Source organism: Somniosus microcephalus, chromosome 22 (assembly GCF_052327205.1).
Source record: "Somniosus microcephalus isolate GS21.2 chromosome 22, FLI_Smic_1.0, whole genome shotgun sequence".
NCBI lineage: Eukaryota > Metazoa > Chordata > Chondrichthyes > Squaliformes > Somniosidae > Somniosus > Somniosus microcephalus.
In genome coordinates, this window is record NC_141008.1 from 52116537 (window position 1) to 52242833 (window position 126297).

At 50.2% G+C, this 126297-nt stretch overlaps 1 protein-coding gene across 1 annotated transcript; it reads right to left on the bottom strand.

Moving 5' to 3' along the window:
• Nucleotides 1-47059: 47059 nt before the first annotated feature.
• Nucleotides 47060-99336, bottom strand: ypel2a (yippee-like 2a). The gene is made up of 4 exons (XM_085964722.1): nucleotides 99130-99336; nucleotides 60742-60785; nucleotides 58219-58327; nucleotides 47060-56252 (listed from the first exon to the last, which is right to left on the bottom strand). The coding sequence occupies exons 1-4, from the start codon at nucleotides 99244-99246 to the stop codon at nucleotides 56163-56165; spliced, it is 360 nt and encodes a 119-aa protein (XP_085820848.1). The 5' UTR covers nucleotides 99247-99336; the 3' UTR covers nucleotides 47060-56162.
• Between the last annotated feature and the right edge of the window lie 26961 nt (nucleotides 99337-126297).

Genomic DNA, 126297 nt, shown 5'->3' on the forward strand with positions numbered 1-126297 from the left:
ACCGGGGAGAACTCCCTGCTCTTCTTCAAAATAGTGCCGTGGGATCTTTTCCGTCCACCTTGAGAGGGCAGACATAGCCTCGGTTTAATGTCTCATCCGAACGACGGCACCTCCGACACTGCGGCACTCCCTCAGCACTGCACTGTAGTGTCAGCCTAGATTTTTGAGCTCAAGTCTTTGGAGTGGGATTTGAACCCACAGCCTTCTGACTCTGAGGCAAGGGTGTTGCCCACTGAGCCACAGTTGACACTGTAATTGGAAATCTACCTATAACTGTAAGACAGACAAAACGTGGGCAGGTATCTTGGTGTCTCTCTGCCAGCTGCCAGTGTGCAATGTTGAGTTTGGGGCAGTCTTTTCTATTTCCAATGTTCTCCACTCTCCCTCAGCAGGTTCCAGTTCCAGAGCCGTCGGGCCCTCTCCATTGCCTCACCCCAAATGAGTATTATTCATGTGTGAGCCTCACCAGTGAGTGCCAGCGGGCTATTCTACCATGCAGGTCATCACAACCAAAGCCGTCCATGTCCTCACCTGGCATCCCCAGCCACACAACAACAACACAACAACAACAGTATGCCTTTATACAGCACCTTTAACGTAGTAAAACCTCCCAAGGCACTTCACAGGAATGTTACCAGACAAAATTTGACACTGAGCTACATAAGGAGAAATTAGGGCAGGTGACCAAAAGCTTGGTCAAAGAGGTAGGTTTTAAGGAGCGTCTTAAAGGAGGAAAGAGAGGTAGCGAGGCGGAGAGGTTTAGCCAGGGAATTCCAGAGCTTAGGGCCCAGGCAGCTGAAGGCACGGCCACCAATGGAGGGCAAAGTAAGTGAGGGATGCGCGAGAGGCCAGAATTGGAGGAACGCAGAGATCTTGGAGGGTTGTGGGGCTGGAGGAGGTTACAAAGATAAGGAGGAGCGAGGCCCTGGAGGGATTTGAAAACAAGGATGAGAATTTTAAAATCGAGGCATAGACACACACACACACACATCCACACACACACACACACACACACACACACACACACACAGTCACACCTTTTCGGTCAGGGTCACTGTACAATGATCCGGGGCAGGAATCTTTGCCAATTTTCCCTGCCCTAACCCAAGAGCAGTGCTGATAATTCCAACAGCCCTTCGGCTACCAGACTGAGTTGAGCTAACTCAGCACAGAGCGGGCATCAAACCTGGAACCTTCCTGGACTGCGTGGCTCAGGGCCGGGGACAGCAGCAATTGGAGCATTTGTAAGCCATTCCCTCGACCAACAGCTCACGATTCAGCTCAGTGCTGCCGCTATAAAGAGGCAGCCTGACTCGGAGAGATGGCAGGGCTTGGTGAGCCCAGTGGTCCAGTGAGAGATGCTTTTCTGAGATTGGGGTTGGGTCAGAGTAGAGTTTCACAGGGTATCTGAGCTGTGCAAAACCTGAGCATGGAACACCTGAACATTACTGTAAAGCACATCAGAGAGAGAGAGAGAGAGAGATTCTGTTACAGGATTGTCTAGACTACAAAGTTGCAAACCCCGCTTGCTATTAGATCCCACTCACGGTTGTTGCCAAAGGCCTACAGAGAGAGTCGAGTCATTGCACCCATCAGTGCGATTAGTCAGCAGTCTGTACATTCAAGGTCAGCAGGGCAGTATGTCCCTCTCTCCTTACAGGGGAGGTGCCCGCACGGTTAAAAGCTTTACATAAGAACGTAAAAAATTGGAGCAGACGTAGGTCATACGGCCCCTCGAGCCTGCCCCACCATTCAGTAAGAGGGACTTCAGTTATTTGGAGAGACTAGAGAACTTGGGGTTGTTCTCCTCAGAGCAGAGAAGGTTAAGGGGAGATTTAATCGAGGTGTTCAAAATTATGAAGGAGAAACTGTTTCCACTGGCAGGAGGGTCGGTAACCAGAGGACACAGATTTAAGATAATTGGCAAATGAACCAGAGGGGAGGTGAGTGGGTTTTTTTTTTACACAGCCAGTTGTTGTGACCTGGAACGCGCTGCCTGAGAGGGTGGTGGAAGCAGATTCAATAAGTAGATATCAAAGGGGAACTGGATAAATACTGGAAAAGGGAAAATTTGCAGGGCTATGAGGAGAGAGCGGGGGGAGTGGGTCTAATTAAACAGCTCTACTAAAGAGCCGGCACAGGCACGATGGGTCGAACGGCCTCCTTCTGTACTTTAAGATTCTATGATTCTCGTGTTTGTGACCTAACTGTGATACGAGTTGCAGTTCAGTGAGTCTCCATGTTGGAGCTGTGCAGCAATCACAGAGAATTACCGCAGGATCTCTCAGAGATAATGTAACTCTTGAGGTGTCCAGTAGAGGTCGCCAATTGCCTATGTTATGGTGGAAAAGGCACCCAACAATTGACTTCACAAAGAGATCGATTCAGGCGGAATAATATTGATTATTACTTCACTTTTAACAAACTTTAGTGAATTATTGTTCCCTTCAAGGTGAGGGATGTAATTGCTAAGAAACAAGACAGCAAAGTGATGGAAGGTGTCGTCAACAGTGCTATCAAGCAGCACTTAATCACCAATAACCTGCTCACTGATGCCCAGTTTGGGTTCCGCCAGGACCACTCGGCTCCAGACCTCATTACAGCCTTGGTCCAAACATGAAGAAAGGAGCTGAATTCCAGAGGTGAGGTGAGAGTGACTGCCCTTGACATCAAGGCAGCATTTGACCGAGTCTGGCATCAAGGAGCCCTAGTAAAACTGAAGTCAATCGGGGGAAAACTCTCCACTGGCTGGAGTCATACCTAGCACAAAGGAAGATGGTTGTGGTGGTTGGAGGTCAATCATCACAGCCCCAGGACATCACTGCAGGAGTTCCTCAGGGCAGTGTCCTAGGCCCAACCATCTTCAGCTGCTTCATCAATGACCTTCCCTCCAACATAAGGTCAGAAATGGGGATGTTCACTGATAACTGCACAGTGCTCAGTGCCATTCACAACTCCTCAGATAATGAAGCAGTCCATGCCCGCATACAACAAGACCTGGATGACATTCAGGCTTGGGCAGGTAACATTCGCGTCACACAAGTGTCAAGCAATGACTATCTCCAACAAGCGAGAGTCTAACCACCGCCCCTTGACATTCAACGGCATTACCATCGCCGAATCCCCCACCATCAACATCCTGGGGGTCACCATTGACCAGAAACTTAACTGGACCAGCCACATAAATACTGTGGCAACAAGAGCAGGTCAGAGGCTGGGTATTCTGTGGTGACTGTCTCACCTCCTGACTCCCCAAAGCCTTTCCACCATCTACAAGGCACAAGTAAGGAGTGTGATGGAATACTCTCCACTTGCCTGGATGAGTGCAGCTCCAACAACACTCAAGAAGTTCGACACCATACAGGACAAAGCAGCCCGCTTGATTGGCACCCCATCCAACACCTTAAACATTCACTCCCTCCACCACTGGCGTACCATGACTGCAGTGTGTACCATCTACAAGATGCACTGCAGCAACTCGCCAAGGCTTCTTCGGCAGCACCTCCCAAACCCGCGATCTCTTCCACCTAGAAGGACAAGGGCAGCAGGCGCATGGGAACACCATCACCTCCAAGTTCCCCCCAAATCACACACCATCCTGACTTGGAAATATATCGCCGTTCCTTCATCGTCGCTGGGTCAAAATCCTGGAACTCCCTCCCGAACAGCACTGTGGGAATACCTTCACCACACAGACTGCAGCGGTTCAAGAAGGCGGCTCACCGCCACCTTCTCAAGGGTAATTAGGGATGGGCAATAAATGCTGGCCACATCCCAGGAACGAATACATTTTTTTATCCCACATGGGGAAATCCAGAACAAGGCGGGGGGACATAAATATAAAATTAGAGCTAGGCCGTTCAGGAGTGAAATCCGGAAGCACTTTTTCACACAAAGGGCAGTGGAAATCTGGAACTCGCTCCCCCGAAAGGCTGTGGATGCTGGGGGTCAGTTGGAGCTTTTGAGACTGAAATTGATGGATTTTTGTTGGGTAAGGATATCGAGGGATATGGAGCAAAGGCGGGCAAATGAGTTGAGTTACAGATCAACTGTGATCTAATTGAATGGCGTAACAGGCTCGAGGGGCTGAGTGGCCTCCTCCTGTTCCTAGTGATGTGCCTCAATAAATCCGAGACTCAATGTTAGCGGAACAAAACAAGGCTTTTATTAACTTAGAAGGTAACACACAGTGGAGAGGTATCTTCCATCCAGAGGTCTGCTGTACTGGATGCGAGGCAGGCTGAGCCAGCTTACATAGGGGCCAGGTATGGGCGGAGCCCTACACACAATACATTACAATACAATACAATGGTGAGGAAACGGAACTGAGGTAAGGGAAATGAAACTGAAACTAAACCACCGTCACAGGCAGAGAATACTGTGAGTGATGAATGGCATATTTCATCACACCTAGTGCGACATATGTATCTCCCAGCCTCTGAATCGAGGGTGTAGCCCCAAAAAATCAGGACCCTGGCCAAATCCGGGGATTTAATATTATGGGGGTACATCCTGAGTAAGATTCCCCTTTTAATTTTATTCCATCCTTCGGATGAGAGGTAGAAGTGAGGTTGCAAAGTATTTACAGCACAGAAACAGGCTATTCGGCCCAACTGGTCTGTGCCGGTGTTTATGCTCCACACGAGCCTCCTCCCACTCTACTTCATCTCATCCTATCAACATTTCCTTCATTACAACAGTGACTGCACTTCAAAAGTACTTCAGTGGCTGTAAAGCGCTTTGGGACATCTTGAGGTTGTGAAAGGCGCTATAGAAATGCAAGTCTTTCTTTTCCTTCTACTGTATTTCTTTCTCCCACCCTACTTCATCTGACCCTATCAACATATCCTTCCTCCCTCATGTGTTTATCCAGCTTCCCCTTTGAATGCATCCATGCGATTCACCTCAACCACTCCCTGTGGTAGCGAGTTCCACATTCTCACCACTCTCCGGGTAAAGATGTTTCTCCTGAATTCCCGATTGGATTTATTAGTGACTCTCTTACATTTATAGCCCCTAGTTCTGGTCTCGCCCACAAGTGGAAACATCTTCTCTATGTCTACCCTATCAAACCCTTTCATAATTTTAAAGACCTTTATCAGGTCGGCCCCTCAGTCTTCTCCTTTATAGAGAAAAGAGCCCCCGCCTGTTCAATCTTGACTTGAATATTGAATTTGGTTTCATGCACCCCAACTTAATCTAACTAATGTCAAACGGTGAACTGTTTTTATTTAATTATCGGTTGTTCCGTCTGACTGTTCCGGTGGATGAGAAAGATCCCACGGTCCTATCCGAAGATAAGCAGGGAGCTCTCCTGACGTCCCAGCCAACAATCCCCCCTCAGCCAGCGCCACCGATTAACCGATTGTTGCATTGCATTGTGGGATCTTGCTATGCACAAACATGGCTGCCACATTAGTCCATATAACAACAGTGACTCCACTTCAAAGTAAATAGATTGTGTAGATTGGGCCTTTATTCTCTGGAGTTTAGAAAAATGAGAGGTGATCTCATTGAAACACGTAAGATTCTGAGGGGGATTGACAGGGTAGATGCTGAGAGGTTGTTTCCCCTGGCTGGAGAGTCTAGAACTAGGGGTCACAGTCTCAGGATAAGGGGTCGGCCATTTAGGACTGAGATGAGGAGGAATTTCTTCACTCAGAGGGTGGTGAATCTTTGGAATTCTCTACCCCAGAGAGCTGTGGATGCTCAGTCTTTGAGTATATTCAAGGCTGAGATCGATAGATTTTTGGACTCTACGGGAATCAAGGGATATGGGGATCGGGCGGGAAATTGGATTTGAGGTCGAAGATCAGCCATGATCTTATTGAATGGCGGAGCAGGCTCAAGGGGCCGAATGGCCGACTCCTGCTCCTAATTCTTATGTTCTTAAGTAATTGTATGTGAAGTGTGAGGGACATATTGTGAGAGGCGATGAGACGATATACAAATGCAAGGTCGCTCAAGAGAGCTTTGGATCACCTTTTCAATTTTGTCTCCGTAGAAACTGGTCGCCAACTGTTTTGCCACCCAACCGGCCATTGTGAGGCTAGGCAGTGTGTGGCTATTCAACCATGAGGGGTATCACAGTCTGATTCCATCCTCACTCGACGTCCATGTTCAGAGGCTTGCCAGCGGGGGACGGGGTGGGGTGGGGTGGAGTGGTGGTGGGTGGGGGTCATTACTGGATGGGAGTCAGGAGCCGAGACAGTAAGTGCGACCTTGGGTGTCATCACACAGCCGAGCCCAGTTCCCGTTCTCACCTGATGAGCCCCCTACACACACGCACACACGCACACACGCAGGCCGCAAGTTCCGCCCGTCTGTCTCTGACTATTTCCCAACCTGACTATTGTGAATGAAAAAGAAATCCTTTCAAAACTAATGATAGTGGGTCACATTGGATTTTATTTCATCCCCTCCCTCTTCCTCCCAGAGTTGCCAACTCTTGTGGACGTATTCCTGGAGGTTCCAACCGCCCCACCATTTCCCCCCATCTCCAATATGTTTAGAACTAATAAACAAAAGTGTTCCAAGAAAGTTTTTAAACAATCTTTTCAATGCCCCTATGATCTTTCTCCAGCAGTTGTCTGGGAGATTGATCTCCAATTCCTGGAGACTCCAGGGCCAATCCCGGAGGGGTTGGCAACCCTAAAGAGAGAATGGCTTGCATTTCTCTAGCGCCTTTCACGACCACCGGATGTCCCAAAGTGCTTTGCCGTCAATTAAGTACTTTTGAAGTGTAGTCACTTGTAGGAAATAAGGCATCCAATTTGCACACAGCAAGCTCCCACAAACAGCAATGTGATAATGACCAGATCATCTGTTTTAGTGATGTTGGTTAAGGGGTAAATATTGGCCAGGACACCGAGGAGAACTCCCCTGCTCTTCTTTGAAATAATGCCATGGGATCTTTTACATCCACCTCGAGAGAAAGCAGACGGGGCCTGGGGTTTAAGGTCTCATCTGAAAGACGGCACCTACGACAGGGCAGCATTCCCTCAGCACTGCACTGGAGTGTCAGCCTAGATTTATGTGCTCAAGTCTCTGGAGAGGGACTGTGAACCCACAACCTTCTGACTCAGAGTCGAGGGTGCTGCCCACTGAGCCACTGGCTAACCCCACGCTGCTTCTGCTGGTCTTGGGGTAGCTGGTGGGTGAGGTTGTGGGGGAGGAGAGACAATGGATGGGAGCAAACACGGTCCAGTCCACTCAGCCTGCAGGTGGCTGTAACTAGGGGACTGCACAGCTAATTGAATCTGCTCCCCCCTGACCACCGCCCCCCCCGACCCCAGACACAACACAGCCCTGCTTAACCCCCCTCCCCGGAGATTGACAATGTGACCTCCTTCCAGGAGGCAGAGTCCTGTCTGTGAATGGCGAGGTCTCATTATGCCAGACCTAGCCATTCATTTAGAATGAGAGGTTTCTGGATGTGCAGATGGCTCCTGTCAGCCTGTCTGTCTCTGCCTGCTGTATTGCTCCCGTCGCCTGTCACAGCCGGGGCTCCCGGTGCAGCCTCCCAGCAATTGGCAACTTCACTGGCTGTTTCCTGCAGCTGCTCAACTCCCTCGCACCAGGAACCAGCGGCTCCATCATGGCACGACAGCAATATAACAGCAGCTTAACTCTTTGTGTCCATCTCCCACCCTTTCCCCCTCTCTGTCAGTGCCTTTTACATTCTCTCTCTCTCTGTCTCTCTCTGTCTCTTTCTCTTTCTGTCTGTCTCTCTTGTTCTCTCTGTCTCTCTTGTTCTCTCTGTCTCTCTTGTTCTCTCTATCTCTCTCTCTTTCTGTCTCCTTTTCTTTCTCTTTCTCTGTCTCTGTCTCTCCCTCTCTGTTTCTCTCTGTCTCTTTCTCTCTCTCTTTCTCTCTATCTCTTTCTCTTTCTGTCTCTCCTTTTCTTTCTGTTTCTCTCTCGGTCTCTCCCTCTCTGTTTCTCTCTCTATCTCTCCCTCTCAGTTTCTCTCTGCCTCTCTCTGTCTCTCTCTTTCCCTCTGTCTCTCTCTTTCTCTTTCTGTCTCTCCTTTTCCTTCTGTTTCTCTCTCACTCTCTCACTCTCTGGTTCTCTCTCTGTCTCTCCCTCTCTGTTTCTCTCTGTCTCTCTCTGCCTGGCTGCACTATCCAACAGGTCGCAGGTGGTAGAATCCCCCCCGCCCCCCTAGGTTCCTTGTACTGTGCTCTGAGTGGACACTGCAAGCCGTACAATTCACTGGGGGGGGCGATTTGGGGCAAGTGGCCAAATTGAACTTTGCAAGAGGAGCTGTTCGGCTTGTAAAGGACATGTAGCTCATTCACTACAGCTCAGCAGGCTTTCTGTCTGTCCAGCTCTCTCACTCTGTCTGCCCCTCCATCCCCTCCCCACCAGGCGGAATGCAGGTGGAACCTGGGGCATTCCTGATCTGATGAGTTGACAGAAACTTGCATTTAACTTTAACATAGTATAGTAGAAAACAAGTCCTTTCTGTGAAGTGCATCCCTTCCCACGACACATGGGATTATCTTTGACATGCGCATGACACTATCTTTACAGCCACTAGCATCCATACAGCGCCTTTAATGTAGTAAAACGTTCCCCAGGTGCTTCACAGGAACGATTATCAAATAAAATTTGACATTGAGCTACATAAGGAGATATATGGGCAGATGACCAAAACCTTGGTCAAAGAGGTATGTTTTAAAGGAGGAGAGGTGGAGAGGTTTAAGGAGGGAATTCCAGAGCTTAGGGCCCAGGCAACAGAAGGCATGGCCGCCAGCGGTGGAGTGAATAAAATTGGGAATGCGCAACAGGCCAAGATTGGAGGAGCGCAGAGCTCTCAGAGGGTTGTAGGACGTAGTCAGACAAAAAACTGACACCGAGCCAAAGAATTAGGACAGGTGATCAAACGCTTGGCCAAAGAGGTCGTTTTTAAGGAGCGTCTTAAAGGAGGAGAGAAAAGTGCAGAGGTTTAGGGAGGGAATTCCAGAGCTTAGGGCCCAGGCAGCTGAAGGCACGGCTGCCAATGGTGGAGTGGCTCAGTACCAGACTGGGTGGTGCATTCGCTTGATTGAAACATACAAGATGCTGAGGGGTCTGGACAGGGTGGATGTGGAGAGGATGCTTCCTCTTGTGGGAGAATCTAGAACTAGGGGTCTGATGCGCCTCAATAACTTCAAGACTCAAAGTTAACTGAATAAAACAAGGCTTTTATTAGCAAAGAAAGATGCCTGTGTCTTCACCTAGCTTCACCTAGCATTCTGCTGTTCTGCTGCAAGACAAGCCTGGGCTTGTCTTAAGTAGGGCCAGGTATGGGCGGAGCCGACACATCCAATGGGGAGAAAGGGGGCGGTGCACTATATACAATACAAGGTAAAACGCCAGAGCAGGCAATACAATATATGTAGTTAAGTACAGAGTCTGATGAATGACATATTTCATCACATTCACCCCTTCTACAGATTTAGTCTGTCCGGGGGTGTGATAGTCCTCTGTGACTGACGTAACGGTTGCAGTGCCGCGGGTGCCGGCTGGGTGTCCCGGGTGACCTCCTGGGTCTCTGCCGGGGGCGCCACCGGGTTTGTTGAAGGAGTAGGTGGTGGGGGTACCGTTGGCTGGTGTTCTTCCGGGGGTGATGAAAGAATAGTGGGTGGAGTGGGTGGGTAATAGTTGTTGTGGTTGTTGTGGTTGTTGTCGTTGTTGCTGTTGTTGTTGTAGTCGTTGTCGTTGTTGCTGTTGTTACCGGCTGGGGCGAGGTCTTTTATGGACACAGTGTCCTCCCGTCCGTCGGCGTGCCGGACATACACATATTGTGGGTTGGCGTGGAGCAGGTGCACTGGCTCCACGAGAGGGTCCGTCTTGTGGCCCCTCACATGCTTCCGCAAAAGTACCGGACCTGGGGTGGAGAGCCATGACAGTATGGATACGCCTGAGGTGGATTTCCGGGGAAACACAAACATTAGCTCATGAGGCGTGGCATTAGTGGTGCTACACAATAGTGACCGTATTGAGTGGAGCACATCTGGGAGGACTTCCTGCCAGCGGGAGATAGGGAGGCCCTTGGTCCTTAGAGTTAGGGTGACTGCCCTCCATACTGTCCCGTTCTCTCGCTCCACCTGACCGTTACCCCGGGGGTTGTAGCTGGTGGTACGGCTCGTGGCAATCCCCTTGGACAGCATGTACTGGCGTAGCTCTTCACTCATGAAGGATGCCTCCCTATCTGTGTGGATATAGCTTGGCATACCGAACAGGCAGAACAGGCTGTTGAGGCATTTAATGACCGTGGCGCTGGTCATGTCTGGACAGGGGAAGGCGAATGGGAAACGGGAGTATTCGTCCACAATGTTCAGGAAGTAAACATTGCGGTCGACGGACGGGAGGGGGCCCTTGAAATCTAAGCTAAGCCGCTCAAAGGTCTGTGTAGCTTTGATTAGGTGGGCTCTATCAGGGCGGTAGAACCGAGGCTTGCACTCAGCGCAAGTGCGGCAGTTCCTGGTCAGGGACCGAACTTCCTCAATCGAGTAGGGTAAGTTGCGGGACTTTATGAAGTGGAACAACCGTGTGACCCCTGGGTGGCAGAGGTCGTTGTGGAGGGTCTGTAGCCGATCCCCGGTGGCGTTGGCACACATCCCTCGTGAGAGGGCGTCGGGGGATTCGTTAAGGGCCCCCGGCCGGTATATGATGTCGTACTCGAAGGTGGAGAGCTCGATCCGCCACCTAAGAATCTTATCATTTTTAATCTTCCCCCTCTGTTTATTATTGAACATAAATGCTACCGACCGCTGGTCGGTAAGTAGGGTGAAACGTTTGCCGGCTAGGTAGTGCCGCCAGTGGCGCACTGCCTCCACGATGGCTTGGGCCTCCTTTTCCACGGAGGAGTGTCTGATCTCGGGCCCCTGGAGGGTCCTCGAGAAGAAAGCTACGGGCCGCCCCGCCTGGTTGAGGGTGGCCGCCAAGGCAAAGTCAGACGCATCACTTTCCACTTGAAAGGGAGTGTTCTCGTCCACTGCCTGTAGCGTGGCCCGCTCAATATCCTGCTTAATGCTTTTGAAGGCAGCATGGGCCTCAGCAGAGAGCGGGAAAGAGGATGCTTTCAAGAGGGGGCGGGCTTTATCGGAGTAGTTGGGGACCCATTGGGCACAATACGAGAATAACCCCAGGCACCTTTTCAGGGCTTTGGGAGTGTTGGGCAGGGGCAGCTCCCGTAGGGGGCGCAATCGGTCGGGGTCTGGTCCGATTTCCCCATTCTCCACCATGCTGCCTAGTATGCAGAGGCGCGTGGTGTTGAAAACGCACTTGTTCTCGTTGTAGGTGAGGTTGAGTTTTTGTGCGGTTTTCAGAAACCTCGCGAGGTTTGAGTCGTGGTCCTGTTGGTTGTGGCCGCAGATGGTGATGTTGTCGAGATAGGGGAAGGTTGCCTGCAAGTGGTGGTCATCGACCATGCGGTCCATCTCCCTCTGAAAGACCGAGACCCCATTCGTCACCCCAAAGGGGACTCTGAGGAACTGGTAGAGGCGTCCGTTTGCCTCGAAGGCAGTGTACGAACGGTCCTCTGGTCTGATAGGGAGCTGGTGGTACGCTGACTTGAGGTCGATGGTGGAGAACACCCGGTATTGGGCGATTTGGTTCACCATCTCGGATATGCGGGGTAGCGGATAGGCGTCTAGTTGGGTATAGATGTTGACTGTTTGACTATAGTCAATCACCATCCGCTTCTTCTCGCTACCCCTCACCACCACCACTTGGGCGCGCCACGTGCTGTTGCTGCGTTCAATAATGCGCTCCTTCAGGAGCCTGTCTACCTCGGTCGCGATAAACCACCTGTCCTCCCAGCTGTACCTCCTGCTTTTGGTCGCTATTGGCCGGCAGTTAGGGGTAAGGTTCGCGAATAGCGAAGGCGGCTTTACCTTCAGGGTAGCCAGACCGCATACTGTGAGGGGCGGCTGGGTCCCACCGAAATTGAGCGTGATGCTTTGTTGGTGGCACTGAAAATCCAGGCCCAAGATCACGCTCACACATAAATCCTTCATAATTAACAGTTTAAAATTATTATATACAGTGCCTTTAACGGACAATCGTACCGCGCAGTAACCCGCAATAGTCGATATCTGGGTTTTGTCGGCCATAGAGATCGTGCCCTGAGTAGGGACTATAGTTAGAGAGAGTCGTTGTACCAGATCAGGGTGAATGAAGCTCTCCGTGCTCCCGCTGTCAATTAAACATTTAACCTTGCACCCGTTTACCTCGATGTCCACCATCGATTTGGATAGTGGGTGCGGTCTGGACTGGTCCACTGTGATCGACGCCACTGTAGGGCCCTGATCGGGACAAGATGGTGGGCCACACGGGGCCGGGTAAGATGGCGTCCACGATGTCTGCTCGCGAGATGGCGGACCCCACGAGGTCGGACAAGATGGCGTCCAAGATGGCCGCTCCCACGGCGCGCACGCGGCGGTGGCGGTTTTGCCTGCGGGGTTCCCTCTGCACACCTTCCCAAAGTGCCCCTTCTTACCGCACTTACAGCAGGTGGTGCCTTTCGCCGGGCACAGGTTCCTGGTGTGCTTCGGCTGCCCGCAGAAGTAGCATTTGGGGCCCCGATGCGTCGCAGCGGTCGTAGGGCTTCTGGGGGGAGAGCAGGGCCCCGACGGTGTTGGGCTACCGGGCGGGGAAGCAGAGGCGGCGTGGGCCGCGCGGCCTGACGAGTAGGAGTCAGAGTTCTTCTGAGCCACATCCAGCGATCACGCTGTGTCCACAGCCTGTGTCAGATCTAGGCCCGTTTTCTCTAGCAGTCTCTGCCGGATGTACTTAGAGCTAAGGCCTGCGATAAAGGCATCCCGAATAAGCTCGTCTGTGTATACCGTGGCTTTCACGTCTTTGCAGTTGCAGTCTTTGCCAAGCACTTTTAGGGTGACTAGAAAGTCCTCTAGCGACTCTCTGGGTCGCTGTGTGCAGGTAGCAAGCAGGTCCCTGGCGTACACCTCGTTGGTAGGCCGCTGATAGTGGGCCTTTAGAATGTTGCAGGCATCCAGGTAGGTGGCGGCGTCTTGGATGAGTGGAAAAACCCGGTGGCTTACCCGATTCTGCAGGATCCCGAGTTTCACATCTCCGGTGGCTTTAGAGGCTGTGACGGCTTCGGAGTTGGCCATAAAAAATTCCAAGCACTGGAACCAGTGTCCAAACCGTGCCGATGCATCCGAAGCATGCGGGTCCAAATCCAAGCGTTCCGGTTTCAAAAGTTGATCCATCGTTAAAAGTTTGCTAATAAAATTGATGCGCCTCAATAACTTCAAGACTCAAAATTAACTGAATAAAACAAGGCTTTTATTAGCAAAGAAAGATGCCTGTGTCTTCACCTAGCTTCACCTAGCATTCTGCTGTTCTGCTGCAAGACAAGCCTGGGCTTGTCTTAAGTAGGGCCAGGTATGGGCGGAGCCGACACATCCAATGGGGAGAAAGGGGGCGGTGCACTATATACAATACAAGGTAAAACACCGGAGCAGGAAATACAATATATGTAGTTAAGTACAGAGTCTGATGAATGACATATTTCATCACAGGGTCACTGTTCAAAAATAAGGGGTCGCCCATTTAAGACAGAGATGAGGAGAAAATTTTTCTCACACAGGGTCGTGAGTCTTCGGAACTCTCTTCCTCAGAGGGCGGTGGAAACAGAGACTTTGAATATTTTTAAGGCAGAAGGTAGATAGATTCCTGATAAACAAGGGGGTGAAAGGTTATCGGGGGGTAGGCAGGAATGTGGAGTAATCAGATCAGCCATGATCTTATTGAATGGCGGAGCAGGCTCGAGGGGCCGAGTGGCCTACTCCTGCTCCTAGTTCGTGTGTTCGTATGTATTCAACTCCCGAGCCACTGTGAGCAGATCCAACGAGCAGCCGCCCGCCTCCGTCCCGATGCATGCTCAGAAAGTCACTACCTGTGACTAATCCACTACAATGACCCTGCCCCAGTGACTCACCTTCCCACACAAGGATTGTTTTTATTGTCTCTCCTCCCTCGGCCATTGCAAAGTAAACGCATCGCTTTTACTGACAGCGTCACCCCCTCCTGGAGTCGAGTTCCCCTTTTCGCACTGTTCTTAATGCGTTGGCTCAACACTTTTGTGTTTGAAATTCCTGTCGCTGATTATTTTAGCCCCTTGTCCCGTCTCCCAGAGAGCTCACCGAGCACTTTGCGTGCACCGTGAGCTATTTCCAAGCGCAGTGACGGTTGCTATGTAGGCAAACGGCTGTTTTAAATTGGGCACAAAAAGGGTCAGAGAGGGGGGCGGGGGGGGAATTTAAACCTCTGGTGTCCACCTTTGAGTCAGAAGGTCGTGGGTTCAAGCCCCGCTCCAGAGACTTGAGCAACATAAACTAGGCCGAGAAACAGCAACAAGATGCATCACCAGATAATCTGTTTAAATGATGGTGATTGAGACAGAAACATATAGGCCAGGACAGCAGGGAGAACTCCCCTGCACTTCTTTCAATAGTGCCACCTGAGAGGGCAGATGGGGACGTTGATTTAACGTCTCATTTAAAAGACAGCACCTCAGACAGTGCAGCACTCCCTCGGTACAGCACTGAAGTGTCGGCCAAGATTGTGCGCGAGTTGAGGAGAAATTTTTTCACCCAGAGGGTGGCGGGGGTCTGGAACTCACTGCCTGAAAGGGTGGTCGAGGCAGAAACCCTCATCGCATTTAAAAAGTACTTGGATATGCACTTGAAGTGCCGTAAACTGCAGGGCTACGGACCAAGAGCTGGAAAGTGGGATTAGGCTGGATAGCTCTTTTTCGGGCAGCACAGACACGATGGGCTGAATGGCCTCCTTCTGTGCCGTAAATGTCTATGATTTGATGAAATCCTGATGTGGGACTCAAACCCACAACTAGCTGACTGAGAGGCGAGAGTGCTAACAACTGAGCCAAGCTGGTACGTGTATGCAGCAGTGAGGATCAGTTCCAGGATCAAACAGCACAGAGATATTTCAGGAATTAATAAATGAGCATTGAGGTAAACATTAGTACATTGACGGTCTGGAAAGGCAGCTGGCAGGATGTAAATAAATGATACACGCTTCGCCCACTAGCTATTTATTGAGGATTGGAAGCTCATCGGCTGGCTGGGGTTTTTCTGCTTTGATGAAAACGTGCAATTTAATCAAGTAATGGACAAGGCACAGTGCCAGGATCGCAGTGAGTCAGCACCATAACCCGGCCTGGATCCTCATCATAATCCGGACTGGATCCTCATCATAACCCAGCCTGGATCCTCATCATAATCCAGACTGGATCCTCATCATAACCTGGACTGGATCCTCATCATAACCCAGACTGGATCCTCATCATAATCCGGACTGGATCCTCATCATAACCCAGACTGGATCCTCATCATAACCCGGCCTGGATCCTCATCATAATCCGGACTGGATCCTCAACATATTCCGGACTGGATCCTCATCATAATCCGGACTGGATCCTCATCATAACCCGGCCTGGATCCTCATCATAATCCGGACTGGATCCTCATCATAACCCGGACTGGATCCTCATCACATTCCGGACTGGATCCTCATCATAATCTGGACTGGATCCTCATCATAACCTGGCCTGGATCCTCATCAATATCCAGACTGGATCCTCATCATAACCTGGACTGGATCCTCATCACATTCCGGACTGGATCCTCATCATAATCCGGACTGGATCCTCATCATAACCCGGCCTGGATCCTCATCATAATCCAGACTGGATCCTCATCATAACCTGGACTGGATCCTCATCATAACCCAGACTGGATCCTCATCATAATCCGGACTGGATCCTCATCATAACCCGGACTGGATCCTCATCATAACCCGGCCTGGATCCTCATCATAACCCGGCCTGGATCCTCATCATAATCCGGCCTGGATCCTCATCATAATCCGGACTGGATCCTCAACATATTCCGGACTGGATCCTCATCATAATCCGGACTGGATCCTCATCATAACCCGGCCTGGATCCTCATCATAACCCAGACTGGATCCTCATCATAACCTGAACTGGGTCCTCATCATAACCCGGCCTGGATCCTCATCATAATCCGGACTGGATCCTCATCATAACCCGGACTGGATCCTCATCATATTCCGGACTGGATCCTCATCATAATCCGGACTGGATCCTCATCATAACCCGGCCTGGATCCTCATCACATTCCGGACTGGATCCTCATCATAATCCGGACTGGATCCTCATCATAACCTGGCCTGGATCCTCATCATAATCCGGACTGGATCCTCATCATAATCCGGACTGGATCCGCATCATAATCCGGACTGGATCCTCATCATAACCCGGACTGGATCCTCATCATAATCCGGACTGGATCCGCATCATAATCCGGACTGGATCCTCATCATAATCCGGACTGGATCCTCATCATAATCCGGACTGGATTCTCATCATATTCCGGACTGGATCCTCATCATAATCCAGACTGGATCCTCCTCATAACCTGGACTAGATCCTCATCATAATCCGGACTGGATCCTCATCATAATCCGGACTGGATCCTCATCATAACCCGGACTGGATCCTCATCATAACCCGGACTGGATCCACATCATTACCTGGCCTGGATTCTCATCATAATCTGGACTGGAACCTCCTCATAACCTGGACTGGATCCACAAAAATCGATTGGGATAATGCTAGGGTAAAAGGAAAGGAAGGGGAGGAATTTCTGAAATGTGTTCAGTAGAATTTCCTTGACCAATATGTTCATGGCCCAACTAGGAAGGAGGCATTGTTGGATCTGGTGCTGGGGAATGAGGTGGGCCAGGTTGACCAAGTGTCTGTGGGAGAACACTTGGGTATGAATGATCATCGTATCATAAGATTTAGATTAGCAATGGAGAGGAGCAAGGAACAATCTAGAGTGAAACTTCTAAACTGGAATAGGGCTCACTTCAATGGGATGCAAAAGGATCTAGCCAGGGTAAAATGGAACCAAAGACTGACAGGAAAAACTGTAACAGAACAATGGGTGATCTTTAAGGAGGAGATGTTCCAAGTACAGTCTAGGTACATTCCAACAAGAGGGAAGGGTAAGGGAACCAAAGCAAGGGCTCCTTGGATGATGAGGGAGATAGAGAAGATGAAGAAACAAAAAAAGAGGGTGTATGATGCATGTCAGATGAATTCTTCAAAGGAGAACCAATTGGTCTGGCAAAGAGAGAATATGAGAGTAGAATGGCGGTTAACATAAAAGGGAACCCAAAAATCTTCTACCGGCATGTAAACAATAAGTGGGTAGGAAGAGACGGGGTGGGGCCAATTAGGGACAAAGAAGGTGATATATACTTAGAGGCGCAGGGCAAGGCTAGAATACTCAATGAGTACTTTGTATCGGTGTTTACTAAGGTGATGGATGCTGACAAAATATCAGTAGAAGTGGAAAAGGGAGAAGCAATGGAAGGGGTGAAAATTGATAGACAGGATGTACTAGAAAGGCTAGGTATGCTTAGAGTGGACAAGTCGCCTGGTCCAGATGGCGTGCATCCCAGGTTGCTAAGGGAATTGGGGGAGGAGATAGTGGAAGGGCTTGCCATAATTTTCCAATCTTCCCTAGATGCGGGGGAGGTGCCTGAGGATTGGAAAGTGGCAAATGTGACACCATTGTTCAAGAAAGGGTGTAAGGACAATCCTAGTAACTACAGGCCGGTCAGTTTAACATCAGTGGTGGGTAAAGTAAAAAATTAACAGGCACTTGGAGAGGTTTAAGCTAATTAAGGAGAGCCAACACAGATTTGAAAAAGGCAGATCGTGTTTGACTAATCTAATTGAATTTTTTGATGAAGTAACAGAGAGGATTGATGAAGGGAATGCAATGGATGCTGTCTACATGGATTTTCGGAAGGCGTTTGACAAAGTACCACATAAAAGGTTGGTTAACAAAATTGAGGCTCATGAAATAGGTGGGTCAGTGGTAGCTTGGATAAGGAATTGGCTTAAGGACAGAAAACAGCGAGTTGTGGTAAATGGCTGCTTTTCAGACTGGAGGATGGTAGACAGTGGTGTTCCCCAAGGGTCAGTGCTGGGGCCACTGCTTTTTTTGATATATATAAATGACCTGGATATTGGAATACAGTGTAGAATTTCTAAATTTGCCAATGACACCAAACTTGGGGGTGTGGCAAACAGTGAGGATGATACCAATCGACTGCAACAGGACATAGAAAGGCTAGCAGAAAGGCAAGTGGCAAGTGGCAAGTGGCAGATGGAATTTAATACAGAGAAGTGTGAGTTGATGCATTTTGACAGAAGGAACAGGGAGAGGTAATATACATTTAATGGCACTGTTTTAAAGAGTGTGCAGGGACAGAGGGGCCTGGGAGTTAATGTGCATAGGTCCCTGAAGGTGACAGGACATATTGAGAGAGTGGTTAACAAAACATATGGGCCTAGAAATTCAGTTGGCGCCGCACCAGGGCTTTAGCGCCGGAAATTTAGCGCCGGCGCTAAGTCCCCCTGCGCGCGCCAAAAATTCAGTAGCGCCGCGCCCAAACAGCTGCCGGCGCTACAGGAGGGTGTCAGCGCCTCGAAATGGGCGCTGACTGCCGCATTGCGGCGCAATTCCGGCGCTGCGGCACCCGATGCGGTGCGGCAGGCTGGGGAAGTGCAGGCCTCCTCCTTCAGTTAAGGAGGAGCTGCCTGCACCCGCCCGCTGGCCGTTGAAATCTTGAAAAAAATGAGCCCGGCACCTCGGAGAAGTGCCGGGCTCGCAGGCCAGACGCATCTGTTCCGCGGGGGGGGGGTGGAGGAGTCCGGGGAGGGAGGTGCGGGCAGGCGGCCGGCGGGAAAGCGGCCGGCCGCCGCGCGACCTTAATGCGCCGGCGCTAACTCGCGTAGGACTCTGCTGAAACATCGTTAGTTGCGGCTGCCACGGGCGAGGCGGCCGCAACTCAATTTCGGCGTTGGGGCCCGCCACCACGGCAACCGGGACGCTGCGCACACCGATGACGTCATCGGTGCCGGCGCAGCGCAACCGGTCTAACGCCGATGGCAGGGCCCCACTGAATTTACAAACCGGCCATAACTCTGGCGCTAGGCCCTCTAACGCCTCAAATGGGGCGCTAACCCTACTGAATTTTCAGCCCATGGGATCTTGGGCTTCATAAATAGAGGTATTGAGTACAAAAGTGGAGAAGTTATGCTGAACCTTTATAAAGTACTGGTTAGGCCACAACTGGAGTATTGCGTCCAGTTCTGGTCACCACACTTTAGGAAGGATGTGAAGGCCCTTGAGTGGGTGCAGAGGAGAATTACCAGAATGGTTCCGGGGATGGGGGATCTTAGCTAAAGGACAGGTTGGAGAAGCAGGATTTGTTTTCATTAGAGCAAAGGAGGTTGAGGGATGATTTGATAGAGGTGTAGAAGATTATGACGGGTTTGGATAGGCTAGACGGGGAAAGGCTGTTCCCACTAGTTGATGGTACAAGGACTAGGGGACACAGATTTAAGGTTTTGGGCAAGAGATACAGGGAGAACGTGAGGAAAAACTTTTTTACGCAGCGAGTGGTGATGACCTGGAATTCGTTGCCGACGGAATTGACGGAAGCAGAGACACTCAATGTTTTCAAGGGGAGACTGGATAGGCACTTGAGGGAAATAAACTTGCAGGGCTACGGGGGTAGAGCGGGGGAATGGGACTGACTGGATCGCTCTACAGAGAGCCGGCATGGACTGGATGGGCCGAAAGGCCTCCTTCTGTGCCATTATGACTCTAAGACCCTATGACATCATAACCCAAACTGAATCCATATTAATACTCAAACTGGATCCACACTATAATCCAGCCTGGCTCCACACCACAGCCAGCCTGCAGCAAGGTCCCACAAACAGCGGTGAGATAATGTGCTAAGTCCCACTCCAGAGACTTGAGCACAAAAATCTAGGCTGACACTCCCAGTGCAGTGCTGAGGGAGTGCTTCACTGTCGGAGGTGCCATCTTTCGGATGAGACGTTAAACCGAGGCCCCATCTGCCCTCTCAGGTGGACGTAAAAAATCCCATGGCCACTATTTCGAAGAAGAACAGGGGAGTTCTCCCCGGTGTCCTGGGGCCAATATTTATCCCTCAACCAACATCACTAAAACAGATTATCTGGTCATTATCACATTGCTGTTTGTGGGATCTTGCTGTGTGCAAATTGGCTGCCGCGTTTCCTACATTACAACAGTGACTACACTTCAAAAAGTACTTCATTGGCTGTAAAGCACTTTGGATGGGTGGGGGAGGGAGTTAGAATTTTTGGGGAGCAAAATAAAATAATAAAACCAGCTCCTAAAATACTCAGGAAGAGAAACACTCAGCGATGTCCTGTACAGAAGTCCCAGTTATGGGAAGCTAGGCCCAAGGCTGGGGGCAGGACAGGCACTTCATTGTGAAACGAATTCTCCCCCCGGACAGGTCGCTCCCCTGCCTGTATTTTGCTCCGCTGTTTGTTTCAATGGTCTGTAAAGAGGTTTTAGAAAATGAAAGAAGGGCCCCCGCTAAATGAAAGCCACCAGTCAAAGAACCTTTATTCGGGTCGGGAGCTCACGTGGGTACACGAAAATAGAAAATACCAGGGGAGGGGGCGGTCTGGTTTAGCTCACAGAAAAAACACTCGCCTTCTTTAGAAAGTGAACTCACACAGCTGGCCGGGGGTGTGTGGGGTGGGGGGTGGGGAGGGGAGGGGAGGGGAGAAAGTGCCGTCACGCTGGGGTAGTCGCTGGCCCTGGGGTCCTGGGTACTTTCAGGCACATAAAATAAAATAAAAGTGCACTGGACACGGCAAAGCTTATGGACCTTGACAGCATCTCAGCGGTCCCTGAGCCAAGCTGTTCCAATGCCGCAATGACATCTACCCGACAATTTGGAAGATTGTCCAGATAAGTCCTAACCACTAAAAAACAGGACAAATCTAACCCGCCCAATTCCCGCCCTATCAGCCAATCAATTCAATTCAATTTTATTTGCCATATGTAACCAGTACAAGTACAAATTACAATGGAATGCTCACTCCCCGTTGGGACACGTCAGCTATTCTTACAGCGCCGTGTTCAGAAAGTCAATGCAATGGCATCCAGTGGCAGTGGGAGCACGATGTCCCTCAGCCGCTCCGTCCTCCTCGTCACCGCGGCCTCCTCCTCACTGTTACCGGCTCGGCTCCATGTGTGGTGGCCTGCTTCTCCCGCTTACGATCCGACCTCTGGCCACCTCCCAGTCCTTAGTAAAGCAATGGGCGGAGTCATCAATAGGTACATCAAAGGATACCAACTGGCCAATAGCTTTCTCGCTGGTACTCAGTTCCTGCTGCCTGGATCATCCGAGCCACTGGAACAAAGTGACCTTCATCGTCGCTGGGTCAAAATCCTGGGACTCCCTGGCACTGAGGGCCAAAACTCCTTAGGGCAGCGTTAAAACCAAAAATTTTGCCGACAAGAAAAGGCAGGAAGCGCCCGCCTTTAAATAGCGCTCCCCCCAGCCCCATCCCGACTTGAAAACGTTCCCCTTTACCTGTCGTTGCTAGCGGCAGACGCTAAGGCAGGGAGCACGACTCAATATCCGGTCCGGGGCACTACCGGGGCGTTGCACGCTCGACTGACGTCATGATCTGCGGGCGCAGGAGATCGTGGCGGTAGTGTTTAGCGCCGCCGCAAAATGTCTGGTCAATTTTGCTAAAATCACCGTGCTCGGGCGCTAACTTCCTAGCGCCCCGTAGGCGCCCCCGGAGGCGCTAATGGGAGGCGTTAAGCAACCAAATTTTCCCCCCTACCTATCCTGGGAGCACCTTCACCACACCGACTGCAGCGGTTCAAGAAGGCGGCTCACCACCACCTTCTCAAGGGGCAACTAGGGATGGGCAATAAATGCTGGGCCTTGTCAGCGACGCCCACACCCCGAGAATGAATTGAACAAAACACTGGGTGGTGCATTTAACACCGGGGCCATCGAGGTGGCTGGAATCTGTTGGTCTCACCATCCCAGTCGTGTCCGGGGGACCCCAGTGGTGGACAGTGTTGAATTTCTCAATGGAATCATTTTTTCTGGGAGGATATCACAAAATTCCATTCAGCCAGTGGGATCACTGCGTGCTTTAGTTACACTTCAGGCCGGTGATCATTCCTGTTCTAACATCTAATTAGATTTTCACCTGAAATAATTAATGAGCTGAAATGAATGATATTCCCTCTGTGAGACGACACATACCAGAGGCACGGCCGCCCCGGATTCTCCCAGTCTGGCTATCCTCTGTCCGACAACGAGCAGTGGAAAAACCAGCGGGGATCCCGTCCCTCCAGAACTCCGCTCCCTTGTCACCACGGCATGGGTTTCCTTGGAGACGGTGACCAGCGCCCTTGGCAGCACTAAGAGAATCAATGATAATGATAATGATCAGACAATCTGTTTTGGTGATGTTGGTTGAGGGATAAATATTGGCCCAGGACACCGGGGAGAACTCCCCCTGCTCTTACTTCGAAATAGTGCCGTGGGATCTTTTACGTCCAACTGAGAGAGCAGACAGGGCCTCGATTTGAACGTCTCATCCAAAAGATGGCACCTCCAACTGTGCGGCGCTCCCTCAGTACAGCCCCTCCGACAGTGCAGCGCTCCCTCAGTACTACACCTCCAACGGTGTGGTACTCCGTCAGTACTGACCCTCTGATGGTGCAGCACTCCCTCAGTACTGCCCCTCCGACGGTGCAGCACTCCCTCAGTACTGCCCCTCCGACAGTGCCGCGCTCCCTCAGTACAGCCCCTCCAACAGTGCAGTGCTCCCTCAGTACTGCCCCTCCGACAGTGCGGCACTCCCTCAGTACTGCCCCTCCAACAGTGCAGCGCTCCCTCAGTACTGCCCCTCCAACAAGTGCAGCGCTCCCTCAGTACTGCCCCTCCGACAGTGCAGCGCTCCCTCAGTACTGCCCCTCTGACAGTACAGTGCTCTCTCAGTACTGCCCCTCTGACAGTGCAGCGCTCCCTCAGTACTGCCCCTCCAACAGTACGGCGCTCCCTCATTACTGACACTCCAACAGGCGGTACTCCCTCAGTACTGCCCCTCTGACAGTGCGGTGCTCCCTCAGTACTGCCCCTCCGACAGTGCAGTGCTCCCTCAGTACTGCCCCTCCGACAGTGCGGTGCTCCCTCAGTACTGCCCCTCCGACAGTGCGGCGCTCCCTCAGTACTGCCCCTCCGACAGTGCCGCGCTCCCTCAGTACAGCCCCTCCGACAGTGCGGTGCTCCCTCAGTACTGCCCCTCCGATAGTGCGGCGCTCCCTCAGTACTGCCCCTCCAACAGTGCCGCGCTCCCTCAGTACTGCCCCTCCGACAGTGCGGTGCTCCCTCAGTACTGCCCCTCTGACAGTGCGGTGCTCCCTTGGTACTGCCCCTCCGACAGTGCGGTGCTCCCTCAGTACTGCCCCTCCGACAGTGCGGTACTCCCTCAGTACTGCCCCTCCGACAGTGCGGTGCTCCCTCAGTACTGTCCCTCCGACAGTGCGGTCCTCCCTCAGTACTGCCCCTCCGACAGTGCGGTACTCCCTCAGTACTGCCCCTCCGACAGTGCGGCGCTCCCTCAGTACTGCACTGGGAGTGTCAGCCTACATCGTGTGCCCAAGTCCCTGGAGAGGGGCTTGAACCCACAACCTTCTGACTCAGAGGTGAGAGTGCGACCCACTGAGGCACGGCTGACACGGGGAGGGACTCTAGTGTCAAATTGGCTGCTCTCGGTCGGGGTCTGGCCTCAGGAGGAGGCCATTCAGCCCATTGCAACCGTGCTCTCTGAAAGAACTAGCCACTTAGTCACATCCCCCCGCTCTTTGCACATACCCTTTAAAATTTTTCTTTTCAAAATTTGCAGGGCTATGGAGAAAGAGCAAGGGAAGGGGGGACTAATTGGGCAGTTCTTGCAAAGAGCTGGCACAGGCACGATGGGCCAAATGGCCTCCTTCTGTGCTGTACGAGTCAATGAGTCTAAATATTTCTCCACTTTCTTTTTAAAAGCTGTCATGGACTCTGCTTGCACCCCTGTTGCAGGTAGGATGTTCTGTGTCCTAACTACCCTCTGCATAAAAACAAAATTCCACCGACCTCTCCCTTTCTTCAATTCCGGCTGGAGCGTGAGTGCAGATGAATGTTGGGCAGGGCGAGGATCAGAGGTACTGAGGCCAACTCCTCTGTCACCCTGACTAAGGTCAGCTAACCTAGCAATGGTCAGGAATCAGAGTCAGGGGCCACTTCTGATCATGGCAATACTCAGCAGGTCAGGCAGCATCTGTGGAGAGAGAAACAGAGTTAACGTTTCAGGTCAATGACCCTTCGATGATGTCGACGACGATGACGAAAGGTCATCGACCTGAAACATTAACTCTGTTTCCCTCTCCACAGATGCTGCCTGACCTGCTGAGTATTTCCAGCATTTTCTGTTTTTATTTCAGATTTCCAGCATCCGCAGTATTTTGCTTCTGTGCCACTTCTGATCATCATGGCTTAGTACCACTCAGGCCAGGGTACGTACCCCATTGAGCCACAGGGGCAGAGGTCAGTGTTTGCTCTTTGGGATCGTGTAACGATTAAAGGATTTGATAGGGGTCGCTAGAGAGAAACTATTTCCTCTGGTGGAGGGAGTCCAGAACAAGGGGGGCATAACCTTAAAATTAGAGCCAGGCTGTTCAGGGGTGATGTCAGGAAGCACTTCTTCACACAAAGGGTAGTGGAAATCTGGAACTCTCTCCCCCAAAAAATGCTGTTGAGGCCAATTGAAAATTTCAAAACTGAGATCGATAGATTTTTGTTAGGCAAGGGTATTAAGGGTTACGGAAACAAGGCGGGTAGATGGAGTTAAGATACAGATCAGCCGTGATCTAATTGAATGGCGGAACAGACTTGAGAAAGAAAGAAAGACTTGCATTTCTATAGCACCTTTCATGACCTCAGGATGTTCCAAAGTGCTTTACAGCCAATGAAGTACTTTTTGAAGTGTAGTTGCTGTTGTAATGTAGGAAACGCAGCAGCCAATTTGCACACAGCAAGCTCCCACGAACAGCAATGTGATAATGACCAGAGAACCTGTTTTTGTTACGTTGCTTGAGGGGTAAATATTGGGCCCAGGACACCGGGGAGAACTCCCCCTGCTCTTCTTCAAAATAGTGGCCACGGGATCTTTTACATCCACCTGAGAGAGCAGACGGGGCCTCGGTTGAACGTCTCCTCCGAAAGGGGCTGAATGGCCTCCTCCTGTCCCTATGTGTGCGCTAACCGGGGGAACATCCAGCACTCGGAGGGTTAAATTCCACCCCTGTGCGTCGCTACCGATCAGTGAGGTAGAGTTAATAAAAACAGAAAATGCTGGAGAAACTCAGCAGGTCAGGCAGCATCTGTTAACGGGCAGGATTTTCATTGGGCCGTGGAGGCGGGATTGGAGGTGTGTGGGGGGTTAAAATCCCAAAATCGGGGGGGCACGAACCCATCCCATCCCCAACCCGCCTCCATGCCAGTTTCAAAGGACCCGCACTGGGACCCGCCTCCCCGAGGCAGGAAGGGAATTAGTTAACAGGTAGTTAACAGGCAGTTTTTAGCCTAATCCCTATTTTCATTCTTGAAGTGTGGGATTCCCGACGGCTCCAAACCACGCCAAGTTAGCGAGGCGGAACGTCGGGCTGAAGGGCTTGGAGGGGTCGAGATGTCCGGTGTTCAGGTAAGTGATGGGTGCATGAGTGCAGAGGTAAGTGTGTTTGGTGTGTTTAAAGTGTTTAAAGAAGTTTTTACAGCCTTCCTTCCTTCAGGTCTCGGGAGTCCCTCATCTCACCGGCACAGAAAGTAGAATGGCCGCAATCTGTCAAAAATTGCAGCATTCAGCTTTCTGTTCCGGAGAGATCTCTAAATCATCCTGACAGGAAGGAATTAACTTGGAGTACAGATTGTCAGTGTTTGACAGCTTCAAAGAGCTGTCAAACGCTGATATTTCATCTGTCAAAAGCTCTTGACAGATGAAATATCCATCTGTGACGTCACCTGTTGCCGGGTGGCCCTTAATTGGCCTGCTGAGCCCGCTGGGCGGGCTCAACAAGGTCAATCAAGTCAAAATCGAGTGGGTTGGTCGCATCTCGATGGAGGCGGGACTACAACCCTGAAAGTTGTAGACTCGCCTCCTCAATGAAAATCCAGCCCAATGTTTCTGAAACGTTAACTCTGTTTCTCTCTTCACAGATGCTGCCTGACCTGCTGAGTTTCTCCAGCATTGTCTGTTTTTATTTCAGATTTCCAGCATCCGCAGTATTTTCTTTTTGTATCAGCTAGGCAGAAGTTACCTGATTAACAGGTGGTTTGCGACAGATGTGGACTCCAACCCTCTCAAGGAGACAACATTTAGCAGCTGTTAGGTGAAGCTTTCAGCTGTCGATCGGAAGCAGGTCGCTTAATGTCGACCCAGAGAGTGTTTGCAAAAAATAATGTGTGTGTGTATATATATATATATCGCGCAAAAAGGCAAGCTACGGTCATCTATTCACATTTTTCTTTTCCCAAGCGTAGAAATCATCTTCGCAAACAGTCTGTTCCCGAGGACATCACTTATGTCGCCTTGGTTACCCGCACAGATGGGGCGATGCATGCTGCATGCTATGCCGTCTCCACGGCAACGTCGCTGCCGGTGGTAATCTATTGTGATCATTGTGCTGAAGCCTTGAACAGACACACGCCGGGGCCTTTGAATACAATTGTTGCAGCGTTTTCCCCTGACAGGCTACACGCGAGGAGGCTCCAGGGTCGGTAGGACGTGGAATTGCCTGACCAGAAACAGTGCGAGTAGCAGAATTAAAGAATTTGGGGGAAAAATTCAGTATCGCCCCGTTTGGGGCGCCATTATCGGCCATGCGCAAAGTTTAGCGCCTGGCGCTAATTATTGCCGCCGACAGCAAACTTGGATTTTATCGCCCCTGGAGGTGATTGGAGCGCTAAATCGGGCGCTACACACCTGTCTTAAGGCACAAAGGCCGAGGAGTGAGGCGCTACCTCAGAGCGCTGGCGAAGCAAGGAAGGGCAAATCAAAATGAACCTGCAAAGTGCTGCTCAGTACTCAAAACTCCTTCACACAGCGTTGAATCTCTCCAGAAGTCTCTCTCTCTCTCTCTCTCTCAGAATGTGTGGTGCAAAAATGTCACCGACAAAAAAAGGCAGGAAGCGGTCACCTTTAAATAGCACTCCCCCAGTCCCTTTCTGACAGCATAACGCTCCCCTCAACCTGTCATTGCTAGCGGCCGGCGGTAAGGCAGGGGGCACCACTCAATATCTGGTCCGGGGCGCTACCGGGGCGTTGCGCGCTCGACTGACGTCACAATCTGCCGGCGCAGGAGATCGTGGCGGTACTGTTTAGCGCTGCCGCAAAATGTCTAGTTAATTTCGCGAGCGGTGCAAACATCGCCGTGCCCGGGCGCTAGTTGCTTTGCGCCCCATTAGCGCCCTTTCAAGGCGCTAACGGGAGGCGCAAACAACTGAATTTTCCCCCCTTTGCATCTCCACTGCGCCTTTCACCGCCTCAGGATGTCCCCAAAGCGTTTTACAGCCAATGAAGTCATTTTTGAAATAACAGCAGAAAACGCTGGAAAAACTCAGCAGGCCAGGGCAGCATCCGTGGAGAGAGAAACGGAGTCAACGTTTCAGGTCGATGACCTTTCGTCAGAACTGGAAAAAAGCAGGAAAGGGAACAGATTTTAAAGCAAGTTGGGGGCTGGGAAAAGGGGGAGGGGATGAAAGAAGAAAAGGGAAGGTCAGCGACAGGATAGAAAGCAGGAGAGAGTAATTTTTGAAGCGCAGTCACTGTTGTAATGTAGGAAACACGGCAGCCAATTTGCGCACAGCAAGCTCCCACAAACAGCAATGAGACCAGAGTACCTGTTCTAGTGATGTTGGATGAGCGATAAATATTGGCCCAGGACACCCGGGATAACTCCCCCCCGCTCTTCTTCAAAATAGTCTCCTGGGATCTTTTACATCCACCTGAGAGGGCCTCAATTTAACGTCTTATCCAAAAGACAGCACCTCCGACACTGCAGCACTCCCTCAGTACTGGCACTGGGATCAGCAATCTAGATTTTGGGCTCAAGTCTCTGGAGTGGGGACTGAACCGATGACCGTCTGACTCAGAGGCGAGAGTGCGCCATGGCTGCTACCGCTACTGAAGAAAATCTTAAAAGGGTTTAGCGAATGGGAGTTTGGGCAGGGGAGCGGGGGCTTTCAGAGAGCTGGCTTAGGCACGATGGGCCGAACGGCCTCCGCTGTGCTGTAAAATTCGATGATTCTACAGGTGCTTTTTAGCCACTGGTTTCCCGCTTTCCCCCCCTGAAGGCACCAACTCGTACGGTTCCTTCGGTATTTCATGTGTGTGAGCCCAGAAGTGATGGGCTATTCTACTGTGGGGCCATCACACACGCACACACACACAGACAGACACACACGCACACACACACAGACAGACACTCACACAGACAGACACTCACACACACACTCACACACACACACACAGATAGACAGGCACACACGCACACACACAGACAGACACACAGACAGACACTCACACACACACACACAGATAGACAGACACACACGCACACACAGACAGACAGACACTCACACACACACTCACACACACACACACACAGATAGACACGCACACACGCACACACACACAGACAGACACTCACACACACACACACAGATAGACAGACACACACGCACACACACACAGACAGACACACACACAGACAGACACTCACACAGACAGACACTCACACACTCACACACACACACACACACAGACACACACACAGACAGACACTCACACAGACAGACACTCACACACACACACACACACACAGACAGACACACACACTCACACACACTCACACTCTCTCACACACAGATAGACAGACACACACACACACACACACAGACACACACACACGCAGACAGACATGCACACACTACCACCAGTTCACTCAGTTACACTCAGGTGTGGGACCCCAGGCTGAGTTTCCCTTCTCTCTGCCGCCCGTGTCAGTTTAAGCTGGGGCTCTAATCCTGGGCTGTGAGCAGAAGGGAAATCGGGCAACCCTGAGCCTGATGGACCTGAACAGACGTCACCTCATTCCCACACCCAGGCATCAGTCCTTTTCTGTGTGTGTGTGTGTGTGTGTGAGTGAGTGAGTGTGGGTGTGTGTGTGTGTGAGTGTGTGTGTGAGTGTGTGTGGGTGTGTCTGTGTGTGAGAGAGTGTGTGAGTGTGAGTGTGTCTGTGTGTGAGAGAGTGTGTGTGTGTGTGTGTCTGTGTGTGAGAGAGTGTGAGTGTGTCTGTGTGTGAGAGTGTGTGAGTGTGTCTGTGTGTGTGAGAGTGTGTGTGTCTGTGTGTGAGAGAGTGTGTGAGTGTGTCTGTGTGTGTGAGAGTGTGTGAGTGTGTCTGTGTGTGAAAGAGTGTGAGTGTGAGTGTGTGTGAGAGTGTGTGAGTGTGTCTGTGTGTGTGAGAGTGTGAGTGTGTCTGTGTGTGAGAGTGTGTGAGTGTGAGTGTGTCTGTGTGTGAGAGTGTGTGTGTGTCTGTGTGTGTGAGAGTGTGAGTGTGTCTGTGTGTGAGAGTGTGAGTGTGTGTGAGTGTGTCTGTGTGTGTGAGAGTGTGAGTGTGTCTGTGTGTGAGAGAGTGTGAGTGTGAGTGTGTCTGTGTGTGAGAGTGTGTGAGTGTGAGTGTGTCTGTGTGTGAGAGTGTGTGTGTGTCTGTGTGTGTGAGAGTGTGAGTGTGTCTGTGTGTGAGAGTGTGAGAGTGTGAGTGTGTCTGTGTGTGAGAGTGTGAGTGTGTCTGTGTGTGAGAGTGTGTGAGTGTGAGTGTGTCTGTGTGTGAGAGTGTGTGTGTGTCTGTGTGTGAGAGTGTGTGAGTGTGAGTGTGTCTGTGTGTGAGAGTGTGTGTGTGTCTGTGTGTGTGAGAGTGTGAGTGTGTCTGTGTGTGAGAGTGTGAGAGTGTGAGTGTGTCTGTGTGTGAGAGTGTGAGAGTGTGAGTGTGTCTGTGTGTGAGAGTGTGTGAGTGTGAGTGTGTCTGTGTGTGAGAGAGTGTGAGTGTGTCTGTGTGTGAGAGAGTGTGAGTGTGAGTGTGTCTGTGTGTGAGTGTGTGAGTGTGAGTGTGTCTGTGTGTGAGAGAGTGTGAGTGTGAGTGTGTCTGTGTGTGAGAGAGTGTGTGAGTGTGAGTGTGTCTGTGTGTGAGAGAGTGTGTGAGTGTGAGTGTGTCTGTGTGTGAGAGAGTGTGTGAGTGTGAGTGGGTGCGTGAGTGAGTGTGTGAGTGTGAGTGTGTCTGTGTGTGAGAGAGTGTGTGAGTGTGAGTGTGTCTGTGTGTGAGAGAGTGTGTGAGTGTGTCTGTGAGAGAGTGTGTGAGTGTGAGTGTGTCTGTGTGTGAGAGAGTGTGTGAGTGTGAGTGTGTCTGTGTGTGAGAGAGTGTGTGAGTGTGAGTGTGAGTGGGTGTGTGAGTGAGTGTGTGAGTGTGAGTGTGTCTGTGTGTGAGAGAGTGTGTGAGTGTGAGTGTGTCTGTGTGTGTGAGAGTGTGTGTGTGTCTGTTTGTGAGAGAGTGTGTGAGTGTGAGTGTGTCTGTGTGTGTGAGAGTGTGTGAGTGTGTCTGTTTGTGAGAGTGTGTGAGTGTGAGTGTGTCTGTGTGTGTGAGAGTGTGTGAGTGTGTCTGTTTGTGAGAGAGTGTGTGAGTGTGAGTGTGTCTGTGTGTGAGAGAGTGTGTGAGTGTGTCTGTTTGTGAGAGAGTGTGTGTGTGTCTGTGTGTGAGAGAGTGTGTGAGAGTGTGTGTGTGAGAGAGTGTGTGAGTGTGTGTGTGTGTGAGAGTGTGTGAGTGTGTCTGTTTGTGAGAGAGTGTGTGTGTGTCTGTGTGTGAGAGAGTGTGTGAGTGTGTCTGTGTGTGAGAGAGTGTGTGAGTGTGTCTGTGTGTGAGAGAGTGTGTGAGAGTGTGTGTGTGAGAGAGTGTGTGAGTGTGTGTGAGAGAGTGTGTGAGTGTGTCTGTTTGTGAGAGAGTGTGTGAGTGTGAGTGTGTCTGTGTGTGAGAGAGTGTGTGAGTGTGAGTGTGAGTGTGAGAGTGTGTGAGTGTGAGTGTGTCTGTGTGTGAGAGAGTGTGTGAGTGTGAGTGTGAGTGTGAGAGAGTGTGTGAGTGTGAGTGTGTCTGTGTGTGAGAGTGTGTGAGTGTGTCTGTTTGTGAGAGAGTGTGTGAGTGTGAGTGTGTCTGTGTGTGAGAGAGTGTGTCAGTGTGAGTGTGAGTGTGAGAGAGTGTGTGAGTGTGTCTGTGTGTGAGTGTGTCTGTGTGTGAGAGAGTGTGTGAGTGTGAGTGTGAGAGAGTGTGTGAGTGTGAGTGTGTCTGTGTGTGAGAGTGTGTGAGTGTGTCTGTTTGTGAGAGAGTGTGTGAGTGTGAGTGTGTCTGTGTGAGAGAGTGTGTCAGTGTGAGTGTGAGAGAGTGTGTGAGTGTGAGTGTGTCTGTGTGTGAGTGTGTGAGTGTGTCTGTTTGAGAGAGTGTGTGAGTGTGAGTGTGTCTGTGTGTGAGAGTGTGAGTGTGTCTGTGTGTGAGAGAGTGTGTGAGTGTGAGTGTGTCTGTGTGTGAGAGAGTGTGTGAGTGTGAGTGTGTCTGTGTGTGAGAGAGTGTGTCAGTGTGAGTGTGAGTGTGTGAGAGAGTGTGTGAGTGTGAGTGTGTCTGTGTGTGAGAGTGTGTGAGTGTGTTTGTTTGTGAGAGAGTGTGTGAGTGTGAGTGTGTCTGTGTGTGAGAGAGTGTGTGAGTGTGTCTGTTTGTGAGAGAGTGTGTGAGTGTGAGTGTGTCTGTGTGTGTGTGTGAGTGTGAGTGTGTCTGTGTGTGAGAGAGTGTGAGTGTGTCTGTGTGTGAGAGAGTGTGTGAGTGTGTGTGAGAGAGTGTGTGAGAGAGTGTGTGTGTGAGTGTGTGTGCGATCCTTCCTTTGCTGTCAGTTTCCCATGAATAATGGAGCTTTTTCATTTCCTTTGAAATCCAAACAGATGGCGTCCTTTCCAATACAGATACAATTAATCTCCCCTCCTGTTCCCCCAGCCCTGCAATCTCACCCAGAAGGGTTTAATCCTGAGACATGGCTCACAGGACGAGTATTTTCTTGCCTCCCTCTCCTGAAGCCACTGCCTGGCAGTTTTGTGGGGATCAGGAGCCCTGAGGTACCTCGCACAAGAGACGATTCTTTATAGAGTCTGTGTCATCACAGTGGGGGGAGGAGGCATCAGAGTGAGCCCCATCCTCTCCCTCCGCCCCCACCCAACACAATGAGGTGAATTCTACCTCTTCCTACAATAACTTGTATTTATATAGCGCCTTTAACGTAGTAAAACATCCCAAGGCGCTTCACAGGAGCGTTCTCAGACAAGAAATTGACACCGAGCCACATAAGGAGATATTAGGACAGGTGGTCAAAAGCTTTGTCAAAGAGGTGGGTTTTAAGGAGGGTCTTAAAGGATTCCAGAGCTTAGAGCCTAAACAGCTGAAGGCACGGCCGCCAATGGTGGAGCGATTATAATCAGGGATGCGCAAGAGGCCAGAATAGGAGGATTGCAGAGATCTCGGGGGGTGGTAGAGCTGGAGGAGGTTACAGAGATAGGGAGGGGCGAGGCCATGGAGAGATTCGAACACGAGGATGAGATTTTAAAATGGAGACGTTGCAGGACCGGGAGCCAATGTAGGTCAGCGAGCACAGGGGTGATGAGTGAACGGGGCTTGGTGCGAGTTAGGACACGGGAAGCAGTGTTTTGGATGAGCTTTAGTTTATGGAGGGTGGAAGATTGGGAGGCCGGCCTGGCATAGTGTAGTCTGGAGGCAATATTTGAAGAAGAGCAGGGAATTCTCCCCGGTGACCTAGCCAATATTTATCCTTCAACCAGCATCTTAAAAAAACAGATTATCTGCTCATTATCTCATTACACTTTGTGGGAGCTTGCTGTGCGCAAATTGGCTGCCATTTTTCCTACATTACAACACTGACTACACTTCAACAAGTACTTCATTGGCTGTAAAGCGCTTTAGGACGTCCTGAGGTGGTGAAGGGACTTGACTGTTCCAGGGCTCTTCTGGCTGGCCTCCCATTTTCCACCCGCCATAAACTAGAGCTCCTGCAAAACCCTGCTGTCTGTATCCCAACTCCCGGCCTGGCAACGGCGCAATTTTAAAATTCTCATCCTTGTTTTCAAATTCCTCCATGGCCTCGCCCCCTCCGGCCCTACAACCCTTCGGGATCTCTGCGCTCCTCTGATTCTGGCCTCTTGAGCATCCCCGATTCTAATCGCTTCCCCCATTGGCGGCCGTGCCTTCAGCTGCCTGGGCCCTAAGCTCTGGAATTCCCTCCCTAAACCTCTCCGCCTCTCTCTCCTCCTTTAAGATGCTCCTTAAAATCTACCTCTTTGACCAAGCTTTGACCAATCTGTCCTAATATCTCCTTATGTGGCTCGGTGTCAAACTTTGTTTGAGAACGCTCCTGTGAAGCGCCTTGAGACGTTTTACTATGTTAAAGGCGCTATATAAATACAAGTTCTTGTTTCAGTTTCCGCCAGCACCGCCTTGTAACTGGCCACTAGGTGATGCCAGAGAGCAGCCTGAGGGGCGGCTCGCTCCCTCCCGGGAAGCTGCCAATCTCCGCTGGGCTCCAGACTGACAGCTGGGCTCCAGGGCATCTCATTGAGGGGGGAGAATGGACTCTTCCAGCTGGTGGGAGGTGAAGGCCCTCATGTGATTCCCAGAAATACAGGAACTCCTCCACTCCACAGGGAGAATATTCCTGTACAGGGACTGGGAGGAAAGGTAGGGAAGCTACTGGTCTGCAGGGAACTGAGTGAGATAGAGAGAGAGAGAGAGAGAGAAAGAGGGAGGGAGTGTGAGAGGGAGAGAGCGAGAAAGAGAAGAGAGAGACAGAGAAAGAGACACAGAAGGGGAGAGAGAGGGAGAGAAAGGATTGAGATTGAAAGACACAGAGAGACAGAGTGAGAGAGACAGAGTGAGAGAGACAGACAGACAGATAAAGAGACAGAGACACAGAGACAGAGACAATGAAAAGAGAGAGAGAGTAAGCTTGGGAAGAGAGAGGTGAAATAGGAGAAGTTAGCCGAGGTAAGGTTTCCTATGACACAGAGAGAATCGTGCCTCATAGAGAAAAAAGAAAGAGAGAAAACAGGAGAGAAAGAGGGAGCGCAAGTGAGGGGGGAACATGCGATAATAAGGCAGCCTCTTCTCTGAGAATGATTTACACACAATGAGTTGCTGTGAGATGCTGTCACTGCTGCTGTAATAGAGGTAAAGGAAAGAGTGAGGGAGAAAGAGAGAGGGAGAAAGAGAGAGGGAGAAAGAGAGAGGGAGAAAGAGTGAAGGAGGAAGAAAGAGGGAGAAAGAGAGGGAGAAATAGGGAGGAAGAAAGAGAGAGAGCGAAAGAGAGAGGAAGAAAGAATGAGGGAGAAAGAGAGAGGGAGAAAGAGTGAGGGAGAAAGAGAGAGGGAGAAAGAGTGAGGGAGAAAGAGTGAGGGAGAAAGAGTGAGGGAGAAAGAGAGGGAGAAAGAGAGAGGGAGAAAGAGAGAGGGAGAAAGAGTGAGGGAGAAAGAGAGAGGGAGAAAGAGAGGGAGAAAGAGAGAGGGAGAAAGAGTGAGGGAGAAAGAGAGGGAGAAAGAGAGAGGAAGAAAGGGAGAGGGAGAAAGAGAGAGGGAGAAAGAGAGGGAGAAAGAGAGAGGGAGAAAGAGTGAGGGAGAAAGAGTGAGGGAGAAAGAGAGGGAGAAAGAGAGAGGGAGAAAGAGAGGGAGAAAGTGAGAGGGAGAAAGAGTGAGGGAGAAAGAGTGAGGGAGAAAGAGAGGGAGAAAGAGAGAGGGAGAAAGTGAGGGAGAAAGAGTGAGGGAGAAAGAGTGAGGGAGAAAGAGAGGGAGAAAGAGAGAGGGAGAAAGAGTGAGGGAGAAAGAGTGAGGGAGAAAGAGAGGGAGAAAGAGAGAGGAAGAAAGGGAGAGGGAGAAAGAGAGAGGGAGAAAGAGAGGGAGAAAGAGAGGGAGAAAGAGAGAGGAAGAAAGGGAGAGGGAGAAAGAGAGGGAGAAAGAGAGGGAGAAAGAGAGAGGGAGAAAGAGAGAGGGAGAAAGAGAGAGGAAGAAAAGGAGAAACCTCAGTGACTGACAGGTGATTTAGCCTGCGATCATCGCCCAGCTACCTCCAGTGCACACTCACCTGTAGGTTAGTATGGGCCGTCATTCACCAGCACAGGCATGATGGGCTGAATGGCCTCCTTCTGAGCTGAGCTGTTTTCAACTAGACAGGACCAGTGTCAATGTTTCCCATCAGATCACTTGCAATTGCTTCTAAACTCTTTGTGGGACACTTTTGCGCTCGTGGGCTCACAGAAAATGTGGGAACGGACTGTGTAATCCACAGGAAAAATCCGATCACCATCTGGGAATACTGTCTGGGAATCGGTGAGGAATAATCCAAAAAAGACAAACCGGCCCATTGGTCAGGCTTACTCAATAGCACACTGCATTATAGGAGTTCAGCAGGGTCAAGGGGTCAGCTGTTCAAATGGCCTGGGTTAAGAACATATAAGAATTAGGAGCAGGAGTCGGCCATATGGCCCCTCGAGCCTGCTCTGCCATTCAGTAAGATCATGGCTGATCTTCGACCTCAACTCCATTTTCCTGCCTGATCTTCACATCGCTTGAATCCCTTAGAGTCCAAAAATCTATCGATCTCAGTCTTGAATATACTCGGTGTGGAGATGCCGGAGTTGGACTGGGGTGGACAAATGTAGGAAGTCACACAACACCAGGTTATAGTCCAACAGCTTTATTTGAAATCACAAGCTTTCGGAGCGCTGCTCCTTCTTCAGGTGAAGTGGAGAAATGCATAAAGACACAGCTTATATAGTCAGAGAATCATGTCAGATGTTTACAGGTAACCTTTCCAACTGCCATTTATCACACCTCGGCAGAGAGATAATCACAGCAGTCAAAGGTGTGAATGGTGTCAAAACAGGTCAGTCAGGGAAACATTACATCAAAGAACAATGAGGTGGGGTCACAGGGGGTCAAATATTACAGATGCTGGGGTCTGTATGAAAAACAAAAAAACAGACAAGAAACATTTTTTTTGGCTGGAAATCACAGCAGGTCCGGCCGCATCTGTGTAGAGAGAACAAGCCAATGTCGACTCGAGTCTGGATGACCCTGCATCAGGTGGGGTTACATGTAGCGTGACATGAACCCAAGATCTCGGTTGAGGCCATCCTCATGGGTGCGGAACTTGGCTATCAGTTTCTGCTCGACGATTTTGCGTTGTCGTGTGTCTCGAAGGCCACCTTGGAGAATGCTTACCCGAAGATCGGAGGCTGAATGTCCTTGACTGCTGAAGTGTTCCCCGACTGGGAGGGAACAGTCCTGCCTGGTGATTGTTGCGCGGTGTCCGTTCATCCGTTGTCGCAGTGTCTGCATGGTCTCGCCGATGTACCATGATCCGGGGCATCCTTTCCTGCAACGTATGAGGTAGACAACGTTGGCCGAGTCACATGAGTATGTACCATGTACCTGGTGGGTGGTGTCATCACGTGTGATGATGGTATCTGTGTTGATGATCTGGCATGTCTTGCAGAGGTTGCTGTGGCAGGGTTGTGTGGTGTCGTGGTTGCTGTTCTCCTGAAAGCTGGGTAATTTGCTGCGAACGATGGTCTGTTTGAGGTTAGGCGGCTGTTTGAAAGCGAGTAGCGGAGGCGTGGGGATGGCCTTAGCGAGGTGTTCGTCGTCATCGATGACATGTTGAAGGCTGCGAAGAACATGGCGTAGTTTCTCCGCTCCGGGGAAGTACTGGACGACGAAGGGTACTCTGTTGGTTGTGTCCCGTGTTTGTCTTCTGAGGAGGTCTATGCAATTTTTCGCTGTGGCCCGTCGGAACTGTCGATCGACGAGTCGAGCATCATATCCCGTTCTTACAAGGGCGTCTTTCAGTGTCTGTAGGTGTCCATCGCGTTCCTCCTCGTCTGAGCAGATCCTGTGTATTCGCAGGGCTTGTCCATAGGGGATGGCTTCTTTAACGTGGTTAGGGTGGAAGCTGGAGAAGTGAAGCATCGTGAGGTTGTCCGTGGGCTTGCGGTAGAGTGAAGTGCTGAGGTGTCCGTCTTTGATGGAGATTCGTGTGTCCAGGAATGAGACTGGTTCTGAGGAGTAGTCCATGGTGAGTTTGATGGTGGGATGGAACTTGTTGATGTTATCGTGTAGTCTTTTCAGTGATTCTTCGCCGTGGGTCCATAGGAAGAAAATGTCGTCGATGTATCTGGTGTATAGCATTGGTTGGAGATCCTGTGCAGCGAAGAAGTCTTGCTCGAACTTGTGCATGAAGATGTTTGCGTATTGGGGTGCGAATTTGGTCCCCATGGCTGTTCCGTGTGTTTGGGAAAAGAACTGGTTGTCGAAGGTGAAGACATTGTGGTCAAGGATGAAGCGGATGAGTTGTAGGATGGCGTCTGGAGATTGGCTGTTGTTGGTGTTGAGTACTGAGGCTGTCGCAGCGATGCCGTCATCGTGGGGGATACTGGTGTAGAGTGCCGAGACGTCCATCGTGGCGAGGAGTGTTCCTGGTTCAACTGGTCCGTGGGTGCTGAGCTTCTGTAAGAAGTCTGTAGTGTCGCGACAGAAGCTGGGGGTTCCCTGTACGATGGGTTTCAGGATGCCCTCGACATATCCAGAGAGGTTCTCCCACCTCACCTCATTGTTCTTTGATGTAATGTTTCCCTGACTGACCTGTTTTGACACCATTCACACCTTTGACTGCTGTGATTATCTCTCTGCCGAGGTGTGATAAATGGCAGTTGGAAAGGTTACCTGTAAACATCTGACATGATTCTCTGACTATATAAGCTGTGTCTTTGTGCATTTCTCCACTTCACCTGATGAAGGAGCAGCGCTCCGAAAGCTTGTGATTTCAAATAAAGCTGTTGGACTATAACCTGGTGTTGTGTAACTTCCTACATTTGAATATACTCGACGACTGAGCATCCACAGGCCTCTGGGGCAGAGAATTCCAAAGATTCACCACCCTCTGAGTGAAGAAATTCCTCCTCATTTCAGTCCTAAATGGCCGACCCCTTATCCTGAGACTATGCCCCCTAGTTCTAGACTATCCAGCCAGGGGAAACAACCTCTCAGCATCTACCCTGTCAATCCCCCTCAGAATCTTGTATGTTTCAATCTTATATGAGTTAATTTGCTTTGAAAGGAAACAGAGCAAGGGAGGTGGGAGCAGGCAGAGTCCAGCACTGACACTGGGAGGGCTACAGCAACAGGGCATCAGTACACGGACAGCAGGAACCGAGGGGCAGAGAGAACAAGCAGCACTCAGCGTTAGAGAGAGGGAGGAGGGAGATGGGGAGCAAAGCCTGGAGGAGTAGGGGTCTGAGAGGAGAGCACGCACGCGCACTCACTCTCTGACACACACACCTGGAATCATAGAAACTAACAGCACAGAAGGAGGCCATTCGGCCCGTCGTGCCTATGCTGGCTCTTTGAAAGAGCCGTCGTGCTCAGTTCCACATCCCCGCTTTTTGTCCGTAACCCTGTGAGTTCCTCATTCTCGAGAACCCGTCCAACTCCCTTTTCAAATTATTGATGGAATCAGCTTCCACCACCTTTCAGGTCGAGCGTTCCAGATCCTGAAAACTCTCTGAGAGAAAAATATTCTCCTCATCCCCCCTCTAGATATTTACACCGTGTCAGCCGTGGCTCAGTGGGCAGCACTCTCTCTCGTCTCAGAGTCAGAATGATTGTGGGTTCTAGTCCCACTCCAGGGACTTGAGCACAAAAAGCTAGGCTGACACTCCCAGTGCAGGGCTGAGGGAGCGCTGCACTGTCCGAGGTGCCGTCTTTCAGATGAGACGTTAAACCGAGACCCCGTCTGCTCTCTCAGGTGGATGTAAAACATCCCACGGCACTATTTCGAAGAAGAGCAGGGGATTCTCCCTGGTGTTCTGGCCAATATTTATCCCTCAACCAACATAACAAAAAAACAGATTATCTGGTCATTATCACATTACTGTTTGTGGGATCTTGCTGTGTGCAAATTGGCTGCTGTGTTTCCTACATTACAACAGTGACTACATTTCAAAAGTACTTTGTTGGCTGTAAAGCACTTTGGGACGTCCGGTGGTCGTGAAAGGTGCTATAGAAATGCAAGTCTTTCTTATTTTCCGAATGATTTTAAACCTATGACCTCTGATTACTGACCCATTTGCCAGAGGGAACAGCTGAACTGGATAAAGATCAGGGTCTGGATTTCCCAAGTGGCAATTTTTTTGTGACATTCCTTTAGGACACAAGAATTACACGGAATGTCCAGCACAGAATCAGGCCACGCGGCCCAGCTGGTCCGTGCTGGTGTTTATGCTCCACACGAGCCTCCTCCCACACTGTCAGAGAGTTAACCTGAGGCCGAGCTCAGTGTTTAAACCGTGGCTGCTTCCATCTCCCCCTGAGCTCAAAGGCCAATTGTAACCCTTTCATTGCTGCTCCATCTTGGATCAGCTAACTCAACACAGGCTGGCTGAGGCCTTCCTGTTTCCAATGGTTTCGGTGCCGCCCATCCTTGTGGCCACGTGATTTTTTTTAGAGGGTCCGAACCAAAAAGCTAAGTAAAACAAACTTTTTCAAAAAGGGGCGGTCTCCTCTACATTGGGGAGACCAAACGCAGATTGGACGACCGCTTTGCGGAACACCTCCGTTCAGTCCGCAAAGGTGACCCGGAGCTTCCAGTCGCCTGTCACTTTAATTCTCCACTCCACTCCCACTCTGATCTCTCCGTCCTCGGCCTCGTACACTGTTCCAATGAAGCTCAACGTAAGCTCGAGGAACAGCACCTCATCTTTCAATTAGGCACTAACATGAATCAGTCATTCATGAAAGAAAGACTTATGAAATAATACTGAGCGGCCTGCGGGTGGCGCTGTTCAGGGAGAGTAGAAATACTCGGGCACGGGCCCAGCTTGCGCAGGGCATTCTTAACAGGAACTAGTGAAGGACACAACTAGATCTCCATGTAGTAAAACAGTTGATTAAAGCTTTGTTTAACGCTTAGACCAAGTGCCTCGTAGTTTTCTTACGTCTGGCACTTTACAGCCTTCAGGATTCAACATTGAGTTCAACAATTTCAGATCATAACCTCTGCCCCTATTTTTTCGGACGGCAGGTGCTGATTCTGCCATCCCCATTTACACCTCTTCTAGACTCATCTTTTGTTTCTTTACTTGTCCCATTACCATCTCCTTTTGCCTCGCACCATCATCCCTTTTGTCATTTAATCTCTCCTGCCTTCCACCCTATCACAGACCTTCCCTTTTGTTCTTTCCTCCCCTCCTCCCTCCCTTGCTTAAAACCTGTTACATTTCTAACTTTTTCCAGTTCTGACAAAGGGTCATCGACCTGAAACGTTAACTCTGTTTCTCTCTCTCTCTCTCTCTCGCCACAGATGCTGCCTGACCCGCTGAGCGTTTCCAGCATTTTCTGTTTTTATTTCAGATTTCCAGTATTTGGCTTTTTGTATTTTTTTTTTAAAAGGCTCAGGTTTGAGTTAAGTGCAGGCGGGCCTTGGCCTTGGTGCTTAAAAAGAAAAAAAAATCCCAACTCCCCGCGGCCTCTGGAGCTTGCTGCTGTTACAGTGCAAGCTGAGCCGCTCCTGCAGACTGCCCAATTCCCCCCCCCCCCCCCGCCAAGCCCCTTTTGTCGCTGGATTAGAAGGAACGGGATCCTGTCAGATCGGATCGACGGAACAGAAAAGGATCAGATGCAGGCTGTCACCGTGGAGACAGCTCCACCAACCTGCGCTGTCGTCAGGGAAATGCACTGAGCGACAGACGGGTGATTGCAATCCAAAGTGGTGTCAACAAGCAGTCGACACTTGTAACCGAGTCGGAGAGAGATCCCGTGGCCCCCCTCCCCCCCAAAAAAAGAACAAAGATGGATTTCACAGAAGGAATTCCCTCCTAATTTTACACGGACACACTATTTGTAAATAGCTGATTCCCTGTTTCTCTGCAAAACAGAACAGTGAAAGATTCTTTTTTTAAAGGGTGGGGAAATCAAGACTTGAGGTGAATGAAAACTATTACACGGCGCAGGTGAACTGTTGCAATGTAGGAAAACATGGCAGCCAATTTGGGCACAGCAAGATCCCACAAACAGCAATTGATTTTTTTGGGACGCTAAGGGAATCAAGGGATTTGGGGATAAGGCAGGAAAGTGGAGCAAAGGTAGAAGATCAGCCATGATCTTATTGAATGGCAGAGCAGGCTCGAGGGGCCGTGTGGCCCACTCCTGCTCCTAATTCTTATGTTTAATAAATTACCAGATCATCTGTTTTTTTGGTTAAGGGATAAATATTGGCCAGGACACCAGGGAGCACTTCCCCGCTCTTCTTTGAATAGTGCTTTGAGATCTTTTGCATCCACCTGAGAGGGCAGACAGGGCCTCAGTTTAACGTCTCATCCGAAAGACGGCACCTCTGACATTGCAGCACCGGGGAGTGTCAGCCTGGAGTAGGTGCATAAGTCTCTGGAGTGGGACTTGAACCCACGACCTTCTGACTCAGAGGCGAGAGTGCTGCCCACTGAGCCACGGATCCAGCAGGGAGCGGGTGCAGGGTTGAATTCTCTTGGAATGAAAAGATGTTCAGAGCAGGAACCGTGAGCAAACGATGAGAAATGACAAAGAGAAGATAAGTTTCTATTCCTGTCACAGCACGGAGTATTAAACATATTGATGTCGGTGATGATTCAGGCTGCTAGTATCCAGTTCCCGATTAATTAACAGTCAAATCCTTCTCTTATTCTGTTTCATGAAACTATACCTCAGCCTAATGTGACACTGAACGCTGTCATTCATTTCCGTAAAGTGATACCTCGGTATGATTATTGGTTTCAAGTTTGTATCGTCCCGCTTCAGAAGATTAAGGCACTCCTGAGCCCACCTTCCTCTCCAGTGCGAGGCCAGCTCTTCACTGACTGACCGAGACTCTGGTGCTCCACTGCTGTCTGGAGAGAGAGGTGGATGAGTCACAAACAATGATGCCTGGGAATGAAGGGGCTGAGCTATAACGAAAGATTTGATGAACTTGGGTCCCTGGAGAGGAGATGGTCAAGGGGTCATCTGCAAAATAAAGAATTCGCATTTCTACAGCGCCTTTCACGACCACCGGACACCCCAAAGCGCTTAACAGCCAATGAAGTACTTCTTGAAGTGTAGTCACTGTTGTAATGTAGGAGACGCGGCAGCCAATTTGCACACAGCAAGCTCCCACAAACAGCAACGTGATAATGACCAGACCATCTGTCTTTTAGTGATGTAGGTTGAAGGATAAATGTTGGCCCAGGACACCGGGGAGAACTCCCCTGCTCTTCTTCGAAATAGTGACCGTGAAATCTTTTATGTCCCAACCTGAGAGAACATCTCATCTGAAAGACGGATGCAGATATTTGGCTGTTGGACACGGCTGATCCTGCGGAAAATCCTGCTATCATCTGATGCCTTGGAGCTATTTCTGGTCTTTCCCATTGATTTTTCCATAGACATTGAGAGAGTTCATTATCAAGACCTAAGTACAATATCCAGCATGTATAAAATGATACCACTTACTCAACTGGCCACAGCCTGTCAGTTGACTTCTTCCCCACCCCCTGCAGGTTCTGTTTTCTAAACACACATCCCCCATTGCAACGACATTAGAAGTTATTTTTACTTTCTCCTTTCTGTCTGGGGTACAAAACCCTGGGTCCTCGGGCATTTAGTTACGTTGATAGAATGCCGTATATAGCGTCAAAACACATCACTTACTTATAAGCACACTGGGAGTACTGTGCACAGTTCTGGTCTCCATATTACAGAAAGGATATAGAGGGACTGGAGAAAGTGGCAAAAAAAAGATTTACTAGAATGATACCAGAACTGGGAGGTTATACCAAACAGGAAAGATTGAACAGGCTGGGGCTCTTTTCTCTAGAAAGGAGAAGGCGGAGGGGGGGAACCTGATAGAGGTCTTTAAAATTATGAAAGGGTTTGATAGGTTAGACGTAGAGAAGATGTTTCCACTTGTGGGTGAGACCAGAACTAGGGGCCGTAAATATAAGAGTCACTAATAAATCCAATAGGGAATTCAGGAGAAACTTCTTTACCCAGAGAGTGGGATGAATGTGGAACTTGCCACCATAGGGAGTGGTTGAGGCGAATAGTATAGATGGATTTAAGGGGAAGCTAGATAAACACACGAGGGAGAAAGGAATAGAAGGGTATGTTGATAGTGTGAGATGAGGTAAGGTGGAAGGAGGCTCGTGTGGAGCATAAAGTTAGCATGCAGGTACAGCAAGCAATTATTATTGCAAGGGGGTTGGAGTGCAAGAGTAAGGAAGTCTTACTACAATTGTACAGGGCTTTGGTGAGACCACTGCTGGAGTACTGTGCGCAGTTTTGGTCTCCTTATCTGAGGAAGGATATACTTGCCTTAGAGGGGGTGCAACGCAGGTTCACTAGATTTTTAAAAATTCATTCCTGGGATGTGGGCGTCGCTGGCAAGGCCAGCATTTATTGCCCATTCCTAATTGCCCTTGAGAAGGAGGGGGTGAACCATCATTTCAGAGGCATACACATTGCTGTGGGTCTGGAGTCACGTATAGGCCAGACCGGGTAAGGACGGCAGATTTCCTTCCCTAAAGGATATTAGTGAGCCAGATGGGTTTTTACCACAATCCGATAGATTCATGGTCACCATTACTGACACTAGCTAGATTGATCTCTGGGGTGAGAGGGCTGTCCTATGAGAAGAGATTGAGTTTGATTGGGCCTATACTCTCTGGAGTTTAGAAGAATGAGAAATGATCTAATTGAAACATTCTGAGGGGGATTGACAGGGTAGATGCTGAGAGGTTGTTTCCCCTGGCTGGAGAGTCTAGAACTAGGGGGCATAGTCTCAGCATAAGGGGTCGGCCATTTAAGACTGAGATGAGGAGAAATCGCTTCACTCCGAGGGTGGTGAATCTTTGGAATTCTCTGCCCCAGAGGGCTGTGGATGCTGAGTCGTTGAGTATATTCAAGGCTGAGCAATAGATTTTTGGGCTCTAGGGGAGTCAAGGGATATGGGGATCGGGCGGGAAAGTGGAGTTGAGGTTGAAGATCAGCCATGATCTTACTGAATGGCGGAGCAGGCTCGAGGGGCCGAATGGCTGACTCCTGCTCCTATTTCTTGTGTTCTAAATGTTGGCATAGACCAGTTGGCCCGAATGGCCTGTTTCTGTGTTGCAAAATTCTGTGTAGCTCTCTGGATGCCTCGATGGGCAAACACACTGTCCAGTTTCTAACTCTATATGATATGCAGAATTACGTGGGCGGTGCTGTGTATTACGGACGTCTCAGGTCAGGGGTGATGTAAGCACGCTCACGGTTTGCGATACAAGGATATATTCTTGGCTCTTAAGGTATTGTGGTCTTCCTCGCAAAGATGCAGTGAGTTGAGCAGCTTCTCTGTGCAGTGGCTCAGAATGGTCAGCTGGATTTTAACTGCGCTTATTTCCTTTGCGTTTCATCGCTTCAGTTTATAGCTGGACAGGAAGGGGTTGACCCGAGCTCGTCGTGCCAGCAAGGCAATCTCGTGACACGAGAGGCTCCCTGAGAAAATGCGTCCATTGGATTCCCATAGTTGGCTGGCCGAGGTTTTTAGCTGAGCTATCAATGTTTCCTTTTGATGAAATAACAACAGAAGACGCTGGAAAAACTGAGCAGGCCAGGGCAACATCCGTGGAGAGAGAAACAGAGTTAACGATTCAGGTCGAAACCCTTCTTCAGAACTGAAAAAAAAGCAGGAAATGAAACAGATTAAAAGGCCAGTTTGGGGGCTCGGAAATGGGGGAGGGGATGAAAGAACAAAAGGGAAGGTCTGAGAGGTGAAGAGACATTAAGAGATATTCAAGACGAGACGAGATGGTAATAGGACAGGTAAAGAGACAAAAGACGGCTCTAGATGAAGTGTGAAACGCGCTGGCAGAATGAGAGACAGCTGCCATGTGGGAGAGAAAAAAAGGAAAAGGCACAAACCAAAGGTGTGGATAAAAAATATATAAAAATGTAATAGGGGCCGAGGTTATGATCTGAAATTGTTGAACTCGATATAAAGTGCCTAATCGGAAGATGAGGTGCTGTTCCTCGAGTCCTTTTGATGAATTGGGTGTCTTGACACACGCAGAAATCCCTCATCATGTCACGGGGAGCGTTGACCTGCTCTTGATTTGCCTTCGCCAGGCATTTCTGTTTTGGAGCCAACACAACACCCAAAGAGATCCCTTCCCAAGGAGCGTAGTCACTGGTCATTCACTGTGTCAGCTGTGGCTCAGTGGGTAGCACCGCTTCCCTGTTGAAACAGGAGGTTGTGGGTTCATAGTCCCACTCCAGAGACTTGAGCACAAAATCTAGGCAGGCTGAGGGGGTGCTGCACTGTCAGGGGTGCCATCTTTTGGATGAGGTGTTAAACCGAGGCCCACGTCTGCTCTCTCAGGTGGGTGTAAAAGATCCCACGGCACTATTTTGAAGAAGAGCTGGGGAGTTATCCTTAGTGTACTGGCCAATATTTATCCCTCAATCAACATCACTAAAATCAGATTATCTGGTCATTATCATGTTGCTGTTTGTGGGACCTTGCTGTGCACAAATTGGCTGCAGCGTTTCCTACATTACAACAGTGAATACACATCAAAAGTACTTAATTGGCTGTAAAGTGCTTTGCAATGTCCGGTGGTCGTGAATGGCGCTATATAAATGCAAGTCTTTTTTTATTAGATGGGCCTGGACCTTCACCAGGTGGACAGGGTATATCAGGACCACCTGACCAGTGGCATGTGAGTGGCAAGACTCACTGCAAGGTGCGAGTGGATTGTTAGCATCCTGCCTGCGGCAATAGGCGCACACATCATCGAAAGGTGGATCCACCACTTGTGGTGCGGAGCTTCAGCAGCTGATGCTGAGCTCGGTACAAAATTCAGGCACCAAACCCCCGAGGGTATGTGAGCACGTTTTCTCATTACTGGTTGCCTGGGGACAGCCTATAGACCCTCGCCTGTAATTCCTACTTCAACTCTACTCTGTACGTCACTCCGGCATTGATCCCTGGGACACCCCACTCAGTACATCTCCCAGCACCGATCCCTGGGACACTCCACTCAGTACATCTCCCAGCACCAATCCCTGGGACACCCCTCAGTACATCACCCAGCACCGATCTCTGGGACACTCCACTCAGTACATCACCCAGCACCGATCCCTGGGACACTCCACTCAGTACATCGCCCAGCACCGATCCCTGGGACACTCCACTCAGTACATCGCCCAGCACCGATCCCTGGGACACTCCACTCAGTACATCGCCCAGCACCGATCCCTGGGACACCCCACTCAGTACATCACCCAGCACCGATCCCTGGGACACTCCACTCAGTACATCACCCAGCACCGATCCCTGGGACGCCCCACTCAGTACATCTCCCAGCACCGATCCCTGGGACACTCCACTCAGTACATCGCCCAGCACCAATCCCTGGGACACCCCTCAGTACATCACCCAGCACCGATCCCTGGGACACTCCACTCAGTACATCGCCCAGCACCGATCCCTGGGACACCCCACTCAGTACATCACCCAGCACCGATCCCTGGGACACCCCACTCAGTACATCACCCAGCACCGATCCCTGGGACACCCCACTCAGTACATCACCCAGCACCGATCCCTGGGACACTCCACTCAGTACATCGCCCAGCACCAATCCCTGGGACACCCCACTCAGTACATCTCCCAGCCTGCTATCACCCCCCTAACCAGGATCCAGTGCTTGTTTGAGCCAAATCTTTACCTATATCCTGGTTTTAGCTTGTGTAGCAGCCTTTCATGTGGAACATTATCAAAGGCTTTCTGGAATTCTAGGTTCTGGGCCATGGATGGAGAGACTCAAATATTAATTCATCCCGTTTAACAGCAAGACCAGGGGACTTCAAAATATTCCAAAAAGAAACTTTATTTGTGACAAATAAGCACCAACAACACACTTTACAAATGGTCCTCGGAATACTGACTTATGTACAAACACGTACGGTGAAGGTGCGGGAGGCTGCAGGGCGATTCTGGCGCGGCCCTACCCAACGGGGGAAGCCTGCAATCGCACGGGAGGGGAGTTCCGCTGTCGTTAAAAGACAAGGCGCGGGTAGCGGTCGTCCGCTGCTGCTCGCTTGCTGACCTTCGGCACGCTGGGACCGGTGAACCACTCCGAGGCGCAAGACCACTCACCGTGCTGGAAAAACCAGGGCCACCGGCCAGAACCGAGCCGTCTCGGCATGTCACGTTCCCCGGGGATCTGGAGAGGGAGAGCGGACACGAGAGAAATGGCTACTTTCTCCCTGCAGTGGCCCAATTGTCTTGGTAGAGAGGTTTTTATTAATAATCTGAATTAATAATCGATTCCATAACACACAACAAAAAATAGACAAATCTTACATAGGAATAGGAGGCCATTCAACCCTTCGAGCCTGTTCCACCATTCAATTAGATCTCAACTCCAACTACCCGCCTCGGTTCCGTAACCCTTAATAACCTTTAAGTTAAATAATAAATGTCCCGACTTATGAGGGAAAAAAAAATCAACCCGTGTTTCTGATCTTGATCACTGACCAGCAAATTCTGCTAGAAAGTGCATGTGTGCGCGGGGATTTTGAGTGAGGGTGGGTTCCAGCTGCGATGCTTCCCCTGGTCAAACAGCCTCGCTCTCCAGGCTCTCACACGAAGAAAGACCAGTCGGGGCAAAGTACTGGAGGGTGGCTGGAACTGGTGGAACGGCACCCAGCCACGGTCAGAGCCTGCGGGAGAGGAGGGGAACAGAGGAGCACACAAATTTAAGATAATTGGCAAAAGAACCGGGGGGGGGGGGGGGGAGGGGGAGAAATATTTTTATGCGGCGAGTTGTTGTGATCTGGATGGAATGCACTGCCTGAAAGGGCGGTGGAAGCAGATTCAATAGTAACTTTCAAAAGGGAAGTGGATAAATACTTGCAAAGGAAAAATTTGCAGGGCTGTGGAGAAAGAGCAGGGGGGAGTGGGACTAATTGGATAGCTCTTTCAAAGAGCCGGCACAGGCACGATGGGTCGAACTGCCTCCTTCTGTGCTGTAAGATTCTATGATCGCTGGATACAAGGCTGGCGGACAACCTGCTTCCAGAACCTCTGCAAGCCCCTCTGCACTGGGAGGTTCATGAAGGTGGCCTGGGGTGACTGGCCTGTTGATATCCCTGCCTCCAACCTCACGGGCGGAGCAGTTCTCCAGCGGCAATGCCGAGATAGGGAACTCTCCAGCGGCAATGCTGAGATAGGGAACTCTCCAGCGGCATCGCCGGGATAGGGAACTCTCCAGCAGCAATGCCGAGATAGGGAACTCTCTAGTGGCAACGCCGGGATAGGGAACTCTCCAGCGGCAATGCCAGGATAGGGAACTCTCCAGCGGCAATGCCGGGATAGGGAACTCTCCAGCGGCAATGCCGGGATAGGGAACTCTCCAGCGGCAATGCCGGGATAGGGAACTCTCCAGCGACAACACCAGGATAGGGAACTCTCCAGCGACAACGCCAGGATAGGGAACTCTCCAGCGGCAACACTGAGATAGGGAACTCTCCAGCGGCAATGCCGGGATAGGGAACTCTCCCGCAGCAACGCCGGGATAGGGAACTCTCTAGTGGCAATGCCAGGATAGGGAACTCTCCAGCGGCAACGCCAAGATAGGGAACTCTCCAGCGGCAACGCCAGGATAGGGAACTCTCCAGCGGCAACGCCAGGATAGGGAACTCTCCAGCGGCAACACCAGGATAGGGAACTCTCCAGTGGCAATGCCAGGATAGGGAACTCTCCAGTGGCAACGCAGAGATAGGGAACTCTCCAGCAGCAACGCCGGGACAGGGAACTCTCTAGCGGCAATGCCAGGATAGGGAACTCTCCAGCGGCAACGCCGAGATAGGGAACTCTCCAGCAGCAATGCTGAGATAGGAACCCGCCGCTTGGACAAGTCGCGGGTCACAAACCAGGGAACCGTTACTGCTGCTCCTGGCCTCAAATATAAAACAACTTGCGTTCCTATACTGCTCGTTTTGTACTTTCAGTAGATAGTGAGTAGCCCCCTAGCCGTGGGAGGTCAGAAGAGGTAGAAAAAATGCGATTAGGAGGGTCTTAAGAAGGTTTCTGAAGGCAGGAAGGGAGCTGGTGAGGTAGAGATGGCGGGTGAAAGTAGTTCTGGGGACAGTGGGGAAGGTGGTGAAAGGAGACATCTTTTTAATGTCCATTTCACTTGAACTGACTTCCTGTTCCTGTACGGGATCCTCCTGTGCTGTTCGGGTAGGTTGGAGCCAGCGCTCAGCAACAAACCAGAGCCCTGCAGAGGCCGCACCTTTAACACAAACGCACCACCTGCGTGAATCTCACTCACTGAAACAGTTGGCAGAACCAGAGCACAATATACAAAGGAAGAAACGAGGAGGAGGAAAAGGAGTCACATTCCCGTGCTACAGAAACCATGCGGACAGCAAGACCCGTGCTGTTGGTCCACCGTTACAAAATAATTCTGACACAGAAAAAGGAGGAACAGGAACACAGGTCGGCGGGGGTGGGTGGGGGAAGGGATGCAACAATGATTTGTTTTGGGGTGATGTTTAAAATAATTCCCCTCACCTTCCATCCCCCGCACCCCCCACCCCCGCAAAACAGACAATAGTTTAAACTTGACGCAGTTGGTAAAGGCACCAAACGCATTTTACGTGGATCCCTTACAGCCAGCTGAAAGAGGGGAGACCCTAAACCCCACAGTCTGGACTGAGTTTGAATCCATTTCCCAGACGCGGAAGGGGAGTTGTTTAACCCACTGCTCTATCCTGTGCCCAACGGCACAATTTCATTACCTGTTCATCAAAAATATGAAAACCGTTTGGAAGAAAAGCGCAGAAGAAATTTACTAGAATGGTACCAGGGAGGAGGGACTTCAGTTATGTGGAGGGACTGGAGAAGCTGGGGTTGGTCTCCTTCGAGCGGAGTAGGTTAAGGGGAAATTTGATAGAGGTGTTCAAAATCATGAAGGGTTCTGATAGAGTAAATAAGGAGAAACTGTTTCCATGGGCAGGAGGGTTGGTAACCAGAGGACACAGATTTAAGGTGATTGGCAAAAGAACCAGTGAGAGAATTTTTTTTACGCAGCAAGTTGTTATGATCTGGAATGCGCTGCCTGAAAGGGCGGTGGGAGCAGATTGAATAACTTTCAAAAGGGAATTGGATAAATACTTGAAAAGAAAAAAATTAAAGGGCTATGGGGAAAGAGCAGGGGAGAGTGGGGCTAATTGGGGAGCTCTTTCACCGAGCCGTCACAGGCAGGATGGGCCGAACGGCCTCCTTCTGTGCTGTATGGTTCCACATGTGTGGTGCATTGCGAGTGGGTCACAGCATCCAATCCTCTGTGATGGGGATTTGCAGATTCGAGGAACTGGACCTGACTCACAACCAGAGGTCCCCACCTGTTCAATCTGTGCACAGGTCAAGCAGGTTTGAGCTGTTCAGAATAGCGCTGTTGAATAAAGGGTCACGGCAAGCTGGCTGCCAGCTGGCACATTAAATAACCCTGAATAGACTTTGTTTACATCAGGCGTTAGTAGCTTAAAGATAATGCGCCTTTGAAAGCAGATTTCAGTCAGGATACAACCGAACCGTAAACACCAGGCAGGTCCCAGGTTTGCGCTCCTTGCTCTGTTCTGACTCGAGCCTGGGGAGACACAATTGGCCTCACTGTAGGACGAGGAAGGATGTAAAATAAAAGGCAGTTGGTGGAGGTGAGGTGGAGGTCTCCCTCCTGATCACTATCCAGCGACCCCTGCTCAATGGAGCCAGTGGACAGTGCGCGAGGACAGGATCCACCCAGTCATTGAGCGGCTCGTGTGAAGACTGGCCATTGAGACCAGGTCGCGGAGGGCAGCCGCAGCCCGTGAGGCGGCCCCATGGCAACAGGGTCTTTCGGAGAAGAGAGGGATTTCAACTTGCCAGACCCTGCCCTTCGTATTGGCTGTGAGCTCCAGGCAAGAGCGATGAGGGGCATCTTTGGAATTCTCTGCCCCAGAGGGCTGTGGATGATGAGTCTTTGAGTATATTCAAGACAGAGAGCGATAGATTTTTGGACTCTAGGGGTATCAAGGGATATGGGGATCGGGCGGGAAAGTGGAGTTGAGGTCGATGATCAGCCATGATCCTATTCAATGGCGGAGCAGGCTCGAGGGGCCGAATGGCCGACTCCTGCTCCTATTTCTTATGTTATGTGAAACTAAACTGCAAGGGGGAAAAATTCAGTTGTTTGCGCCTCCCATTAGCGCCTTAAGAGGGCGCCAATTGGGGCGCAAAGCAACTAGCGCCCGGGCGCGGCGATGTTTGCGCTGCTTGCGAAATTAACTAGACATTTTGCAGCGGCGCTAAACACTACCGCCACGATCTCCTGCGCCGGCAGATTGTGACGTCAGTCGAGTGCGCAACACCCCGTTAGCGCCCCGGACCGGATATTGAGTGGCGCCCCCTGCCTTACTGCCTGCCGCTAGCAACGACAGGTTGAGGGGAGCGTTTTGCAGTCAGAAAGGGACTGGGGGAGCGCTATTTAAAGGTGACTGCTTCCTGTCTTTTTTTGTCGGTGACATTTTTGCACCATGTATTCTGAGAGAGAGACTTCTGGAGAGATTGAACGCTGTGTGAAGGAGTTTTGAGTACTGAGCAGCACTTTGCAGGTTCATTTTGATTTGCCCTTCCTTGCTTCGCCAACGCTCTGAGTTAGCGCCTCGTTCCTCGGCCTTTGCGTCTTAAGACAGGTGTGAAGCGCCTGATTTAGCGCTCCAATCACCGCCAGGGGCGATAAAAGCCAAGTTTGCCGTCGGAGGCGATAATTAGTGCCAGGCGCTAAACTTTGCGCATGGCCGATAATGGCACCCCAAACGGGGCGATACTGAATCCCCCCCCCCAAGACTCCTCTGCCCAGCTCCTGGTGGAGTTGGACTGGCTCGTGTGGCAAAACGCAACGGGGAGAATGGGTAACCGGGACGATCTGACCCGGGTTAAAGGCCAGAATCAGTGACCAATACTAACCCTCGGGGGAAGGGTGTTACCCCAGGGGTTTTGCCTACTCTGGTCATTTTGGCACCACTGCTGCTAAACGCACCGGAAGCCAAAGGCTAACCGAAGAATTGTTGCATCCCTCCTGAGTGACAAAGTAAGACGGAACGAAATCACATTAAATGGAGAGAAAATACTGCAGCTTGAAATTAATATACAGGGTGAAAAAAAAGTGCTGAGTCGAAGATATGGGTCAGACATTGCTGAATATATATTATTAAAAAATCTTTTAAATATGAATATTTACAAGAGTACACAATATAAGACAAGTTCTGTATATATTAGCAATTTCTTGTTTAAATAGGGGGGGCAGCACATTATCACACAAGATGATCTAGCAGAGTGTACATCCTCTAGCCAATCGCATCAGGCAATGTGATGACGCTAGGGAATTGGTTCCACGTTTTTGCAGCCAATGGGAGCCATGGTTAGAAAGCTTCAGATCACAGCGGTATCCAATCATAAGCTAGCTTTGGCCGCCAGGAAACAAAGGCTTTGTTGGATGTACAACAGACCACCCAACCTAGAGGTTCTGTGGCTTTGCTTTGGACATGTTATTTTACACGCGTGGCGGAAAACACAGCCATGAGAACAAGTCAGCCACCGTATTTACGATATATCCACGAACACGCGATGCGAAGTTCTGTTTCCCCCTCTCCTCTACAAATGTCTACGCCAACCGGGTTGTTTGGCCGCACTCTGGCGTGTTTGGTCTTTGGGCTCCGCAGGCCCCCCCCTCCAACGGGGAAACAAAAGGCTCTTTTTGGCCAATGCGCTAGCCGACTATGTTAACGGTGATGTGCGAGACCCAGCAGCGTTGTCACCAGGGTATTAAGTCGCGCCCGAGGATGAGTGTGCGAATTTTTACACTCTGACCGCCTGAATGGTGAAGAGCTCCCGCAGCGTGATCAGATGGCGGGATCTGCCCCTCCAAACTCGGGGGCTGTGATTGGATGGAGCTTTTTTTTTTAAAGTCAAGCCTTAAAAGAGTAAAAAGGTGGCCGTGGTGGGCGATGACTTTAGATTATCACACGACTGACGCTTAAAGGGAGGTCTTCCTATAGTGTACTGGCACCCAACTGCAACGCAGTCCAGTGACAACACTGCGGCAAGTACGGTCGGACTTGCTGCCCGGCTCATTTAACAGTGCGCAAACCGAGAGGTGCTTTGGTCAATGTATGGACAGGCTCGTTTGACCAGCTGTGCTGTCGACCCATGGAGGCCCAGAGGTCTGTGGTTTTCAGCAGTGTTACCAGCCCTCGGGTTGGCCACACGCTGGCCGTGCGTTGCACAGTTGGCGTGGCCTCTGCCTTTTGGCTACAAATGGGGAAGTGAAGAAAGCTGAAGTGTCGCGCGACTGCGGCCTGGCGGAATCTCGCCTGCAGGATCTTTGTAATGGCCGACAGGAACCTTCCGGTTCATTACAATTACCCGCGGGTCACTTAATGGTCGGGGAGACACTCCCGAGCTGACGGAAGATTGTTCCCCGATATTTACCCGATCCATTGAGTCAAAATGCAAGGTTCTAACATGAGGTTCAGGACCCCCTCCCAGCCCACCCTGGGATGCATAGAGAACATGGGATCTGATGGAAAATGGTGTTTCTAGCTACTATCAGTCCAGTATATGTGGCCATTCAGCCCCTCGAGCCTGTTCCGCCATTCAATTAGATCATGGCTGATCTGTATCTCAACTCCATCCACCCGCCTTGGTTCCGTAACCCTTATTACCCTTACCCAACAAAAATCTATCAATCTCGGTTTTGAAATTTTCAATTGACCCCTCCCCCAGCCTCAATAGCTTTTTGGGGGTGAGTTTTCCAGATTTCCACTACCCTTTGTGTGAAGAAGTGCTTCCTGACATCACCCCGAACGGCCTGGCTCTAATTTTAAGGTTACGCCCCCTTGTTCTGGACTCCCCCCACCAGAGGAAATAGTTTCTCTCTATCCACCCGATCAACTCCTTTAATCATCTTAAAAACCTCGATTAGATCACCCCTTAATCTTCTATACTCGCGGGAATACAAGACTGTGCAACCTATATACTCATAATTTAACCCTTTTAGCCCCCCGGTATCATTCTGGTGAATCTGCGCTGCTCCCCCTCTGAGGCCAATATATCCTCCTGAGGTGCGGGGTCCAGAACTGAACACAGTTACTCTAACTGGGGTCTGACCAGAGCTTTACATAACTTTATTTTATGTAGACAAGCACTGGTGAGGTCAAACAGTGCGTGTGAATTTTCACGGTCTTTCACTCACACTGATGTAACCCCCCCCCCAATCTCCCCCCAGTATCCCCATGGGTTGTAACTGTTACTGAAAATGTTAACAGTAACGGGCAGGCCCAGCGCCACGAACTGACAATCTAGCAGGAGGGACCAGCATAGTCTGTCGTTCTCCACCCGTTCACACCCAGTTCAGTGATTGCTTTCCCTTCGATGCCTGACAGCTTTTGAAATGAAGGTTAAGCATTTTTTTTGGCCGGGAGCCGTGCTCTCGTGTTTGGGTTCTCCCCTCTCCCTACCGTCCCTTGGCGGGAGGCTTCATTCCCACTTTGTTGTGCAGACTTTCAGCGAGACCTTTTTCTTCCCGCCTTTCCTGCAGCAGGAGCGCAGTCGCTCCCCACAGGGCTGAGGTGTTCCGCCCTCACGGGCACGGCATCAGCGGGCACCGGTTCTGCCTTCACCCGCCCGCTCTCTCGCGTGCGCGCACACACCGTTGCGCCGGGCGAGGGTGCCTCACCAGGGTTAACATTAAGCTGCGATCGGCTGATCCCGTCCCAGCCTTTAAAAAGCTGACCCGCCCGCCCGCCCCAGTCGCCTGTCCTTCAACCTTCCATCGTTTGAAATGAACTGATGAGATGACGGGAAGAGGAGGGTTAAGATTAGGGAGGTAGAGTCCCCACTTCCAGGGGCTGCCTTGTGTGACCGGTGGGCACCGCAGGGTATAGAGTGTCTTGTAGACATCGATAATAATACAATCCTGATTTGGTTGGGACGTTATCCTTTTGTTCTGGTGGCAACTGATGCTTATTTTGGCATCTTCTTAGTTTGATCGAACCATCAGTGGCGCCCATATAGGGGGCGCTTGTGGTGATTTTTGTTCGGTGACCCTGGGGCCACCCTTAGTTGGTCCATCAAAGAAGGCCCACTACCTGGGGGGGGGGGGGTTTGTGGGGAGAGGGGGTGGGGGGGGGAAGGAACCTCTCGCACCTCCTACCTGCTCCGGTTCAAGTCAGCGCATGGATCAAATGCACCGCCGCCAATGCCAGGCCGCGGCGAGAGAAGCATTTAACGCCAGGACGATAACTTCCTTCTTCCAATGAGGGCCAAGCATCGCCCGCAGCGCTTCGCGTGCTTGCGAAGCGGAGCGACTTTTCACTCCCGACAGCCTATATTGGCAAATGGGCAACGGGAGGGCGGGTCAGCCCAGCCGCTCACCAGCCGAGCGGACGGGACAGGCGGACACGGTTGAAGAAGCTCCAGCTAACGTCAACGAGCAAGGCCTCGGCCTTGTATTCTCCGCCTGCTTTTACTTAACTCGGATTTCCCCCCCCCCGCTCCGCGCGCTCCCGAACAACGCTACTCTGAAGCGAGCGACACTAAAAACAGCTTTTTTTTTAAAGTTAACTTAATAAAACAGGAAAGCTGAGCACGCTCGGAGCAGTCGCTCGGCCGACACCGCGACGGAGAGGAAGAGCCAGGAGATGTTTCGACCGCGGGAGGAGAGATTGGAAAAGCAAAAAAATTAAATAAAAAGGAGACAGTAGAGGGTAATAATAATAAAAGAAGAGAAATGCAGAGGCGGGTGGCTGAGGGACGGAGCCGAGCGGCTCGGCTCCCCCCAACACGTACAACCAAAGCCTTCAGTTACTTCTCCTGCTCCAGGATCAACGGCCCAGCAATCAGTTCCAGCAGGAAGCCTCCAGTTCACTCCCAGCCATTGTCCTTAATCATATGAGCAAGTTCTATAATGTACTTTCCTTCTTTGTACTTCTGGCTGCTCTCGAAGGCGTGCTCCTGTGGACAAATGGCAGCACTGAGTTCAACTGCAACAACACCAACCACTTGCATTTATGTCGCGCCTTTAACGTCGTAACACCTTCCCCCGGGGCGATTCACAGGAGTGTAAATCAAGACAAAATTTGACACCGAGCCACATAAGGAGATACTGTGACAGGTGACCGAAGGCTCGGTCAAAGGAGGAGGTTTTAAGCAGCGTCTTAAAGGAGGAGAGAGAGGCGGTGAGGTTCAGGGAGGGAGTTAGGGCCCAGGCAGCTGAAGGCACGGCCGCCAATGGTAGAGCGATTAAAATCAGGGAGGCTTAAGAGGCCAGAATTGGAGGAGCGCAGAGATCTCGGGGGGTTGTAGGGCTGGAGGAGGTTACAGAGTTAGGGAGGGTTTGAGGCTACGGAGGGATTTGATAACAAGGATGAGAATTTTAAAATCGAGGCATTGCCGGACCAGGAGCTAATGTATGTCAGCGAGCACAGGGGTGATGGGCAAACGGGACTTGGTGCGAGTTAGGATACCGGCAGCCGATGGGGTCATGTTTACGGAGGGTGGGAGGACAGCCAGGAGAGCATTGGAATAGTCGAGTCTGGAGTGACAAAAGGCCGGGAAGGAGGTTTCAGCAGCAGATGGACTGAGGCAGGGGCGGAGACAGGCGATGTTACGGAGCTGGAAGTAGGCGGTCTCGGTGATGGTGCGGATATGGGACAACGAGAAGCACAGGCAAATCAGCTACAGCTAGGTGGCGGCCGCATTTACGCGGGATTCATTCTAATTGGCCCGGGAACAAGCCCAGAGACCAACCTCGATGGTTCAGAGGCAAAGTCTCCTCCTCAGACCAGCACAACCCAGTCTCGATCCCTGGTTTGTGCTGAGTTAGCTGATCTGAGGCGGGACAGTGACAGGGGTCTGTCACATGTCGGGAACTTTGCTTGACCATTTCCCCCACAGAAAGCAGCTGGGAAGAAAGCTACCTTTATATGTTGGACTTATAAAGGAAAAATGTATTCACACAAGTTTTATTTTTTAAAAAGCACCGAGGCAAAAGGTGGTCCAAATGTTAATCAGTGAGGCATTGATGAAGTTTCCCAAAGGACTGTAAACATTAAACAATTTTTTTTAGCATGTCCCACTTATCGATAAACACCTCACACCCACTGTGTTGGAAAGTTCCTAGTCCTGGGTGATCACCAGGCATTGACTGGCATAAATCCTCCCCTCTGGTTGTGAAGGGGAAATAAACTAGGGACAGAAACACTAAGTGACAATCAGGTTTTTAAACAGCCGCTAGGACAGGCTCTTGCCCAGTCTCAAGGTTAGAGTGTAGGAGACTGGATTAAAGTTACTTTCAGTTAAGCAAGACAACCCACTGATGTGGAGAAAAATAGCGTGTTCATTATTTATCATTTCGCAAAGATAATTAGATGAGTCTGATCCTAACTGTTGCTCTGCAGGTTCACTTGCTATCTTGAGAACTAGAGCAGCTTAATATTTTGTTCTGGCTCAAATGTAACCCAGTCTGCCTATCGAAAGATTGGAGTATCATAAGTGAGGGCACATGTAAAAGAAACAAATATATAATTTGTATGTCGGAGGGTGGGGGGGGGGGGGGGCCCTGGGTAACACTGTTGCATACAACAACAACAACAACAACAACTTGCATTTATATAGCGCTTTTAACGTAGTAAAACGTCCCAGGGCGCTTCACAGGAGCGTAATCAGACACACGGACATTTAACACACACGGAAATAGACACAGGTTCACACAGACACAAGGAGACACACAGACGGACACACACACAGACAGACAAAACACATACGGAGAGACACATACACACACACACACTCAAGGAGACACACAAACAGACACAGACACACACACGGACACAGAGACACACAGACAGACAAAACACATACGGAGAGACAGACACACACACACACACACACACACGGAGACACACAGACACCAACTTACATATTTCCAGCCCAGGGTGGTTTTGCAGTTTTCACAGTAAATGTCAGCCACTGCGTGCAGGCCAGTGAGTAAAACCCGCTCCTCCGCTGGTCCACAGCCCACATTAACTCTGCAAAGAGATTCAAGCAAACGTCAGCATTTTAACATGGAAAAGAAAGAACTTGCATTTATGTAGCGCCTTTCACGACCCCCAGGACGTCCAAAAGCGCTTTACAGCCAATGAAGTACTTTTGAAGCGTAGTCACTGTTGTAGGAAACATTAAAGGTGCTATATAAATGCAAGTTGTTGTTGATCTAATTGACCGGGGAACAGGCTCGAGGGGCTGAATGGCCTTCTCCTGTTCCTATGTCCCAGTCATGGCCTCTGCAGAAAGGATCAGGGAACTCAAAATGATTCCCACAACACAGGAGGGGAGGAGTCAGGGAAGAGATACAATCCAAATTTTTTTTGAAACTAGTGAGTATGTGGAGAGCCACGTTATACTGAACGAGTAAAGGTGGTGAAGAAACCTCCAATTCGGCTCCTCAGACAGTTCACAGGCGGAGGCAGTTAGTAGCAGAACAGGAGGCCCCAGCTTCAATCCCCGCCCGGTCTGTGCTGAGTCGGTGGTCCTCAGGTGGGGTGGCACCAGGGAAAACGGGAACCAGCCCAGGTTCCTGCTCCTGATTGCGGTCCCTGATCGCCCGTGTGTGTGTGGGGAGGAGGGAAGAAAGAAAAAAAAAAGACTTGCATTTCTATAGCGCCTTTCATGACCACCGGATGTCCCAAAGCGCTTTACAGCCAATGAAGTACTTTTGAAGTGTAGTCACTGTTGTAATGTAGGAAGAGAGAGAGATAGAAAGAGTAAGAGAGAGAAAGAGAGACAGATAGAAAGAGAGAATATGAGAAAGGGAGATACAGCAAAAAAGAGAGAGGGAAAGAAAGCGAAAGAGATAGAACGAGACGAGTAAGAGAGAGAAAGAGGGAGAGAGCGAGAGAGAAGGAGGAGAAGAAAGATAAAGAGAGGGAGTGAAAGAAAGTGAGAGAAAGAAAAGAGAGGGAGCGAGAGAATGAAAGAAAAAGGAGAAAGAGAGAGACAGGGAAAAAAGAGAAAGAGAGAAGGAGAGAGAAAGTGAGAAATAGACAGAAAGAGAGAATGTGTATGTGAGAGAGAGAGGAGTGCAGGACCAGCTTGGCTGTGATGGACCCGTGGTTTAATAGCCACTCGCACCGTTGGGCCTCACACATGAAGAATGGTCATTGGCGAAGGAATGCCCGATGCCCCTGGGAACTGCAGCCCAGGAAGAGGCAGCACCTTGGGAGAAGAGACGGGGCAAAATGACCCAGCCCCAGCCCCTCCCCCCCCCCCACAGTATCGTAACAAGCCTGGCCTCCGCCATCTGGAATGAAGTGTCACCCAGTGCGGTGAACACAGACCCAGTCATAGTGGGAATGGGCGGGGTGGCGATTACACAGGATGAGAATGGCGAAAGGCTCTTGGTGCCGGGGTCAGGGACATAGTGGACCTAATGAAGAGCCTCTGCTCGATCCTCACCTCACGCATGGTGTGTGGCAGGAGTTTCACACTCATGACTTGTTGGGTGAAGTGGAAACGGTTCGAGCCTCTTTGCTGTCCCTGCAAATGGGAAAAGGTTTTTGGCACGTGATGTCACGTTATTAAAAGACGCATGCCAGCTCCCGGGCCTCACTCCGGTCAGCAGCAGCCTCTGGTGTTGAGACAGCTGCCTTCATTTCAGAAAGATTCCACCCCCCCTTCGCCCTCCCCCCACCCGCCCGCCTCCCTGCTGTGGACAACACACCCGTGGGGCAGTGTTGACTCAAGAAGCTCGACACCATCCGGGACAAAGCAGCCCGCTTGATTGGCACCCCATCCACCACCATAAACATTCACTCCCTCCACCACCGGCGCACCGTGGCTGCAGTATGTACCATCTACAAGATGCACTGCAGCAACTCGCCAAGGCTTCTTCGGCAGCACCTCCCAAACCCGGGAAGGTGTGTGGAGGGGGCGGAGGGAGGTGGTACAATCTACTCCTGGGTCTCTACTGCTCTCAATTATAAATCCTCCATTGATACGATTCACAGCAGTGAGAGCACGAGAGGATATAAAGGAGGTGACAGCATGGAAGTACGCAAGATATTAATCGATCTTGAACAGTATGTCAGGGTAGCACATGGCGCAGGAAGGACACACGGGTCAAAGTGGTGAAAAGACCAAATTTAGAACCAATTTCAGAAGTGCTGCATAAAGAAAGAAAGAACTTGCATTTCTATAGTGCCTGTCAGCACCTCGGGACGTCCCAAAGTGCTTTACAGCCAATGAAGTACTTTTGAAGTGGAGTCACGGTTGCAATGTATACAAAGAGCGTCAAGAAACGGCGAGGGCAGGAGGCAAAAGCCATGGCGATATTTCAGAGACAGGCTACTGAGGTGGGGCAGGGGGAAGTGTCGGCCTTTCTAGATGGATGGGCTGGAGCGGGTCAAACGGGCTTGTTGATGCGGCATTGTCCTGCGATACTCACACTGAATTGAACAGGTAAGCTCGACCTTGGCTTCCTTGAAAAGACTGAAAAGAAAATGAGAACAAAAATCAGTGTCAAGCTCCACACACAAAGGATAAATCCATTAAAGACAGACTTGCATTTCAATAGCGCCTTTCACCACCTCAGGACGTCCCAAAGCGCTTCACAACCAATGAAGTACTTTTGAAGTGTGGTCACTGTTATAATGTAGGAAACACGGCAGCCATCTTGCGCACAGCAAGCTCCCACAAACAGCAATGTGATAATGACCAGATCATCTGTTTTGGGTGTTGGTTGAGGGATAAATATTGGCCCCAGGACACCGGGGATAACTCCCCTGCAGTTCTTTAAAATAATGGCCGCGGGATCTTTTACACCCACCTGAGAGAGCAGACTGGGCCTCGGTTTAACGTCTCATCCGAAAGACGGCACCTCTGACAGTGCAGCACTCCCACAGCACCGCACTGGGAGTGTCAGCCTAGATTTTTGTGCTCAAGTCTCTAGAGTGGGACTTGAACCCACGACCTTCTGACACCGAGGTGCGAGTGCGCGACCCACTGAGCCACGGCTGACAGACGTAACTGAACACGCGAAAATTGATGGGCAGGAAAAGCCCAGCTGGTCCATCAAGCCTGCCCCACACTGCCCGATGGCTGGAGCACCGTGACCAGACAATTCCTCCACCCCCCGCTCCTCCACCCACTCCAGGCCTATTCTCCACCCAGTACTGCCGCTGTACGACCGCTTAACGCACTGGCACCAAACCCCTATTTTAACCCCACTCACTTTATACCACTGTGTGACACCCACATCGAGTCAGGGCACAGAGAGGAACTGGGTGCGTTAACCCTTCTGGTACCTCATCCGAGATTCAGGCTGGACAGTGGGGCCGGGGGGGGGGGTGGAGGGGCTATTTAACACAGAGTGGAGGGGGGTGATACCCCTTTGCCTAATGCTATGCTCAGCAGACTAGGGGTGGGTGAGAACAATCCAGGGGCTAACGAGACATTGCTGAACCAGTAGCCAATGTAGGTCAGTGAGCACAGGGGGTGATGGCTGAACGAGTTAGGGTAACCATTGACATGAATCTTGCTATTCATGAAAGAAAGACTTATGAAATAATACTGAGCAGCCTACGAGTGGCGCTGTCCAGGGAGAGTATAAATACTCGGGCACGGGCCCAGCTTGCGTAGGACATTCTTAACAGGAACTAGTGAAGGACACATCTAGACCTCCATGTTGTAAAACAGTTGATTAAAGCTTTGTTTAACGCTTAGACCAAGTGCCTAGTAGTTTTCTTATGTCAACCATACCACCGGCTGGGGAGGAGCTGGTGGTAAACAAAAGCCACTGGACAGGAGGTGAAGCAGTCACTGGACGCACCCGGACTCCACCCCTCCCAGCAGCAGTGGTAGAGGCTGCCTGTGATCAGCCACGGCTCAGTGGGCAGCACCCTCGCCTCTGAGTCAGAAGGTTCGTGGGTTCAAGTCCCCACTCCAGGAGACTTGAATACAAAAATCCAGTGCAGTGCTGAGGGAGTGCCGCACTGTCGGAGGTGCCGTCTTTCAGATGAGGCGTTAAACCCCCGAGGCCCCGTCTGCTCTCTTTCCGGTGGATGTAAAAGATCCCACGGCCACTATTTCAAAGAAGACCAGGGGAGTTATCCTCGGTGTCCTGGGCCAATATTGATCCCTCAATCCACAAAACAAAAACAGATTACTGTATCTGGTCATTATCACATTGCTGTTTGTGGGAGCTTGCTGTGCGCAAACTGGCTGCCGCGTTTCCCACATTACAACAGCGACTACACTTCAAAAGAACTTCATTGGCTATAAAGCGGGTTGGGACGTCTGGTGGTCGTGAAAGGCGCTGTAGAAATGTAAGTTTTTCTTTTTTTCCTCTCGGCTCACAGTCTCCGTGAGGAAGAAAATAACTCGGGGAAGAAAGAGGGATCTGTATCCTTGAAAGAAAAACAAACGACGTACACTTTTATTTTTTGAGGAATTCTGACACGATTCATTCACAAGTTTTTTTTTTTTAAAGCAAGCCCCCCCCCTTTCTTCACGCTCGGTCGCTCGCTCTCCAGTTACAGCAGGGCGTGTGGGGCTGGTTATATCCAACAGCTTTTTTCCACTATCTTGCTTGTTATTTCAGTGAATGCCACAGACACTGGTGCTATTTTTGTAAAACGCTGGAACAGCTTCTCTCATAGAAGGAGCTCTTTAAAGAAGGCGGCGGGGGTGGGGGGGGGGGTGGAAAATATTGGATAACTGCGCTCCATGTGGAACTCGCTACCACAAGGAGTTGTTGAGGCGAATTGCACAGATGCATTTAAGGGGAAGCTAAATAAACACATGAGGGAGAAATGAATAGAAGGACATGATGATGGTGTTCGATGATGTAGGGGTGGGAGGAGGCTCCTGTGGAGCAAAAAACACCGGCACGGACCAGTTGGGCCGAATGGCCTGTTTCTGTGTTAACAAAGGACGAATTAACCCTTTGATTGCCCTACCCCATTGACCAGAGGCCGTGAGTTTGGAATCTCTGTTCTGCAGTTCACCCTGGTGGGTTCCTTGTGACCTAAAAATCCCTTGCATTTCAACTTGGCGTCTCTCCCAAACAACCCGCTACGTTATCCAAAGAAACTCTCTGCCCCACAGGCCTCCCAGACTAACCGTCTCATGCCCAGAGGCTACGGGTGCTAAAGGGTTAAGCATCTCCCTGTTGTTTTCTCCCCAGGTGTCACTTGGTTTTCCCCGCAGTCATGGAAGGGCTTTTCCGTCACCGCACCACCTCCGCTCCGATCGCAACTAATCCCGAGCTCTTGTACATCGATTCACCCTCACGCACCCAGACTGCCCCTTCCCTTCCTAAAATCGTACATTATCATCAAGGACTTTGCTCCGTCTAATTCTCATGCTTGTTTTCAAATCCCTCCATGGCCTCACCCCTATCTATGTAACCTCCGCCAGCCCTACAACCCTCCGAGATCTCTGCGCTCCTCCAACTCTGGCCTCTTGTGCATCCCCGGTTTTCATCGCTCCACCATTGGCGGAGCTCTGGAATTCCCCCCTCAAACCTGTTGTGTCTGTGTGTTGATAGAGACACTGAAGACAGGAGTTGGTTTCATAGGTGTTTACTAAACAAAGTCTGGAGGGGAACTAACTGATACAACACAATATACAGGCTTATATAGCCCGAGTGGCCATTACCGACATTACAGTACACATGGGGCTCTTAAAGGCACATACACTACAAAACCCTCTGCTTCTCTTTCCTCCTTTAACTTGCTCCTTAAAACCGACCTCTTTGACCAAGCTCTTGGTCACCTGCCCTGATATCTCCTGATGTGGCGCGGTGTCAAATTTTGTTTGATATCTGTCAGCAGTCAACATCGTTCCTCCTCGGGTTCACAATAGCGTGTTTCGAGTAAGCACGGGACACTTCGTAGTGGAGTATACGGAACAGACTTTATTGATACACGGTAAACGTGATCAGCCGAACTGTACACAGAGAGTGTGTTTAGGTTACAAGCTCTATCTTTCGAGCCTGCTAAAGAAATGCTGAAAACCATGCTCCTTTCTACACCATGTTTTGACTACATCAAAGGTAAATATCATAGATAAGACTGCATGTCGTATCTACTCCCAAATCTTTTGAAGACAGACTATTCATGTAAACATTTGGAGTTGTTTACTCTAAAGCTACTTCCCTTAAACAAGACTTCCTGAACTAACTGTTACTAATAACTTTGAAGAAAAAGCTTTACCAACTATTATGCAGCCTAGTGATGATCACCTGACCCTGCTTATTACCTTAAACCTTAAACACTCATGGGTGATGCATTTACTGTCATGTACTTCCTTGGTGTGGAGATGCCAGAGTTGGACTGGGGTGAACAAATGTAAGAAGTCACACAACACCAGGTTATAGTCCAACAGCTTTATTTGAAATCACAAGCTTTCGGAGCGCTGCTCCTTCTTCAGGTGAAGTGCTTCCTTACACAAGCACTTCTCGCGTCAGAAGCCAAGCAATGCATTCCTTTCTCACGGCAATTCAAAGTCATCCTGCTTATATCGGAAAGTTTATTGCTCCATGATACAAAGAAGTTTGACTGTTAAACTTAACTCCCCCAGGTCGTCCAACAGACATCTCTTCAGGATGTCCAACAATAACGCGCCTGTGAAGAGCTTTGGGATGTCTTACTGCGTTAAAGGCGCTATATAAATGCAAGTTGTTGCTGTGGATTGTTCCTGCTGGTTCCCAGTGCCTGGCTTTTTAGCCACCGATAGGATTCAGCAGCTTGCCTTTTGGTTTAAATACCAATTCAACACGTACCATTTAAAAAAAAAGGGGATTTCAGACCAGAAACCAAAGTGGGGAGGATCTTCCTTGCTCTGTGCTGTGGCATTGGGAGAATGTTGGCTGGTTTTTCCAGAACTATTAAAAGCTATTGTGTTCAGTGCCAACTTCTCCTCTCTCTCTCTCTCTCTGGCAGTGTGGTGGAACACTAGAGCAGAAGCAGCATTCGCTCACAGCTGCTCTCTCCAAACAGACTCCAGCTGTCAGCTGTGAGCACGTGGTGCAATCCCTGCTCACTGTGACCAGCAGAAACTTTCCTTTAACCCCCCCGAGCCGGGCACGTTCTCTATGCCCACCCCTCTCCCTACGCCCACCCCTCTCCCTATACCCCCCAGAGCCAGGCACGTTCACTACGCCCACCCCTCTCCCTACACCCCCCAGAGCCGGGCACGTTCCCTACGCCCTCCAATCTCCCCTCCCCCTGCAGAGCCGGGCACGTTCCCTACGCCCACCCCTCTCCCCCAGAGCCGGGCACGTTCCCTACGCCCACCCCTCTCCCCTCCTCCCCCAGAGCCGGGCACGTTCCCTACACCCACCCCTCTCCACTCCTCCCCCAGAGCCGGGCACGTTCCCTACGCCCACCACCCCCCCCCCCCTCCCATTCAACGACTCAGCATCCACAGCCCACAGGGGCAAAGACAGAGAGAGAGACCGACATACAGATAGACGTAGGGTAGGCTAAGAAAACGAGAAAGATAGGGGCAAAGAGAAAGAAAATCAGAGAGGCACAGACGCAACAAAAATGCTTGCATTTATATAGCACCTTCCACGACCTCAGGACGTCCCAAAATGCTTTACAGCCAATGAAGTACTTTTGGAGTCTAGTCACTGTTGTAATGTAGGAAACGCGGCAGACAATTGCGCACAGCAAGCTCCCACAAACAGCAATGCAATAATGACCAGATCATCTGTTTTTTTTAGTTATCTTGATTGAGGGATAAATAGTAGCCAGGACACTGGGGATAACTCCCTTGATCGCCTTCAAAATAGTGCCACGGGATCTTTTACGTCCACCCGAGAGAGCAGACGGGGCCTCGGTTTAACGTCTCATCCGAAAGACGGCACCCCTGACAGTGCAGCACTCCCTCAGCGTGGTAAGAGGGAGAGTGTTTGAGCAGAGTGGCCAGCTCAGGTAGCAGTCAAAATGAGACCTTGATGAGTCGTCAGGAGGCTCCAATCTCCCGAGCCGGTGACTGCAATGGTAGCTTTCCTCTCTGCGCAATGCGATGCGAATAAGCTGGAGGAATGTTTCTCGGGCTTTTCTAACTCTGTCATGGACTCTTCTCGTTCCATTCTATGCTGTGTCAGCCGTGGTTCAGAGGCACGCCCACCTCGGAGTCAGGAGGTCGTGGGTCTGAGTCCCACTCCAGAGACTCGAGCACAAAATCCAGGCTGACACTCCCAGTGCAGTGCTGAGGGAGTGCCGCACTGTCAGAGGTGCCCTCTTTCGGATGAGATTTTAGACTGAGGTCCAGTCTGCACTCTCAGATGGACTTAAAAGATCCCATGGCACTATAATTGAAGAAGAACAGGGGAGTTATCCCCAGTGTCCTGGCCAATATTTATTCCTCAATCAACATCACTTAAAACAGATTATCCGGTCATTATCACATTGCTGTTTGTGGGAGCTTGCTGTGCGCAAATTGGCTGCCGTGTTTCCTACATTACAACAGTGACTACACTTCAAAAGTACTTCATTGGCTGTCGAGCGCTTTGCGACATTTGGTGGCCATGAAAGGCGCTATAGAAATGTAAGTTCTTTTCTTTGTGTCTTGTCAGGCAGAGAGCCGGAACATTCTTTGTTTCTGTTGATCACAGTGATCCACGGCCTCACACTCGCTGTGTCAACAGGCAACGTGCAGTCCGCCTGCACCGGGGCTAATTAACCCTACAATGCCCTACTTACACTAGTCACTAGAGGCCATGAGTTTGGAATCTCTGTTCTGCAGCTCATTCCCATGAACTTCAATTTGGCGTCTCTCTCAAACGTCACACACACAGAAGATTAAGGGGTGAACTAATTGGGGTGTTTAAGATGATTAAAGGAGTCGATAGGGTAGATAGAGAAACACTATTTCCCCTGGCGGGGAGAGCCCAGAACAAGGGGGCATGACCTTAAAATTAGAGCTAGGCCGTGGTGGAACAGGCTTGAGGGGCTGAATTGTCTACTCCTGTTACTATTGTTCTTTCCTCGTGGTGGGGGCCCCGGACAAAGATCCGAGATCCCTCTGCGCGAGTAGGAAATCACAGCCATTCTCTACAACACTGTATTCCAAATATATTCTAAACTGTATTGTTGAACTCACTGCCTGAAAGGGTGGTAGAGGCAGAAACCCTCATCGCATTTTAAAAAGTACTTGGATATGCACTTGAAGTGCCGTAAACTGCAAGACTACAGACCAAGAGCTGGAAAGTGGGATTAGGCTGGATAGCTCTTTCTTGACCGGCGCAGACACGAGGGGCCGAATTACCTCCTTCTGTGCTGTAAATTTCTATGATTCTATGAAATACGGAACAGCTGTTTGTAATGAGTTACATAAGGAGACCCTGGGTGGGGGGTTAGCACAACAAAGAGACTCAGTGGGCAGCAGAACCTCTGGCATTGTCAGGCACAGCATGCTGGGATGGGACTGGAGGGCGAGACGTTAAACCTGAGGCCCCCGCCTGCCCTCTCTGGTGGATGTAAAAGATCCCACGGTCACTAATCGAAGAAGAGCAGGGGAATTCTCCCCAGGGTCGCTCAACTAACGTCTCCTAAAACAGATTATCTGGTCGTTGTCTCATTGCTGTTCCCGACCTGTCCGTCAACTTAGGGCTAAGTTGCAGGAAGTGGAGAGATATCTAGCGCCTGGGTGGGGAGTCACGATCCCACATTCCAGCAGAATCTGACACACTCCCATTACTGGAAAAAAATATTTGCTGGCTAGCTCCCAGAGGTATTTCAATCATGCAGTTCTGCGAACGCCTAGATCACAGGTTCTAAAAAAGGGAAACATAAATAGATAATAGACAACAACAGCACCCTGAGGTCCCCATGCAGCACCCTACGCTCTCTGGGGGAGAAATTCGGTTGGTTAGCGCCTCCCGTTAGCGCCTGGGGGGGGGGGGGGCGCTAAGTGTCAGCAACTGGAAGCGGCGAATGCCGCGACGCCCGCGAACCTCAGTGCTGGTTTAGCGCTGGCGCCGACTCTTACCGCCCGGGCCTCTAGCGCCTCGCAGATCGTGACGTCATAGAGTGCGCGGCGCCCCGTTATCATGCCCGGATGTGAGATTGCCCCCCACCCCACCCCACCCCCCCCTGCTGTGTCGCCGGGCGTGAACAACGGCAGGAAGAGGAGGCATTGTCCACCTCGGCTGGCTGCTTGGGGAGCGCTAATTAAAGGGAAGGGTCTTCAGGTGGGCCGACCTTTATCATTTGCACCAGTCTGGTGCCCGCTCAGAGTTTTTGATGTTTCATTACTGCCAGGTGTCCGAGCCCCTCCGCTTTGTGCGAGTGTGTTGGGGGCTGTAACGGCAGTCGCCCAGGTCGCCTGGCAACGCAGAACTGCCGACAAGTAGGTTGTGCGCCATCATTGGCCCTCCCCTTTAAGCGAGGGAAGCAGTCGTTTCCAATGTGCTCCAAACTGTTCGGCGGCGCTCTGACCCGACCGCCCTGCTCTCGGACTTCAGCGCTCTGAGGGAAATGGTTATCGCTTGACTTAGTGCTCCCTTTCCCTCTTGGAGCATGAAAGCTGAATTTCCCGGCAGGAGTGAATCATTAGCGCCTGCCGCTACTTTTCAAAAGTTGGCTCCCCAAACGGGGCGATACCGAATTTCTAGCCCTCAGTATTTGCGACAGATCATTGAAGCACTGCCCAAACAGGCCTGAGTGAGTTACTGATGGGACCGACACACGAGTTGGTCTGTGTTACATACAAGCCTGATATAAAGACAGACATTTAATCAGCGCTTTTCATCACCTCATGCCTTCCCAAAACCCTTTAAAGCCAATTAAGTATTTTTGAAGTGTTGTAATGTAGGAAACGCGGCAGCCAATTTGCGCACAGCAAGCTCCCACAAACAGCAATGTGATAATGACCAGCTAATCTGTTTTTAGTGATGTTGGTTGAGGGATAAATATTGGTAAGGACACTGGAGAGAACTCCCCCTGCTCTTCTTCAAATTGTGGCCACAGGATCTTTTACACCCACTGGAGAGAGCAGACGGAGCCTCGGTTTAACGTCTCATCTGAAAGACGGCACCTCAGCACCGCACTGGAGCGTCAGCCTGGATTAAGTGCTCAAGTCTCTGGAGTGGGACTCAAACCCACGACCTCCTGACGCAGAGGTGAGAGCGCTGCCCACTGAGTCACAGCTGACGTGGAGGCCAGAGAGTGTTAAATACGGGACTGAGGTGCAATCCGGCATTGTGTTAAACACAGGCCCTAGTGCGTGACACGTTTTTCTCGTGATGGTCGTCACTGTCAATGCCGGAATTTATTGCCCATCCCTTGTTACCCTCGAGACGGTGGTGGTGAGCCGCCTTCTCGTTGAACCGCTGCAGTCCGTGTGGTGAAGGTGCTCCCACAGTGCTGTTAGGGAGGGAGTTCCAGGATTTCATAGAAACATAGAAGCTAGGAGCAGGAGTAGGCCATTCGGCCCCTCGAGCCTGCTCTGCCATTCAATGCGATCATGGCTGATCATCCAAATTCAGTACCCTGTCCCTGCTTTCTCCCCATATCCCTTGATCTCCTTAGCCTTAAGAAATATATCTAACTCCTTCTTGAATATATTTAATGAATTGGCCTCAACTGTCTTCTGTGGTAGAGAATTCCACAGGTTCACCACTCGGTGAAGAAATTCCTCATCATCTCAGTCCTAAATGGCTTACCCCTTATCCTTAGACTGCGACCCCTGGTTCTGGATTCCCCCGCCATCGAGAACATCCTTCCTGCATCTAGTCTGTCTAGTCCTGTTAGAATTTTATAAGCTTCAATGAGATCCCCTCATTCTTCTAAACTCTAGCGAGTATAAGCCCAATCGGCCCAATCTCTCCTCATACGTCGACCCATGAAGGAACACAGGTGCTGTTTGGGGGCAGGGGGGTTGGGTGGGAACACATCAACTCAGAGCAAGGTTCAAGCATTTTATGATCACTGTCTGACCCTATTGATGTATTTTTTTTTTAAATTCGTTTATGGGATGGGGGTGTCGCTGACGAGGCCAGCATTTATCGCCCTACCCAACACAAAAAACCCGCTCTCTACTTTATATGGTACTCGGGTTGCCAACTCCGGTTGGAGATATTCCTGGAGGTGGTGTCACATGACCTCCTGCCACCAACCGTCCCCGCACTCCCGCCATTGGTCGCCTGACCCGCCCATCCTCCCGGTGCCCCGCCTTCCCTCACTAATCGGAAAACGAAACGACTCCTCATTACCCGATTGGGTGATTCTTGACTGTCAGTCAAACAGCTCTTTTCTCCCATGGACGATATTTTTATAATTAGTAAACAGAAGTGTTCAAAGAAAAGATATTTTTTTAAGACACCTTTTTTTTTATTGCCCCTACTATTTTACTCCCGAGTTGCTGGCAGCAGCTTCCTGGAGACTCCAGGGCCACCCTGGAGGGTTGGCAACCCGAGATACGACACGTGCGAGGGGGAGATGACAGGATGAGGGGAATCTCATTCCACGTTCAGAGTGATCTTATTCCACTGCTAGCTGAGCAGACAGATGGTGACAAGAGAAGGCGCTCCTGTGATCGACTCACGTGATCAGAAGTGCACTCTGACTTACAGGGAGATAGCCTTATATTACACGCAAAAAATAAAGTCACACTGTAGGGGTAGGGGAGGGGCCGAGGGTTTGGGGGAGGGGCCATGGTTTGGGGCGGGGCCATGGTTTGGGGGCGGGGCCATGGTTATGGTTGGGGGAGGGGAGGAGGCGATGGTGATGGATGACTGAGAGCAGCAGCGAGAGCGGACCCAGTCGGGGATGGAGCGGAGCCAGAGAGAAAAAGAAATCGTCACTGTTGTGTATGTAATATGTGTGCTACTTTGAACCTATGGACAGGACTGCACTACTTGTAGGGCGTAGTGATACGCAGTACCACTCCTGGCCATAGGGGTATAAATAGTACTGTGGGTACTGATCTCCCCTCAGTTCCCGCCTGTGGGCATGAAGTAAAGACCTATGTGCAGTCCCTACCTCCAACCAGTAAAGACCTGTTTGAGTTATACGTTTAAGTCTTTGTGTTAATTGTTCAATACAATACACATACTTAACACTGGCGACGAGTCGGTTCGAACCCTGCGGCAGTTATTCCACGGCGGCTTCGTCCAAAGACAGGACGTTGAAGAGAGGTTTCAATCCTCAACACCCCACTCAAAACTGAAGGGCAGCAGAAATCCTGACAGCTTCCAGCGACTGGAAGCGACAGGCATTAGGACCCTGAAGCCTCCATAACCTCGTGGGTAAGCCAGAGCCCGGGAGGGAGCGAGCAAGAGCCGCGCGAGCGGGTGAGCCAGAGGCCGGGAGCCGCTTCAAGTGCGAGGCGCAGCGCGGGCCAGCGATCGGGACCAAAGATAAGGGCCGCACTCGGACTGAAAGGCGCGGCGGCTGCAGAAGCTCAAGGTGCGAGAGCCGCGGTGCACAGCGCGGGCTATCGATCGCGGCGAAGATAAGGGCCGCACTCGGGGGCTGAAGGGAGACGGCGTCGGGGGACGGGTGAAGACCGCCAAGCGCGGGAAGACCACCATTTTGTGGGCGGAGGACGACGGCAAGAGCGGGAAGCCGCCATCTTTGATAACAAGTAAAGAAAATAAAATCTGAGAAATTGCAAATCTACAATGCCTAAACACGGGAATATTAGCACCTTTGATAGTGACCTCGAAGATTGGGCCATATATGTTGAAAGAGTAAAAAATTATTGTAAGGCCAATAAAATTCGTGACCAAGATAAAGCTCTAACATTATTAAATTTAATGGGTGCGAAGACATACGGGCAATTGAAACACCTGTTATCACCAGATGAACCGGCGGATAAGACGTTCGATGAGATTGTTACTGTCCTGAAAGATCATCTAAACCCCACGCCGCTGATGCTAGCGGAACGATTTAAATTTTACGACAGAAGGCAGCTACAGCATGAAAGCAATGCTGAATATTTGCTGGAATTGCGTAAATTAGCGAAATATTGCCAGTTTGGAACGGGACTGACAGATGCACTACGAGACAAATTTGTGTGTGGTTTATTTAAACAGGATACACAAAAGCGACTGCTCGAGGAGAATGAGCTGACGCTTGAGAAGGCGGTCACTATGGCAGCAGCACACGAAGCCGCAGCGAGAGGCACGGCAGTAATGCAGCTACGGTCACCGGAGCTCAGTGCACACAAATTGGGTGTGAGTTCTGGCAAATGTTATCGTTGTGGAAAGACAACGCATGATCAGAACCAGTGTTGGTTTAAAAACCAAGAATGTAGAACTTGTGGTAGGCTTGGACATATAGCTAGAGTATGCAGGTCAGGGAAGAAGACCAGCAACAAGAAGTCACCGCAAGGAAAATACGCAAAAGGTACACAAGGTGACCGAACAGGAGTCCGATTCAGACGCTAGCAGTAATGAACTGGCTAGCTTAAGCTGTAATGAACTGGCTAGCTTAAGAGTACTCAACGCTGGTAAGGGTGCAGACCTCCAGACAATTTGGGTCACTCTTCAGATAGAAGGAGTCCAAGTAAAACTGGAATTGGACACTGGATCGGCATTGACGGTCATAAATAAGAAAGATTACGGAAAGTTATTCCAACATATTCCCCTACAGGATACGGGGATTATATTGAAAACATACACGGGGCAAAGAGTGTACCCCATCGGGAAAATAGAGGTTGCAGTGGTCCACAAGGGCGAAGACAGTCAAATAATGGACTTATATGTGATACCTGAAGGAGGTTCTCCACTACTAGGACGGGAGTGGATTAGGAAAATGAATATGGACTGGCATTTCCTACAAACAATAACGAGTGAGAACTCGGTGAAGATAGTCGGCCCAGACTCTGGAACGGATGATGGTAAGCCCAACTCAGGTGCAAAAGACAAAGTTTCAGCACAGAATTCCACTGAGCAACAACAACATAGTTTAACTGTGGATTCTGAGTCTGGCAAGTCTACTGATGTGCCCATTTCTGAGGGACACCGGGCTCGAACTCAACTCCATTTCAAACTACAACAGCAATTAGAACAAATGCTTCGCCGTTTTGAGCAAGAGTTGAATGCAACGAAAGAGTTCTTTGATATAGAGTTGGAGAATCTGGAAAGACAACAGAAGCAGCTGATGGAGAAAATGGAGCAGGAGCACACAAAACGTCTGATGTCAGAGGAGTTAACGGTCAGCCAACTCCTGCATATGCTGAAGGACGGGACTCTGAAATGGGAAAAACTTGAACACGAACTTCAATATTCAAACGAAAGGGGTTCGGAGCTCTCAAAGGTTATTGGAAGAGCTGAGGTGGCAACACAGACTGAGATGACTGCAACAGAGCAGCCCTTGGATGCCAAAAGTACGCTGACTCACGTCAACGTAGAACAACAGACCGCTGAAACAGCTGCTCCGGTAGAGGGATTGAATAGTCCGATCAATCAATCTCCAAAAGAAGTTGAAGTAGTAAAATCTCAAATGAGGTCATTAGTAAACGACTTGCTGAAAGCCCTGAAAAAGCTGGATGAAGAGGTACGCATGAAGAAGTCTCTTCAGGAAAGATGTCTGGACTTGGAACAAAAGCTGGCTAACGCCCAGCTGGGTATGGAGGAAATAGAAGACCCTCTCGCTGGCCTAGATCAGGACGACACCGAATATTACTATGTCCTGTCCTGCCCAACTTGTAACTTCGACTCCCACCATACAGAAATCATGGAGGAGCACCGAAAGTCTACGGAACATCGGGAGAAGGTGGCTCTACTACGGAAAAAGGAGGAAGAGAAGGAGGAACTGCGCATGCAGCTGACAGTGGAGCCCAGAGAGTCTCCAAGAAGCAGAAAAGGAAAAGTCGAAACAGAAGATGACCCATCTGAACCATTATTACCTCTACCAGATCACACACGTGGTCCCTCCGAACGGAGCCAATTCAGTTCGGAAGTTCAAACTGTTAAATCCATGGAAGGACTATTGAATGAGTCACTCCAGCAACGTGAACCGACTACACCACAGAGATTGAATCTGTGAACTGTTTTCCGCAGAGACTGAATCTGTGATCTGTTTTGACATGAAGTTATCTATGTATCTATGTTATTCTGTTATGTAAACCTGAAGTTAAATATGTATATATGTTATTACGTTATGTTAAATGGGGAGATGACTGTAAAGCTAGGAAGGGAGGAATGTTGTGTATGTAATATGTGTGCTACTTTGAACCTATGGACAGGACTGCACTACTTGTAGGGCGTAGTGATACGCAGTACCACTCCTGGCCATAGGGGTATAAATAGTACTGTGGGTACTGATCTCCCCTCAGTTCCCGCCTGTGGGCATGAAGTAAAGACCTATGTGCAGTCCCTACCTCCAACCAGTAAAGACCTGTTTGAGTTATACGTTTAAGTCTTTGTGTTAATTGTTCAATACAATACACATACTTAACAGTCACAAGACAGCGGGTAGGCAATTGGTTGGAGAGTATTCGTTTTTTTTTTAGTCTCCAAGCTAGCTGTAAGAAACTGTAAATTGCCATAACTTTAATTTATTCAATTAGTAACTAAAACTAGATGAACCAATTAAGTAATAAAGCTAAAATAATTGATAAAAATAATAATTAACTAATCAAATAAATAAAGGTGGTTAGCTGGACATGACAGGGCAGGTGGCGCGCCGTAACTGCAGCATCTGGGAGTCTGTGGACACCAGCGAGATCCTGAGCAACCACATCTGCACATGTTGGGATTGAAGTGCCTGCAGCCCGAGGAACTTCTGAGGAAAGCGAGAGCTGTTCCATTGGGACGGGCTCCACTTAAACCGGGTTGGGACCAGTGTCCAGGCAAATCGAATAACTAGGGTTTAAACTAATGAAGGGGGGAGGGGTCGGATTCAGGAAAGGATAAATTCAAAAGCAGTAAGAGAAATGTCAAGGCTGTAGAGCGGAGTAGTGATCTGGGTAAAGATAAGCAGAGTGGGCCAGGAAGGGACAGAAATATTAATAAAGGTAATAGGGCATTAGTGACTAAAGTGACATCGGGGAAAAATAGAAAAAGTTGACATGAATCAGTCATTCATGAAAGAAAGACTTATGAAATAATACTGAGCGGCCTACGGATGGCGCTGTCCAGGGAGAGTATAAATACTCGGGCATGGGCCCAGCTTGCACAGGACATTCTTAACAGGAACTAGTGAAGGACACAACTAGACCTCCATGTTGTAAAACAGTTGATTAAAGCTTTGTTTAACGCTTAGACCAAGTGCCTAGTAGTTTTCTTATGTCAAAAGTTAAAGCTATAGGTACTATATCTGAATGCATGAAGCATTCACAACAAAATAGATGAATTAATAGCGCAGGTAGAAATAAGTGGGTTTGATTTAATAGCCATTAGAGACGTGGTTGCAGAGTGACCAAGGTTGAGAGCTAAATAGTGCAGGATATTTGACTTTTAGAAGAGACAGGCAAAATGGAAAAGGAGGAGGGGTAGCCCTGATAATAAAGGAGGAATAAAAAGACAGTAGAGAGAAAGGATCTTGGCTCGGAAAAACAAAATGTAGAATCAGTTTGGGTGGAGCTACGAAACAACAACGGGCAGAAAACACTAGTGGGAGTAGTCTATAGGCCCCCTAACAGTGGTTGTAGTGTCAGGCAGAGTATAAATCAGGAAATTAGAGACGCATGTAACAAGGGTAAAACAGTAATCATGGGGGACTTTAACGTTCATATATACTGGGCAAACCAAATTTGCAGAAATAGTGCAGAGGAATAGTTCATGGAATGCATTCACGATCAGTATAGCAAGGATCCTAGGAGGAAATTGGCTATTTTAGATCTAGTACTGTACAATGAGCCAGGGTTAATTAATAACCTTGTAGTAAAGGAGCCTCTGGGGAGTAGTGATCATAATATGAAAGAATTTTGTTGAGTTTGAGAGTGATTAAGGTAAGTACGAAACTAGGGTCCTAAACCTGAACAAAGCAAACTACACAGATATGATAGGCGAGTTGGCTAAGGTAAGTTGGGAAACTAGATTAAAAGATATGACAGTAGAAAAGCAATGGCAAACATTTAAAGAAATAATTCATAATTCGCAACGAATGTACATTCCCTTAAGGAATAAAAACACCACGGGAAAAAATGTGGCTAACAAAAGAAATTAAAGATAGTACAGGTAGACTATCCTTTATCCGCACTTCTGAAAACCGAAAGTTTTTTTGTGGAGCGTAAGTCGTGCGCACAACATAACCCGAGTGGCGCCAAACATGACCCGACACGGCCGATGCTTTTCTGACCTGATTTGCGGGCCAGCTTAGCGTAGGAGTCAGCCAATATCCGGCTTTCCCACAACTGGAGGCGGCAGTCGAGCCCCAGACCCCCGCTAAGTCAAGGAATTCAGATAAGGAGCAGGGGAGCTGTAAACAGACTGTGAGCGGCAGCACAGAGAAGCAGGAAGGGGAATGAGACACGGAACAGTCGCAAGAGGTAGCCTGAACTTTTAAAATTTATATAAAATACAAATACTAATTACCAAATTAATTTAATGTTCAGAGTTTCCCAGTCTGAAATAATACCTTCTGAAATCCGAAAATTTCCGAAAACCGGCTGGTCCCAAGTTTTTCGGATAAGGGATAGTCAACCTGTATTAGATTAAAGGAAGAGGCTTATAATGTTGCCAAAAAAAATAGTAAACCTGAGGATTGGGAAGATTTTAGAATTCAGCAAAGGAGGACCAAGAAATTGATAAAGAAAGGGAAAACAGAATATGAGAATAAACACAGATTGTAAAAGCTTCTATAGGTATGTAAAAAGGAAAAGATTGGCGAAAGTAAACGTGGGTCCCTTACAGGCTGAGACAGGAGAAATTATAATGGGGAATAAGGAAATGGCAAAGAAATTAAACAAATGTGTCTGTTTTCAAGTAAGAAGGTGCAAAAAACCTCACAGAAATAGTGGAAAACCAAGGGTCTAGCGCGAATGAGGAACTGAAAGAAATTAGTATTAGTAAAAAAAAAGTACTGGAGAAATTAATGGGACTGAAAGCTGATAAATCCCCTGGACCTGATGGCCTACATCCTAGGGTTTTAAAAAGAGGTGGCTATAAAAATAGTGGCTGCATTGGTTGTCATCTTCCAAAATTCCATAGATTCTAGGACGGTTCCTGCGGATTGGAAGGTAGCAAATGTAGCCCCACTATTTAAGGAAGGAGAGAGAGAGAAAATGGGGAACTACAGGCCAGTTAGTCTGACATCAGTAGTGGGGAAAATGCTAGAATCTATTATTAAGGACGTGGTAACAGGGCACTTGGAAAATAATAATAGGATTGGGCAGAGTCAACACGGATTTATGAAAGGGAAATCATGTTTGACAAATCTTTTAAGAGTTTTTTGAGGTTGTAACTAGCAGAATAGATAAGGGGGAACCAATGGATGTTGTGTATTTGGATTTTCAGAAGGCATTCGATAAGGTGCCACACAAGAGGTTATTAAACAAAATTAGGGCTCATGGGATTGGGGGTAATATACTAGCATGGATTGAGGATTGGTTAACGGACAGAAAACAGAGAGTAAGAATAGACGGGTCATTTTCGGGTTGGCAGGCTGTAACTAGTCGGGTACCGCAAGGATCATTACTTGGGCCTCAGCTATTCACAATCTACATCAATGATTTGGATGAGGGGACCAAATGTAATATATCCAAGTTTGCTGATGATACAAAGCTAGGTGGGAATGTAAATTGTGAGGAGGATGCAAAGAGGTTTCAAGGGGATATAGACAGGCTAAGTGAGTGGGCAAGAACATGGCAAATGGAATATAATGTGCAGAAATGTGAAGTTATCCACTTTGGTAGGAAAAATAGAAAAGCAGAGTATTTTTTTAAATGGTGAGAAATTGGGAAATGTGGGTGTCCTTGTACACGAATCACTGAAAGTTAACATGCAGGTACAACAAGCAATTAGGAAAACAAATGGTATGCTGGCCTTCATTACAAGAGGATTTGAGTATAAGAGTAAAGACGTCTTACTGCAATTATATAGGGCCCTGGTGAGACCACACCTGGAGTATTGTGTAGAGTTTTGGTTTCCTTACCTAAGGAATAATATACTTGCCATAGAGGGAGTGCAATGAAGATTCTCCAGACTGGTTCCTGGGATGGGGGGATTGTCCTATGAGGAGAGATTGAGTAGACTAGGCCTATATTCTCTAGAGTTTGGAGGGTGGTGAATCTTTGGAATTCTCGACCCCAGAGGGCTGTGGAGGCTCAGTTGTTGAGTATATTCAAGACTGAGATCGATAGATGTTTGAATATTAAGGGAATCAAAGGATATGGAGATCGGGCAGGAAAGTGGAGATGAGGTAGAAGATCAGCCATGATCTTATTGAATGACAGAGCAGGCTTAAGGGGCAAAATGGCCGACTCCTGCACTTATTTATGTTCTTACGGTGCGGGGGAGGGGAAGATGGTGCGGGGGAGGGGAGGGGGGAAGGGATGGGACGGGGGAGGGGGGCGGCGGCGCGGGGGAGGGGGGCGGCGCGGGGGGGGGGCGGGCGCGGGGGGGGGGCGGGGCAGGCGCGGGGGGCGGCGAGGGGGACGGGGCGGGGGAGGGGGACGGGGCGGGGGAGGGGGACGGGGCGGGGGAGGGGGGCGGCGCGGGGGGGGGGCGGGCGCGGGGGGGGGCGGGGCGGGCGCGGGGGGCGGCGAGGGGGACGGGGCGGGGGAGGGGGACGGGGCGGGGGAGGGGGACGGGGCGGGGGACGGGGCGGGGGAGGGGGACGGGGCGGGGGAGGGGGACGGCGCGGGGGAGGGGGACGGCGCGGGGGAGGGGGACGGCGCGGGGGAGGGGGACGGCGCGGGGGAGGGGGACGGCGCGGGGGAGGGGGACGGCGCGGGGGAGGGGGACGGCGCGGGGGAGGGGGACGGCGCGGGGGAGGGGGACGGGGAGGGGCGGACGAGGTGAGGGGGAGGGGCGGACGGTGCGGGGGAGGGGCGGACGGCGCGGGGGAGGGGCGGACGGCGCGGGGGAGGGGCGGACGGCGCGGGGGAGGGGCGGACGGCGCGGGGGAGGGGCGGACGGCGCGGGGGAGGGGCGGACGGCGCGGGGGAGGGGCGGACGGTGCGGGGGAGGGGCGGACGGTGCGGGGGAGGGGCGGACGGTGCGGGGGAGGGGCGGACGGTGCGGGGGAGGGGCGGACGGTGCGGGGGAGGGGCGGACGGTGCGGGGGAGGGGCGGACGGTGCGGGGGAGGGGCGGACGGTGCGGGGGAGGGGCGGACGGTGCGGGGGAGGGGCGGACGGTGCGGGGGAGGGGCGGACGGTGCGGGGGAGGGGCGGACGGTGCGGGGGAGGGGCGGACGGTGTGGGGGAGGGGCGGACGGTGCGGGGCGGACGGTGCGGGGGAGGGGCGGACGAGGTGAGGGAGGGGCGGACGGTGCGGGGGAGGGGCGGACGGTGCGGGGGAGGGGCGGACGGTGCGGGGGAGGGGAGGGGTGCGAGTGATTTAGGAGCCGAAGGGTTAACCCGCTGAAATTCTGTTCCTCTAGCCTCCCGCAGATGTTTACAAACCTTTGGGTTGATGTCACAATATCACATCCTCATCCTATAACATGCTGTCATGTCAACAAGAAGCTGCCCTTTGCTAACGGTCCTGTCAATCTGCCAGAAATAGGCCCGGTCCCTAATTACAGGCTGAAGCTGCTGTTCGGATCACACCCACTGTGGGTAGATACGGGAGGGTGAGCTCCTGGCTTAGGTTGTGATCTTGCACCGAGTGATACCTTTAGCAATCCAGTCCTTTCACTGACGATCAGCAGGACCCGAGGCGCTGATCTGTGACAACACAGTTCCTCAATAAACCTGCAGCAAAAACCTCCCGTCACGCCGCCATCATCAATCCTTCAGCGTTAATGTCAACACTCTTAGACTCGTACAGCACAGGAGGAGGCCATTAGGGCCCATGGTGCCTGTTCCGGCTCTTTGAAAGAGCTCTCCAATTAGTCCCTATCCCCCCTGCTCTTTCCCCGTGGCCCTGCAAATTTTTCCTTTTCAAGTGTATACCCAATTTCCTTTTTTGAAGGTTACTATTGAATCTGCTTCCACCGCCCTTTCTGGCAACTCATTCCAGATCCTAACCACTCGCAGCGTAAAAATATTTCTCCACATCACCCCTCTGGCTCTTTTGTTGTTACTCAACACCTATCAAGTCATATTGAATTTGCCATCTGTCAGCAGATCTTAGAATAGAGTCATAACGGCACAGAAGGAGGCCATTTGACCCATCCAGTCCATGCCGGCTCTCTGTTGAGCAATCCAGTCAGTCCCATTCCCCCGCTCTATCCCCGTAGCCCTGTAAGTTTATTTCCCTCAAGTGCCTATCCAGTCTCCCCTTGAAAACATTGAGTGCCTCCGCTTCCACCACTTCCGTTGGCAGCGAGTTCCAGATCCTCACCACTCGCTGCGTAAAAAAGTTTCTCACATCCCCCCGTATCTCTTGCCCAAAACTTTAAATCTGTGTCCCCTAGTCCTTGTACCATCAACTAGTGGGAACAGCCTTTCCCCGTCTAGCCTATCCAAACCCGTCATAATCTTGTACACCTCTATCAAATCACCCCTCAACCTCCTTTGCTCTAATGAAAACAAATCCAGCTTCTCCAACCTGTCCTTGTAGCTAAGATCCCCCATCCCCAGAACCATTCTGGTAAATCTCCTCTGCACCCTCTCAAAGGTCTTCACATCCTTCCTAAAGTGTGGTGACTAGAACTGGACGCAATATTCCAGTTGTGGCCTAACCAGCGCTTTATAAAGGTTCAGCATAACTTCTCTACTCTTGTACTCAATACCTCTATTTATGAAGCCCAAGATCCATATGCTTTGTGAACCACTCTCTCAATATGCAGGAAAGTTTCCTCTTTTAATCGTTCCGCCATTGGCGGCCGTGCCTTCAGCTGCCTGGGCCCCAAGCTCTGGAATTCCCTCCTTAAACCTCCCTAACCTCTCTCTCCTCCTTTAAGATGTTTCTTTAAACCTACCTCTTTGACCGAGCACCTGCCCTAATATCTCCTTATGTGGCTCAGTGTCAAATTTGCTTGATAATTGCTCCTGTGAAGAGCCTTGGGACATTTTATTAAGTTAAAGGCACTATATAAATGCAAATTGTTGTTATGAAATCCCACCTTGTTTCTAAAGAACAGATTTGTTCTCCTTAGAGCAGAGGAGGTTAAGGGGAAATTAAATAGAGGTGTTCAAAATCATGAGGAGATTTTGTAGATTAGAAAGGGAGAAACTGTTTCCTCCGGCAGGAGGGTCAGTAACCAGAGGACACAGATTTAAGATATTTGGCAAAAGAACCAGAGAGGAGATGAGGAGAATTTCTTTTACACAGCGAGTTATTATCTTACGACACTACGAGTTGATCGTTCAAGGCATAAGACCCCTCCCCCATTATTACAAGATGGAGTCTTTCTGAATCTTGAAGTATGTCTCGTCCAACAACTACTTCGCGCCCCCCACCCGCCCTTCCCACCAATATTCTCCCTTTCCTCTCCTGAAGGGGCATGAGGTAGAGAGGTGTGGAGAGGTTTAGGGAGGGAGTTCCACAGCTTCGGGCCCGGGCAGCTGAAGGCACGGCCGCCAACAGTGGAGCGATTAAAATCAGGGGGGATGCTTGCGAGGCCAGAATTGGAGGAGCGCAGAGACCCCGGAGGGTTGCAAGGCTGGAGGTGGTTACAGAAATAGGGAGGGTGAAAATGTTAAATATCGAGGCGTTGCTTAACCGGGGAGCCAATGTTCGGCGGCGAGCACGGGGGGTGATGGGTGAACGGGACTTGGTGCGAGTTGGGACACGGGCAGCCGAGTAATTCGTGCGATTCACAACCCGCTAACACTTCACCTTAACGTGGCTACTTTGAGGCAATAATTCATAAACAATATATCCGTGCTTGTGTTATTTCTGATCGTCTCAGCCTTCTGACTATTCATTTATTCACAAAGGCTTATCAGACTTATCAGAACCTATTAACTACAGAAAAGAGGGAGACCGTTACACTGAGATAATGGATATCAGAGAACAATTAATGGACAGTAATCTAATCGAGGGGTTTAAGTGACTTCAGAAAAATCGCTGGAACCAAGTTCCACCAGTTTATAATCATTGCCCAAGGTGAGATAACTGCCTCATAATCCTATCAGGGCAGGGCCGAGGCCTCCATCAACGCCGGTCTGAAGCCAACCACTTGGAGGGGACGATGGGTAGGGGGAGGGGAGCAAGTGGTTTCCCCCCCCCGCCCTCTTATTTCCGTGAGAAAGTACCTGGATTCTGAGAGTCTCCAAGTGTGAAATGCCACCTTTACTCTCCATGACAACCCGCCCCACTTAAACAGGACGGAGATTTGAAAACACGGCCCCGTTCCTTTTGAATCAACGAGGGTAGACTTTGTGCGATAGCATGAAATGGGCAAGAGCGAATGTTAAGATTGAAGTCAATGGAAAAAAAAATTTTTTTTTTTTTTTTTTTAAAATAAATCGGGAGAGATCGCCAGATTTGTGTTAGGCGAGGGCAATGAGGGTTACGGAGACCAAGGCGGGAGGATGGAGTTGAGGTACAGAGCGGCCATGATCTAACTGAATGGCGGAAGAGGCTCGAGGGGCTGAACGGCCTCCTCCCGATAGTTGTTAAACGGACTGCCGGTTCGCTATCACCCGTTTTACACTAACGCGCAAAGTCAAAAAGCTACCTCGACGTCTCCTGGTTGATCCTAGGATTGTGGGAGGCAAGGCCTCGCCCCACACCGGGCCCTCCCGCAACCCAATGACCCAAGAGAAGAGAATCGACCACGAGTCAAAGGAGGACGAAATTTACAGGTCCAATTAAAAACATTTTGTTTTTTTAATTCATTCCTGGGATGTGGGCGTCGCTGGCAAGGCCAGCATTTATTGCCCATCCCCAATTGCCCTCGAGAAGGTGGTGGTGAGCCGCCTTCTTGAACCGCTGCAGTCCGTGTGGTGAAGGTACTCCCACAGTGCCGTTAGGGAGGGAGTTCCAGGATTTCGACCAGGGACGATGATGGATCGGCCGATATACTTCTAAGTCAGGATGGTGTGTGACTTGGAGGGGAATTTGGAGGTGGTGGTGTTCCCATGTGCCTGCTGCCCTTGTCCTTCTAGGTGGAAGAGGGTTTGGGAGATGTTGCCGAAGAAGCCTTGGCGAGTTGCTGCAGTGCATCTTGTAGGATAAACGGGTCGTTTTCCGAGTGGCAGGCAGTGACTAGTGGGGTACCGCAAGGATCGGTCCTAGGACCCCAGCTGTTCACAATATATATATTAATGATCTGGACGAGGGAATTGGATGTAATATCTCCAAATTTGCAGACGACACAAAGCTGGGTGGGAGAGTAAGCTGTGAGGAGGATGTCGTGAAACTCCAGTACGATTTGGACAGATTGGGTGATTGGGCAGAAACATGGCAAATGCACTATAATGTGGATAAATGTGAGGTTATCCACTTTGGTGGCAAAAACAGGAAGGCAGATTATTTGAATGGCAATAGATTGAGAGAAGGGGAAGTGCAAAGAGACCTGGGTGTTATTGTGTACCAGTCGCTGAAGGTAAGCATGCAGGTGCAGCAGGCGGTTAAGGCAAATGGTATGTTGGCCTTCATAGCAAGAGGGTTCGAGTACAGGAACAAGGATGTCTTGCTACATTTGTACAGGACCTTGGTGAGACCGCACCTTGAGTATTGTGTGCAGTTTTGGTCACCTTACCTGAGGAAGGGACGTTCTTGCCATGGAGGGAGTGCAGCGAAGATTCACCAGGCTGATACCTGGGATGGCAGGAATGACGTATGAGGAGAGATTGTGTCGATTGGGCTTATACTCACTGGAGTTTAGAAGATTGAGAGGGGATCTCATCGAAACCTATAAAATTCTGTCAGGCCTGGACAGGCTAGATGCAGGAAGGATGTTTCTGATGGCCAGGGAGTCCAGAACCAGGGGTCATAGTCTAAGGATAAGGGGTAAGCCATTTAGGACTGAAATGAGGAGGAATTTCTTCACCCAGAGAGTGGTGAACCTGTGGAATTCTCTGCCACAGAGGGCGGTGGAGGCCAGTTCATTAAATATATTCAAGAAAGAGTTGGATATGAATGTTGAATGTTTAAATGTCTTAATCTAAATGTACACTCTCGGGAGCCGCAAGCCTACATTTCGTTGTACTGCACTTGTGCACTAACAATGACAATAAAGTTGCTTATTATTATTATTATTGAGGCTAAAGGGATCAAGGGATATGGGGAGAAGGCAGGGACAGGGTACTGAAATTGGATGATCAGCCATGATCTCATTGAATGGGGGAGCAGGCTCGAAGGGCCGAATGGCCTACTCCTGCTCCTATCTTCTATGAATCTAGGAGGTACACGCTGCAGCCACGGTACGCTGGTGGTGGAGGGAGTGAATGTTTAAGGTGGTGGATGGGGTGCCAATCAAGCGGGCTGCTTTGTCCTGGATGGTGTCGTGCTTCTGGAGTGATGTTGGAGCTGCACTCATCCAGGCAAGTTTGAGGGATTACACCAGCGAATGGATTCGGAAAAACCAAATGGGTTTTAAAAAGCCGCAGAGGCCTGGAAGGTCCCCGGTTCGATACCCGTTCATTGTCCTAGTTAACCCTGCGCTCTGGGTCAGTGAGCGGAAAAATGATCTGGTTCCCGCTCCCAATTGTTAGCCAGTGATTCCTGCTGGAAATGCGTGTGCATCGACGCGAGGAGAGGATCAGGATCGGCCGTGACGCTACCCGTGAACATCCTGTTGACGCTCGCTCGCAGACGAAGTACGAAAGCTTGGCTGTGGTGGCGGCTGCGCCCTGCGACACGGAGTTTGGGAGAGGAGATGGGAAATAAGCGAGCGACCAGACTGCTGTCAACGGAGCTTTCGACTCCACAGCCTCTCCATCACCGAGACCGCAGACTTCCACCTCTAACATCGCCCGTCTCCGCCTCAGCTCATCTGCTGCCGAAACCCTCATCCATGCCTTTGTTACCTCTAGACGACTATTCCAACGCTCTCCTGGCCGGCCTCCCACCTTCCGCCCTCCATAAACTTGGGATCATCCAAAACCCGGCTGCCCCGTGTCCTAACTCGCACCAAGTCTCGTTCACCCATCACCCCCCTGTGCTCGCTGACCTACATTGGCTCCCGGTCCGGCAACGCCTCGATTTTAAAATTCTCCCCACCCTCGTGTTCAAATCCCTCCATGGCCTCGCCCCTCCCTACCTCTGTAACCTCCTCCAGCCCTACGACCCTCCGAGATCTCTGCAATCCTCCAATTCTGCCCTCTTGAGCATTTCTGATTTCAATCGCTCCACCATTGGTGGCCGTGCCTTCAGCTGCCGGAGGCCCCAAGCTCTGGAATTCCCTCCCTAAACCTCTCCTCCTCTCTGCCTCTCTTTCCTCCTTTAAGACGCTCCTTAAAACCTACCTCTCTGACCAAGCTTTTGGTCACCTGTCCCAATATCTCATGTGCCTCAGTGTCAAATTTTGCTCGATAACGCTCCTGCGAAGCACCTCGGGGCCAATGTTTCCTTTAATTATTTTTGGATGCGTGGCCCCTTTAAGGGGCTATGCGGCCCATTCAAGATACCGCGCTTGCGCGTTTTTTCCCCCATTTAAAAGCCGGTGAGCCAGCTGCACGGGAGCTGCGGAGCGCTGCGCGGCCGCAATGCTTAAAGGGAGCATTGCTCGGGACGTTTTAACGATGTTAAAGGCGCTATATAAATGAAAGTTGCTGTTATTGTGGGGATTTGTTTTCTCCGACTGCTCACCAAGGCGAGCGACGGACCAATGCCGGGAAGGGCACATAGAATTTACAAGTGTATTCCGCTCAATCTGAGCGCGAGAGCCGGCAGTGCCCGACATCTCATTGTGTGTACGAAGCATGGACTTTAAATAGACACGGTTAATTGGGTCAATGGATGGGGATTGGCATGACTCACCCCAGCCTGCAGCAGGCTCACAAACAAACGGGATTACAAGATTGACGGCCGACCACACAATAGAATAGCAAAAAATTAAAAATTCCCAAATAACAAGCCTTCAGACAAATAAATAAAAGGATCTGGGTTTGGGAACACGAGCTGAAATAGATCAGGCTGCAGTTTTTTAAAAAAGAAATGTAATAACTGGATGAAGTGGGGTCGGAGCGAGGCACGGTGGCTATGTGGCGTGGAAAGACGTTAAAGGGGGCGGAGTCCCGATTGTTCCGCTCCCTTGGCACTGGGAACGAAAAGCTCAACTCTGTGAGGGAAGCCCATTGCCCACCGAGGCAAGGCTGCCGACGACCGCAAATATGTTCAGGGATACGGTGCCGGACTGGCGTCAGAACTCACCACAGAGACAGAGACACACAGAGACAGAGACAGACACTCACAGAGACACACACAGAGACACACTCAGACGTAACTCGTTCATCCCCTGTGGCGATGCACATGGGGAGTCATCAGATGTAGTCTTCAGGTGAATCAGGGTTAAAGGGAGAGATAACTGGACCAGAAAAAAGATTTGCATTTACATAGCACCTCAGGACGTCCCAAAGCGCTTTACAGCCAATGAAGTACTATTTGAAGTGTTGTCACTGTTGTAATGTAGGAAACGCGGCAGCCAATTTGCGCACAGCAAGCTCCCAGAAACAGCAATGTGATCATGACCAGATAATCTGTTTTAGGGATGTTGGTTGAGGGATAAATATTGGCCAGAACACCTGGGATAACTCCCCTGCTCTTCTTCAAAATAGTGCCATGGGATCTTTTAAGTCCACCTGAGCGCAGACGGGGCCTCGGTTTAACGTCTCATCCGAAAGACGGCCCCTCCGACAGTGCAGCACTCCCTCAGTACCGCACTGAGTGTCAGCCTAGATTATGTGCTCAAATCTCTGGAGTGGGGCTTGAACTCACGACCTCCTGACTCAAAGGAGAGTGTGCTGCCCACTGAGCCATGGCTGACACTGCTGAGGGGTGGATGGGGCGAGGCTACAGCCGTGGTTCAGTGGGTAACACTCTCACTTCGCAGTCAGAAGGTCCTGGGTTCAAGTCCCACTCCAGAGACTTGAGCACATGATCTAGGCTGACACTCCAGTGCAGCGCTGAGGGAGCGCCGCACTGTCAGAGGTGCCGCCTTTCGGATGAGACGTTAAACAGAGGCCCTCTCAGGTGGACGTAAAAGCGACGATCAGCCCTACGGAGTGCTGCACGGGTCTGGTGTCACTGAGGCAGTCATGAGGAGTCCGGATTATTGTGCTGTGTTTGTGATGAGGGGGAAGTTACTGTACAACAGCTGATTTGCATACAGCTGCAATAGCAGAAGTGTTTGTTTTTCTCTGCAGCTAGGAGATTTGCATAGAGCTGTGGCCAGGCTTGCTCACTGACTACAGGCACATCAGGAATAATCCAGCCTCACCCCCCGTGTGCACTACAGTCTAACAAAAAAAAAGTGTCCTCTCTTTTCAGCCACCTACAAACAAGGCTTTTCCCAATCTCCCTCTTAAAAATACATTAGCTCTTTGTAGATCTGACTGGGATGTGTTTCTTTTTTTTAAAACTCTCATCAGTCATAGGGAGATAGGAAACATAGGAACAAGAGGAGGCCATTCAGCCCCTCGAGCCTGTTCCTCCATTCAATGAGATCATGTCTGATCTGCGACCTAACTCCATATACCTTTTGCCCCATGTCCCAGAGTGCCTTTGGTTAACAAAAATCTATCAATCTCAGATTTAAAATTAACAATTGATCTAGCATCAACTGCCATTTGCGGAAGAGAGTTCCAAACTTCTACCACTCTGTGTAGAAGTGTTTCCTAATTTCACTTCTGAAAGGTCTGGCTTGAATTTTTAGGCTATGCCCCCTAGTCCTAGATTCCCCAGCCAGCAGAAATAGTTTCTCTCTATCTACCCTATCTGTTCCCCTTAATGTCTTGAGCGTCATGTGCATGTCAGTCCCTTTGCTCCGTCTAAGAGCGACACCCCAGCATTGCCCGACGGAAGGAAGGCATGGAAGACGGGGGCGGGGGGAGAAAAATCACCGAGTACAAGATGAACAGCATTCGAAAAAAATAAAACAACCGGATCTCGGTTTCCTAAAAGGTCTCACCCTCCGGGGCCCATTGCAGCCCCTGGTGCCCAATACGGTTGCAGACTGGCCACCGATAATGCAGGCCACGGGTGCAAGGCCGGCAGAGCTTGCCCTCTCGCCAGACGGGAATCTCTGTCAGCCCTGGAGCCACCTGTCACTTGCATCGCCCGTGGCTGCGTTTTAATCTAGACACATTTAAGGGGAAGCTGGATAAACACATGAGGGAGAAAGAAATAGAAGGATATGCCGATAGGGAGAGATGAAGTAGGATGGGGGGGGGGGGGGGGGGAAGGAGACTCGAAGAGCATAAACACCAGCACGGACCAGTGGGGCCGAATGGCCTGTTCCTGTGCTGTACATTCCATGGGACTGATTTTACTGCAGCAGGGCAGCTAAAGGCGTTTGCATAAATAATGACGCACGCGGGGTGTGTGTGTGTGTGTGTGTGTGTGTCTCTTTTATCCTCCCTCTCCCAAAACTTTTTCATTTCCCCCTCAATCCGTGCCAAACCGGGAGCACTTACATACTGCGGCCCTTGCGGCAACGCACTCTCATTCACTCAGTCTAGCCTAGAGTCGAACTGAACCCCAGAGGTGAAAGGACGACATATAATCTATTGTTCCACTAGTCATTCCTCCCTCATCCCCAATTACTTGTTTTTTTTAAATGTATGCATCGGATCAAAAGATGGGGGGGGGTGCTTGTTAAGCGCATAGATTCCAATCACATTCATGTCACAAGGAGAGAGACGGGGTGTTTCCAGAGAGGGAGAGAGAGAGAGAGAGAGAGAGATAGAGAGAACAAGACTAATCCCAACTCCTGCATCTAGGGGCACGCTCCCAGGCTGGAGGCACGGCACGCTCCCGGGCTGGGGGCACGGCACGCTCCCGGGCTGGGGGCACGGCACGCTCCCGGGCTGGGGGCATGCTCCCGGGCTGGAGGCACGGCACGCTCCCGGGCTGGGGATACTGAGTGCAGTGCAGAGCAGAAAATGTTTTAAAATACCAACAACAACTTGTATTTATATAGCGCCCTTTAACGAGTAAAACATCCGAAGGCACTTCACAGGAGTGATTATCAAACAAAATTTGACATTGGGCCACATAATGGCTGAAGGGTCGATAACCAGAGGGCACAGGTTTAAGGTGATTGACAAAAGAACCAGAGGCGACTGGGAGAAAAACTTTTTAACGCAACGAGTGGTTAGGATTTGGAATGCTCTGCCTGATAGGGTGGTGGATACAGATTCAATAGTCGCCTTCAAAAGGGAATTCGATAAATGCTTGAAGGAGAAAAAAATTGCAGGGATCTGGGGAAAGAGCGGGAGAGTGGGTCTGACTGGATTGCTCTTCAAAAGAGCCGGCACAGACTCGATGGGCCAAATGGCCTCCTTCTGTGCTGTACTAATCTATGATGAGGAGATATTAAGACAGGTGACCAAAAGAGGTAGGTTTTAAGGAGGGTCTTAAATGGAGGAGAGAGAGGCGGAGAGGTTTAAGGAGGGAATTCCAGAAGGCACCAGGGAAAAACCCTGTGAAAGGATGAGCTGTTGTTATTCCCTGGAAGGAGACAGCACCGCTTCCCGAAGGAGGTAAAATCGAAAAGATAAAAGGTGCTGCAGCAATAACGGAACTAAATTGGTGACCTTCCGGCTCTCTGCTTATACACTAAAGGGACTAAGTGCTTCACTCAAAAAGGTTCTAAAATTCCGCAACAGGCAATAAATTTCTTTTTCCAGTAAGGTTCCCTCTTTTGTTCCAAACTTTTGCTCAGTGGGTAACACCCTTGCCTCCGAGTCAGGAGGTTGTGGGGTCACGTCCCGCTCCAGAGACCCGAGCACAAAAATCTAGGCCGACATCAGTGCAGTGCCGAGCGAGGGTCCCCTCGAAGCCTGCTCCGCCATTCAATAAGATCATGGATGATCCTCTACATAAACTCAACTTTCCTGCCCTAGCCCATATCCCTTAGTGCCCAAAAATCTATCGATCTCAGCCTTGAATATACTCAAGGACTGAGCATCCACAGCCCTCTGGGGTAGAGAATTCTGAAGATTCACCACCCTTTGAGTGAAGACATTTCTCCTCATCTCAGTCCTAAATGGCCAGAATCTTATCCTGAGACGGAGTCTCTAGCCAGGGGAAACAGCCTCCGTCTGTCCTTTGTGCGGTGTTTTTACAGACACGTTTATAAAGTGGGAGTGGGGTTGTTTCCCCTCCCCCCTCGTGCCATTGACTTCTGGCACTCGAAGCCCAGTTGGAAGCTCTGCTTCCCCCAGCTCCCATCAAAAGTCTCCTTTTAACTACCCAAGATGTCATCTTGGGGGGTGGCTTTTGTATTGAAGTGGAAGTTGGGTTACTTTGATGAATGTCAGTGTCCTCAGTGTTGGAAGAGTGTGAAGTTCAGCATTTGTTTTTATGTGTGCCTCCAACAACCCCCCCACCGCCCCCCTCCCAAATCTACATGTCGGCTAAGCCTCCGTACAGGAAACTAAAGACCCACTTTGTCTGGGTGAGAAGAAGGGGCCTTTGTGTCAGGGTTGAGCGCGCTCTCCCTCCCTGCAGCTGCCGACTGTTCAAACACACTTTATAAACTGAACTTTGAGCACCGCAGTACCAACCATTTGTACAACTCCCTCCCCCTCTCCCTGTGCCAGAGAGAGGAGAGTATCAAAGCTATTGGGGGGGGTGGCGGGGAATTTTACCGCTCGTTAATCATATCTGACCACATTGGGAGCTTGAGCGCTGCCCATGCTGCTCCTGTTTAAACAGTATGTTTAGAATGGCCTGCGTCTGTGCGCGTGTCTCTGTCTCTGTCCACATGTGTGGCTGTGCACAGAGAATCATAACGGCACAGACATGTCTCTATGTCTACGGATGTCTTCTCTCCTACTCCTTTCAACCGTGGCAATGTCCTGCTCGTCCCTTTGATTTCCCAACTTTTATTAAAAGATCTCTTGCTCTCGGTGTGAGTTTTTGAGTTTTCCGTAATTCCTTGCAGGCAGCTGCTTTTTTCAAAAACACCAACAACCTGTATTTATATAGCGCCTTTAACGTAGTGAAACGTCCCAGGGCGCTTCACAGGAGTGACTATCAAACAAAAACTTCACACCAAGCCTCCCAAGAAATTAGGGCAGGTGACCAAAAGCTTGGTCTAAGAGGTAGGTTTTAAGGAGCATCTTAAAAGGAGGAAAGAGAGGTAGAGAGGTTTAGGCAGGGAATTCCAGAGCTTAGGGCCCAGGCAACAGAAGGCGCAACCGCCAATGGTTGAGCGATTAGAATCAGGGATGCTCAAAAGGGCAGAATTAGAGGAGCGCAGATATCTCAGGGGAGTTGTGGGGCTGAAGGAGATTACAGGGATAGGGAGGGTCGAGGCCATGGAGGGATTTGAAAACAAGGATGAAAATGTTAAAATCGAGGTGTTGCTTAACCAGAAGCCAATGTAGGTCAGTCAGCGAGCACAGGGGTGATGGGCGAACAGGACTTGGTGCGAGTTAGGACACGGGCAGCCGAGTTTTGGATGACCTCAAGTTTACGTAGGGTAGAATGTGGGAGGCCAGCCAGGAGTGCGTTGGAAGTCAAGTCTAGAGGTAACAAAGGCATGGATGAGGGTTTCAGCAGCGGATGAGCGGAGGCAAGGGCGGAGACGGGCAATGTTACGGAGATGGAAATAGGGGCAGTTTCATACTTTTGTTTAAAGAAAATCCTGCATTTATATAAAACCTCAAAAACATTTTACAACCTCAGGGAATCCTCAAGTGCTTTACAGTGAAGTACTCCTGATGTGACTCTGTAACTGTGACGGACGCTGTTGCAATGTAGGAAAACACGGCAGCCAACTTGCGCACAGCAAGCTCCCATAAACAGCAATTGGACAATGACCAGATAATTCGTTTTGAGTGATGCTGACTCGGATGACTTTTGGCCAGGACACCGGGGAGAACCGGGAAACTCGAGGAACAGCACCTCATCTTCCGATTAGGCACTTTACAGCCTTCCACACTCAATATCGAGTTCAACAACTTCAGATCATAACCTCGGCCCCTATTATATTTTTATATTTTTAATCCACACTTTTGGTTTGTGACTTTTCCTTTTTTTTCCTCTCTCCCACATGGCAGCTGTCTCTCACTCTGCCAGCGCATTTCACACTTCATTTAGAGCCATTGTCTGTTTCTTTACCTGCCCGATTACCATCTCGTCTCGCCTTGAATATCTCTCAATGTCTCTTCTTTCATCCCCTCCCCCATTTCCCAGCCCCCAAACTGCCTTTTAATCTTTTCATTTCCTGCCTTTTCTCTCAGTTCTGTAGAAAGGGTTTCGACCCGAAATGTTGACTCTGTTTCTCTCTCCACGGATGTTGCCTGGCCTGCTGAGTTTTTCCAGCATTTTCTGTTGTTATACCGGGGAGAACTCCCCTGCTCTTCTACGAATAGTGGCCGTGGGATCTTTTACATCCACCCGAGAGAGCAGACGGGGGCCTCGTTTTAATGTCTCAGCTGAAAGGCGGCACCTCCGACAGTGCGGCACTCCCTCAGCACTGCAGTGGGAGAGTCAGCCCGGATTACATGCTCAGGCCTCTGGAGTGGGACTTGAGCCCACAACCTTCCGACTCAGAGGCGAGAGTGCTGCCCACTGAGTCACATGTTTGGCAGGTTTTATTAAATACTCTCGCCAACTTTTACGTTCAATAAAAAAAAAAGCTGCGAGTCCATCGGTGGCTGCAAATAAATCTTTCTGACCCAGAATAAACGGCTTCACAATAAAACCGTTGTTTCTGTCACGTTCTCTGGCTGGTCAAGGGGGTGTTAAGAGGATTTCACCAGCTTAACACGCCCAGCTTCTGAAAGCAAATAAATACACATGGATCCACTGGGATATCCAGTGTGCTGATGTTTCTGACTCCTGACCTCTACTCTATTAATAACTCAATGACAGCAGAGCAGCGGCATACTGAATATCAGCTCGTACTTTGCTTTTCCGCAGTTTGTCCGTCCCTGGCTGACTTATTTAGTCACTTCCAGCAACGCCACCCAGTTTTCTTTTAAACTTAAAAAAAAACCAAAGTATTTCCCCGCGTCCTGTTTCACTAATCTCTCTTGTTCGCTTATGTCTCGCTCTTTCCTCTGCTCCTGGCGGGCTGCAGTTAGTTCCACGGGTGTCGTGGCCGCAGCGCTGACCAGAGGTGGCCCACTCAGTCACATAGAAACATGGAAGATAGGAGTAGGAGTAGGCCATTCGGCCCCTCGAGCCTGCTCCGCCATTCAATGAGATCATGGCTGATCATCCAAACTCAGTAGCCTGTTCCTACCTTCTCCCCATATCCCTTGATTCCTTTAGCCTTAAGAAATATATCGAACTCCTTCTTGAATGTATTTAATGAATTGGCCTCAACTGCCTTGTGTGGTAGAGAATGCCACAGGTTCACCACTCTCTGGGTGAAGAAATTCCTCCTCATTTCAGTCCTAAATGGTTTACCCCTTATCCTTAGACTGTGACCCCTGGTTCTGGACTCCCCCGCCATTGGGAACATCCTTCCTGCATCTAGTCTGTCTAGTCCTGTTAGAATTTTATAAGTTTCAATGAGATCCCCTCTCATTCTTCTAAACTCTAGTGAATATAAGCCTAATCGACCCAATCTCTTTTCATACGTCATTCCTGCCATCCCAGGTATCAGTCTGGTGAATCTTCACTGCACTCTCTCCATGGCAAGAACATCCTTCCTCAGATAAGGCGACCAAAACTGCACACAATACTCAAGATGTGGTCTCACCAAGGCCCTGTACAACTGCAGCAAGACATCCTTGTTCCTGTACTCGAACCCTCTCGCTACGAAGGCCAACATACCATTTGCCTTCTTAACCGCCTGCTGCACCTGCATGCTTACCTTCAGCGACTGGTGCACAAGGACACCCAGGTCTCGTTGCACTTCCCCCTTCTCCCAATCTATTGCCATTCAAAGAATAATCTGCCTTCCTGTTTTTGCCAAAGTGGATAACCTCGCATTTATGCACCTTATACTGCATCTGCCCAATCACCCAACCTGTCCAAATCATCCTGGAGTTTCTCTGCATCCTCCTCACAGCACACACGCCCACCTAGCTTTGTGTCATCTGCAAACTTGGAGATATTACATCTAGTTCCCTCGTCTAGATCATTAATATATATTGTGAATAGCTGGGGTCCTAGGACTGATCCCTGCGGTACCCCACTAGTCACTGCCTGCCACTTGGAAAAAGACCCATTTATTCCAACTCTTTGCTACCTGTCTGCCAACCAGTTCTCTATCCAAGTCAGTACCTTGCCCCCAATCCCATGTGCCTTAACTTTACACGCTAATCTCTTATTCGGGACCTTATCGAAAGCCTTCTGAAAGTAGCAAGTAGCAGGAGTGGAATTGGATTAAAATCCGGATGCCAGGGAAGAAATGGCGGCGGAAGCTGCCCGATTATGGGGACAACGCTACCAGTTCCCAAATAAGTGAAGTGTAGTCACTGTTGTAATGTAGGAAACGCAGCAGCCAATTTGCACACAGCAAGCTCCCACCAACAAGGTGATAATGACCAGATAATCTGTTTTTAGTGATGTTGGTTGAGGGATAAATATTGGCCCCAGGACACCGGGGGAGTACTCCCCTGCTCTTCTTCAAAATAGTGGCAGTGGGATCTTTAACGTCAACCCGAGAGAGCAGACAAGGCCTCGGTTTAACACTTCTTCCGAAAGACGGCACCTCCAACAGTGCAGCACTCCCTCAGTACTGCACTGGAGTGTCAGCCTAGATTCAATGTGCTCAAGTCTCTGGAGTGGGACTTAAACCCACAACCTTCTGACTCAGAGGCGAGAGTGCTACCCACTGAGCCACAGCTGACACATCTAGGCTGTCCTAATATCTACATACGTGGCTCAGTGTCAAATAAGGTCTGATAACTCTCCTGTGAAGCACCTTGGCCAGACAAATACAACAGGATGCTCTCAAGAGAAGGCGTAGGCCCACATGTACTTTCTTCCACTTTAAGACTAGCAGAATAATGATGTTACGACACTGTACAAACATCTACTGTCCTAGATTTATAAATCAATGCAATGAGCCAAACAAAAAAGAGTGTACAGATTCAGAGTGGAAGTAGAGGCTGCTCAGTCCTGTCTGTAATAATCAGCCTCAGAGCAGATCTCAGGAGCTCTTTATAAGCACCAATCTCTTAGCTTCAAGTCATTGCCAGATTACAGGGAGCAACCGATAAAACAGTCACTGGATGGGTGGGTTTTAAAGCACACAGCTCAAAGAATCCCACCTGCTCAGATCTCCGACGGTTCAGATGGTGGGTGGAACTGGTTCAATCCCTGGGCCGTGCCAGGTTAGTCGATTCGACGCCGACTAGATTACGCGCTCAAGGCCTGAAATGGGGATTGAAACCATGACCTTCAAGCCCAGAAACGGAGCTGCGACCAAACCAACACTACCGCTCAACGGCAATGCTTAGCAGAAGCAATTAAAATGTGAAGCTAGTAAGAAACAAGTCCTTTTCTGTAAAGTGCATCCCTTCCCATGACACATGACACTATCTTTATATTACATCAACAACAACAACTTGCATTTTTATAGCGCCTTTCACAACCTCAGGACATTCCAAAGCGCTTTACGGCCAATTAAGTACTTTTTGAAGCATAGGCAATGTATGTAACGTGGGAAACGCGGCAGCCAATTTGTGCACAGCAAGCTCCCACAAACAGCAATGTGATAATGAGCAGATAATCTGTTTTAGTGATGTTGACTGAGGGATAAATATAGGCCCCAGGGCATAAGGAGATATTAGGACAGGTGACCAACTGCTTGATCAAAGAGGTAGGCTTTAAGGAGCAACTATTGGAGAGGCGGAGAGGTTTAGGGAGGGAATTCCAGAGCTTGGGGCCTATGAAGATAGTTGACTCCGTATCGCCCACACTCACTCAGGAGTCGATGGACAGGTATCATCGCACCCACTCTCCCTCCCAGTGAGCAAATGCTTCTGAACTTCAAACACTGGAGTCAGGAAATCTCTCGACACGCTGGGTGAGAAATCCTGTATCGCGCTGTCCAGCTCCATGCCGTGCCTGCTCTGACTGCTCATTCTGGCCCGCTCTCACTGCCGGGTTAGATGTTTCCCCCTGGGATATTTCTCACTTGTGCAATTATCAGAAAACATAAGCAGCCCACCCCAGGGGGTCAGACAGAGGCTACCAGCCTCCTTCCACCACCCCCCCACACTGCCCCCCCCCCACACACACACATTGCCCTCCCGCCATCCTAAAACCCAGCCTCTCCTGTATCCACTGGCACTTGAACTTGAACTTCTCCAGCAAGCTCTTGCATTGCAGATTAAATCCGACTCCAGTCCTATTGCAAAGTGCAGTAATTTCATCCACCATCTTTGCTCCCACTGAAACCTTGGCGTGACATGGCAAAAAACTTTGCAGGAGATCGGAGTCTGGCCACGACCCTACCATCGGAACAGGCGGAGGCCATTCAGCCTCTCCAGCCTGTTCCGCCATTCAATTAGATCGTGACTGATCCGTATCTTAACTCCATCTACCCGCCTTGGTTCCAGAACCCTTAATAACCCTCACCTAACAAAAATCTATCAATCTCAGTTCTGAAGTTTTCAATTGACCCCCAGCCTCAACAGCTTTTTGGGGGGAGTTCCAGATTTCTACCACCCTGTGTGTGAAGAAGTGCTTCCTGACATCACCCCTGAAAGGCCTGGCTCTAATTTTAATGTTTTGCCCCCCTCGTCTTGTCTCAGTTGAGTCGGCATATGCAGTCCAGCTGTACTCCGCCAACATTTTGGCCAGGATACTGGGGAGAACTCCCCTGCCTTTCTTCGAAATAGTGCCGTGGGATCTTTTACCTTCCAGACGTGAAGCCAGATGCGGCCTCGGTTTAACATCTCATTCTGGTCTCCCCCACCAGAGGAAATAGTTTCTCTCTCTCTCTCTCTCTCCTATCGAATCCTTTAAGCATCTTAAACACCTCGACTAGATCAGCTCCCACGGTTGCGAAACTTTTTGAAAATCTGTTTACTTAAGAATTTTGCAATCCATCTCTGCAGGTGGCGAGAGCGTACGATACTGGAACAAAGGCAGAGTCTCCTGACACGGGTGTCAGCTTGACTCACACGGGACCTCTCTTGCCTCTTGAGCCAGGAGGTCATCCTGCTCCAGGCCGACACTGCAGTACGGTACCGCGGGAGCCCTGCGATGCTCGAGGCACCGGCCCTCAGATGAGACATTAAATTGGGATGCCCATCTTCCTGTCCAGGTAGAGGTTAAAGGGCTCCTGGTCATATTTGAAGGAGGAGCAAAGCAGCTCTTCCAGTGTCCTGAACAACAATCCTTCCCCCAACCAACACCAGGGGGAATGACCGATTAGTTGTCTTTTTTGGGATCTTGCTGTGTGCAAAATGGCTGCTGCACTGGCCTACCTAACCAAACTTGAATGCAATTCCTTGTATGTGAAGAGCCTTGGGATGTTGCAGAGTGATGCAATAAAGTGCTTTATAAAGGCAAGCCTTTCATTTTCTTAAAGCCAAGCGTAACATTTGTTTGGTCACAGCAGCCAAGTGAGTCATTCCTACATTAATTACTGCAGTGTGGAAAATATGGAGACCAAACTCCATGAACATGAGAATCCCTTGGGGGTGGGAAAGGGCCCATGGAGAGCAGGGCGAAGGGTCATCTCGTCAGTAAACAAGTGCAGGGACTAACAATGATTGGAAGGAGCACAACGACCAAATGAAATGGCCAACAGATTTAGACCCCAGAGGAGGGTGCAGCCCAGGAGATCGCCCATCCCAGAGAGGAAGGGAAAAGGCAGGTCCCCAGAACAAGCCTCTCACCTCCCGGACAACAAATAAGTCATGCAGGAAGTTCAGGAGACTCTTCGGAATCAAGCACCAGGCAGCCACTTGCAGAGACTCCGGGAGAGAATCTGGAACTTGGCCAACCTGCATTGGATTCAACAGAAGGAGAAGACACTGGGAAAACAGCCACACGGATCCAGGTAGATCATGGTAGCAGTCCCAACTGTCACTATGCAAGTGTGACACATCTACAATAGATGGTCTATTGAATGATCCATGTGCAACCCAACGGGAAACCCAGGATACAATAAGAAGTATCAAAATTAATTTTGACCCCAGTTAGGGACTTATTTCCACCCCAGCTCAGTGTCGTCCAATAGCATTCACTCTATGGCGACACTATTTTGGCCACAGGCTCTCGTTCTAGTGGCAAGCGCCTTACACACACTCACACAATACAGGTACCTGTATTTCACATGTATATAATTTACTTAACTAACATCTCCCACTGTTCAGTAACCAAGTAAATTAAGCACTCAAAACAATCAAAAGACACTCGCACACTCTGCTTTTCGCCTTTCCATTTTATCAACAAAAAAAGTTAAAAGTTCATGTGCATGCACCGTGCTAATCGGAGTATTGAGATCACATGCCCGGTTGTGTCTATTACCCATAGCCCTGGGAACGGCTGTGTGACTCAGTACCATAGCACACTTACCCACTGTGGGGGTTAACGATTATGTTCAAAACCACCAGAGGAACATTCCTTCAGCAGCAGACATCAATTGAGGTTCGAAGCCGCTTTCTTGCTCCAGGTTGCCCCGTGAACTGTGTGTACACAATCCCTCCGACACTCCCTCCTCCCCATGACCACACGTCCCCCACCCCCCCGTCCCCTTTATTTAAAGTCCTGATTAGGTCGGTACCTTTGAGATGAGCTCGTCGTGGTTGGCGAGATGGGCCCGGCAGTGGATGCAGCTGTACGTCCTGTGGCAGGTGGGCAGGTAAGCCTGGAATGTCTTGGACCTCGTCATCTTCACCATGGGGGCCACTGGACGCAGCGCGAACTCCGGGCTGCTCCGGCACGTCGGCTCACACGGGAAGCACTGGAGCACGCAGGTGAAGGCCGTGGTGTGGCGAGCGGGCGGTGTGGCAGGGTTCCACACGCTGCTGGGGGAGGGGGGGGGGGGGGGAGGGGGTGGGGAGTGGGAGGAGGGGGGCCACTGGCCTTGGAAAGAGAGAGGGGCGGCCAAAGGTCAGCCAACCTGGCACAGAGAGAACCATTTGTTAGTGCGGTAGAGAGACAGTAATCATTCTGGCCCATAGCGCCAGCTCTGATTAGAACATAAGAAATAGGAGCAGGAGTCAGCCATTCGGCCCCTCGAGCCTGCTCTGCCATTCAATAAGATCATGGCTGATCTTAGATCTCAACTCCACTTTCCTGCCCCATCCCCATAGCCCTTGATTCCCCTAGAGTCCAAGAATCTATCAATCTCAGCCTTGAATATACTCAACAACTGAACACCCACAGCCCTCTGGGGTAGAGAATTCCAAAGATTCACAACCCTCGGAGTGAAGAAATGTCTCCACATCTCAGTCCTAAATGGCCGACCACTTATCCTGAGACTGTGCCCCCTAGTTCTAGACTCTCCAGCCAGGGGGAAACAACCTCTCAGCATCGGCCCTGTCAAGCCCTCTAAGAATTTTATACATTTCAATGAGATCACCTCTCATTCTTCTAAACACGTGGTCTCCAGCCTACTGACTCCAATTAGTGCTCTAGTGGCATTAACGGCTGTCACTGGGGTTCAGTGCAAAGGGTGGGTGTGTAAAATATATGCTACGTCCGCTTGAATCTGTTTCCAATGGCTGAAGGGTCGATAACCAGAGGGCACAGATTCAAAGAACCAGAGGCGACAGGAGGAAAAACTATTTTACGCAGCGAGTGGTTAGGATTTGGAATGCACCGCCTGATAGGGTGCTGGATACAGATTCAATAGGAGCCTTCAAAAGGGAATTGGATAAATACTTGGAGAAAAGATTGCAGGGATCTGGGGAAAGAGCGGGTGGAGTGGGACTAACTGGATTGCTCTTCGAAAGAGCCGGCGCAGACTCGATGGGCCGAATGGCCTCTTTCTGTGCTGTACTATTCTATGAACTGTGAAGAACTCCTAGCAATGCCCCTTTCAAATGCATGCCTGTTGCCATCACTTTGAGTTGTACAGCACTAGGGTGAGGGACTGGTGACTGGGGCAATTTGTGATGTTGAATCAAGTGGATCGCTGAAGTGAAGTGGTTTAAGTGTGATTTTTTTCCCCCTCCCCCCTTGTCTTGGTACCGATATGCGAAAGGAGCCAAGAGGAGTGGGACTAGTTGGAGAGCTCTTTCAAAGAGGCACAATGGGCCAAGTGGCCTCCTTCTGTGCTGTATCATTCGACGAGCCTAGAAACAATACTGCGGATGTTGGACCACAGCAGGGTAGCAAGTGGGCTGTAGTGTGCCCGCCTTGGCAATGAGCAGAGCCAAGGCACACTCGAGAGAGAGAGAGAGAGAGAGAGAGAGAGAGAGAGAGAGCGCGCCCACACCCAAGCAGAGGCACTCTGCATGTCCCTCTGGCAACCAGCCCAGCAAGGGCACTGCCAGAGAGGCTGGTGAGGAGCAGGCCTGCCTGCTCTCTTGCTCAGTAAGATCATGGAAGCCACGGGTGTACCGACAGAGGGAAGGATTTTTTTTGAGCATGAGCCTGCCTTCTCTTTTCCAGGTTTCCCTGGGCCGGCCACCCTCCCTAACTGAGAGGGCAGTGGGCTGACCCACTCCTCGCCCGCAGCCACTGCGGCTGCTGCAAGAAACTTTACAACTGGCCCAGGGATTGCTTGCAACACATTTCAGCATCCCTGAATTTTAGCTATGAGCAAAGATTGGATAGGCTGGGGTTGTTTTCTTTGGAACAGAGGCGGCTGAGGGGAGATTTAATTGCGGTGTATAAAATGATGAGGGGCCTGGATAGAGTGGATAGGAAGGATCTAAATGTACACTCTCAGGAGCCGCAAGCCTACATTTCGTTGTACTGCGCTTGTGCACTAACAATGACAATAAAGTTGATTATTATTATTATTATTATCTCCCTTAGCAGAGAGGTCAATAACCAGGTAACATAGATTTAAAGTAATTGGTAGTAGGATTAGAGGGGCGTTGAGGAGAACCTTTTTCACCCAGAGGGTGGCGGGGGTCTGGAACTCACTGCCTGAAAGGGTGGTAGAGGCGGAAACCCTCACATTTAAAAAGTACTTGGATATGCACTTGAAGTGCCGTAAACTGCAAGGCTATGGACCAAGAGCTGGAAAGTGGGATTAGTTTGGATAGCTCTTTTTCGACAGGCGCAGACACGATGGGCCGAATGGCTTCCTCCTGTGCAGTAAATTTCGATGATTTCTATGAACCCAATAGGGAAGGACCCAACCTCATTACAACAGAACTGCTCAAATCAGCAACACAGAGTCTTTGGGGAAAACAAATCACAGATTCAAGTCCCAGCACTCTTTGAAATACCGCACCACCCTGTAATCACCAAGAAAAAGTGATTTGAAGTGGGGAGGGGCATTGAGGTGATGTCAGCCCCCCCAACGTTATAAAAACAACAAAGCACAAATATATTCGCCGAAGCTACAGAGTGTGATGCTTAATTAAAAGAAAGACTTGCGATATTGGTTGAGGGACAAATATTGGGCCCAGGACACTGGGCAGAACTTGCCTGCGCTTCTTCAAAATAGTGACCATGGGATCTTTTACGTCCACCCGAGGGGGCAGATTTAGTGTCATCTCAGTTTAATGTCTCACCCGAAAGACGGCACCTCCGACAGTGCGGCACTCCCTCAGTACTGCGCTGGGAGTCTCAGCCTTAGATTTTTGTGCTCGAGTCTCTGGAGTGCGATTCGAACCCACAACCTTCTGACTCAGAGGCGAGATTGCTACCCGTTGAGATAAGGCGAACACAGCTAATTAAATCCTACAGCTGAAGAATACATTCCCTGTGGGATATTTAAAGATTGTTTCTTTTTCGCTGCGCCTCTCCAATTAATTTTCACCTACGGAAACGGTTTGCCAATATTAATCTTTAAAGGGACCAAAAAACCAACTTCAAAATACTGAAAATACTGAACCAAACCCGGGTTTCTCAATTTTAAAAAACTCTGACCAGTTCAAACTGCAATGACTAAAGCTTTGATTTACTGGAGAAATTATGCTTTAGCTAACATTTTGGCAGCGCTACTGGCTTTGGAATATAATACACTGGATTAACATTTAAAAAAAAGACTTCTGCACACACTTCCGAATGTGGGTGGATGTCTAAACTCAAGGCTGCTACTTTGATATACTGTACCAGCTGGATTACTGTACTACCAATTAATTTTTTAAAAATTATAATAATCCTACTAATTCTACAGGGAAACAGCAAGGAACTAGGATGAGATTAGTCAGTTCTAGCTGAAGAGTTAACACCAGTAGAGACACGATGGGCAGAATGGCTTCCTTCTGTGCTGAAATTTCTACCATTCCGTAAACCAGACAGGAGCATTAGATAGGGTGCAAACTCTCGTTCTTTATAAATGATGCAAATACCTTGTGGTTGTTACTACACTTTCAGACCTGCGAACACTTTGATGCACAAGTGCGGGGCTGTGTTATAATGCAACAGGGGGAGTGGAAGTCACTCGAGCACTTTACTAAAATCAGAATATTTGTGAAATGCAGGTACAGTGTAATAGAACAGTGTGCAAGAGTTAGGTGTCAGCCTTGGCTGAGTTCGCCTCGGAGTCAGAAGGTTGTGGGTTCGAGTCCCACTTCAGAGACTTGAGCACAAAAAATCCTGGCCGACGCTCCCGGTGCAGTACTGAGGGAACGCTGCACTGTCGGAGGTGCCGTCTTTCGGATGTGACGTTATAAACCGAGGCCCCATCTGCCCTCTCAAGTGGACGTAAAAGATCCCATGGTGGACATAAAAGATCTCATGGCACTGTTTCGAAGAAGAGCAGGGGAGTTCTCCCCGATGACCTGACCAAGCACTCAACCAACACCTAAAGAAAAGATTATCTTTGTGGGATCTTGCTGTGCGCAGATTGGCTGCCACATTTCCTACATTACTTCAACAAAAAAAGTGCTTCATTGCCTGTAAAGCGCTTTGAGACATCCTGAGGTTGTGAAAGACACTGTATATAAGTGCAAGTTCTTTCTTAGAAAGCACTGTCAGTGCTACATAATAACTGTGGCTAGACCCCTATTATGTTTCATTGGTGTCACGGCCTCAAACAAGATCAAATACTAAACTTGCTGTATAATAGCTTCACACAGCGTAGAGAATCCCAATGTATTTTAATGGCCAACTATATTCTCGAGAGTCCCTCTGCTTCACTCGCCGCACAATGACGTGAACCAGTGACCGCGTGCGCGTGACCTCAGTGAAAAGGACACGCACCCCTTCTCCATCCCCCTTTCAGAGCGAGTCCTTTGAATTCTTCGACAGAACAAAAAGGTGAGGAAGGGAACCTTCAACTGGATTGCTGCCCCGTTTCCTCTGGTGGGGAGAAAAAGACTTGCATTTATATCGCGCCTTTTGCGACCTCGGGGCGTCCCAAAGCCAATGAAGTACTTTTGCAGTGTAGTCACTGGAGAGTCCAAAACAAGGGGGGGGGGGCATAACCTTAAAATAAGAGCCAGGCCTTTCATGGGTGATGTCAGGAAGCACTTCTTCACACAAAGGGAGGTGGATATCTGGAACTCTCTCCCCCAAAAAGCTGTTGAGGCTGGAGGGGTCAATTGAAAATTTCAAAACTGAGATTGATGGATTTTTGTTATGCAAATATATTAAGGTTTAAGGAAACAAGGTGGGTAGAGTTAAGATACAGATCAGCCGTGATCTAACAGAATTGAAAAAACACCAACTCCCTGCAGACATCTTCCTCGTCTACTCTCTGCCAAAAGAGCAAAATAAAAGGGAAGTTAATCCTTTATTAATTAATCTATTAAAAGGGAAGTTAATGTATTATTTTTAAAAGGGGCTGCAGGATGGCAAAATTTCCTCTCTAATCAGCTATCCCACGCTGTTTATTTGCACATTAAAAAAATGCCCAAATTGCAGAATTTAGACCCATTAAAAGGCTGAGCCCAGCACAGTGCTGCGGAACTGATGTCCTGCTGTGTGTTGCAGGCCCGGGGGCAGGAGTGATTGACAGCTCGGCCTCCGCCCCGCCCCCTTTCTCCGCAGTGTTGGTAAACAATGCGGTCACGTGGCCTCCTTCAGTCCAATTACATCGAGGGACACTTTGTAGCAAATGTGGCTCCCGGCGCGAGCTGTTGCCCGGGGCAACCGGGAAACCCCCGCCGTCACTCTCCTGCATTGGATACATTGTGACCCGGGATACTCCGCACTGGATACATTGTGACCCGGGATACACCTCACTGGATACACTGTGGCCCGGGATACACCTCACTGGATACATTGTGACCCGGGATACACCTCACTGGATAAATTGTGACCCGGGATACCCCTCACTGGATACACTCTGACCCGGGATACAGCTCACTGGATACACTGTGACCCGGGATACCCCGCACTGGATACACTGTGACCCGGGATACCCCTCACTGGATACACTGTGACCCGGGATACCCCTCACTGGATACACTGTGACCCGGGATACCCCTCACTGGATACACTGTGACCCGGGATACCCCGCACTGGATGCACTGTGACCCGGGATACCCCGCACTGGATACACTGACCTGGGATACCCTGCACTGGATACACTGGATACCCTGCACTGGATACACTGTGACCCGGGATACCCTGCACTGGATACACTGGATACCCCGCACTGGATACACTGTGACCCGGGATACCCCACACTGGATACACTGTGACCTGGGATACCCCGCACTGGATGCACTGTGACCCGGGATACCCCGCACTGGATACACTGACCTGGGATACCCTGCACTGGATACACTGGATACCCTGCACTGGATACACTGTGACCCGGGATACCCTGCACTGGATACACTGGATACCCCGCACTGGATACACTGTGACCTGGGATACCCTGCACTGGATACCCCGCACTGGATACACTGTGACCCGGGACACCCCGCACTGGATACACTGTGACCCGGGATGCCCCGCACTGGATACACTGTGACCCGGGATACCCTGCACTGGATACACTGTGACCCGGGACACCCCGCACTGGATACACTGTAACCCAGGACACCCTGCACTGGATACACTGTAACCCAGGATACCCTGCACTGGATACACTGACCCGGGATGCCCTGCACTGGATACACTGTGACCCGGGATGCCCTGCACTGGATACACTGTGACCCGGGATACCCCGCACTGGATACACTGTGACCCGGGATACCCCGCAGTGGATACACTGTGACCCGGGATGCCCTGCACTGGATACACTGTGACCCGGGATATCCTGCACTGGATACACTGTGACCCGGGATATCCTGCACTGGATACACTGTGACCCAGGATATCCTGCACTGGATACACCGTAACCTGGGACAATAACTCTGTGCCTTCACACACCAATGGGATTTAAAGGAATATTTCCTGTTACTGTAACTGCGACAATGTGCCACCCTCTCCCCCTACACACACACCTTTTTAAATTGCTAGACAATGTTATTTTCTATCTCCATGCAGATCCTTTTTAATCCTTTCAAATAATATTGCATTCACAGAAATATAAATAGACGACTCTTTAAGGCCCTTACTGCACGCCTACTTTCAATTTTGCACAAACCTGCCCCCCCCCACTCCCACTCTGCAAATCGCCGATAACTTTTCTGAATCGGCGCAAACGACCCACCGGCGGGAGGACGCTAGTCAGTAAAATTATAGAGAAATCAGAATTGAAATAAAAGCGCATTAAAAGTTCAGATGCAGACTGGGAGTCGCTTTCATGTCTTTGTTCTGGTCTTTCAAAGCCCTTTGAAGGGTTTCCTGTGTGTGTGTGCTTAAAACTGTTGCATCTGGCGAGAGCATGTCAGGGGAACAAAAGAGCCGAGCCGAGAACAAGGGGTAAACTGGCCTGCATTGCAAACTTAGGATCAAAACAATCATTATTTAAACTGGGGCACAGGTTGTTTTTTTTTAAAAATAAATGCTACTTTAGAAGCATTGCAAAAACCTTTTTAAAAAAAAAAGTAAAACCCCAGATACAAAGATGTTAATCATTATTAATAAATCAGGTTAACCTGCCAAGTCGTGCTTTATTTTTATTTTTAAACACTATTCTGGAGAATTTAAGGAAGAAATGCTGAGCCTCCCCCCACAGCTTGTCGGCGGCCTGTAAGCCACAGATTTCCGACTGCATCACATCAGCTCACAGCGAAAAAAAACACAAACACACAACAAGCCCGAGTCAGACACGTTGTCCTTCCCACTGCACCAAGTGCCAGGCACGCACCAGGATCCCAGCTCCCTCAACACCCAACAGCGCAGCGTGGCAGACCTCTCCAATAATAATAATAATAATGATTATTGCAAAAATGCAAATTTGAGCACCTTTTGCGTTTAAAAAAAAATAAACCGCAAACATCCTGCAACCAAATAAAAAAAATAATCTGGAGAGAAAAGACGCACAATAGGAAATGTTGCATTTTAAAGCAAATGTCAGTGCATTTTAACCTCCTTACCTTAAAATATATAATTATAACTCCTCTATTATTTCTTTCTATATTTTTTTTCCTCTCCCCCAAACGACTGTTTGCTTATTTTTCTTTTCTTTTTTGGAATCTCTATTGCAATGTTTCCCCTGCCCACCTTGGCTGAAGAAGCTGCAACAGCTGTGAAGCTCAGTGCTGCGGCCCCGGCTCTTTATAGCAGGCGCACCCCAGCGTGCTGGCTTAGGGAGGGATGATTGACAGCTCACTCCGCCAATCACACGCCGGTGGGGCTCCTAGCAACATTGCTGCCATTGGTCGGCGGCGCTCAAGCTGGCCACGGGGGGCGGGGCATCGGCAGGTTCTAGGTTGGTTGAGTTGCGGCAGACGTCAGCTGGTTTTCTCCCCCACCTTCCGACCAATCAGCGAGCGGCTGAAGGGAAACTTGAGTCAAGCGAGGACTTGGATTGGGAACAAGTCCCGGGAAGAATGGCAGGAAATTCCACTTAAAAGGAGCAAATGCAGACTTGCCTTTCCCAAAAAAATGTTGCAATGCTCTTAGATTTTCAAAATATTACTTTCTTTAAAAATATATAATTTCAATAACAATAACTTGCATTTATATATAGAAAGATTGCATATATATACAGAAAGACTTGCATTTTTATATATATAATAATAAAGACTTGCATTTATTACATAAATATAAATAAAGACTTGCATTTATTTATTTATATATATATATACAGAAAGACTTGCATTTATAGCTGGGGGTGCCCGGCGTTGCCAGGGCAATTTTGGGGTGCGCGGTCTCCCTGCCCCTGTCTGTCCACTGTGTCTCTCCCTCTCGCTCCCTCCCCTCCCTCCCCCTTTCTCTGTCCCTCCCCTCTCGCAGACGGAAAGACAGACGGAAAGACGGAAAGACAGACGGAAAGATAGACGGACCGTTTATACAGAAAGACTTGCATTTATATAGCGCCTTTCACGACCACCGGAGGTCCCCAAAACATTTTATAGCCAATGAAGTCCTTTTGAAGTGTAGTCACTGTTGTAATGTAGGAAACGCGGCAGCCAATTTGCACACAGCAAGCTCCCACAAACAGCAGTATGATAATGACCAGAGAATCTGTTATTTTTTTAGTGATTTAGTGATGAATATTGGCCAGGATGCCGGGGATAACTCCCCTGCTCTTCTTCAAAAGAGTGCCATGGGATCTTTTACATCTACCTGCGGCCTCGGTTTAACGTCTCATCCGAAAGGCGGCACCTCTGACAGCGCAGCACTCCCTCGGCACTGCACTGGAGTGTCAGCCTAGATTTTTGTGCTCAAGTCTCTGGAGTGGGAGCTTAGAACCCACAACCGTCTGACTCAGAGGTAAGAGTTGCTATCAACTGAGCCACAGCTTACACATAGCACCTTTAGCAGCAGCACCTTGTATTTAAATAGCACCTTTAACAACAACAACAACAACTTGCATCTATATAGCGCCTTTAATGTAGTAAAACATCCCAAGGCGCTTCTCAGAAGCGCTACCAAACAACATTTGACACCAATTCACATAAGGAGATTTTAGGACAGGCTTGGTCAAAGAGGTAGGTTTTAAGGAGCGTCTTAAACGAGGAGTGAGAGGAAGAGAGGCGGAGAGGTTTAGGGATGGAATTCCAGAGCTTAAGGCCTAGACAACTAAAGGCACAGCCGCCAATGGAGGGGCAATTAAAATCGGGGATGCACAAGAGGCCAGAATTAGTGGACCGCAGCAATCTCAGAGGGTTGTAGGGCTGGAGCAGGTTACAGAGATAGGGAGGAGGCGAGGCCATGGAGGGATTTGAAAAGGAGAGGGACAGCACTGTGAAAAACAGATTAATTGAACATTCCTCTGTCCAAAATGGCTGCCACGTAATAAAATCACTGCACCTCAAAATAATTCATTGTATGTGATTTGCTTTAAGACATGATATAAGGCATTGTATAAATGCAAACCTTTCTTCAAAGCACACAACAGCAACAACTTGTATTTATACAGCGCCTTTAATGTAGTAAATCATCCCAGGGTGCTTCACAGGAGCAAAATTTGACACCGAGCCACATAAGAAGATATCAGGACAGGTGACAAAAAGCTTGTTCAAAGAGGTAGGTTTTAAGGAGTGTCTTAAAGGAGGAGAGAGAGGTAGCGAGGCGGAGAGGTTTAGGAAGGGAATTCCAGGACTTAGGGCCCAGGCAGCTGAAGTCACGGCCATCAATGGCGGAGCGATGGAAAACCAGAATTGGAGGAGCGCAGAGATCTTGGAGGGCTGGAGGGCTGGAGGAGGTCACAGAGATAAAAACATAGAAACATAGAAGATAGGAGCAGGAGTAGGCCATTCAGCCCCTCGAGCCTGCTCCGCCGTTCAATGAGATCATGGCTGATCATCCAAATTCAGTACCCTGTCCCTGCCTTCTCCCCATATCCCTTGATCCCTTTAGCCTTAAGAAATATATCTAACTCCTTCTTGAATATATTTAATGAATTGGCCTCCACTGCCTTCTGTGGTAGAGAATTTCACAGGTTCACCACTCTCTGGGTGAAGAAATTCCTCCTCATCGCTGTCCTAAATGGCTTACCCCTTATCCTTAGACTGTGACCCCTGGTTCTGGACTCCCCGACTATCGGGAACATCCTTCCTGCATCCAGTCTGTCTAGTCCTGTTAGAATTTTATAAGTTTCAATGAGATCCCCTCTCATTCTTCTAAACTCCAGCGAGTATAAGCCCAATCGACCAAATCTCTCCTCATACGTCTGTGATGAAATATTCCATTCACCACTGCCTGTGACTGAGATCGGTTTCAGTGTCATTTCCCTTCCCCCAGACCTCATTGTATTGTGTACTGGAATGTGCTGTATTGTATACTGGAATGTGCTGGAATGTGCTGTGTGTAGGGCTCCGCCCATACCTGGCCCCGTTTGTAAGCTAGCTTCAGTCTGGCCTCAGTCTCCAGAAGGAAGACATCTCTCTCTCTTACGTGTTACTTTCTAAGTTAATAAAAGCCTTGTTTTTGTTCTGCTAACTTCGAGTCTCGGAATTATTGAGGCACATCAATTTTATTAACTTATTTTTCAACACTATGGATCAACTCCTGAAACCCGAACGTTTGGATTTGGATCAACATGCTCCGGACGCATCAGCACGCTTCGGACACTGGTTTGAGTGTATGGAATTCTTCCTGGACAATTCCGCAGCCGTCAAAGACGCTACGGACGCTGCGAGGATGAGACTCGGAATTCTGCGGAATTGGGTAAGCCACCGGGTTTACCCCCTCATCCAAGACGCCGAGACGTACCTGGCCGCCTGCGACATCTTAAAGGCGCATTACCAGCAGCCTACGAATGAGGTGTATGCTAGGCACCTGCTCGCTACCCGCGCACAGCGACCTGGGGAATCGGTGGAGGAGTTCCTAAGCACCCTGAAAATGCTTGGCAAAGACTGCAAGTGCCGAGATGTAAAAGCCGCAGTGTACACTGACGAGCTTGTTCGCGGTGCCTTCATCACAGGCCTCAGCTCCACTTACATCCGGCAAAGACTGCTGGAAAAAACGGGGTTGGACCTGAAACAGGCTGCGGACACCGCGCGATCCCTGGATGTGGCCCAGAGAAACTCGGACGCCTACTCTTCAGCCCGCGCCGTCCACGCCGCCACGTGTGCACCGAGGGCGCCGCCATCTTGGAAGGCATCTTCCCCGCCCGACAGCCCGACACCGGCTGGGCCCCGCTCTCCTCCCAGAAGCCCTACGACAGCCGCGACGCATCAGGGACCCAACTGCTACTTCTGCGGGCAGCCAAAGCACACCAGAAACCTGTGCCCGGCGAAAGGCACCACCTGCTTTAAGTGCGGTAAGAAGGGGCACTTCGGGAAGGTGTGCAGAGGGAACTCCGCCGGAAAACCAACCGCAGGAAAACCCGCCACCGCCGCGTGTGCGCCGTGGGAGCGGCCATCTTGGACGCCATCTTGCCCGACCTCGTGGGGTCCGCCATCTTGTGAGCAGACAGCGTGGACGCCATCTTGTATCGATCAGGGCCCTACAGTGGCATCGGTCACAGTGGACCAGACCAGGCTGCACCCGCTATCCAGATCAATGGTGGACATCGAGGTAAACGGGTGCCGGGTTAAATGCTTAATTGACAGTGGAAGCACGGAGAGCTTTATCCACCCAGAACTGGCACAACAACTCTCCCTAAAGGTGGTCCCTACTCAGGGTACCATCTCTATGGCTGACAAAACCCAGACATCGACCATTCTGGGTTACTGCACGGTACAATTGTGCGTTAACGGAACTGTATATGATAATTTTAAAGTATTAATCATGAAGAACCTATGTGCGAGCGTGATCTTGGGCCTGGATTTCCAGTGCAACCACCAAAGCATCACGCTCAAGCACGGTGGGTCCCAGCCGCCCCTCACAGTGTGCGGTCTGGCTACCCTGAAGGTAAAGCCACCTTCGCTATTCGCGAACCTTACCCCTAACTGCCGGCCAATAGCGACCAAAAGCAGGAGGTACAGCTGAGAGGACAGGCGGTTTATCGCGACCGAGGTAGACAGGCTCCTGAAAGAGCGCATTATTGAACGCAGCAACAGCCCGTGGCGCGCCCAAGTGGTAGTGGTAAGGGGTAGCGAGAAGAAACGGATGGTGATCGACTATAGTCAAACGATCAACAGGTACACCCTACTAGACGCCTACCCGCTACCCCGCATATCAGAAATGGTGAACCAAATCGCCCAATACCGGGTGTTCTCCACCATCGACCTCAAGTCAGCGTACCACCAGCTCCCTATCAGACCAGAGGACCGCCCGTACACCGCCTTCGAGGCGAACGGACGCCTCTACCAATTCCTCAGAGTCCCCTTTGGGGTGACGAATGGGGTCTCGGTCTTCCAGAGGGAGATGGACCGCATGGTCGATGACCACCACTTGCAGGCAACCTTCCCCTACCTCGACAACGTCACCATCTGCGGTCACAACCAGCAGGATCACGACTCGAACCTCGAGAGGTTCCTGAAAACCGCACAAAAACTCAACCTCACCTACAACGAGGACAAGTGCGTTTACAACACCACGCGCCTCTGCATACTAGGCAGCGTGGTGGAGAATGGGGAAATCGGGCCAGACCCCGACCGATTGCGCCCCCTACGGGAGCTGCCCCTGCCCAACACTCCCAAAGCCCTGAAAAGGTGCCTGGGGTTATTTTCTTATTATTCCCAATGGGTCCCCAACTACTCCGACAAAGCCCGCCCCCTCTTGAAAGCATCCTCTTTCCCGCTCTCTGCTGAGGCCCACGCTGCCTTCAAAAGCATTAAGCAGGATATTGAGCGGGCCACGCTACAGGCAGTGGACGAGAACACTCCATTTCAAGTGGAAAGTGATGCGTCTGACTTCGCCTTGGCGGCCACCCTCAACCAGGCGGGGCGGCCCGTAGCTTTCTTCTCGAGGACCCTCCAAGGGCCCGAGATCAGACACTCCTCCGTGGAAAAGGAGGCCCAAGCCATCGTGGAGGCAGTGCGCCACTGGCGCCACTACCTAGCCGGCAAACGCTTCACCCTACTTACTGACCAGCGGTCGGTAGCGTTTATGTTCAATAATAAACAGAGGGGGAAGATTAAAAATGATAAGATTCTTAGGTGGCAGATCGAGCTCTCCACCTTCGAGTACGACATCATTTACCGGCCAGGGGCCCTTAACAAATCCCCTGACGCCCTCTCACGAGGGATGTGTGCCAGCGCCACCGGGGATCGGCTACAGACCCTCCACAACGACCTCTGCCACCCAGGGGTCACGCGGCTGTTCCACTTCATAAAGTCCCGTAACTTACCCTACTCGATTGAGGAAGTTCGGTCCCTGACCAGGAACTGCCGCACTTGCGCTGAGTGCAAGCCTCGGTTCTACCGCCCAGATAGAGCCCACTTAATCAAAGCTACACGGCCCTTTGAGCGGCTCAGCTTAGATTTCAAGGGCCCCCTCCCGTCCGTCGACCGCAATGTTTACTTCCTGAACATTGTGGACGAATACTCCCGGTTCCCATTCACCTTCCCCTGCCCAGACATGACCAGCGCCACGGTCATTAAATGCCTCAACAGCCTGTTCTGCCTGTTCGGTATGCCGAGCTACATCCATACGGATAGGGGGGCGTCCTTCATGAGTGAAGAGCTACGCCAGTACATGCTGTCCAAGGGGATCGCCACGAGCCGTACCACCAGCTACAACCCCCGGGGTAACGGCCAAGTGGAGCGAGAGAACGGGACAGTATGGAAAGCAGTCACTCTAGCTCTAAGGACCAAGGGCCTCCCTATCTCCCGCTGGCAGGAAGTCCTCTCGGATGTGCTCCATTCGATACGGTCGCTATTGTGTACGGCCACTAATACCACGCCTCATGAACGAATGTTTGTCTTTCCCTGGAAATGCACCTCAGGCGTATCTATGCCGTCATGGCTCTCCACCCCAGGTCCGGTACTCGTGCGAAGGCATGTGAGGGGCCACAAGACGGACCCTCTCGTGGAGCCAGTACACCTACTCCACGCCAACCCCCAATACGCATATGTCCGGCACGCCGACGGAAGGGAGGACACCGTGTCCATAAAAGACGTCGCCCCAGCCGGCATCGACAACAACCACGGCAATAGCGGCAACGACGATCACAGCAACACTTACCCACCCACTACTCTTTCATCACCCCCGGAAGAATACTGACCAACGGCACCCCCACCAACTACCCCTCCAACAACCCTGGCGGCACCCCCGGCAGAGACCCAGGAGGCTACCGGGAACACCCAGCCGACACCCGCGGCACCGCAACAGCCACGTCGGTCGCAGAGGACTATCAAACCCCCGAACAGACTAAATCTATAGAAGGGGTGAATGTGATGAAATATTCCATTCACCACTGCCTGTGACTGAGATCGGTTTCAGTGTCATTTCCCTTCCCCCAGACCTCATTGTATTGTGTACTGGAATGTGCTGTATTGTATACTGGAATGTGCTGGAATGTGCTGTGTGTAGGGCTCTGCCCATACCTGGCCCCGTTTGTAAGCTAGCTTCAGTCTGGCCTCAGTCTCCAGAAGGAAGACATCTCTCTCTCTTACGTGTTACTTTCTAAGTTAATAAAAGCCTTGTTTTTGTTCTGCTAACTTCGAGTCTCGGAATTATTGAGGCACATCAACGTAATTCCTGCCATCCCAGGTATCAGTCTGGTGAATCTTCGCTGCACTCTCTCCATGGCAAGAACATCCTGGAAGATACGGTGGATAGAGATAGAGGTACAGTACGAGGCCATTTATGTTTTTAAAAATATTCCCCAACAGCTAAAAGTACGTCAGTAATTGTGAGAGAAGGCTTGTTCCAAGTTCCCGATAAAGTGCCTGCAGTGTCAAGAGAAACTGTTAATAGTTACTCAGGAAATTGGCTAGTTTGAGATCTGCAGGAAGCTTCTCCGTCCTGTTACTGCTGATGGGTTGTGGTCTTGATATTGGGAGAATGAGTTTAAGTACCACGCTTGGCCAGCGCTTGATGGAGACACAGCTGGGTGCTGTAATGGGGAGATGGTGGGGTTGGCATTCTGGAGGCATGAGATAAAATGAGCTGAACGGCCTCCAACCAGCCAAACCCGGTCTCGTGCTCTTGCGAATTGAAGGTGCAAAGCCATGATCAGAAAGGTTGCACCGCCGCTGGTTTGTGTCAATCAGCAACTTTTATTTATACTGAAATAACAGATCAATCGAGGACAATCCTTGCCATCTGTTCCATCTGGATCAGCACACAGATTAATCCCATAACCCATAAACACATCCAAAGGGCAATAACCTTTAGCGCTGCTTGCAGTATGGTCTCTATTAGTGGAGAGCTTTAAACAGTAACATGGCTCACCCCACGGACTCAGCTCGTCAACGCACCGCCCAGTGTGGCTCTGAGCCACAATTCATTCTCGGCGTCACTGGCTTGGCCGGAAATGATTGCCCGTCCCTAATTGCCCTTGAAACCACAAACACGACGTCAGGTTCCACATGTACGCAAACAACCCTCATCACCCACCTCTCTCAAAACCCCCACTGCCTCAAAATTGTCAGACTGCTTTCAAAACATAACAATACTGGAGGAGCAGTAATGTCCTCCAACTAAATATTGGGAAGACCGAAGCCATTGGGCAGGATTTTCATTGGGCCGTGGAGGCGGGATTGGAGGCGTGTGGGGGTTTAAAATCGTGAAATCGGGGGGCACGAACCCATCCCGCCCCCAACCCACCTCCATGCCAGTTTCAAAGGAGGCGGGTACCCGACCCGCACTGGGAGCCGCCTCCCCCAGGCGGGAAGGGGATTAATGCCAATTAACTGCCTGTTAACAGGTAGTTAACAGGCAGTTTTTAGCCTAATCCCTATTTTTATCCCTGAAGTGTGGGATTCCCGACGGCTCCAAACCATGCCAAGTTAGCGAGGCGGACCATCGGGCTGGTGGGCTTGGAGGGTTCAAGATGTCCGGTGTTCAGGTGAGTGATGGGTGCATGAATGCAGAGGTAAGTGTGTTTAGTGTGTGTAAAGTGTTTAAAGAAGTTTTACTTACCTTTACTTACCTTTACAGCCTTCCTTCCTTCAGGTCTCGGGAGACCCTCATCTCACCGGCACAGAAAGCAGAATGGCCGCGAGCTGTCAAAATCTGCAGCATTCTGCTTTCTGTTCTGGAGAGATCTCTAAATCAGCCTGAGAGGAAGTAATTAACTTAGAGTACAGATTGTCAGTGTTTGACAGCTTCAAAGAGCTGTCAAACGCTGATATTTCATCTGTCAAAAGGTCTTGACAGATGAAATGTCAATCTGTGACGTCCCCTGTTGCCAGGTGGCCCTTAATTGGGCTGCTGAGCCCGCTGGGTGGGCTCAACAAGGTCAATCAAGTGAAAATCGAGTGGGTTGGCCACAACTCGATGGAGGCGGGACTACAACCCCGAAAGTTGTAGTCCCGCCTCCTACACGCCTCCAGTATCAAAATCCAGCCCATTGTCTTCGGTCCCCGCCACAAACTCTGTTCCCTCGCCATCGACTCCAACCCACTCCCTGGCCATTGCCTGAGGCTGAACCAGACTGTTCACAAACTTGTTGTCGTATTTGACCCCGAGATGAGCTTCCTATTATGTCCGTGTATAATTGAGACACGGACAGCAGGAGTTGATTTAAACAAGTCTTTACTGAATGGAGTCAATCGGGAAACTGAAACTACAGAGGCTTGCTAGCGCCTTTTATACAGGGGTGGTCACTGCCGGTACTGCAGTCTGAGACCAGTTATTCCCTTAAAGGTACATACACAACAATTCCTCCCCTTTTAGATAAACAGTACATAACATTCATTTAACAACTAAATGATAACTAATTACAATCACAATTACGGTTGCTAGATACATTGGTTGAGATTAAGCAATTATAAGTTCAGTCTTTGAGGAGGGTTCCTGATTCTGTTTGGATAATGCCTCTTTGGAGTATCAGGTTCTTCTGGCAAGGTTGAGTCTGGATCCATGTCGTTGTTTGGTTCATCTGCTTCCAATATCACCGATTCTGCGGTAGCTGCAATTGGTACGTCGATTTCATTGCCAGGTGTATCAGATCGTGGTGTGGAGTTGATGTTTTCCAGTGACTCTAGAATCTGGTCAGCATGGCGTCTTACAATGCTCTCTCCAACGTCCACGGTATACATGAGAGGTCCTTGCCGTGTACAAATCGTTCCTGGCTGCCATTTCTCAGTGCGGTAGTCCTGGGCCAAAACTGGTTGACCTATCTTAAAACTCCTGGTCGGCCTTTCATTCATATTCTGAAACTGCCTGTTCTCCACATCTCTTCGGACGTTTGGCTTAACCAAATCCAAGCGGCATCGTAGTCTTCGATTGAAGAACATCATGGCTGGAGTTTGGTTGGTAACCGCATGTGTCGCATTCCGGTAGGCAAACAAGAAGTTGTCCAACTTGTGTTGTAGGGGTATATCTTCATTACACATTGCCTTGATAGCCTTCTTGAATGTTTGAACAAACCTCTCGGCCAATCCATTAGTGGCTGGATGATATGGGGCAGATGTGTACTGCTTAACACCATTGTTCTTTAAGAACCTCCGGAACTCTTCAGACACAAACTGAGGTCCATTGTCAGAGCAAATCTGTTCAGGCAGCCCATTCCTGGCGAATATGGTTCGTAAAACTGTGATAGTTTTTTCTGTGGTGGTTGAGGACATTTTTATTACTTCTGGTCACTTTGAATGTGCATCCACCGCAATTAAAAACATCAAGTCCATGAAGGGACCAGCAAAATCAATGTGCACCCTTTGCCATGGAGATGAGGGCCACTCCCATGGATGTAGAGGAGCTTGTGGTGGGGCGTTTTGGACCTTCTGGCATCCTGTACAGCTCTTGGTCATCTCTTCGATTTCTCTATCGATTCCCGGCCACCACACAAACGCTCTGGCTAAGTTCTTCATTTTTACCCCTCCCAGATGACCCTCATGAAGCTCATTGAGCACTCTATCCTGCAATTTGGGTGGAATTACTACTCTGGATCCACACATCAAGGTTCCTCTGCACACTGACAGCTGTTCTCTTCTCGGCGAGAATGCTGGCAGCAGTGGTTCGCCATGTGCTGGCCATCCCTTCACCGTTAAATCATAGACCCGGGATAGTGTCGGGTCATTTCGTGTTTCCTTTTCTATGTTTGCATTCGTCACAGGGAGACATTCAACTATGGTCGAGTGGAATATCTCCATTGGATCCACTGCAAGGTCTTCTTCCACCGTCGGCAACGGTAGGCGCGACAATCCATCAGCATTCCCATGCTGTTTAGTTCCTTTGTACTCGATGTCATATTGGTGTGCCCCTAGGAAAAGGGACCACCTCTGCAGCCGTTGCGCTGTCATTATCGGTACGCCCTTCTGAGGGTTGAAAATGGAGACAAGAGGTTGATGATCAGTTAGTAGAGTAAATTTTTGACCGTGCAGGTAGTGATTGAACTTCTGCACCCCCCACACTAGGCTGAGGGCCTCTCTGTCAATCTGGGCGTAGTTACGCTCGGCAGAAGTTAACGAGCGTGACGCAAAAGCTATCGGCCTCTCTAAACCATCAAGGAATTTATGTGACAGTACCGCCCCAATGCCGTAGGGAGACGCATCACACGCTAGTCTGATCAGCAGTGCTGGGTTGTAGTGAGCCAATACTTCTCTTGAAGTGATTAAGTCCTTACTCTTCTGAAAGGACCGCTTACAGTCATTGCTCCATTTCCATGCTACTCCCGTTCGTAGTAGGGCGTTCAGTGGGTGCAGAATTGTGGACAAATTCGGTAAAAACTTATGGTAGTAATTCACCAATCCGAGGAATGACCTCAGTTGCGACACATTTTCAGGTGCTGGGGCCTTAACAACCGCTTCAATTTTGTCAGGGGACTTATGTAACCCCTCTTCATCAATCACGTGGCCACAATACGATATCTGTTTCTTAAAAAACTCGCACTTGGGGCGGTTGGCTCGTAGCCCATGTTCCCGTAGTCTAGTGAGCACCTGTTCTAGGTTGTTAAGGTGTTCACTGTCATCTTCACCTGTCACAAGGATGTCGTCCAAGTAACACTGAGTCCCCGGAATCCCTTGCAGGACTTGTTCCATCGCTCTTTGCCACATCGCCGGAGCCGATGCTACTCCGAATACCAATCGATGATACTGGTAAAGACCTTTGTGAGTGTTTATCGTGAGATACTTCCTAGAGGATTCTTCAACCTCCATCTGCAAATATGCTTGTGCTAGGTCAATTTTTGTAAAACGCTTCCCTCCAGATAGTGAGGCGAAGATGTCTTCTATCCTTGGAAGAGGATATTGTACTGTGTGAAGGACTGGGTTCACCGTCACCTTGAAGTCCCCACAGATGCGAACCTTCCTTGGCTCCTCAGACTTATTGCTTAACGTTTTCTTCATGACAAGAACGATGGGTGTCACCCACTCGCTCCAGTCGACCTTAGACAACACGCCTGCCTTCTCCAGATTCTCCAGCTCTGCCTCGACGGCTGGGCGAATTACATATGGTACCGGTCTTGCTTTGAAAAACTTGGGAATTGCATTCTCTTCTATTTTTATCGAGGCGGTTACGCCTTTAAGAGTGCCCAGTTCTTGTTGAAATACCTCTTTGGCGTTAGCTAAGATTGTTGACAATCGTCCAGGAGTGACGTCTTCATCTTTTTTACCATCCACCGTCATTGCATGAATGGAGTGCCAATCTAAGCTTATCTTCCTGATCCATTCACGTCCCAATAATGGTGGTCCACCATTTTGCAGTATGTAGAGATACAATTTCCGTATTTTCTTGCCGTTGTATTCGACAGGTACCCTTATTTTTCCTCTGGTGTATACTTTTTGCCCCGTATACGTCGTCAAGACGATGGATGTCTCTCTCAAGGGTATGTGTGAGAATAGCCGCTCGTAGTCTCGTCGATTCATGACGGTTAGCGCTGATCCTGTATCCAATTCCATTTTAACTTGGGACCCTGCTATCGTGAGGGTGACCCAAATGGTTCGGTGATCCTCTTTTGCGATTACATTGTGAAGTTTGAGACAGCTTAGTCTCTTGTTCCCGGATTCACTATCGCTCATCTGGTCTTCGAAACTACTGTCCATCATCTTTTGTACTTTCTTGTACGGTTCCTTAGTAGCCTTTTTGTTGTCGCTGGTCTTCTTCCCAGACCTGCAAACTCGTGCAATGTGTCCCATCTTTCCGCATTGCCTGCATATTTTGTCCTTGGACCAGCAGTCCTTCTGGTCATGGTCAGTTCTGCCACAGCGATAACATTTTGCAAATCCCCGTGTCATTTCGTGGGTGCCGTATTCCTGTGGCTGCTGCTTCGTACGATACTGCCATGCTGAAAGCCTTATCTAGCGTCAGCTCTTTCTCTGAGAGTAACTTCTTCTGTGTTCCTTCACTCAGGAGTCCACAGACAAATTTGTCCCGTAGGGTATCTGCCAGTCCTGCTCCGAACTGGCAGTGCTTTGATAGCTTGCGTAGTTCCGTAAGGTACTCAGCATTGCTTTCATCTTTATGCTGAGTTCTCCTGTGGAATTTAAATCTTTCTGCTATCAGCAGCGGTGCAGGGTTTAGGTGTTCCTGTAGGACAGCAACAATTTCGTTAAAACTCTTCGCCTTCGGTTTGGCTGGAGTAATCAGGTCCCGCAATAGGCCGTACGTTCTAGCGCCCATTAAGTTTAGCAATACCGATGCCTTTTTCTCATCGGCTATTTCGTTTGCCTTGCAATATACATCGACTCTTTCCACATACGTGGTCCAGTCCTCTATTGTATTATCAAAGGCAGTGATACAGCCAGTCTTCGGCATCTTGAAAATCTAAAATGGCACCTCCCGCGCTTTGCCTTCTTCCCCGATTTAACAAAATGGCGCCTCCCGCGCTTTGCCTTCTTCCCCGCTGATTAAGATGGCGCCTCCCGCGCTTTGCCTTCTTCCCCGCTGTTGCTAGCGCTGCTTTCCGCAGTTTCCGTTGCAACCTGCAGCCCCTCGCGGTTTCCTGCGCGTTTAATATTTCTTTTTTTATTATTTTCCCGTCGTGGAACAACCCTGTGGGACTCTTGCCTCCCTCTTCTCGGGTCCGTACGCTGCCCGGCTTCGTAGCACCGGCCGCGCCCTGTGTGCTCCACCCTCTCTCTCTCTCCTCTTCCCGACAACGTTGCTCGGCCCCATTGCAAGCCACCCGCTCGAGTTCACGACCGCCGCAGCCCAGGAAGGATCAGTGTACTACCTGCCACCAGCCCGATTAGCTGAAGCACCATCGACAGGAACCAGGCCTCGCTCTCGACAGCTTCTCCAGCAATCTTCAACTCCGCTAACACAGGGGCGGATGCCCATGGTCGACGCCCGTTTCTACTGCTTCTTTCTTCCTTCTGGCCTCGTCCTCTGCTCACTTCGCTTCAGGAATGGCTCCCAGGAGGTGGTGCAGACTGTAGGTAAGTTCGTATCTGCTCGTCGCCAATATTATGTCCGTGTATAATTGAGACACGGACAGCAGGAGTTGATCATAACAAGTCTTTACTGAATGGAGTCAATCGGGAAACTGAAACTACAGAGGCTTGCTAGCGCCTTTTATACAGGGGTGGTCACTGCCGGTACTGCAGTCTGAGACCAGTTATTCCCTTAAAGGTACATACACAACACTTCCGACCACATATCCACGCCATCACTAAGACCCCCTATTTCCACCTCCGTAACATCGCCTGTCTCTGTCCTTGCCTCAGCTCATCCGCTGCTGAAACCCTCATCCATGCCTTTGTTACCTCTCGACTTGACTATTCCAACGCACTCCTGGCCGGCCTCCCATCTACTATCACCATAAATGTGAACTTATACAAAACTGCCGCCCCATGTCCTAACTCGCACCAAGTCCCGTTCGCCCATCTCCCCTGTGCTCGCTGACCTACATTGGATCCCAGTCTGACAACGCTCGATTTCAAAATTCTCACCCTTGTTTTCAAATCCCTCCGTGGCCTCAAACCCTCCCTATCTCTGTAACCTCCTCCAGCCCTACAACCCCCCGAGATCTCTGCATTCCTCTAATTCTGGCCTCTTGCGCGTCCTCGATTTTCATTGCCCCACCATCCTTCAGCTGCCTAGGCCCTAAACTCTGGAATTCCATTCCCTAAACAGTTACGCCTCTCCCTCCTTAAAACCTGCCTCTTTGACCAAGGCTTTTGTTCACCTGTCCTAATATCTCCTTATGTGGTTTGTGTCAAATTTTGTTTTGTAACACTCTAGTGAAGCACCTTGGGACGTTTTACTATGTTAAAGGCGCTATATAAATGCAAGTTGTTGTTGTTGAGAACAATGTTCCCTCTAATTTTTTTGGGTGCGTGGCCCATTCAAATGTCTGTGCATGCGTGGTTTTTCCTAGTCGGCAAGCGGCCTGCGTGGGAGCTCCAGACAGCCCCACAGCTTAACAGGAACATTGGTCGAGCAGGTATTGGTGAGCCGCCTTCTTGAACCGTTGCAACCCCATGTGGTGAAGGTACTCCCACAGTGCTGTTAGGGAGGGAGCTCCAGGATTGTGACCCAGTGACGATGAAGGATCGGCCGATATACTTCCAAGTCAGGATGGTGTGTGACTTGGAGGGGAGCTTGGAGGTGGTGGTGTTCCCATGCGCCTGCTGCCCTTGTCCTTCTAGGTGGTAGAGGTCGCGGGTTTGGGAGGTGCTGCCGAAGAAGTCTTGGCGAGTTGCTGCAGTGCATCTTGTAGATGGTACACACTGCAGCCACGGTACGCCGGTGGTGGAGGGAGTGAATGTTTAAGGTGGTAGATGGGGTGCCAATCAAGCGGGCTGCTTTGTCCTGTATGGTGTCAAGCTTCTTGAGTGTTGTTGGAGCTGCACTCATCCAGGCAAGTGGAGAATATTCCGTCACACTCCTGACTTGTGCCTTGTAGATGATGGAAAGGTTTTGGGGAGTCAGGAGGTGAGACACTCGCCGCAGAATACCCAGCCTCTGGAAGTAGACCAGGAAGGCTCCTCTTGGATTCCTCGTGAAGAGTTGGCTGAACTTGGTGAGAGCATCATTGGCAGAACAACAATTGGACCCAGGGCCTCTGCCCTAGAGGGATAACATAACACTAGCCTGGGTTCCTGCCCCCATGCTTCAGCGGGCAGCACTCTCACCTCTGAATCAGAAGGTTGCGGGTTCACAGTCTGATTCTAGAAACTTCAATACAAAAACATACAGGCTGACACTCCAGTGCAGTGCTGAGGGAGTGCTGCACTGTCGGAGGTGCCGTCTTTCAGATGAGACGTTAACCCGAGGCCCCGTCTGCTCCCTCAGGTAGATGTAAAAGATCCCACGGCACTATGTCGAAGAGAAGCAGCAGAGTTCTCCCTGGTCTCCCCGGTGTCCTGGTCAATGTTTATCCCTCAACCAACATCACTAAAAACAGATTATCTGTTTAATTATCTCATGAGATCTTGCTGTGTGCAAATTATTAGCCATGTTCCATACATTACAACAGTGACCACACTTTAAATGTATTTCATTGGCTGTAAAGTGCTTTGGGATGTCCTGAGGCGGTGAAAGGCGCTATATAAATGCAAGTTCTTTCTTTCTCAGACTATAACAACGTTTCCTGTGACTCCTGTGTCACCATTATCGTCACTTCCCTCTTTCTGTGCTGGTTCAAGGACCTGGCTGTTGGTTGTTCTTACGTCCAACCAATCTTTAGTCCCTGAAGTCAGCCGCCTCCAGCCTTGTGTCACTGTTCAAGGCCTGATTTAGGCTGCTGACCGAATCATATTCTACAGCATTCTGACTCTTAGCACCAGCTCGATTTTCAGCTTGCACAGAAACTCCTTACCCCCCTTTGACAATTGCAATCCTTTCTTTGACGTCTTTTGTTACTTAAGACGATATCAGTAAACAGCTTAATTTGCTCATTGTTTAATCTCGGATCATTTTCCTGCGGACTTCACTTTCTTTTCTGATTAACTGCTGATTTGGTCAATTTATTTTCAATCCATATTCCAAACTCGCCTGATTTATCTTCTCAAGTGTCGCCTGTAAATTGCATCTGCAGTCAGTTCTGGATCAGCATCCCTTCACTATCGATCTTCCATTAATCCTGAAGCCAACTCTTAAAGTCAATCGGAGTGCCTCTCAGAATGAATTCAGACTCCACACTGAGAGGACTGGGTGGTTTAACTCAATTCTCTTCTGAGCTCTGTCCATTTTATTAACTCATTATCAACTCCTGCCATTCCCAGTAAAGATTCCCAATAAGTCTCCTGCCTTTCCCATCAATACCAGCTCTTTGAAGGACACGTAGTAATCGTCCGTGCTTCACCCTGTCGACAGCACTCCCCCAATCCCAGCATTCCCTTCTCTCACTCTCTCCACTTCTACTGTCTGGTCCCATCTCATTCTTCAAGATTCCTTCAGATGTTCCTTCCCGTGTTTTTGAGACCAAACTGTTTAACTCCCAACCCTTTTCATTCTTTTTTAAAGTCAATTCTTATTTATTGCCCATTCCCAACTTGCCCTGTGGACAACCACGAAGGAACATCCGTTAAACCGAGGCCCCGTCTGCTCTCTCAGGTGGACGTAAAAGATCCCACGGCCGCTATTTCAAAGAAGAGCAGGGGGAGTTCTCCCCGGTGTCCTGGGCCAATATTTATCCCTCAACCAACATCACTAAAACAGATGATCTGGTCATTATCACATTGTTATTTGTGGGAGCTTGCTGTGCGCAAAATTGGCAGCCGCGTTACCCACATCACATCAGTGTCCACGTGCGGCAATGTTCCCGCTAATTTTTCTTTTGGTGCGCGGTCCCTTTAACGGGCTCATTCAGATTTTGGTGCGCGGTTTCTTTCATTGTAAAGCCGGTGAGCGGCCTGCGCGGGACCTCCAGACCGTTGTGTGGCCGTGCAGCTTAGCGGGAACGTTGGCATGCAGGTACAGCAGGCAATTAGGAAGGCGAGTGATATGTTGGCCTTTATTGAAAGGGGGTTGCAGTATAAGAGTAAGGAAGTCTTGCTGCAATTATACAGGGCCCTGTACCGTGCACAGTTTTGGTCTCCTTACCTAATGAAGGATATACTTGCCTTGGAGGCGGTGCAGCGAAGGCTCATCAGACTGGTTCTTGGACTGAGAGGGTTGTCCTACAAGGAGATCGAGTAGAATGGACCTTTATTCTCTGGAGTTTAGAAGAATGAGAGGTGATCTCATCGAAACGTATCAAATTCTTAGAGGTCTTGACAGGGTAGATGCTGAGAGGCTGTTTCCCCCGACTGGAGAGTCTAGAACCAGGGGTCACAGTGTCAGGATAAGGAGTCGACTATTTAAGACTGAGATGAGGAGGAATTTCTTCACAGAGGGTTGTGAATCTTTGGAATTCTCTACCCCAGAGGGTTGTGGATGCTCAGTCGATGAGTATATTCAAGAAAGAGATTGATAGAATTTTGGACTCTAAGGGAATTAAGGGATGGGGGGATCGGGCGGGAAAGTGGAGTTGAGGTCGAAGATCAGCTATGATCTTATTGAATGGCGGAGCAGGCTCGAGGGGCCGTATGGCCGACTCCTGCTTCTAATTCTTATGTTCTTATGTCTACATTGCAAAAGTACTTCATTGGTTGTAAAGTGCTTTGGAACGTCCTGAGGTCATGAAAGGCGCTATAGAAATGCAAGTTCTTTCTTTATTGCTAGACGAAGAAAAACCAAAGAGCATAGAGTTCACCATCTACCACCCTGTTAGTCGCATGATACAATGATAACTGAGTCGTTGACCAATCACAGCGATCAATCTCCATCAATGACTCCACAACAGAACCAAACATGAGGTGAGGAAAACCCCCAGTGGTGGAGAGCCTTGGGAATCAGAGCTCCAAAGTCACCTGTTCCTCCCGAGCACGCTACACTCACCACATGTCATGACCCGTAGGGCGGGACTGGAGTGGGCCAGACCGGGGAGGGACATGTGGGCCTGACCGGGGGCAGGTTGGGGGGTGGAGGCGGGGGTGAGGGTGGGGTGGGGGGTGGGGTGGGGGTGGGGTGGGGTGGGGGTGGGGGTGTGGGGGTGGGGGGGGTGGGGGTGAGGGGTGGGGGTGTGGGTGGGGGTGGGGTGGGGGTGGGGTGGGGGTGGGGTGGGGTGGGTGTGGGGTGGGGGTGGGGATGGGGGGGTGGGGGTGGGCGTGGGAGCGGGTTGGGGCTGAGGGTGTGAGTTGTGGGGTAGGGGTGAGGGTGGGGGGTGGGGGCGGGGTGGGGGGTGGGGGTCGGGCTGGGGGTGTGGGTGGGGCTGGGGGGTGGGGGCGGGGTAGGTGTGGGGGTGTGGGGTTGGGGGTGTGGGGGTGGAGGTGGGGGTGTGGGGGTGTGGGTGTGGGTGTGGGGGTGGGGGTGTGGGTGGGGGTGTGGGGTGGGGGCGGGGGCGGGGGCGTGGGTGTGGGGGCGGGGGCGGGGGCGTGGGTGTGGGGGTGGGGGCGGGGGCGTGGGTGCGGGGGCGGGGGGTGGGGGTGGGGGGGTGGGGGTGGGTGTGGGGGTGGAGGTGGGGGGGTGGGGGGGGCGGGGGTGGGGGTGGGGGTGTGGGGGTGGGGGCGGGGGTCTGGGTGTGGGGGCGGGGGTGGTGGGGTGGGTGTGGGTGTGGGGGTGGGGGCGGGGGCGGGGGTGGGGGGTAGGGTGGATCGGGCAGTTCGGGGGAGCTCCTCGTGGGCCTGTTCCCGGGCCTGGCCGCGGTGGCCACCCACAGGTCCAGGCAGGGGTGGGCGCGATGGATGGAGGTTGTTGGCTCCAGTTGCCCTCCTCTCTTCCGCGGCTCTGTCCCCGCCCGAGTGGCCCTGGAGAGGGAGAATGCAGTGACCGCTGGGGGGCACCACAGGGACTGGAATTCGTAATAAATAAGTGAGGAACACGATTATCATTT

What these genes read in the sequence shown, in the direction of transcription:
- ypel2a (XM_085964722.1), bottom strand. Translation starts at nt 99,246, where the DNA reads ATGGTGAAGATGACGAGGTCCAAGACATTCCAGGCTTACCTGCCCACC. An exon ending in GCTTACCTGTTCAATTCAGT is followed by an intron (nt 58,328 to 60,741) that starts GTGAGTATCGCA and finishes ATCTCTTTGCAG; the next exon opens with AGTTAATGTGGGCTGTGGAC. An exon ending in CCACCCTGGGCTGGAAATAT is followed by an intron (nt 56,253 to 58,218) that starts GTAAGTTGGTGT and finishes ATTTGTCCACAG; the next exon opens with GAGCACGCCTTCGAGAGCAG.